At 39.3% G+C, this 141322-nt stretch overlaps 13 protein-coding genes and 3 non-coding genes across 21 annotated transcripts in view; 4 read left to right on the plus strand and 12 right to left on the minus strand.

The window, feature by feature from the left end:
* The first annotated feature begins 288 nt into the window (after positions 1-288).
* Positions 289-10662, plus strand: ddah2 (DDAH family member 2, ADMA-independent). Its single transcript, XM_028597466.1, has 6 exons — positions 289-455; positions 1390-2011; positions 3043-3231; positions 5047-5166; positions 5754-5897; positions 10012-10662. The coding sequence occupies exons 2-6, from the start codon at positions 1712-1714 to the stop codon at positions 10129-10131; spliced, it is 873 nt and encodes a 290-aa protein (XP_028453267.1). The 5' UTR covers positions 289-455; positions 1390-1711; the 3' UTR covers positions 10132-10662.
* rps5 (ribosomal protein S5) lies at positions 10660-14006 on the minus strand. The gene is made up of 6 exons (XM_028597467.1): positions 13882-14006; positions 12875-12978; positions 12296-12505; positions 11428-11556; positions 10924-11022; positions 10660-10770 (listed from the first exon to the last, which is right to left on the minus strand). Coding segments are annotated over exons 1-6 (612 nt in total). The 5' UTR covers positions 13883-14006; the 3' UTR covers positions 10660-10701.
* Positions 11092-11223, minus strand: LOC114568850 (small nucleolar RNA SNORA3/SNORA45 family). The gene has a single exon (XR_003694347.1). It is a non-coding gene; the product is annotated as a small nucleolar RNA SNORA3/SNORA45 family (small nucleolar RNA).
* Positions 12591-12723, minus strand: LOC114568851 (small nucleolar RNA SNORA3/SNORA45 family). Its single transcript, XR_003694348.1, has one exon. It is a non-coding gene; the product is annotated as a small nucleolar RNA SNORA3/SNORA45 family (small nucleolar RNA).
* Positions 14007-14703: 697 nt separating the features above from the next.
* ppt2b (palmitoyl-protein thioesterase 2b) lies at positions 14704-22319 on the minus strand. Its single transcript, XM_028597312.1, has 8 exons — positions 21841-22319; positions 20819-20972; positions 19952-20047; positions 19361-19468; positions 19128-19211; positions 17858-17942; positions 17218-17272; positions 14704-16660 (listed from the first exon to the last, which is right to left on the minus strand). Exons 1-8 carry the CDS (start codon positions 22027-22029, stop codon positions 16517-16519), a joined length of 915 nt encoding a protein of 304 aa, XP_028453113.1. The 5' UTR covers positions 22030-22319; the 3' UTR covers positions 14704-16516.
* Positions 22320-22795: 476 nt separating this feature from the next.
* Positions 22796-38157, minus strand: cratb (carnitine O-acetyltransferase b). Of its 2 annotated transcripts, none has more exons than XM_028597958.1 (15): positions 37760-38157; positions 37158-37382; positions 36063-36181; positions 35575-35628; positions 33699-33864; positions 31939-32113; positions 30032-30122; positions 28428-28515; positions 27908-28008; positions 26796-26915; positions 25703-25825; positions 25116-25251; positions 24925-24987; positions 24705-24842; positions 22796-23609 (listed from the first exon to the last, which is right to left on the minus strand). In XM_028597958.1, exons 1-15 carry the CDS (start codon positions 37808-37810, stop codon positions 23406-23408), a joined length of 1854 nt encoding a protein of 617 aa, XP_028453759.1. In that variant the 5' UTR covers positions 37811-38157; the 3' UTR covers positions 22796-23405. The 2 variants fall into 2 exon arrangements, with proteins under 2 accessions (XP_028453759.1, XP_028453760.1); XM_028597959.1 differs by lacking the exon at positions 22796-23609 and adding an exon at positions 24486-24623.
* A 1247-nt stretch (positions 38158-39404) lies between these two features.
* On the minus strand, positions 39405-47499 carry ppp1r18 (protein phosphatase 1, regulatory subunit 18). Its single transcript, XM_028596852.1, has 3 exons — positions 45163-47499; positions 41223-41445; positions 39405-39790 (listed from the first exon to the last, which is right to left on the minus strand). Exons 1-3 carry the CDS (start codon positions 47497-47499, stop codon positions 39771-39773), a joined length of 2580 nt encoding a protein of 859 aa, XP_028452653.1. The 3' UTR covers positions 39405-39770.
* A 3305-nt stretch (positions 47500-50804) lies between these two features.
* Positions 50805-54937, minus strand: nrm (nurim). Its single transcript, XM_028597867.1, has 4 exons — positions 54698-54937; positions 53247-53440; positions 52895-53071; positions 50805-51901 (listed from the first exon to the last, which is right to left on the minus strand). Exons 1-4 carry the CDS (start codon positions 54846-54848, stop codon positions 51599-51601), a joined length of 825 nt encoding a protein of 274 aa, XP_028453668.1. The 5' UTR covers positions 54849-54937; the 3' UTR covers positions 50805-51598.
* On the minus strand, positions 54353-54425 carry trnak-cuu (transfer RNA lysine (anticodon CUU)). The gene has a single exon. It is a non-coding gene; the product is annotated as a tRNA-Lys (tRNA).
* A 282-nt stretch (positions 54938-55219) lies between the features above and the next one.
* Positions 55220-57750, minus strand: limd1b (LIM domains containing 1b). Its single transcript, XM_028598272.1, has 7 exons — positions 57610-57750; positions 57311-57412; positions 56929-56996; positions 56759-56821; positions 56027-56157; positions 55795-55846; positions 55220-55690 (listed from the first exon to the last, which is right to left on the minus strand). The coding sequence occupies exons 1-7, from the start codon at positions 57641-57643 to the stop codon at positions 55604-55606; spliced, it is 537 nt and encodes a 178-aa protein (XP_028454073.1). The 5' UTR covers positions 57644-57750; the 3' UTR covers positions 55220-55603.
* Positions 57751-60419: 2669 nt separating this feature from the next.
* cdcp1b (CUB domain containing protein 1b) lies at positions 60420-75406 on the plus strand. Of its 3 annotated transcripts, none has more exons than XR_003694247.1 (13): positions 60420-60768; positions 63714-63938; positions 64373-64714; positions 65908-66123; positions 66837-67178; positions 67867-68082; positions 69494-69850; positions 69975-70334; positions 70834-71031; positions 71442-71798; positions 72397-72587; positions 72849-72930; positions 74116-74204. XR_003694247.1 is itself a non-coding variant. In XM_028597404.1 (13 exons), exons 1-13 carry the CDS (start codon positions 60705-60707, stop codon positions 74618-74620), a joined length of 3621 nt encoding a protein of 1206 aa, XP_028453205.1. In that variant the 5' UTR covers positions 60420-60704; the 3' UTR covers positions 74621-75406. The 3 variants fall into 3 exon arrangements, 2 of the variants coding, with proteins under 2 accessions (XP_028453205.1, XP_028453206.1); XM_028597404.1 differs by having other exon boundaries at positions 72397-72753; positions 74116-75406; XM_028597405.1 differs by lacking the exon at positions 74116-74204 and having other exon boundaries at positions 72849-72931.
* A 534-nt stretch (positions 75407-75940) lies between these two features.
* On the minus strand, positions 75941-78677 carry clec3bb (C-type lectin domain family 3, member Bb). The gene is made up of 3 exons (XM_028598205.1): positions 78547-78677; positions 78215-78328; positions 75941-77073 (listed from the first exon to the last, which is right to left on the minus strand). The coding sequence occupies exons 1-3, from the start codon at positions 78644-78646 to the stop codon at positions 76667-76669; spliced, it is 621 nt and encodes a 206-aa protein (XP_028454006.1). The 5' UTR covers positions 78647-78677; the 3' UTR covers positions 75941-76666.
* A 1084-nt stretch (positions 78678-79761) lies between these two features.
* Positions 79762-82821, minus strand: exosc7 (exosome component 7). Its single transcript, XM_028597816.1, has 8 exons — positions 82532-82821; positions 82262-82363; positions 81954-82048; positions 81254-81419; positions 80557-80627; positions 80293-80416; positions 80047-80202; positions 79762-79934 (listed from the first exon to the last, which is right to left on the minus strand). Exons 1-8 carry the CDS (start codon positions 82586-82588, stop codon positions 79830-79832), a joined length of 876 nt encoding a protein of 291 aa, XP_028453617.1. The 5' UTR covers positions 82589-82821; the 3' UTR covers positions 79762-79829.
* A 1558-nt stretch (positions 82822-84379) lies between these two features.
* On the plus strand, positions 84380-97634 carry zdhhc3b (zDHHC palmitoyltransferase 3b). The gene is made up of 7 exons (XM_028597374.1): positions 84380-84746; positions 91551-91891; positions 92198-92322; positions 93298-93394; positions 93908-93989; positions 94337-94467; positions 95265-97634. Exons 2-7 carry the CDS (start codon positions 91589-91591, stop codon positions 95421-95423), a joined length of 897 nt encoding a protein of 298 aa, XP_028453175.1. The 5' UTR covers positions 84380-84746; positions 91551-91588; the 3' UTR covers positions 95424-97634.
* Positions 97635-101156: 3522 nt separating this feature from the next.
* tmem42b (transmembrane protein 42b) lies at positions 101157-104241 on the minus strand. The gene is made up of 3 exons (XM_028597375.1): positions 103916-104241; positions 102707-102853; positions 101157-102357 (listed from the first exon to the last, which is right to left on the minus strand). Exons 1-3 carry the CDS (start codon positions 104090-104092, stop codon positions 102214-102216), a joined length of 468 nt encoding a protein of 155 aa, XP_028453176.1. The 5' UTR covers positions 104093-104241; the 3' UTR covers positions 101157-102213.
* Positions 104242-117438: 13197 nt separating this feature from the next.
* The window catches only part of osbpl10a (oxysterol binding protein-like 10a), an 84762-nt gene continuing 60878 nt past the window's right edge, over positions 117439-141322 (plus strand). For 2 of the 3 annotated variants that reach the window (XM_028596918.1, XM_028596919.1), the window contains exons 1-4: positions 117439-118354; positions 128397-128572; positions 135735-135814; positions 139149-139217. In XM_028596918.1, coding sequence (XP_028452719.1) covers positions 118089-118354; positions 128397-128572; positions 135735-135814; positions 139149-139217 — 591 coding nt within the window. In that variant the 5' untranslated portion in view covers positions 117439-118088. Of the gene's footprint in view, positions 118355-128396; positions 128573-135734; positions 135815-135838; positions 138657-139148; positions 139218-141322 lie in introns of those variants that run through there. The other variant, XM_028596920.1, reaches the window with a different exon arrangement.

The raw sequence follows: 141322 nt of genomic DNA on the forward strand, positions 1-141322 counted from the left end.
AGGGAGAGAGGCCGAGCTGTGTACCATATAAGACTGGAACTAATGCGATTTGGCTTTTACAAAATAAGAGCATAACAGTCCCCACATGTTAACCTTTTAAAGCCTATATATAAGTAAACCTTTTTAGCTTGCCCACCATTGTGTTTGAGTTTTATTACATTACGTATTCAATTTAAGAAAGTGATATGTAGTATAATTTTCTTAACCCTATGTAAGATTAGATGACACAACATGGCTCAAATTACGGGTTCCCGTCGCCGTCTTATTTTTAAATAAGTAACCGGATATGAACATATTCACAGTCGTCATCTTGATTTAAGATGTAGTTGTTCGGCAGAGTAGAGCCAACGGCAAAATAACGGGAACGGGTTCGGTTTGGACATTAAAACAAGCGAGGGCAAACGCACCAAGCGTGGAAGCGGCGACACTTAAAACACGTAACGTTTGGCGATAACGTAAGTCTACATCTGTATTTACTATTTGTGCCACTTCTGGGAGTGTTGGTGATAGTTTCCTTGTTAGAAAGATGTGGAACATCATCAAAAGTATTTGGGAAGAAGAACTGCTGGGCGGTGCACTCTGCAGCCCAACACTGAAGATGTTTGGTTCTGGGCTGTGGTTTATATTTGTTAATGCAGATGAATAACCCAGACTGCGCAGTCAGAAAGATTAGTTTTTATTACTCTTTCCCGTTTCGACAGTGTAAATATTGCAGATTATATCAGGAAAAATACTGTTTTTCCAAAATGTAGCCTATCATTGATCTCTTTAGTAGGTATCACAGACACAAACAATAGTTAATTTAAGCACTGTTAACTGTGAGTTGATAGGGAAGCCTAAACTTGCAAGCTAGTATTATTATTATTTTTTTTACAAGCTTTTATGTGCTGCCTTTATAACTAAATGAAATGAATATCAAAGCCCAGCACTTGTTGCATAAGTTATTTAGGAAACATCCTGTGTGGAAGTCCCTTTCTGCAGCCTCACAGTGGGCGACTGCTGCAAGTTACAGGGTAGATGATGAAAGGGCAATTGTCCCAAATCTAACCCTCTACCCAAACATGGAAAGGCTTTGCACCATATTGCAGAAATAATGAATAATGTTTCCTTGTAATCTAACCTTGGACAATACTCCTTAGTCTATTGTCAGCTGTGTCGGTTATTTCAGCTGTTCTTGAAGGCGTTATGAGTGATAATGTGTCCTCTTACAAACTAGCAATCACCAATTCACACAAGCGCAATTATTTAGCTACACACTTCATTTTAATCTCCAGAATAATGTCTTAGATATTTACCCCTTTCATGGTTTGTATCCCACAGAAGATGGGATACAAACATTTGTCCCATTGTATCTGGCCTTGTTAATGTGTGCATGTCCCTCTGTCTTAGGCCGGCATCCTCTACTTCCATTTCCTGGCATCTGCAGATGCAGGAGGGGCCAGTGGAGAACTGAAATGAAAGAAGCAGCAAAGAGACAGGGATGAAGATGCTCTCCATGTTCCTTCCTGGACTTTCTGATCCATCACATTAGCTCAATTTAGGTGTTTTTTTATTTATTTCTTTTTTTTTGTCAAGACTAGACTGTGGAAAAGTAGCTATCACACATTTTTGTATTACCTCTTGCTTGTTGCCTGTCTTCTGGCTTCTTTGCAGAACACCAATACTTGCTACCACTCTTCTATAGACAGGCAGTTATTAGTTTATTGAAATCATGGCAAACATGTGCCCGTATGGCCGCTTTACCCACGCCGTGGTGCGGGGCATCCCAGAGACCTTTGGGAAAGCAGTGGGAGATGGTGGTAAGAACGGGGAGACCTCTGTGGACCTGGCCAAAGCTCAGCGTCAGTTTGGTTGCCTGACAGGAGCCCTAAGGCAGAAGGTGGGCCTGCAGCTGATCGAGATCCCCCCTGACCCCGAGCTGCCAGAGAGCTGGAGGATAGAGGATGTGGCAGTCATCCAGGGAGACACAGCGCTCATCACCAGGCCCTTCAAACAGCAGAGACGCAGTGAGGTAACACAGTGGAGAAGAAACTGGTCTTAGTTTAGCGATTTCTGCACCCTATCCTCTGATGATGCACTTAATCTTGCTTTGTGTGATAAAGGGCAGCAAGTAGTAGCCATTAGTTTCAGTTCTCATCAGTATGGTTTGAGAATGAACTTGCAGCAGATACTTCACTTGTTTAGATGGAATTTAGTTGCCTTTTGTTTTTTAAGTTTCATCTATGTCTCATGGTCCAAAAGATTTTTGTTGATAGTCGTTTATGCATATGTTTCATTTTGGAAACTCAACATCTGAGAATTGAGAGTAGACTGCTGAAAACAACCTTTTTAATACAAGAGACGACCAAACTCAAATTCCCCTTATCATGCCGTCCATGTTTTCTTTTGTTGTTTGTCCTTTATGTTGGATTTTGCAAAGCAATATGTTTTTTGCCAATCAAGTTGTCTTGGATGTCAGAGGTTCCTTAAAACTTTATTTTTGGGGTCTGCAATTTCATAATCATTACCCTAAAAATTCCTGCAAAGCATGATGAAATTTGTTACTAATTATAGGGGGAAAAGCGGTAGCAAATTAATAATTGGTTATGATTTATTTTACAGGTCTGTAATGAAAGTTCAAGTGGAAAGAACTGTGTAATTGTAGACGAAATAGGAATTTCATTAATAGAACAGCTCAATTACCCCCCACCCATTGTTCATTAGTTACTGGAAAGTTTATTGTTCATATTTTTGTGTACGTACCTACTCATTTTCTCTAAAATTATAACGTACCAAATTGCATAGTTCTTTGGAGGAAATAGAACCATTATTTAAAAAAAAAAAAAGCATTACAGAGGTTCCTTGAGTGCACCAATATCAAAAATCATTGTTTGTGCTTTGGAACTTGTTAGGCAGTAATGTGAAGTTTTGTTTGTGGGAGATAGATAGATAGTACAAACTGTAATGCGTAATGCATACACTGTCAACTTCTCATACTGAATGAAGTTGAGCATGAATGTGTTGCTCATGTTACTTGCTTCTCTTTGCTCCTCATCTTTCCAGGTGGAGGCAGTGAGGAGGGTGGTGTCAGAGCTGAACCTGACTGTGGTGGAGATGGGGGCTGAGGAGGGGGACTCTGGAGGGGCCACGCTGGAGGGCAGTGACATCCTCTTCACAGGGAGGGAGTTCTTTGTCGGCATCTCCTCCCACACCAATCACAGAGGGGCTGAAGTGCTGGCAGACACTTTCAGGGTAAGAGGCATGGAGATAAGATGTAACCGTGATGGAATCTCTACATGAAGCAGACAGATTACTTTTTAATAGTTTTTTGCTTGGGGTCTTTTGTCATGAATGCATGAGTCTGTAAGTAATAAAGGTTGTTAAAATGGGATGATATACCTAAAAAATACTGCCAGTCGTTGTTGCATGTTGCATGTATTGGTTATGGTATGAACTTCTGGCTCTTCTTAGTGCCAAGATGCTTGTCAGAAAATAAACCCAGCTGCCAAAGTGAGCAGGTGGCCATTTGCTGTGTTGCATTTGGGGAATTATTGTCTGTTAACAGTGATGAATGAGGTTGTTCTATTGGCCAAATAATGGAGGCCACACAGTGGGGCCCTCCAGCTCGACACAACCTACCTATAAGTATTGATTCCTCCACTTCTCTTAAGTGCATTTTACACACTTTGCTACTCCATAAAACGCACACACACTTTGCATCTACTTGTGTTAAATGTGCGTGTGTGTGTGTTGCGTGAGTCTGGTATGAATTAGTGTAGGTGGGAGGGCTCATGTGGTCAGAACGAGGGATGAAAGAGGACAACAATTTACATCCACTATATTGTGTTTCAAAATTGGTAACCCTAGCATTTTGCATGCTATACAATTGTCATTCATAAAATTCAATATTTTACATGTGATTTTTACATGTTTATAGCCACATATTTATCATTGTAATAATAACACTAAGTGGCAGTTATAGTGCAGCCTCAGCTTGAATCAAATCTTTGTATTTTTAGCCACGGAAGACAGTGTTGGTTGGTTAGTCCACCACTTTGGTCCAGACTGAAATATCTCAACTATTTGATGGATTGCCATGAGATTTGGTACAGATATTCATGGCGCCCAGAGGATGAATCCTGCTGACTTTGGTGATCCTCTGACTTTTCCTCTAGTGCCAGTATGAGGTTGAAGTTTGTGGTTTTCAGTGAAATGTCTATTGGATGGAATGCTATGATATTTAGTACACATTCATGTCCCCCTTCAAGATGAATTGTAATCACTTTGGTGATTCTCTGAAATTTCATCAGGTGACATTTTTAATTTGTCCAACACTTTGGTTTATGGCTAAATACCTTCCAAAATAACAATACCATCAGCCTCTGCTGTAATTTGTGTTTAGTGCCAGTTAAGCATGCTAAGAAACTAAACTAAGTTGGTGAATGTGAAACATTATATGTGCTAAACCTCCACATGTTAGCATTGTCATTGTCAGCTCGCTGACATTAGCATTTAACTCAAAGCACCACTGTGCCTAGATACAGCTTCACAGAGCTCCTGGCGTGGCTGTAGACTGTCCTGTAATTATAGCTATTTATTTGACAATACTGATGTTGGACACAGACGTATAATTTTCATTGAGGTAATTTATGACACCAAAACATTATTTTAATTAGGATTTCACCTCTGTTTTTTTTTAGGCTGTCTGGTATTATTCTACAGCAGCCACAGTACATTAAAAAAAGACAATTTTCATGTCACAACATCCCTACTATTTAAACGGGTTTTGTTTTTGTTTGTTTCCATCGAATGTTATTCTTGACAAGATGGAAAAGGCTCAGCAACAGTTTTTAGACCATGGGACAAAAAAACTTGAAATTTTAAAATACTTGTCTGTAAAACTGTTTCAGATTGGTCAGGCAGCAGGCTGTTACACTGCATGTTTTACAGACTAGCATCCCAAAGAAATGTTTTCCTTTTTTAATGCAGTTAAAGAAACAAATATTCACCAGCTTTGGTCAGAGATGAGCTAAAATGAGTTAAACCTTTTAACCTCCATCGGTTCAGGACTTTGCTGTTTCCACCGTCCCCGTCTGTGGTGGAGCCCGCTTGAGAAACATCTGTTCCATGGGAGGTCCAGACACAATCATCATCAGCAACAGCGATGGAGCCAAGAAGACACTCCGGGTAAGTGTATGTGTGTGCATGCGGTGTTAATAAATACAAAATAATATGCATTATTTTTAAAGGAATAGTTTGACATTTTTTGGAAGTACACTTACTCGCTTTCTCACTTTCCCAAAATGTGAAACTAGGTGTTCAGCCTTTATGCAAATTCACCAACACTGCAGCTAATATGTTACTTTAAAATGTACAAAAGCCTCATAAGTGATGGAAAAAAATGAAGGACAATCCCAAGCAAAATCCCAGAATGTGTTTTTGAATTCTGGATGAAGATTTGAGGGTGATTTTAATGATAAATATATTTGTATACTTTTTATATTCAAAAATATATGCAGTTAAATTTAAGATATTGTCATGAATATCCAAATCATTTATTAGCCAGGCCCTAGCATCTCTTTCCAGTCAATATCAACATTATTGTCTATCATACGGTTTCCCTTCTCTCTGTCCTAACGTGAACTGCTGAGGTCATATTAATAATAGCACTAATGTTGCCTTTGAGTCTGTGTGTAATGCGTGGTCTGCAATACGTGTATGTGTGGAGCAGTCAGGGTGGTGCACAGTAATATTAAGTGTGTGTTTGTCTCCAGATGATGGAACAGCTGACTGATCACCACTATGAAGTGCTTACTGTTCCAGAGGAATCGGCAGCAAACTGCATCTACATCAAAGGTCCGTCTAAACTGGACTTCCTGCTCCACCGGCCTGCAGAGGAATGTCCTGACAGCGTCTCTGTGAGTACAGCTGAGGATTTAGATTTTTATTTTATTTTTTATTCTCATCTTTGTTCAATTAAAGGATCATGGCAGCAGCATTTTATTTTGTCTTTGGCAATTTAATATTGCACTACCCTAATGCTGGGAGTATCGCAGGATATGTTGACCTTTTGCAGTTTTTTTTTCTTTTTTTTTTTTAAATCGGTTTCCTGACTTTAAGTCCCTAGTTTAGGTTAAGCTCCCAAAAACACTGGATCCTACAGTTCCACAATGCTACTCAACATATTTTTACTGCTGGGTAAACACCCACATCTGTCAACCTCCAAATAGACTTAAAAAGATTTGAAGGCTCAAATCCAATCCAAGATAATACTGAAAACATAATCAGGAACTGTTTTCACAGGTTAAGTAGTGCTAACCACATCAAGTAAACTGATCTTTATATGTAGAATCAGTGGATTACCCCTTTTATTATCCATGGAGAGTCTAAACCTACTAAACTAAACTTGCATTTGCTGTAGTCTCTTATACTTGTGTATATACTTTATGCTTCAGTTCAGTTTTTTTTTTTTTTTTTTTTTTAATAGTTATATAGATATAGCACAATATCCATCCATCCATCTTCGTCCGCTTATCCGGTATCGGGTCGCGGGGGGAGCAGCTCCAGCAGGGGACCCCAAACTTCCCTTTCCCGAGCAATATTAACCAGCTCCGACTGGGGATCCCGCGTTCCCAGGCCAGGTTGGAGATATAATCCCTCCATCTAGTCCTGGGTCTTCCCGAGGCCTCCTCCCAGCTGGACGTGCCTGGAACACCTCCCTAGGGAGGCGCCCAGGGGCATCCTTACCAGATGCCCGAACCACCTCAACTGGCTCCTTTCGACGCAAAGGAGCAGCGGCTCTACTCCGAGCTCCTCACGGATGACTGAGCTTCTCACCCTATCTCTAAGGGAGACGCCAGCCACCCTCCTGAGGAAACCCATTTCAGCCGCTTGTACCCTGGATCTCGTTCTTTCGGTCATGACCCAGCCTTCATGACCATAGGTGAGGGTAGGAACGAAAACTGACCGGTAGATCGAGAGCTTTGCCTTCTGGCTCAGCTCTCTTTTCGTCACAACGGTGCGATAGATTGAATGCAATACCGCACCCGCTACACCGATTCTCCGACCAATCTCCCACTCCATTGTCCCCTCACTCGCGAACAAAACCCCAAGGTACTTGAACTCCTTCACTTGGGGTAAGGACTCATTCCCTACCTGGAGTAGGCACTCCATCGGTTTCCTGCTGAGAACCATGGCCTCAGATTTAGAGGTGCTGATCCTCATCCCAACTGCTTCACTCTCGGCTGCGAACCGATCTAGTGAGTGCTGAAGGTCGCAGGCCGATGATGCCATCAGGACCACATCATCTGCAAAGAGCAGCGATGAGATCCCCAGCCCACCAAACCGCAACCCCTCCCCACCCTGACTACGCCTCGATATCCTGTCCGTAAATGCTACAAACAGGATTGGTGACAAAGCGCAGCCCTGGCGGAGGCCAACCCTCACCTGAAACGAGTCCGACTTACTACCGAGAACCCGGACACAGCTCTCGCTTTGGTTGTACAGAGATTGGATGGCCCTGAGAAGAGACCCCCTCACCCCATACTCCCGCAGCACCTCCCACAATATCTCCCGGGGGACCCGGTCATACGCCTTTTCCAGATCCACAAAACCCATTTAGACCGGTTGGGCATACTCCCAGGCTCCCTCCAGGATCCTTGCGAGAGTGAAGAGCTGGTCCGTTGTTCCACGACCAGGACGGAATCTGCATTGTTCCTCTTCAACCCGAGGTTCGACTATCGGCCGAACCCTCCTTTCCAGCAGCTTGGAGTAGACTTTACCAGGGAGGCTGAGAAGTGTGATACCCCTGTAATTGGCACACACCCTCTGGTCCCCCTTTTTAAAAAGGGGGACCACCACCCCGGTCTGCCACTCCTTTTGGCACCATGCAATGTTGAAGAGGCGTGTCAACCAGGACAGCCCCTCCACACCCAGAGCCTTGAGCATTTCTGGACGGATCTCGTCAATCCCAGGGGCCTTGCCACTGTGGAGTTGTTTAACTACATCAGTGACTTCCACCTGGGAAATTGACAATGATCCCCCATCATCCTCCAGCTCTGCCTCTAACATAGAGGGCGTATTAGTCGGATTCAGGAGTTCCTCAAAGTGCTCCTTCCACCGCCCTATTACCTCCTCAGTTGAGGTCAACGGTGTCCCATCCTTACTGTACACAGTTTGGATGGTTCCCCGCTTCCCCCTCCTGAGGTGGCGAAAAGTTTTCCAGAAGCACCTTGGTGCCGACTGAAAGTGCTTCTCCATGTCTTCTCCAAACTTCTCCCACACCCGCTGCTTTGCCTCTTTCACGGCAGAGGCTGCAGCCCTTTGGTACCCTGCAACCGCCTCCGGAGTCCTATGGGATAACCTATCCCGGAAAGACTCCTTCTTCAGTCGGACGGCTTCCCTGACCACCGGTGTCCACCACGGTGTTCGTGGGTTACCGCCCCTTAAGGCACCTAAGACCACAGCTCCTCGCCGCAGCTTCAGCAAGGGAAACTTTGAACATTGTCCACTCGGGTTCAATGCCCCCAGCCTCCACAGGGATGCACGAAAAGCTCCGCCGGAGGTGTGAGTTGAAAGTCTGTCGGACAGGGGCGTCCTCCAGACGTTCCCAATTTACCCGCACTACCCGAGAGTCTTCCCCCACCCCCTGACCCAACTCACCACCAGATGGTGATCGGTTGACAGCTCCGCCCCTCTCTTCACCCGAGTGTCCAAAACATACGGCCTCAGATCAGATGAAACGATTATAAAATCGATCATTGACCTTTGGCCTAGGGTGCTCTGGTACCACGTACACTTATGAGCATCCCTATGTTCGAACATGGTGTTTGTTATAGACAATCCATGACTAGCACAGAAGTCCAACAACAAACAACCACTCTGGTTTAGATCAGGGAGGCCGTTCCTCCCAATCACACCTCTCCATGTGTCTCCATCATTGCCCACGTGCGCGTTGAAGTCCCCCACTGGAGCCCCATGTAGGACTCCAGTCAAGGTCTCCAAAAATCTATCTATCTATCTATCTAATCACCACTTTAATGGCTTTTTTCGAAATGCTATACTGTGACTTTTTGGGACATACTATGACTTTTTATCACTTTTGACATACCTATACTATGACTGTTCTTAAAAAAAACTTTCCACTTTTGTTTAATACATTATTGGTATTATTCAACATTTCAATGAAATTTGTACTAATTAAAACCATTCCCCCTTTTCCAACTATTCTCACTACTTCACCTTCTTCTTACACAATTATGCCAGCAATCCAGTTTAGCTTTAGCTTTTCAGCATTTTCTAGTTCCGTTCTACAGAGCACTAACAATCAACTAACCCTAACTGACCCTTTTTAAGATATTAATCTTTAATGATTTCTGCTGGGAAAGTTGCATAAAGTTTATATGCCTACACATATCTGTGCATTGCTGTATAGCAAACACACAGTGGTGGACGAAGTAATCAGATCCTTATCTTGGGTAAAAATAATACACTCCCATTACAAGTTAGTCTTGCATTTAAAATGTATAATTAGGAAAAAATGACCTCTGTGACTGTTGTACTATATATTCGAGAAAACTTCAAACTACAAATGTCAAAATGGTCGTTAATTTTCTGTCAATCAATAATTTCAGCTCAACTTGTATATGTTAGTATTTTTTTAGAAGAAAGCATATTTTAAGTTATGTTTTGTATGTAAAACTCTGTAAATTAACTTACGTCAAATAACTATAGTGCAGTAAAAAGTACAGTATTTCCCTCAAATGGAATAGAAATATAAAGTAGCATGAAAAGAAAATAGTAAATAGTCACATTCCATCACTGCAAATGCAGTATTACACAAATTTGTGTAAAGGAAGGCCCAAACCTGGAGGTGAGATGATAAAATTCTCTACATTGAAATTACTTTGACTGATATACATTTTAGATGTCAGAGAAAATGCAGTCCACATTAAGTCACTTAAGTCTTTTTCCATCTTTTATTAACCAGTACTGTCTGAGATTAGTAAATTGTTCCCTTGCTCCCATCTGCAGGCCTTCCAGAAGCTACAAGACTACACCCTCCTGCCTACAGCCTGCAGCGAGGCCTCCAAACTGGGAGCATCCCTGTCTTCGCTTTGCCTCCTCATAAACCAAAAGCACACATATTTCTGAAAACACTAGCTATCAGTACGTACGCAGCATTTACCTGCGCACGTTCATTGTGGGGTGAAGGGGATTAGTCACTTTTTCCACAGATTAAAATTCCTGTCTATTTCGAGGGGGAAACATTGACACAGCACCTGCAAACTGAATTATAAAACCACTAAATGCTAGTGTACTTAACTTGCTAAGACAGAAATGTGAAATCAATGTTGGAAGTTTTTAATGTTAAAATGGCTAAAATAGAAATGTTTAAAATTGACACTTTCTTAACATAACTGCAAGCAACAGAAAATTTAAGACACTAAGACCTGCAGATTTAAACATTGTACCCAAATCCTCTGAAAGTATAATTACTGACACAATTACAGGACGTGTAGCTGCTCAGTATAGAAATGCAGAGTTTTAAAAACTGATTGTTTTAGCCTTCTTATGTGAATTTGTAGTAAGTTTAGTGAAGACAGTAGTTGGCTTGTGTAATCTGTCGGTTCACCGTTGTAACATGTGTAGAAGTGCATTAAAAAGAAATGACTCGCACCATCAGAAGAAATTTTGACATTTATTTGTTAGAAAGTTTGTTGTTTAACGGTTGGACTTTGCAACTCTCTCCAACTCGTCCTTCTTCTTGATGGCGTAAGAGTTAGATGAACCCTGAAATTAGGAGAAATTGGCTATTTAATATAAATCAATATAAACAGGACCAGAATTACTAACTGCATTGTGTTTCTCACCATCAGAAGGATGCAATAATAGGAATTATATTGTAGTGTTTATCAGAATCCTGTTATAAGTGGATACATTTACCTTAGCTGCATTGATCAGCTCATCAGCCAGGCACTCAGCGATGGTCTTGATGTTCCTGAAAGCAGCTTCTCTTGCTCCTGTGCACAGCAGCCAGATGGCCTACAAGACAAGAGAGCAGCAGATTAGGGACTGACAAATTAACTTTGGAATAAACACTGGCTGGTAGTGTAATGTATCTGAGTTGGTGATTGACTGGGCCACAGCAGACTACAGCCAATGAATAAGCAAAGATATTTCCTCTGCGAGCACTCTAGCACACCAGGGCAACGGGAAGTATCCAGGCGTGACTCTAGCCTCGCTTAGTGCACAGCATTTAAACTATTACAGTAATTGCGAATAAAAGCAATATTTGGGCACAATTAACTAATTTACCAGATATGTGAAAGCACAACACCTCATTTTGCCTGGTCTGAGGTACAAGGATTTTGTTGTAATGCCACATTAAATCAAAGATTAGCCCCAACCTTTAAGAAAAACATGTATTTAATGTAAATGAGTGGTGACCTGGTTGACTCTGCGGAGGGGTGACACATCCACAGCCTGCCTCCTGACGGTACCAGCACGGCCGATACGGGTGGAGTCCTCACGGGGTCCACTGTTGATGATTGCGTTCACCAAGACCTGGAGGGGATTCTGGGGACAACATTTAAGAAATTTCAATTAATGAACAACATGTTGCAACATAACAGCAAGGAAGATATCCAGGACACTGGATACCAACAGAAACCTGGCATGAAGTGAAGGTAATCTGCTCAATGTTGTGGTATGCCAACAGTAATCATTTTAAGTTATGCTCTGGTCTCTACTGTATTTCAGGTTTCACTTCATTGACATCTGTTGACAGTAACTTCTGCAATATGCACTACAATTTTTAAGTTTTGTTTAATTTACAAATCTGGGAATTTGACTATTTCAATAATACACAGATTATAAAAAAGGTATCATTAACAGTTTAGCAACTGTAGTCAGTTTTTTAAACTAGACTTAAAACTAGATGAAAATCAATTAATGTAATCTGCTCCAAAAAAATAAAAAGAGTACTGACTCTAGAGTCATAGTGAGAGAAACAAAGTGTCTCCCCTGTGCTTTCTGACCACAGCGAGAAGTCTATAGCAGGAAAAGTTAACCCTCTCCTTGATTTCATGTTTATAGAGAAGGAGAACCAGGTGTAGGGGGAAATTAAACTACCAAGCCAGGGCTGAGCAGCGTTCGTCACCGCAACGTGTAGTTACATTTTTCAAGAGGTGCACGTCAGGCCGTGTCTCCACCGACGTAGCCACGGCGTAAATTTTACGCAGAAGCATAGTTCACGCTTTAATCATGCTACACACACACTAAACAAGTGAGAATTGTAAAAGTTAGTGGCGCATACCTCTCCTGTCAGCAGGTGGATGATCTCGAAGGCGTGCTTGACAATGCGCACGGTCATCAGCTTCTTGCCGTTGTTGCGGCCGTGCATCATCATGGAGTTGGTCAGACGCTCCACGATGGGGCACTGGGCCTTACGGAAACGTTTGGCGGCATAACGTCCTCCAGAGTGTGGCAGGTACTTGGCGTACTTCTCTTTCACAGCAATGTAATCCTGCAGTGTACATAGTGCGTTTTAAACATCATGGTTTATACAGATTTTAACCCAGCATTGTTGAGGTACAGTATGTATGAAGATTAGGTGTGTCTGAGTTGGTGATTGACTGGGCCACAACAGACTACAGCCAATGAATAAGCAAAGACATTTCCTCTACGAGCACTCTAGCACACCAGGACAACAGGGCAGTGTCTAGGCGTGACTCTAGCCTCGATTAACACATCAAATACAAACAATTATTTCAGCAAATAAAGTTAAAGTAAAAAAAAACTGAAGCAATATTTAAAAGGGTGGAAAACAAAAACTTAGAAACTAAGATTTGTTTCAATCAATAGACATAAGCAGCAACTCCCTCTTGCTGGGTACCTGCAGGGAGATGTCATTGATCTGGACATCATCAGTGCTCCACTTCCCGAAGAGTTTGATCTCCGGGGACTCGGCCACAGCTGGGGCAGTCTCCCACTCAGTCACTGAGGATGAAAAAACAAACCGGTGGTCACTTCAAGCCAAGGAGAAAAAAAAAAAAATCGCATTACACTGCATTGTGTGCACCCCATCATTTCTGAAAAGATACATTTATATTTTAACAGATTTATATATATATAAAAAAAAAAAAAAGGGGGCTGGGAAATAACTTTCACGTCACATCAGGTTGTCTTAGGTTAACAAATGAGGCAGACATAGTTAGTGGTCTGGTTGATATTGATCACATTACGAAATACTGGATCCGTCATTGTCACATTTAATCAATTCTGAATATATTTGAACGTAACCTCAATTTAGATAGATATCTTAGCTACATTGCAAAGCTCTACCCGTTTTCATGGTAACTTGCCCGATGTTACGTAGCTACACACTATGATACGGATACCTAAATATATCTCTTTAGCATATAACACTTGAACAGAACATTATAATTCAATGTAAGGTCAGAACATCGGCGAAAACAGGGCCACATTTTCACAGCAGGGCCCGAGTTGAAGCCTGCTCCTCCAAAGTTAACGTAACGTTAGCAAACGGCCAGTAAGCCTGACAAGCTAGCAAACGCTTGAACAAAGGTGGTAATTTCTACTTTAAGAACGTGCCAATACTAAGTATGCTATCGCAACATTTAGTGAAATAAACTACTGAGATGTATTGAGGTAGCTGATTCACATGCCGCATCCACATGTGCTAAAAAGCTAGCCACAAGCTAACACTAAGCGCCGTTGTGCTCGTATGGAAATTCTTAGTACAAATAAAACAACATTACGGAAAACGGAGATGCTTATTTCTTATTTCTCGGACAACGGGAGTCAGTACCGCTACTAATTATCCAATAATAATCTTTTTGAAGACATATGAAGCGGGCAAAAGGTGAATTTTTCACTCACTTGTGTCTGCCGTTCTGTACCACACTTCTCTGAGACGGAAAAGGGCCTTTTCGAGGCGCCGCGTGCAGATATCCGGTGAGCTGGTGGGTTCCTTCCGGTGCGCAAAACTTGAAGGGAATTGTAGTCTTTTCTTTTAGAATGGTCTGACGCTAAAAGTGTGTAGTTTGGATGAATAAATATGCTAAAGAAGATGGAAAATAAGTTCTGTTTTTTTCTGTTGCTTTAGCTTGTTTTGTTTTTTTAATGTTCTTAACATTATTTTGTATCCTTATTCTGTCATAGCACTGTAAAATTATAATAATGTATTGATCGATATATAAGATAGACTATAAGATTTATGTTTCATGTTTTCATTCTCCCAACAATCAAAACAATCATTTTTTCAAGTAGGTATCCGGCTTAAATGTAATAACTATGGCAAAAATGAAAGCCCAATATTGATATTTAAGTTTCCAATATTAAATGAATTTGAATTGAATAACTATAATGATATTGTAAGACAATAATTGTGCATTATAAACATAAAATAATTGACATTTCTGACTTTTGATAAGTATCTCTTAAATGAAGTTAAAGAATTGCAGCAAAGATACAGTATATACCGACCAGTTGGAAAATAAAGTTGTCAAAAACTAACTGTAAATTTTAAATAGTAAAATAGCAAAACCAAATATAAACAATCCAAGTATAGCAGAAACATATACGTTGAAATAAGAAGAATAAAGAGTCAGTTAAGTCCAACTTTATTTTTTAAGATGGCAGGGTGTTTGCTGAATAGACAAAGACTATCTATTATACTATTGTAATAACTTAAGACAAAAAAGGTGTTCAAAACGGTCTTTTATTGAGGAATTAACATTTGAGACATTTTCACTCGCAGACCAAAAACTGTAGAAATTGTAGGATTGTAGTCAAAATAGTTATTTCTGAAAGTTTAAAAAAAATGACCATAACCACATTGACTGTTTTTAAAGCAAGAAAACTGAACAAAAAGAGGACATTCCCTTAAATCCATAGTTTATGTAGTTAAGTTAACTTGTACAACTAGCATACATTAAACAAAAGGATGCAACAATATTAAAATACTGCAAATCTAACAACTTTAAAACAGTTAAAATCATCCCATCTTCACCATTTTCCTTTTCTTTATCTGGTTAAACATTGTGCAAAGCATATGTATTTACCCATTAAAATTCACTTCTTGTTTATCACACAAAAGACATTTCCATTGCTTATCTTCTTTAAAGAAACATCTATAAAGTACATAAACATCCAATAAAATGCAATATAACAGTTAAGAGACAACAATCCCTTTTCCAACAAACAGACAATAATAAAGCTCAAAGGCCTGAGATATCTAAATGCGATGAGAGGTAAAGAGCGCCACGTACAATAGTCAGGTGGACAAGTAAACACTAAAATAGCACTGCCACTCTCCAGCCACTCTACATCCACCCCTCCATATCATTATTTTTAGCACCATCACTACAGAAGAGGCAGTGTGTCGTAGCACTTCGTATGGGACATGAAACACTGAGGCATGAGGGGAAACTTTAAGGCTTAATCTACTAAAGCTCCAAAGCACTGCATGATAATGACAATCATGATATTCACGATCAGATGTAGACACTAAAAAAACAAAGGAAAACATGCCCCCCCCCCCTTCGGGTTAAAAATAAAAGAATAAAAAGATATAAATTACTGGATCATAAGATGAGCACGGCATCGAGTTTCTACATGTAGACAAGATGAGAGAACGTTGCTCAGGCACTGTTGTGTTGTGTGGGGTTTTGAGGTATGTGTGACCAAAAACACACACAGACACACACATGGATATATATACTGTATGTATGCGGGCTCGCTTTCATACAAATAAAAAGGCGCACTCCACCAATTTTCTACGCAAGTTATTTCAGTTGTGAGGGACCAGTCAGGCTGTGAAAACCATAAAATATCTCTTAACCTCTGCTACATTGATTTTTGACCTCTCTTTTTAGTTTCTCTCTTATGGCTCACGTTAGGTCATGGCAGTTTTCTGCGGCGTTGCTATGACGACCAGCCACGCTCGCCTCAGGCTAAATCTGCAATGGAAAATGGAGGACGGGGACCCGCGGCTGTGTCGATTCGAGCCGAGTAGAGTCAAGCAGGTACCATGTAATGGAAAACGCCATTACAAGTCCCTATACTTTACTGAAATGCAATAATAAAGTGCTAGAGTGCTCCTTTAATGTCTGATTTGCTTTACCGTTTTATACTGTAATAACATAATAGCTAGTTAGTTACCTTTAGCAAGTTTATGGGAGCCTTCTCTTTTGTTGCTTCTGACAGTTTGTGCCTTGTGCTAATTTTCTGAGAAAGTACCTTCAGAAGACAAAGATGTGCTGGACTCAACAGCAGCAACACGGTTTAAAACAGATAATTAAAAGGACTAGTTTAACATTCTGGGAAATATGCTTATTCACTTTCTTTTCGAGTTTTAGTTCTCTAGAAGAAGATTGATACCACTCTTATGTCCATACAATAAATATGAGCCTACAGTCAGCAGCTGGTTAGCTTAGCTTAGCATAAAGACTGGAAACAGCATGTGTATCTCTGTGTGTGTGTGCATCTGTGTGTGCTGTAAATGAGTTTTGTTCTACACCAGCCACTTCTCCATGCACGTGTGAAACACTGTCTCATTCGAGTGCCAATACACATGTTGGACGCCGGGAACAGAACAGATGATCAGATCTCCACGAGCCGCCAGCGTCTTCAGACCGAAAACATCTCTTAAATACATCTGAAACAGAAAAAATAAATGATTTAGGCCTTGACCTTCTTTTTATTCTTCTTATCCTTAAAGTTTCACCCTTTTTACATATTTAAACTAGGTATATTATCCCAAGGCAATACACAACTGAAGGATGATTTGCTGCATTGGGATGGGAACCTCCAAACATCAGACATAAATGTGAAATGTTCCTGCTCACTACAAAGATCTTTAACTGGGACATTAGTAAAAGGTGAAATCTTTATTTTGTATGCTTCATTTATCTTGCAAAACAGGCTACAATGATAATCACGGCAAATTATTTCTGATGTAGGAAGGAAAGACTCTGTTGATGTCTGTTGATGTTTGGTACAAGCCTACATTTTGTACATTTGGACAAAAGACAAAGTTCTTTGTTTGCAATGAAACATATGTAAGAAGTTCTGTTCTTTTTTGATAAATCTTTGTTTCACCACTGCACGGTTATTATTGGCGTTTTAGAAGTATTAGCAACAATCACAAAAGGGCATTGAAATATACTATAAACAGTGTTGTATATGTGTGTCTGTTGTGTGATTTTCACTCACATCTTGGTGCTGCATCTCAACGACAGTCTCGTTGTCGTCATAAAATCCGAACTGACTAAATATCATGAGAGAAACAGAAGGAGAATAATGTGTGAGCATCACATGAGAGTCATCTGATAAGCCACAGTTAAATAAAAGCAAATCTAGCAGAGCCTAGTTATGTGTGAACTGAGCATAGAAAGTGTCATATTACATCGGGGGAGGGGGAGACTTTGTAAAAGCCACATTAGGTATGACTGAAAGTGGAAACTGGAAGAAATAATCCCTCAGCTGGAGCAGAGAAAAGAATGTAATGTCAACAAGTTTTTTTCTTAGGGGTTCAGAAGTGCATTAATAATACTCAATTAAATGAATTAACTCCGTTGTTTTAGAGGCATTTTAGCTAGAGGGTCAGTTCCATGGTACTGTGTGCCTCAAGTGTATATGGTAGAAAAATCTAAACATTTCATTGCACCCCAACGTTCACCATCAAACTGCGAAAATGACTCCGAAAAATAATTATAATGTGCTCATTCTTTTCAACAAGATCTCAAATATATCAAGGATTACCGCAAAATTGTTTTGTCTATAAAAAAGATTATTACCAGATCAAAAGACCACAAGTAGAAAAACTTCTTTTTATAGAATGTACAAGACTCACCTTGACTGCCAGGGAGTGATGACTCCATCGTCTGGTCCTCCGACCAACACCAGCTTTTTGATTTTGAGGAAGTTCTTCTTCCACTCTGAGATTGAGACATAAAACAGAGTGAATATATACTCAGGGGCCACTTACAACCTGTTGCTATCGAGTGCAACAGCTCTGCTATAAACTCTAGCTTAACCGGTTAAATCTCTGGACAAGGCACAGGCAAAGTTCTTCCTAATTGATTCACAGTCTCTTTTTAAGATGAAACCTGTATTTCTTTTTTTTTTTTTTATTGATTTTTCAGTGACATGACAAAATCAAGAGGTAACATTTCGGGAGTCAAAAGTGTCAAGTACGAAACCCATATTGAAGTGTTAATCAACTACACAAAGAAAAACTGTATTGTCCAAATATGCATCCTTGATGCAACAAAGTCTGTTATATACAGATAATATGATTTTTTTTCTTATCTACGTACATGCACTACAAGCAACAACGGCTACTATTATCTGCAGGTTTGGTCTGCGCCGCTTGTGTGCAACAGTTGTTTATTCCGGTTATCTTTTGTTATACTGTCATGGATTTGTCTGACATATTCTCATGTTGTGATGAAATCTATTTGTTTGTTTTCACTAAATATGGCCCCTTTGCCCTCTTGTATTTGGAGACAACAACCTTCTTTTACTCACTGATATTTGTTTATAGTCATAAGGTCAAAGTTACTGTTGCATCACAGAGATAAACAAAAACCCACTAATAAATTCACGAAATTTATGGATGAGTTTTAAGTGTGGTTTATACTTCTGCGAAAATCTATGGCGTGGCTACGTACATAGGTACGTGGAGACACGGACCTAGGCTGGACCCTATGCCGTGCACATCTCGAAAAATATAACACGTCACGGCAACGCACATTGTGCCTTGGCAGCATTGAATTTCCCCTACCCATTTCCTGGTTCTCCTTCTCCATAAACAACATAAAATCAAAGAGAGGGTTAACTTTTCCTGCTATAGATTTCCCACCCTGGTCAGAAAACAGGGGAGACACTTTGTTTCTCTCACTATGACTTTAGAGTCGCTATCGCTCCGAAGCTAATCATAGTCACTCTCTCACTTCTCCCTCGCTCTACCATACACTCCCTACACAAACATATGCCGGCTCGACGCACACACCAGTGCACAAGTATAAACTTCAGGCCACTTACGTAGGCTACGGCGAAAGCTCTGCGTGGAGCCTCCGCAGAACCATAAATCATGCTTTACCCTCAAGGAATGTGCTGACCTGTTGAATTTGGATTGGGTCTTTCGCTGTTGAGCAGAGCCAAATAATCACTGCTGTTCACGTACAGGTCTCTGTGGTGGGGGTCTGGAGGAGGAGGACAAACAACCAGTATCTCAAAACATTGGTTTATGAAGCTCTCTTATACTAAATCTCTTGTCTTTGAATCTGATATAATCTACACTGCATATCTAATTTTCAGGTTTGACAAACTATGGAATACAAATGACTCTCACCATTCCAGTAGTTGCAGATGGAGATCCTCTGACCTACTGACGTGTAGCAGAGGTGGAAGAGGTTGGACTTCACAAACTGTGGGAAGAGGTATCTCAAGTAGTCTGTGTCTGAAGAGAAAACCAAAAGTTAAGAGCAGGACAAAGAACAAGTTTGAGAGATGGAGAGAAAAAAAAAAAAAAAAACTTTCTTCCCATGGTAAATCTGCAATAACAGATTTTTTTGACCACTTGACGGCAGCGGAAACAATTTCAGAACACAACACTGACATATCATCTTTTAAGTTAATGTGGTAAACTTGTTATCAGTTTCTTTTTTATACATCCAGCACTTATGGAGCAAAAATAATCATTAATCCGGAGTCGTCCTTCTGTCAATATGATGAATGTAAGTCTAATATTCACTCTCTTTTAGCCCTGTTTTTGATCTCTACCAACTCCTTTCTGGCCGTAGGTAAATCTTCTAAAACAAGCGAACCCTTTTACATTATGATGCTGTTTTTACATTGTCAGTTGATACATTCTTATTTAAAGAATATCGATTATATGTGCTTTAAATATAATCACGTATTCAGCCTTTGAAATTGAACCCACCTCCATATTGCCCAGCCTGAGGTGAGGACAGAGAGATGAAAGATTGGACGTTGTGGTCAGAGAGAGTGGAGAGGATTCCTCTGCAAACCAGCCCACCTGTGATTTAAAAAAAAAAAAAAAAATGTATCAGTTTTTTTACCTGCTTGACCAACAGTCAAAAACCTGAAGATATTCAATCACATAAGAAAAATTAAAGCTTAGTATACTCATAATTTAAAAGCTGGAATGAGGAAATGTTTAGCATTTCTGCCTCAGAAAAGTTTTTAATCTTCGATGAACTAATCAAATAATCGACTAGTTGTTTGTATCATATTAATTGCAACGTACTGTAAAGACTACACACCATTGATTTTTTTTCACATTCATGTTCTTGAAAATATATTTCAGTTTGTTGTTCAGTATAGCATGAGCTACAATCTATAAAAACATGAAAAATGACAACAACAAAACTTTGAAATCTAAAGTTCCTCATATAAATACTAAACATTCGAGGTAGCAGGTTGGCAACAATTGTCCATGAATAATTTAAATGTATGCTGGGCAAAGAAAGAAAAAACTAATTTCTTCCCCTGGTTTTTACAAACTGGAACATTTAGCAGTTTGAATTACAAGCTGCTGGCTGGGAATTTCCATCTCCTGACTGGGGCAGAATTCCAAGAGTCATAAAAAATATATATATCCAGTGAATAAAACTAACAGAAGCCCCATCTTTTAAATACAAGTGTGAAATATTTACAATTTACAGAATACAATGTCACCCTGAGGTCAGTTATTGGAAAAATAACATACATTCCAAGACTGTTTTATAATCTTGAGCAAATACCACATTGATGTCTCTATTTTACTTTCACAAATGCTTTCACAGACCTTGAGAGTAGCAGATAAAGTGCACCCCGTCTTCTGCGTTTTGCATTATTGGGTAAATAGCTGCCTTGAATCCTTCCACCTGCTTCCACATGGGCTGCAGGCTGGCACTTCTGTCAAACAAGTCGATGACTGTCACATTTGTTCCAGGATGAGACTGCAGGAGAGAGAAAAAGATGGTTTCACTTTATAAACAGGGTGTACTGGGCTTGTAGGGAGGGACTGTGTTTAAGTAATTCCTCATATTGTTGCATGAAGCGTCAAAGACAAGAAACAGCACGCTAACCTCAACATTAAAAGCAACAGCAGCAAGGAAAACCAGACCTACTGTTACAAACAAAGGTCTGTGGGTATGTTAGCTACTAATTGATCAGGATGTGCTTTAAATATTGATGATTCATTACAGGCTGTTTGGTAAGAAGGCAGGGGTGCAGACTAACTGAAGCAGACAGAGCCAGATCTGAATTTCCGCTTTTGATTTTTTACTTTTCCTCCAGTAATTTGTTTAGTCTGGTTTCAGTCATTAGCTTCCACTACAGCAGAGGGGAAAAGAGGAACTTACTCTAGGTTTAACCTTGCCGTATTTCCCACAAAAACTTCACCACATCCTCAACTCAATCAGGTTAGAATCTGTGTGTCGGTTTCAAAAGGGTGTGTGAGTGAATAAGATAATTCAAGAAGTAAAGCTGGACAGGGCACATTTCACTGTGCATTACCACAGACAACTTTACTAAATAAAACCTCCTGCACACAGCCATAATTCCCACCGATTTAATGTACCAAAAAGTTGCTGTAGGAATAATGCAGACTAGTTAAATTTAGATAATCTTCTGACTCTACCAAGTTGACTAGTGTGGCAGTATACATGCTACATGGTGCAGGTCAACGCTTTGCTGATAACGTGGTGATGATATAAGCTGTAAGGCCTCTGCAGTGTAAAATGTATGGTCAACCCCTATTATTTGCTCCAAAATATCTACAAAACAACAACATTGAAACGGTCTCTCTTTATTCCGACCCCTTACCTCGTTAATGAACCGCTGTAAATGTATAAACTCCCCTGAGCTGTCGAACAAACCGTGCACTATGATCACCGGCTTGTACCCGACCACCGCAGCCCAGAGACACGCACCGAGCAGCGGATACAGGAGCCCGGCCGTCCCGCTGCTCCTCCTCCTCCGGCTTGACAAAGCAGAATGGGAGTCCTTCATCATGACTCAAAACAATTTAAAAATAAACACTTAAAGGTTTCCTAAATTAAAGAGATTGCTAAATAAAATAAAAACATAAAATCTTGATGTTTGGCTAATGTGCTATCATCTTCATGTCCATTTCTTTTTCCAAGCTGGGGTACAAAAGAGCCAAATGTCAGCTGTTCAGTGTCCCTAAAGTATCCTGTTTTACACCTACACTGTATGTTTTATTTCTTAATAACACTTCGACGAAAACACTACATCAGCTGCTAAACTTTGCTTTGGTTTCTTTTGTTTGTTCCGGTTTTAAATTAAACGTGATGCGGCCGCTGTTGACGTAATTTCCGGTTTCAGCTTGTCCAATCAGCAGCGTGGACACAGACTCTTGGCTCGGCTTCGAGTTGGTTGCGTTAATTTAATCAAAGATCCTAAACCGTTGTTGACCGTCTCTGATATAATACATCCATGTTCAGTCGGGCCGAGCAACGCCCCTTAGCTGTGATATTTCATTTTATCAAGTCACTTATTAGTAATAGCTATTCACAATATTTTTTTTAATTATCTTATTTAATCAGGACAGTTAGTCCAGTGTTTAGAATAAATAAATAAAAATCAAAAATGTACCCTCTTTAAAATATTTTTCAGCCAAGCCCCTGACCAGTGCAAAACATAATGGTGGGTACCATTAGTGTCTGAAAAAAACACTTAAATGCAGATTTAAAATTCATCACCAAATAATAAAACTAAGATTTAGAGAAAGAAATAGTAATAGCACACACACAAGGAGTCATGCAATAGCAGGCTTTATTAACCAATCCTGCAGGTTGAGAGCATAACACTAGCTTCTCAACATTCATTTCAACATACAGTAAATACATCCTGAAGATCAGGTCGCTCAACTCAAACGAGACAAAAGCACCTGTAACTTCATTACACTGTCACCATTAATAACCAGCAACAGACATGTTAACCTACACAATTAATGGTTTCCATAAAGATTTGGCGATTAACTCTGATGGCAGTGCAACATATCAATCATGGTCATGTCTTGACAGGAGTGAAGTTAGTTTAAACACAAATGTTTTGGCTTGTTCTGATTAATAATGGAGTGTCAAGTTGACTTTGTTTTGCTTCACTCAGACATTTTGTAGCATTAGATGCCCTTTAACTTTAACCACTGTAGCAAATATAATGCAGCTTGCTTGCTCAGCTCTTGCTAGAAAAGGAAAGTGTTTTTTTGCTTCATCAAAAGCTTTAAAAAAGCACCAGAAGCAACTCAAAGACACCGTGCTCACTCTTCAAAACTCTCAGATTTAACCGCTCTAGTGAAGCGTTACATGCACAAGAGAACATCCAAAACAAGCCTCAGCAAGACGTTTACAAAATGTTGTGCAGCTCTACACAGTGGGCTGCAGTAGCTCCTGTAGCTGACACAAAGTGTCCTTCAGGGTGAGAGCTAATGTCTCCGCATGTGTCTCCTCGCAGCAGTTGAAGGCGGTGATGGAGAAGTGGACGTGGTCTGCCTGGGGGTTGTAGCAAATTGCATAACCGTCAGGAACGAGGGGCCCGAAACACATCACGCTGTCTGTGTTCGCAGGCACCTGAAGGAGCAAGAGAGAGGATTAATACGAGATAATGTATCAAAAGAGAGAACGTTAGACTTGCACAAATATAACTGAGATATTAAGACTGTGGCTTTAACCGTATCACAACAATGTTGTCCTGATATTGATACACATTATATCAGAATATGGCATATGTATTGCAAAATCACATATAATTATCAATTTTATGTTCAAAGCAATAAAGTGTGTTTCATTGTTGAGCATTACATCGGACATAACATTTAAAATGTGTAAAACAAAACTTTAATAATAGTTTGTTTAACTTGGAATCGTTCACTTATTTTGGAAACCAATATTTTGTAAAAGATAAAATTAGTCTATTTTTAAAATAATATATATATATTTTTTTTTTTTTTTTTTTTTTTTTTTTTTAAAATGACTTCATATCAAAGCAGACCTATTTGTGTGTCCTTGATATCAAAACATCTGAGAACTCCTGTCCTTCATAATCTTTTACTAAGTATTCTAATCTAGTCTAGTGTTGACTTGGGGTGTCATTCATTAAACTGTATGTAAATTATACACCTAGACTGATTAAAGTGTGAAAAGGTGAAGTAAAGGAAAAGTGTTGACTTTAAACAAGCAGAATGAATCCTGAGTGAATCACCAGATTAGGAAAACACACTATACTGTATATAGTAGCTAGCTACATTGTAAAGGGGTAAGAACACAAACTGTGAATTGGGAAATTACAACAGGCCATAAAAACCATGTGAGCTTCTGCTGTCAAGAACATAATTAAAGTCAAATCAACAAAGGAGCCAATAATCTAACCACATCTAAATGTCAACATAAAAAAATAATATAAAAGATAAGCAGCGTGATTGCTGGAAACTCCCAAATTGCATTTTGCCATATTAAGAGGACATCACCCGCTCCAGAGCAATAGGAAAACTGCTGATCACCTGCTGATAATTCCCACCTATATAGTCACAGTCATCATAAAAAAAATTCCCACTTCCTGTTGTGATACAGGAGTGTCAACACCTTCTGTAAAACAACAAAGACACACTTTAAAAAGACAGAAACACACTTAACACACAGAAACACACTTAACACACAGAAACACACCTGCCCCGTTCGGAGTTTCCAGTGTGTTGCAAGGCCGTAAGCTGTATCCATGAAGACTTTGGGGATGCTCAGGCCTTCCTCAATGGCCTGCAGCTTGAGTCCCAGCAGGTGGTGGTCAATGCCATGTCCTTTAAGTACCTAAACAGAGCAGATAACAAGAAGATTTTAGAGTAAAGTGTTTATCAGTTAATAAAAAAAATGACAAATGGAAGTTATTTACCTGAAGAGTCAGAGCTGTATAGGCATCAACAGCTTCTCTGAACAGCTGCAGCTTTGCTTCCCGCTGCAACACAAGAAATAAAACACACAATGATTAAATTTCTGCTCGCTATTCAATCCCCTAAAACCAAACATATTTATAAGATGAATCCTGTGTTAGCCACAGCAGATCAATTCCCTGGCGTTCCTCACCGATACAGACGGATCATTGAAGGCAAGAATGAACTTCAGCGTCTGATTTGTGGGCGAGCGGATATATTCTGTCCTTCCTCCTCGAAACATCCTCTGAGAGGCGATATCACAGGCAGGACAGACCTCATTGTGGACTCTAAAAAAAGAAAGAACAAAATTGGTGTCATTAAAAGTATGATAAATTACTTATTAGCAGTTCCTGTTTGTAACTTACCTATGTCACTGAATTACTTTGATACAGAAGAAAACTTTATTATGATTCTCAGGCAAGTTGTGGACTTACAAAGAACGTCTTCTTTCTATGATGTCTAAGTAGATTTATGGACGTTCATTTTGTGTTTTTAAATGTTCTCTATAAATAACTTGACAGGTTTTTCTACATTATTTCTGTTTATTGTCTCACAAGTGAGACAAATGAACTACTCTGGAGGGACAATAACGTTTGTTATATTCTATTCTGTTAAGTGATGTGAAACTGGGCAGACCGGCAGAGAAAAATAAAAAAGGAGGATTTTTCTTGTGATGCAAACTTTGTGTTCTAAAAGTTTAAAAGTTGTTTTAAAGTTAATGATGTCACAGTGACTGACCTGTAGTAGGCGAGCTGCAGGGCGACCTGGATGAAGGAGTTTGGACTCAGGTTGTGCTGCTTAGGAAGGTCTTTGCCAAACCTCTTGAAGTTGAACACGTTGACGTCGAGGTCATTGATCAGTCTGTTGTAAATTAAAAAAACTTGTATTTGTGACAAAAATATTCCAAACTCAAAAGGTTAATTTACTAGCTTTTTCTAGAGCTTTGGCCCACATCTCACGGCTTCTTCCTCTTTTTCCCCTGAGCAAGTCCATTCACTGAAGAAGGCTGTGAGATCTGGCCAAAATCTCTGAAAAAAAGCTAATAATTGAGCCCTGATTTTAGAATAGTTTAGAAATAAGTTTATAAAGACATTTTTAAGCATATTTCAATATAATAGATTTTTAAATTGAATTTGGAAAATTTACAAGCATAGATAATTAAGTCTTTAGCATTTTTAAGCAGTATAAGAACATTTAATACATGGTTTAGAATACACTATAATGTAGTTGAAAGCAGCACACATTTTTTATGTTATGTAAAGTATGTGTCAACAATTATAACTTCTCATATTAAGATATAATTTATATAGGAGTTTTAGTTGTTGACAAATGCATCAACAAATCCTTAAATATGTGTTATAAACAATTTATTAAGTCTTTATATACTGCTCATGAATGCTAAATTATAGGGGTTAAAGTGTGTAATTTGATCAACTGACCCTCATTCAAGGTGTTCTGAGCATCTGGCCAGCTCACATCCACAGTGCAGATAAGAAAAACCTTTATTCCTCATTTAGATCTTGGCATCTGAGTGACTGGCAGTGTTTAAAGTCTTGTGGTAAAGGGCTGGATCACAATTAAGACTTTAAAAAAGCCAGTCAAGCCAATGACAGCTTTCTGTTTTGTCAAGGTTACATTCACACAGACATGATAAACGTGTTTACCTTTCTGTGGCCAAGTTAATTTCAGCTTTGTTAGATTTTGAGACAAAAGCAAACATCTAGCTTACACTGTGCAGTGAGGCCATTCTTCTCTTATCATGACGAGTATATTGCAGAGACTCTAGATTTAAACTTAAACCCGGTTCACAAGAGGAGGTGGGAAAACTTACATATCAAGGTTCTGCTTGGCGTGCTCTATGTCCCTCTTAATCTCTCGGTCTATGTGAAAGTAAAGCTTCTTGGGCATTGGTAGAGGGACCAGCGGCGCTCTCTTTGGGTCTGGTTTCTCACTGCAGTCAAGCAAACACAAATTATTTTCCACCCTATTATAATAATCCATTTGGACTAAATCTGTGTATGTTTCTTCACTACAGAGGTTATCACATGCATTTTTGCAACTGTAATTGGACATTTAGCTGCAGATGTAGCACCTCCTTGGTAACTCTTTGCCAGCGCCCTGTGGCCTCTTGTTCCAAGTCACTTTGAACAAAAGCATTAAATGAGAGTGGCAATGTGTTAAGACGTGGACAAACTGAGAAGTAAAAATATTGATGTCTCATTGAACACAGAGTGTCAGAATAAATTACTTTTTCTGTGTGTGGATTGTGAGAGTAAAGATTAGTAACAAGATTCTAATAACAATGAAAGTTTAGATTAAAAGTACACAGTTTGGTATACTCTGGTTACAATCCGGGTTAAAAGTAGAACGTTTTAAGAGTTTGGCTTTAGCAGTAAATACGTAAAGCTAATAAACTATTTAACTGTACTTTCATTTATGAAATAAGTGTCCAGATCTGATTTGGAGTGAGGAAAGGTAGAGAGGAAAGAAAAAGAAAAAGAAAATCAAAAGACCATCGGAAAGCTGCACACTGATAACTGATGCAAACAAAAAAAGATTACTTGTCAGGAATAATTTGGATCCTACAAAAATGATCATACAAATTTGTCCCTGCTCAATTTAAATGCTATGGGATGTATAGAACCGAACCAGTAACATGGTTTTCTTTTATATAGATGCTGTTGGGTGTTCTTTTTATCTCAAATAAACAACATTGCTAAATTGGTGTGTTTTGATGTGTCTGAGGCCTTGTTTGATTGGCTCACAGTCAGACTGTACGGCAGTCAGCAAGGACAAACCAAAAACTGTGTATTACAGAGGAACTCAAAACGATATGGCGGACTAATTCCCAGATTTGGTGTTTTCTGGGTTGTAAATTCCGACCCATTGTAGGAAATTATTTCAACAAAAAAAATGGACCTCCTCCTTAACGTCTTATCTCACCAGTACTCAAGGATATGATCCAGCAGTGTTGCTATGGGTGGACCCTCCGCTGTGGCTGGTTCATACAGGAGACCCCATGAGCCGTCCTCGCCCACCACAAACTACACACACACACACACACACACACACACACACACACACACACACACACACACACACACACACACACACACACACACACACACACACACACACACACACACACACACACACACACACACACACACACACACACACACACACACACACACACACACACACACACACACACACACACGTTAGTCTTATGTTCATGTTTTGTGCAATATGTCCATATACCATACTCTATCTTACACTGCTACTGATACTTGCATCTTGTGTTACTGCTCACGGTTTATTTCAACACCGGATAGCACTTTGAGGACTGTTCTTATTTTGACTTTCTTTTATACTGTTTTTGATGTCAGGGAATGCCATCATAATTGTGTTGCAGTATGATAATAAAGTATATTATCTTGTCATGAATATTCTAGCTGCTCACCTGCAGTGTTTTATCAAACCAGCGATTGCCACTGTTGGAGAACGTCCCGCCTCCATGCAGAACCTGCGCTGCTTTGCGGCTGGCATACCTGTCAATCAATGTCGGAACAAAAACTAAAACACTAAAAACTTAATTATTTCCATTTTATCCTACTTTTATAGTTACTAGTTACTTCTTACATAAAATAACATAATATGATGCAATACTATTCTACTAATCTACCCAGTAGGGTACAAAGTATTTAAAATTGGCTCCACATGCACACACTACAACATTAAAAGGATCCTACAAACAATAAAATATCCTATAATAATATAACACTTTGGAAGGAGCTGTTCTGCAAGAGGAGTACTTTAAGTACATCTTGCTAATAATACTTCTGTACTTTATATACATTTTGAATTCAGGACTTTTACTTGTAATGGAGTATTTTTAAATGATGGTTTTCTACTTTTACTTAAAGGAATACGCCACGGTTTGTTGAAATAGGGCTTATCACGGTCTACCCTAGCTGTAGATAGGTGGGCCAACGCATTTTTTGTCTCAGTGCAAGTAATTAGGTTGTTTTTTTGTCTTTTGTTGACACACTTTTACTCACAACATGCTAACCGGCAACATAGGATTCCATTCACTACGCCAAGATAACAAGCGGCGGTGCTGCCGGTGTTGCACCGGACTAAAACAATGCATGCACAAAAAATGCGTTGGCCCACCTATCTACAGCTAGGGGAGACCGTGATAAGCCCTATTTCAACAAACGGTGGCATATTCCTTTAAAGGAACATGCAGACTTATTGGGGACTTTGGCTTATTCACCGTATCCCCCAGAGTTAGATAAGTCCATAAATACCCTTCTCATCTCCGTGCGTGTCATAACTCTGTCTGGCGCACCCACCACTAGCCTAGCTTAGCATAGATCTTGGAGGTAACCGGCTCTATCTAGCCTACTGCTCCTAATAAGTGACAAAATAACGCCTTCTGAGAATATATTTCCCAGTTTGTATAACGGTTAGAAGATGGCTGTGTCCCATGTGACCTTGTTATTTGTACACCCTGTGACTATACAAATCACAACATGTAAATAGGAAAATGTTGGCGTTATTTTGTCACTTATTAAGAGCAGTAGGCTACATGGAGCCGGTTACCTCCAGGATCCAGGAGTGGTGGGTGCATCAGACAGAGTTACAACACGCACGGAGATGAGAAGGGTATGTATGGACTTATCTAACTCTGGGGGATACAGTGAATAAGCTAAAGTCCCAATAAGTCGGCATGTTCCTTTAAGTAAAGGATCTGAATACTTTTTTCGTCACTGCAAAAATATATGCCTAACATTCTGCCAAAAAGAAAAGCAGCAACTGCAACGACATTACAAATGGAGGAAGTGACAAATGCACCTTGTTGCTTAAGAACCAAATGTCAACAGACAGCACAATGATATCTGAACACACACATACACACAAAATTACACAAGGTATTCAGCAAACACAGAAAGAAATTCCTGAGTGTGGATTATGAGACAAAGGATGGAGAGAAAGAGTCAGAGGAGTAGGTAGTTTGTGTGTGTGTGTGTGTGTCATGTCTGCGTGTTCGTGTGTGAATACTTTTCATCTGATATCCTCATGACCGGAGAATCCAGACACAAGGAGAAAAGTCCCGTTTCTATCAGCCGCACTGATTCCTTGTTTAGTTTATCTGAGTCACAAAAAGAAGAAAAAAAAGACACAAATAACATCACATTTAGTGCCATATCTCTTATATAAAATCATCATTGTGCTGGCACACAATAAAGAAAGTTAGACAATTTGATCAAAACATACATGCTTACAGTGGGGCAAAAAGGTATTTAGTCAGCCACCAATAGTGCAAGTTCTCCCACTTAAAAAGATGAGAGAGGCCTGTAATTTTCATCATAGGTACACTTCAGCTATGAGAGACATTTTTACTCAAAAAAAAAAAAAGTTACTTCAAAAAGTTCTATTTTGGTTTCATCTGACCATATGACATTCTCCCAATCCTCTTCTGGATCATCCAAATGCTCTCTAGAAAACTTCAGACGGGCCTGGACATGTACTGGCTTAAGCAGGGGGACACGTCTGGCACTGCAGGATTTGAGTCCCTGGCGGCGTAGTGTGTTACTGATAATAGCCTTTGTTACTTTGGTCCCAGCTCTCTGCAGGTCATTCACTAGGTCCCCCCGTGTGGTTCTGGGATTTTTACTCATCGTTCTTGTGATCATTTTGACCCCACGGGGTGAGATCTTGCGTGGAGCCCCAGATCGAGGGAGATTATCAATGGTCTTGTATGTCTTCCATTTTCTAATAATTGCTCCCACAGTTGATTTCTTTACACCAAGCTGCTTACCTATTGCAGATTCAGTCTTCCCAGCCTAGTGCAGGTCTACAATTTTGTTTCTGGTGTCCTTTGACAGCTCTTTGGTCTTGGCCATATTGGAGTTTGGAGTGTGACTGTTTGAGGTTGTGGACAGGTGTCTTTTATACTGATAACAAGTTCAAACAGGTGCCATTAATACAGGTAACAAGTGGAGGACAGAGGAGCCTAAGAGCTTAAAGAAGAAGTTACAGGTCTGTGAGAGCCAGGAATCTTGCTTGTTTGTAGGTGACCAAATACTTATTTTACTGAGGAATTTACCAATTAATTCATTAAAAATCCTACAATGTGATTTTCTGGATTTAGTTTTTCTCATTTTGCCTCTCATAGTTGAATTGTACCTATGATGAAAATTACAGGCCTCTCTCATCTTTTTAAGTGGGAGAACTTGCACAATTGGTGGCTAACTAAATACTTTTTTGCCCCACTGTAACTACATTTATCATATTTGAAAGTGTTTTGGTTTTATCTTGGTCTAAAACATGTCTTTACATCAAGTTTTGCTTATTTTAGCCAATTAACTACATATTTCATACACTTTGGAACACTGGTCATCAAAGCACCCTACAGGTTTCAGATTGCTTTGCTAAACAGGATTGATATCCAGGTTTCACAGGTTTCAGTTAGTGCCAGTGTGGCGTTAAAACATTTTCAGATGCTTAAAACTTGCTTAGAGATAGGTAATTAATCCATCACAGTGATCAGTAAGTCAGCTTTCTTCATGAATTCTTTGCAGGGGATTTGGTAACGCAGAGAAGAGCAAAACGTGTTTTAAAAACTCTTCCCTGATGGTGCATTTAAGGAAGCTCTGACATCCAAGATCTACACTCACAAGCGGTGTTGTCGTGAATATCAAACTCTAAAGATGTACAGTGAGCCCAACATGTACGTGATCAAAAGAATATGTGAATTTTTTTGTCGTTGCATTAAACATGTTTCTGTTTAGCAAAAATAAAGCACCCGACTTTTTCATGACATCCTTTCTCAAGCACGTTTCTCCGCAATTTGATTATAGAAGTGCAATAAAATTAAATGGAACACTGAAAATTATGATATTTAGGTATACAGTAAATGCCTCAGACACCCATTTGATGGGAGTGTGTGCAGTCCTGGGATGTACCTTTCAGCAGCCGGTTGTAGGCCTCTCCCCAGGTGTGACGGTGCTCGCTGGTCAGGATGCCCATGGGCTCTTTGTCCGTCTTCCAGGACTGAGACCTGATCCTAAGCAGCTGGCTGTGGATCTGACTCTCTGTCATCCGGGAGCCGTCGCTGTTATAAACCTCCAACTGGAAGAACTAGTAGAAAACCAGGAAGCCATCTTTGTTACATCTGTCCTCACTAGATGATTTGATGAGAGACGTTAGACGGGTGAAGCTTTCTCTGCTGGTTTGGTGTCTCTTAATCAGTCCTCTACACCAGTGGTTCCCAACCTTTTTTCCTTGGCGCCCCCCCTACTCATGTCTAAGAAAAGCTGAGCCCCCCACAAAACTGAAGTTGAGGTAACTCTCGAGATAGAGCCTTACTTTCTTTTTTGATACAGAGCAGTTATCAGCACTTTTACATTTCTCCACCATGTTTCATTCATAAAATAGTGATGCCTTGGCGGCAGGAAAAATGAGGAAGATAGCAGCTAGCAGCTGACCTGATGACAGCAAGGGCCACAGGTTAAGAGGTCCCGGAGGTTTGGCCTACTAAGTAGCCTAAAACAAAAATTTTCATACTGACTTTTGTACACATTATATATTCTAGTGTATTATCATAATTTGTTTAACATGTGCAAATATTTTTTTTTTTACCTCAACCTTAAACCAGATAAAGACTTGCACCCCCCCTGTGACCTTTGCCGCCCCCCTAAGGGGTGCCCGGACCCCAGGTTGGGAACCACTGCTCTACACAATGTTGTTATTAGAGCGTATGTGCATTTCGAAGATACAGCCTGTCTCAGGGTGTATGGTGCTCACAGTTAACAATATTTGTAGCGATTCACTTAATCTCTGGGGCTTTTCACTTTCACAATCACCACCCACACCACTGCTTTATGCACTACTGCTGCTGCTAACTCAGACTGCAGTTAGATCTCCAGTCAGTTTTAAAGCAAAAGTGCCAAAAAAAACTGGTTCTGACTTCTCATATGTGAATATTTGCTGGTTTTCTTATTCCACTATAATAGCAAATTTAATAGGTTTGGGTTTTGGACAAAACAAGCTATTTTTATTACATCAATTTGGGCTTTGTGTTTGTGGTGTTTTCCACTATTTTCTGATACTTCATAGAACAAATTATTAATTGATTAATTGGGGAAACAATCTTAAGATAAATTAATTAAATCAATTGTTAGTTGCAGCCCTACTTGGTTTATGGGTTATAAGCTGCAACGATTAGTTGATTCATTGGTTAGTTAATCATCAGAAAATCAATCTGCTACTATTTTGATAATCCGTTAATTTTTGACTGTATATCGACAAAACGATTAAAGACAGATTAATAATTTGTTAAAATATTATTTTTATTATTTGTATCTGATATGAAGACAAGAGAAGATGAAACGAAGGTGAAGAGCACATAGAAGTGTATGACGCTTATCTTAAGTTAAAAGATTTTGATTCTTCTCACTGTCAAAACTCTGTCCAGTAAAAAAAAGCTTATTGTGTGTCATGACTCCTGTTTACATGGCTTGGTGTATTCATAATTGGTTCAGGTCTTAAGAAATCTAATATACAAGCAAGTCAAGTAAAAAAAAAAAAGTAGGTGTGACTACACAAGACTCAACATGCCTGCATATTGATATGACTTGCCATCCCAAATGAGGGATAAATGAGTCAACAATAGGAAAGAGAGAATATAAATCCGACAGTGTCACCTGTTGTCAGCACATCTCACCTGGTAGTTCCTGACAACCGTGATGTGTGTTGGAGAGTGCCGGGAGCGTCCGTGGTGAGCGATGTAGTCGTGTTTGGGACCGGGGATCCTGCAGGAGGAGAAGAGGAGCGGGTAGAGCTCCATACACAGAGGCATGCCTCGCATGTACTCGACCGGCAGCTGGCCGCTGAAAGAAGGAAGCAGACAAATGTGTCCAAATGTTAATATTTAATAATTTATTATTATATAGTTAGAACTATAGCTGTCAAATAAACGTAGTGAAAAGCAAATAGCTTTCCCTCTATACTGGAGTAAAATTATAAAGTAGCAGAGAATGGAAACACTCAAGTAAAATGTACTGAAAAGTTGTACTTAAGTGCAGTACTTGAGTAAAAGAACTTAGTATAGTTGGTAGAGGTGAAGCTGATGTTATCTACTTTGTATACTGTTAACCAGTTTAATTTATAAACTTATGTTTTATTGTTTCTTGTTGTTCCACCATTATAGCTTGAAATAAACATAGTAGAGTAAAAAGCAATACATTTCCCTTTTGAAAAGTAATGGAGAAGAAGTATTTAAGTACTTGAGTAAATGTAATTAGTTAAATTCAGATTTTGTTGTGTGTATTTTGAGAGGGAGAGAGAGAGAGAGAGAGAGAGAGAGAGAGAGAGAGAGAGAGAGAGAGAGAGAGAGAGACACACAAAAAAGCTCAAGGAAAAAGTAGAAGTCAGTCAAAAAAGAAAACCAACCTATCATAAATATCCTGATGTGGTAAACTAAACATACTGAGCCAAATACTTTATAACTTAAATTGCAGCAGGAGCAGAGAGAAGACGTATACACAGCAGAGACGTTTCAGTAATGAGCTGTTGGCTCCGAGTCTGCACAGATACTGCTACAGAAATACAGACCGATGCCAACACCACAGATTCAAAGGATCCTGAAGCATTTGAACAAAGTTGACAACAGTTTATAGTTAATACTGCCTTTAATTATAGTAGCAGATCATTATTAGCAGCTGGTTTAATTTGTTTGTAATGGAATTACTGCATATACACTGAATACTAATACTCTCTTTTTAGGTACTTTACTTACTTTTAATGGCACATTTCAGAGCACTTTTTACTCTATTATTTTTATCGGACGTGTAGTTTCAAGTTTTATTTCCTCCATATTGTGCAGATTATTACATTTAAAACACATAGTGAGCTTCAAAAGCAGGATGCATTTGGAGTCCTTAAAGTTGTATAAAAATAGTAAGGGGTATTAAAAATATTTCCACCTCCGACAATGCTTTCCTAGCTTTCTGCTTCTTTTTTGCCAGTGCCGTGAAGCAATTCGTTACATCGCAAGACCTGATATCACGTGATACTTCCTGAAGCTGAGGCCGGCTTCTTGCTGGCCGAAAGTTGCAAGGGTGGTTTTTCCGCTCACAGGCGCAAAAGGGGGGAGCGAGACGACCACCATTCAACTCGAAAAAAGTCATATAACCATTCCAATGACTCCGAAGCGTTTCAGTTTATGTAAATTAAGCTAAAAAAAAAAAAAAAAAACTGCATAGTTCCCCTTTAAATTAAAAACAAATTGAAATATTTTAACTGCACTGCAAAAAAAATGCTTTTAGAACTCAATTATAGACAGAAATGTCTTTAAAACACACATGTATACAGGGGCCACTCAGCATAACAACACTATCATTCTTCTGCACGTTCACTTGGGCGGAACTGCAGGACTTTTTACTTACTTTTTACTACTTTACTAACAATACTTTTACACTGTCTTACTATTTTTATTGAAGTAAAGGATCTGAATACTTCTTCCACCTCTGTTCTAATAACATTTAACCTTTGTAAACATGAAAAGGACTAACTGCTTTATTAATGTCAGTCAAACTTACGTGTTGATTTTGGCCTTGAAGTCCAGCACTGCTGCTATCAGTTTGGATGCAAACCTAAGTGGAGACAAACATGTTGTTTTATTATGTAACACAGTTGACTATGTTCTCTCTTTTTAACATGCACAGGTGGAAATTCATCACTATACATCACAAACCTAAATCATATTTAGTTAAATCTGCCAAAAGTGTCAGATTACACCTAAAACAATGTATCATAACAATGGAAACTTGCAAAAATCTCCACAAAACCGACCACTTGTATTACAAAATGCTGAACAATTATTATGGAATTTTTGCTCAACAACGCCAAAAACAAATTGCCTTCTACAGCTTAAAGTGTGGTCTTTTTGCAATCTGAAAGTATCACTTCATCCTACGTGTATTTAAAAAGTTTATCCGAGGTGTAAGAGATGGCATTAGAGCAGCTACAAGTGTCCACTCTGCTGCATCAGTGTTGGTGTAGTGAGTATATGTTGTCGTTGACTCACACTAACTGGCTCCTCCAGCCGTTATAATCTCTCCTGGGCAGAGAGATGGCCGGGTTTGAGTGCACAGGCAGCGGCTGTCTGCTCTCCAAGTAAGCCCACTGTACCCACCAGGGTGAGATCTAAACACACACACACACACACACACACACACACACACACAATGTGATACATGGTCTCGGAAAGACTGATATTAAAAGATAGTTAAAATGTGTTTTATGAATGTATGTTGTCTTGTAGGTCCATGCAGGCTGGGCAGAATAATATGAATGACACAATAATGTAATTCCTTGTAAACATTTCTTTTCTATATTAGATACACTGTCGACACAATCGCTATTTTTAAAACCTTTCTTTTTAGTAAACTCTGTGTACACAAACATGTTCTCAATGCTGGAGTTCCTGTGTAGAGCCCCTGGTGATACTTCGAGCAAAGTTTCATGTTGTGTCGAGCCTTCTTAGTGTTGATTCGATCATAGTAGTGCCCCTAGCACTCCCATTCAAAGGCCATTTGACTGAAAACAAGAATACGGTAAATCTTAAAAGTGGCGTTTCTGTCCTAATTATGCTTTTAAACGAAAGTTTGACTCGGATACATTCACAAAAAGACCCTAGGTTGAATTTTGGCGAGAGTTATGCTTTAATAGTTAGCCAAAAAGAATTTTCTTTTACACATTTGTCAAGACTCACTTCCTGTATATTCCCTTACTTTTCTCAAATGATGTTGCTCTTGTATATACATTTTAGCGTTTAAATACTTTTATTTCGCAGCTTTTCTGAAGCGTGCGGTTTTTGTTGAAAGAATTTGACTTTCTTTTGAAGCCTCTTTTTAATTCCAATACAAAAACTAAAAAGATAGAATTATTGATCCTTTGCAGTCATTTGGAGACACAGTTTACCTTTCTACAAGGAGGTGAAGAGCAGGTGGTGTTTGGTTTTTTTGACACCACTTCTTTGCCCTGATACAACAGTGCTGTTATAACCACCCATGAGTGCTTCAAACACACCACAGCTGCTCTATCTGTGCTTTAATAAAACACACCCATATCCACATCTAACATCTGTCACATTTCCCACACTGATACAGCAGACACAGACCCAGTTCTTGGTGTATCTGGCTCTCTTCTCCAGCGCCTCCTGCAGCCGTGCGCCGAGGCCACCCGGTCTGCCGAACTCCTGCACCATCCTGCGGGTGTGGCTGAGCTCCTCAGGGGGCAGCAGGGGCTCCAGGCTCCTCAGGTACGTCTGCAGGGTCTGGACAAGAGGAGGCACCGGCTGGGGGGGCACGGAGGAGGAGAAACACAGCTCCTGCCTCAACGAAACCTGGAATGAGAAAGACACGTTTAGGGATTTCTGCAGAACTGAGTGAAATATATTTATTTATTCATTTATTGCACTGCAAATCCCTAAATTAAACGTTGTAGTATAGTGCCACAGTGCTGGTACAGTAACTCCGCATGTCAGCACAGTGCAATGACTTCCATGAAAGTTTGACCAAATGCCAATAAAAGCAGGGCTCGACTAGGGCGTATCAAAATAGGAAGCGTGGAAGAAATGATTGGGTGGAAACCTGATCAGCTGCCTCGTATTAACAGCCTCGTTTCTATAATAATTATACTATATGAAAGATATAAATCTACGTTAACCTAACATGCCAACAGTATGACTCTAGTTAACGCCAAACAACTCCAACTACTCACCCGAGACAGCCATGCTTTGCAGGATCCTGGTTGAATTTTCCTCAAAATCATGTTTTCTTAAATCAGAAATCCACTCTGTGTTGCATCTGTGTTACAAAAAGCAGCTTGGGCTATATATTCTGATGACTTTTTGCACAACTTTCTCCACAGAGTGAGCGCATCAAAAGGAAGAAGAAGAGATCCCTCCTACTACTTTTTCTTCATGGTGGATGTAGATGAGAGTCGCTCGATGGATTCTAGTTGGACAACATCAGTGCACGTAGGAAAAGTCAAACCCCTCCGTGTATTGTTCCTTCAAACTGCGAGCGTGCAAAGATTCGCGTACCGAGTAAAGTGAGCTACAAGCCTTCGCACGTGCTGACGTAAAATTGTTTCTGTAAACAGCTACGTCAGAGCTGCGAGACTTTACGTGCAGTGCAGTACCGCATCTCACCGCACCGTGCCGCTCTTCAACCTTATACAGTTTAGTTGTTTACAAACTTTTGTTTTCACTTGTTATCTTTATCAAAATAGAAAAAAACAGTATATATACTGATAAAGATATATCTTTTAACATTGTTAACATGTTCAAAGGAACATAATTGCTAAATACTTCTTAAAGTGTTCAGGGTTCTTCAACGTTCATGACAACTGGTTAACTCCATCTGCTGGGGAAAATCAGAACAGCTATACTGAGAACATTGTGGTGAGATTGTTTTTGTTTTTTTAAATGCTATTTCTAAGGTCAAGAATGAACTTACCATTTTACTATATTTCATATATTTATATTATTTTCACTATAATCATTGATTCAAAGGGAGATAAAGATGAGGAACACTTCACTCTGCACATTTAAGGTCCCATATTGTGAAACATGAGATTTCAATGTCTTTTTAAAGCAGTTCGAGGTGCTATATAAATACTGTAAAAGTATGAAAAATGTTCAACCTACAGAAATGCACACAGCCCGTGTTTAAAAACTGTGCCTAGTAGAAACACAAAACACAGCTATGAACCTAAAAATCAGCTTAATATGGGATCTTATAAATAAAAGCGGGGACAAAACTGTTTTCAGAGATATTTATTAGATATACTCTCTTAAAGCCAGCTTCTCCAGCCATCATAGAAAAAAAATAATTTGCATCTTCTTTCACCAATTAAAATATTAATTTACAAACACGAAACACTCTGTATATATGATAGTACAGCCAAAAGTCAGATAACAGCTGTAATATATAGTTAATCTGTTAATAGTTTTTAACTCTGCTTCCTCTCAGGGCCTTTCACTCACACAGCTCTCTCCACTTCCACATGGCAAACACACAACAAAATAAGAACTTTATTTATATCCATACACATTAACTGAACTGTTCCCAGAGTTGTCATTGTGAACATCAAGGCTCAAGTAAACCCCACAAAAGACACAGACCTCTAAAAACCGTCCTGCACACATTGCACCACCCCGGTTCCTGCAACGCTCACCACCCACTGAGAGGAGGTTTTTCCACAAAGGCTTCAGACAAGAAAAATCTTTATAAATGGATCTTCATATCAGCTGGGCAAATCCAGCAGGCACATGAAACCAGATGATATAAACATCACTCTTCTGTGCTGAGGCAGACTTAAATATAGGAAGGAATTATCATAAAAGAAACTATCAAATATATTAACTAAAAAATAAAATGTTGTTTTATTGCATAGACAAGTGATCTTTTACCCAACAGTGCACACCTGAGGGTCTTTTTTATGTTTATGTACTTATACATTCACATTTGTGTCCCAATTTCCCTGAAAATAATAACAGGTGAAATATTTCCCCCAGTCAACACAAGTATGCTCCTTTTTTCAACTGCATGAATCAAACTGTACATTCATTCACACTCATTCATTCTGATACTAGATAAAAACAAAAGACCACGAGGATTACAAACACTCAAATCAACACTCAATTCAAAAAACACAATAAAAATCCCGTAATATCGTTCAACAAAATTTTGGTGATCTCGTCAATTTTGGCGAAGGTGACTGGCTTCTACCAAGGGCAAGACTCATCTGGAAGACAGAGAGATGGAGATGGAAGGTAAATAAGGTGAATCTAGATTTATATTCTACTTTATTTTAGGAGCTGACTTCTTCCCATAATAACATTTATTAATAATAATATTTTTTGTTTTACCAAATCTACATTTTCCAGTGCTGCATTTAAACACAATATTGTTTTGGGATTTTTTTTCTTTATTTCTTCACTTTGCTGAGCTTGCCCACACATTTAACCCACTAACATTTGAAAAAATTCTGAAAATTGGTCAGTTTGTTTATGAAGGCTGGCGTTAATCCAGATTTATCTCATTGTCAACAAGTCCCATGAAAAGACCACCACACCATCAATTAAAATGACATTTCATAGCTAAATCTAATTAGTCCTATGTCACAATCAGTGGATTTGCTTGCCGGGGTGTCTAATTTGCATCTAATTTGGCTTTTATATGTGATATTGTGCGATTCGCCAATAGCAAGCTCTCTTCACTTGAGGGACATCACACTGGCTTTTAAGGGAATGGAGAGCAGAATGGGTGTTTCTGGCACAACTCCACCTAGGCTACTTCCAGGGTGCATGGGGAGAGGGAAATAAGTCTAAAATGGCCAAAACTCTAGCAACACCTGTAGTATATAGAACAACTTTATTGTAAAACCGATGTGTTTCAGCTTGTGGCCTTCATCAGGGTCATGGGAATGGAGAGCCTCAGAGTCTAAAATGGAGAAAGCTATTGTAGCTTATTAGCTGTGTTGCACTCTTATCTTTTATTTACCATCTCTGTCTCTGTCCGAGTATAAACTGCTCCACAAAAGTAGAGTAGTTCGAAGTCAAGAGTCAATGGTACAAACATGTCTATTGAATGAACTGTAAACTTATTGTCATGTTAGTGGCCGAGCTAACAAACTTGCTAAGTGGCATTTAGCTTGCTAACATTTAGCAAGCTCACTAGCTCAGAAAGGTTTACTTAATTCAGTTAAGAGTTATTATAGACAGCACACTGTAGAGAAAATGAGAAATTATGACTGGCGCTTTTAGTCTTTCTAAATTCCCAACCTGTACTGTGGCACTTAGCCCTAAGCCAATTCATTATCTCACCTATGAGATGTGGGATGGGATTGTTCTTTGTAATGAAAGAACATGTCACCCACAACAGTGTAGCTCAATTTACATAGAGCTCTTTAGTGAGGAGAAATAAACAAAATCAAGCGTTGGCTTCACAAGAAATGCAATCACTCAATGTTGATTTTAGTCTTCTCTTAGGATTTGTTGACAACGAGAAAATTATACAGTAGAATATAGCCAGACATATCATTTAAGTAAAGTTCAACACAGTTAAAACAAACCAATGGAGAGTTTCACAGTGAGACATCATGAATGGCAAAACAATCTGAATCCATAATCATACTCATTACACGTTGTGTTTTTTGAGCAGGGGGTGACACTGACCCACTCTTAGACCCCCTCCCGTTGCAATCCCCACGTTCCTTGTACTTTTGGACACGATCGCTCCTTCCTCCACTTCAGCCTCCTCCTCGTCCTGCATCTCCTCTCCCTGCAGTCTCTCGGTCCTCCACAGGTCTGGAGGGAGGGGGGTGCTTGCCAGCAAGGAGGTTTCTGATGGGTACTCACACACCTGCTCCAGCTGGTCCTCGTTGAAACACACCTTTCCCTGTAGACATGAGTAAAGAGAGGATTATTTAACTTTTAAGCGGCTCCAGTCAAACATGTTTTTTGATTAGCTTTTCATTATTGCAGAGCTTTTATTTGTTTTTATTAAGTTTTTAATCAGAAAAAAGTGTTTGGCATGCTTTGTGTTGTAGCTTGGAGTGTCTCTATCATTTTTTTTTAAAATTATTATTCATTTTATTTGTTAGGGACCATGTACAATTTTTAACATAAATGTTGTCATTTGATGCATGTACCAGAGTTAGCCTTAGGCTAATTTAGATCTGCAGTCCCTAGGCAGGGCATGATTTAAATCCAACAGTAAAAACATGACAACATCTAACAAAACAACAAGACAGATCACAAATCCTACATCTATATATATATATATATATATATATATATCAATAATATCATCTATTGATTGAAGGCAAAATGACATAAAGAATTAGACAACTTGAGCTCAAACTAATCTTTGATTTATCAGCAATCCTGGGGCAAAAGAGACAATGTTAGAGGTTTTGAAATTGAAACCACATTAACAAACGTTGACTCATTATCGATCCCACTTACATACAACATTTAATATTTGGTTTAAGTGATATCAGGAATTAAAATAGTTTGTCGGCTAGTGATACAAGTGGAAAACACAATATCTTCAAAATATCTTAAAATACAAGTTTATGAGGAGCATGTCAAATTAACTGTACAGATATCATGGACAATGTGAGTCCTTTGAAAGAGCAAAAAGTAAGTGCAAAGAGGAGTATTCTTGCTATACCAACTGATTTTCCCTCTGATATGTGCGTACATGGTCAAATGTACACACAGCTTTGAGGCGCTGATGAGAGTCTGTCTCTGTGAGATGTTTTTACTCCGTCAGTGTAATGCTAACTGACAGCATGAGGCTTAGCACAGCAGAAATACTCCTTCTGTAGAGTACTTACTGACTGAACACCTACTAGACACTAACTTATTGATTATTCAGACACAGATAAACATCCCATCAGCAGAAGCAGAAACTGAGTTTGGTTTACAAGGGTGGAAAAGGAGAATAAGGCTTTGTAGGGTTTAGCTCATCTTTGCCTGGACTGACATTATGTGATATTTGTGTGGAGTTTGCTTACTCAAAGGTCAGCATGGCGTAAACAGACCCGACAGGAAACAGGCCGATGGGTCAGTGCAAAACATCCTCAGTGTGTCTTATAATAACAGCCTCGATGTGTACAGTAGTAAACACATCCACAGGTGCAGACATGATCTGGACGGAGCTTGAAACGTACAAACTATACGAGTTGCCGCTGCTTCACCCTGACAGTGGCTGTCTGCAGAGGAGTGCAGATAATAGCTCTGCATTAGAGAGGCTGGGCGAATCATGCTAAGGCACTGGAGGCTAATCCTCCCTCCCTGAACCCGATTAGCTGGGCTAACACGGCAGGACAGCAGTCAATGACAGTTTTCATTAGCAGGAAGTTCATATTTAAATTCATATTTGACCACACTTCTTCACAGGTTCCAAATGATTTTTAAATAAGACTGACCCAGAAATTTATGCTTTTATAGTTCAAAAAGACACTATTGCAATCCTCTCAAAATCATGCATTGGATTGCTTAGGATATAGTAAAAAAAAATAATATATATATATATATATATATATATATAAAAACTGCGGAATTTTTATATATATATATATATGTATATATGTATATGTATATATATATATATATATATATATATATATATATATATATAAACTGCAGACTTTTATATACATATATAAATAAATGAATAAGATTGTGACAAAAATGTCAGAAACCCGGCATAAGTTTCAAGAGTCGGACTCAAGCAGGGTGAATTTGATGGAGGCAGTTCAAGATAAAAAAAATACATATAAAGAGGAAAATAAAGGATGAGGAAGACAAGGAGCAGGCAGATCACCCCCCTCTGTGACATGATGGCATGGGTTCAGATGGGGGAGGGAAAGAGGCCTGACGTTAAACCATCTGAAGGGCATCAACGAGAGAGCGACAGGTGGTCAGAGAATCACCGCCGTAAAGTGGTCACTCTAAAAGAGGACCGTGCTTATAGATAAATGATTGTTTTCTTTAATTTGTTTGTTTTATTAGAGGTCACAGTACACACGGGCCAACCGAGAGAAATTCATAAGCAGCATCAAACCCTTGTTTCCTTTTCGCTCTTGTGTCGTTTAGGCGAGTCTTTTGTAACAGATAGTCAAGTGTCTGAGTCGCATTTGGAGATTTAAAAGTGAACACCGCGTCACTTCCTCGTGTCGAGCTGCGTCTCTCGTTTGGAGGAAGTACAGAAGTTTGAAAGAGGAAGTGGGCAAAAACATGCAGTGTGACAGGGAGTTTCTGTTAAACCAAAAAACAAGCCTCTAATCACCTTTAATCCTCTCAGAATGTCTGTCCAAATGTCATGTATTTTCATATCTTTCTGTAACAATTCTTTCTCTTTCCATTTTACCCATGTCAAAGCGTGGGGTCAGCGTGGTCAAAAGCGGTTTGCCAAGACTCCAATCCAACAAACCATACCCCTGCTAGGAAACAGCCAAGAAGATACAAAGAATGATTTGTCTGAGAGTAGGGAGGGCTGACTCATCAAAAACTGCAACACACTCAGTTGCAGACTGTGGACAAATTACCAGCAGTTTAACAACTCTTACATGGAAAAACTCACTAAAAACCAATATGATTCTTCTAAAAGACAGTATCCTAGAACACATAAATACAGTCAGATTCATCACCACAGGGTGGTATAAAAAAGGACAGTTCATTTCTGCTCTGCTCCCTTTATTACATAAGAGCTCCTCTCCCGTTCTTTCTCAACAATGACTGGATTCAGAAAAAAAGCAAACAGAAAGACCTAATATGAACTTTGACTCCTGTGAGATTTGTTTGAGTTGATGCTGCTCAGACTGAATGACTGTAAATACCAGTGTAGTCTTTGCATGCATTCACAGAGACAAGCATGTGATGTTAGGGCAGGCAGACAAAACAGAAAAAAAGAAAGTAGTATGGAGTTGGCTGGTTGTCGTTGTGGTTTCCTCCTCAACTGTCTCCACTGAAACCTGCAACATTTCTGCAGAAGCGTAAACAAACTAAGGGATATAAATTTTTTCTTTTTTGCACTTATAATTAACCTTATTTTAGCGAACAAAGCAAGTTTGCTTTCACTTTCTTTTTGTAGCTTTGTGTGTCAATGATGAATCATATTTGTCCATAAATAGGTCATTTTTACCGCTGCCCACACGTTTGGCTAAAATATGTATGCTGTGATTGTGATCATAGGGCAAAGAATCAGACCGCAGAAGCAAATGGCAACGCAGATCACACCAGGATTTTATGGTTAGGAATCAAGATGTCGTGCTTGATAAGGCTTTAACCAGCTTAGGTCGGTGTCTGTGATCGTACTTCTCAATCAAATAGGATGTTCTCCCAGAGAGAGAAAGGGGATTCTGCTGGGCGAAGAGGTGATGTCCTCTGGACTACCTCTGATGAATTCTAGAAAGCAGGGGAACGACCATCCCTTGGACATCAGAAGTCTTCCAATTTGCCATTTTTGCAACATGACATGCTAAAATTAGTGGAAGATGCAGAAACTTTCTTCTCCGCTTATTGGTGCTATTATTTGTCAGATTAGGGGGAACATACATCTGTTATTTTATCTGAGTGAAAGGCAAACAAAAAAGTTTCCACTCACCCTTTTTGGAGACCTTCTGTTCTTGATCAGACAGGACTTCTCAAGATTCTGATATCCGCCAATCACCTTGATCTCCTCCGCTGTGGGGTACTTCTTCTTCACTGGCTCGGCCACAGCGGAGGTCGTCTGGGCCTGCTGCGATGAGGTTTTTGCTGATTTCGACCCTCCTGCAGTGGACCCCGTTGTAGGCCCCGCCACTCCTCCTCTGGCAGGCTTTTTTGGGGTGATAGTGATGGTGGCACCTCTCTTCACTTGACCTCCAGCGGCACTCTTGATAGAGAAGAGCGTGGGCGATGGGGTCGGAGATGGAGAGACACTAGGAGACTGGGCAGGAGAAAGGGAGCTCGGGGAAGAGGCCGGGGTCGGGGCGTGAGCCGAGGGTTTCAGAGTATTGTCCGGGGATGGGCTCCTGAGAAGTGACGGGGTGACGGTGGTAGTTTGATTAGATTGTTTGAGCTGAGATGTTGGTGAACCAACACTCCAAGGAGACACTTTGGGGCTCAATTCTGACATTTCTTGATCTTTCTCCGGGGTCTTGGCATCATCCTTCACCTGGTGCTTTAACACTCCTCTGGAGCTTTGCTGCCCCTGTGTCTCTCTGTCCTTAAAAGGGGTATTTGGTGACATACAAGACTTCAGAGTTTCCTGCTCTTTCAGCTGAAACTGCTCTATCTGTTGTTGTATTGTCTGAACCCCGCAAATGTCCTCACCCGAGAATGCTTTGCTGTCCCCCTGCTGTGCGCTTGACATAAGGGGCTTCACTTTAACCAGGTGCACTGACTGGATGTCTACAGTCCTCTCCCTCAGACACAAGCCTGACCTCGAGCCAACTGTCTCCAATTTGTAGATCCTACTCATGGTTGCCAGGGAGCTGGGATGAGGCGGCAAAGGGGAGAGTGATTGCACAGGCGATGTATATTCCTCTCCCTCCTCTTCTGAGAGCTCCTTTTCCTTCTTCTCCTCCTCCTCCTCCTCCTCCCCTTCTTCTTCTTCTCTGTTCCCGTATTGACCCCGGTGGTGCCTCAGCTCTTCTTCCACATGTTTCAGGGGGTTGTTTTCATCCTCAGATATCTGGAAGCTGTCAGAGACAACTTCAGAGGCAGCCGTGGTGTACCCGCTCGTTACTTCCTCTGCTCTGACAGCTTGTGAGTGTGGGACAGAAGCAGGAAGTTGAGGGCAGGTTTTCAACATGGTGACTTCCTGTGTGACGTCAAATGCAGTGGTGGATGTCTGTGCTGCTGCATCTTCCTGTCCCCTCTCTGCTTCGACCAGCCTCTTCCGCATATGAGCTGCAGCTTCCCACTCTTTCTCTATTTCAGTTCCTCTCTCGTTCTGCCTGTCCCCAGCTGTCTGAGTGTCGTTTATCTCTGCACCTTCCCTCCCGCCTCCATCTTGTGCCTCTCTTTGTCTCAGCCTCTCCAGCTCTCTTTGCCTGATTTTCTCTCGCAGGGACTCGATGCGGCTCAGGGGTTTTCCGATCCTCCAGCTATCCCTCCTCTCAACCCCTTTACCTCCGTCCCAGTCTTGCCCCTTGTTGCTTTGATCCACGGCCTTTTTTCTCTCCACCATTTCTTCTGCAACGTAAAACACACTTCTGGGGATTTGAATCTCGAGGGGACCTGGAGGGATCACCATGGGTGCAATCCTTTTCGGAGATCTGGGAGTTACATCATGAATAAGGTTCTCCAATCCAAGATCCTGATCTGATCCTTTGGTCATTTCATACGAAGCCTTGTAAGCCCTTTCTCCTTTCTCGTTGCTATAAACAGTTGTGTCTCCTATTTTCTCTATTTTACTTATAAGCTCCTCTGTGTGTTGGGACAAAACAGAGTGTGTTAGGTAAGGTCCTTGTGGCCCTGTACCAATCCACTCTGGCCCTCTGTGTGGGTCCCTAGCCCTATCTGTGACAGCACAGAGTAGACTGGAGCACTCTGTGTAAGCGGATTCAACGTGACTCTTCTGCAAAGTTTCAGGTGGAATTGTTCTTTCGAATCCCTCCTCTTTCCGAAAATCGGACACATTTTTGTCGCAAACTTGCGCCTCAATCTGTCCTCCTGCCTCTGAATCTTTTTCTACACTCATCTCCTTTTCTAAATTTGTATCACCTGTCTGTCGCTTCCCCTCTCTTTGAGCTCTTGCTTTCCCGTCCTGCCTGATCGCAACTCTTCTAGCAAACGAGATTCCCTCTGTGTTTTTGACCGATGCCACCGTGAACCCCTCGTCTCCATCTGCATCACATGCCCTTTCTGCAGCCCTCGTGTCAACAGGCTCCACTTTCTTAACTTCGCTCCTGTGTTGGATGGAGAAACACATTTCTTCTTCATTTCTCCTCTGCATGGGCACCCCCTTTTCATCCTCATGTTTTAAATGTCCATCTCTATGGTTTCCAAACCGGTCTTTATCTAAAAACGGTGTGCACCCCAGTTTGATCTTTGCTGTGGTTTCCTTCCCTAAGCCTGCAACGTCGACCCACAGCGCTGTGGTCTTCTCTGAATGTATCCTCTCACGCGTTTTCCTCTCATAATACCCATTGTTGTCTAAACCATTCTCTTTAGCACAGATGACACGATCAGAGAAGCTCAATGAGCGTTTCGGCACACCTTTCAGCAGCATATTCTTCTCGTCTGCCTCAGATCGCAGATCATCTTCATCTCCTGAATATTTTCTCCTCCCGGGCCGGAGGAAATTATCTGAGCTTTTGGATCGAGATGGAGGCTTGCGGTGCTGTCCGAACTTGCTCACTAGCTGGCTGACCCTCCCTCCTCTATCAACAAACACGTTATCATCCAAGCTGTCCTTTCTGTCGTCTTTAATAACTGTCGCCTGGCCCCATGGTCTCTCTTTCTCTTTTTCTCTCAGCCAGGACATGTCTGTTCTGAGCTCCCTGCCAAAACTTTCCCTCCTTTCATCCATGCTGCACTTTATCTCTCCATCATCTCTACCAGAACCTCTCCTTCCTCCTCCTTCTGGACTCCTTTCTTCAGGGCTTGCCGAGGGCTTTATGATCAGAACCTCAGAGGCTCGGATCTCAGTGATGCTCCCTCCTCCGGCCAGGATCTCCCTCAAGTCCATCTTCATCCCTCTCTTCCCCTGGTCCTCCTCGGGCCTCTCCCTCTCCGTCTCCCTCCATCTACCCCGTCTCTCATCGCTGCCCTTCCTGTCCTGTTCGATGATGATAATATTGTCGGCTCGGATAGTCCGAAGACAAGGGACGTGGGGAGAAAACGAACTAGATGGCGGATCTGTTTCTTTTTCCTCCTCGTCTCTCACTTTAAGGAATTCCCGCTCCCTGACTGCATCTTTAATTGACTCTTTCCATTGGTTGCTATTCTCTCTTTCTCTTCCTTGACTCCTGTCCCTGCTCCTCTCTTTTTCCCGTCCCTCACTTAAATCTCTGAATCTCTCTATTTTCAGCTCTATATCTCTTTCTCTTCCTGACTCCCCATCTTGACCCCTGGGGCTCAATTTCTCTTTCTCCCTCTCCTTAACTTCCGGCTCGTTCCCCCCTTCTGCATCCCTGCCCTTTCTCCATGCACTCTGTGTGCGAATAAATGGGTTTTCATGAACTGGAACTATAGTTTCTATGGACACCTGACTCTCTGGTTTGAGTTCTGCATCCAGCCATTGCCCTGGATCTGGACTAAGTGACGAATCGCTTCCTAAACTGACCGTCACAAAGCTGTCTATGTCACTTAGACTATCAGATCGGACATCAACCTGCAGCAGACACACATCTCTATCCTTCTCTCTGTCACCCAAACTGTCCTGCTTCGCCTTCCTCCGCTGGATGATCCCTCGTTTCCAGGCGGGCATGCTGGCAAACTTCTCCTCCTCCTCTTTCCCTCTCCTCTCTCGCTCCTCCTCCTCTCTCCTCTTTTTCTCCAGCAGGAGTTGCTTCCATTCCGGCAGAGAGGAGACAGACATAGCAAAAAAGGTTTTGAACAAGATGGTTGCCGTTCTTTTTCAGAGCCTCTGGGAATTGTCTGCAAATAAGAAAATGAATAATTAAAATCAGTTCTCTCTCACAACCATGTTAAATAGAGGTGTCCATTCTCTTCTGAACTTTTGGGACATAATGAAGTATACAACTTCAAAATATATGAGTGTGATGTCAAGTTTATAGGTATTTTCGGTGTTTAATGGCATATAGAAAGATGCAAATCACATTGTGGGACATTTGTCAATACAAGCCTGCAGTCCTAGTTGACCTGTTGTCCAACTGAGTCACACTTTCATCTTTTACACAACATATTATCATACTTTTGACATACTTTTACAACTTCATTAAATTAACTTGCAGCACATAATGCACATGTAACAGAAAACCACTCTCTGTCTTTATGTAATATTTATGATGAAAGTGTTTAATCAAACTCACCAAAAACCCAACGACATCATCCGCTTCGGCTTTACAGTTGTCATTTCCACTTGCGCGTTTTGGCTGTGCGTAATGCGCTCCACTCCTCGACGGAAAATCACCTTTGTAAATAACTAACAGATTAATCTATGCTGTCAAAACGGAGGGTTTTAAAAAGACCTCAAATCACCCCAGTACCCGACTGTGCATCAGAGCACGAAAACACCTCCGTTGTCGGTATAGTAGTAAATACGTCCAGCCTCAGAGCTGCAGCACTGTAATCCGATAATTCCATTAAATTCCGTCAGGAGAGTTTAGTGGCCCACACCATATTGTCGGACCAAAAGGCGTTTAAAGAACATACTGTAGCCGTCTGACCGGGCAGCAACCCCCCCACCCCCACCCTCGTCTCATCCCTCTGTCCCGCAGGGCTAATTGGAAAAGAGGTGGAGGTGGAGGGGTGTGTGAAACGGGCTGTGGAGTCACGGAGGAGCTGCAAGAGTTTACCTGACCAGCCATGATCAACCTCCCTCACGTTTTAAAAAATCTTTTACTAACTTTGTATTTGCATTTTTCATGCCAGAACATGTAACTCTCCTTCCTTGAATTTCAAGACAAGTGAATATAAAACATAACCGTATCCACTAATACCTTGTGCAACAGCTAAAAATGGTAAAAAAAGAAAGAATAAGCTAAAATATACATAATGATAACTTTAACATGATAACATTTAAAATAGGCATCTTAGTGAAAACAAAGATATATTTACCTGCAGGTTTCCTGTTATGTTCTTCACAAACAAAAGTACAACTTTAATAATTTATTTCAGCATTTTTAAGTTGTCTGGGTTAATGTTTAAAAAGAAATAGCATGGTGCAGTTTCAGAAGTTCAGTCCATTAATATTATTTCTTTCTTGTACATTTTTCCAATATGTGTCAATTTATTTTTAGAAAGCCAAGCAAACATGTTTGAATATGACTATTCTTTATGTATTTCTCCAAAAAAAAAAAATTCGGTGCAAGCACAGGAGTACTGAAAAATGTCATCTTAATGTTCCAATCCCATTCTTCTCCATGTTGTTTGTTATCTCTACAGTCAGTCTGAGAGGTGTTGATGATTCAGTTGTATGATCATTTTGGAGGGAGCAGTTTGGGGTGCTGTTGAGTTGTATTGTGTTACACTCACAGGTGTTTCTATCATATTGTCCAACCCATTTATGGGTAGGGTAGGTTAAATATCAGTAACACCTCTAATATAAAAGAGTGCAAATAAACCAAAAGCATGTCACACACCTACACTATACAGCGTATCACATTTATTCAAAATGGTCTTGAAAATAGTTATTTTTGTCATTACAGTGAGGACACAATGCAGACAACTAATACTAGCATACAATACATGTTGAATCAAAGATTACAGTACTTACCAACTGTAAGTACAGAAATACCAACTGTATTCACTTTGTTCATGACATTACTGTTGAGGTGTCCGCAATATAATATAAAGCAACTGAGGAAATACATTCATAATCTTAGAAATGCCATTTGTTTTTCACGATAGCTGCAAATTCTGAAAATGAAGGCTGCATTTTTGTGCTTTTTGACAGTGTGAAACCTCAGTGGCACATTCTTTTTCAAGGACAACTGAACTTGAAAATAAGTTTTTAAAATTTATACTGTATGATAAACAAAATAAATTCAGTGTAATAAAAACCAAATTGGGTTTTATTGCAAAATGTTGCAAATAAAATCTATTTGACACAAAAAAAATTGCAATAAAACCCTCCATATTCTGATTACATTTAGGAGTATTTCTTCCTATATTTAATCAGAATATACAAAAATATCCTCAAAATATAAAATAATAATTGTGTTATCAAATGTAGGAATAAAATCTCCTTTATGAAATCCCATACACAGTGAAGAAAACATAAAAAAAAATACCAGTGTCAAGTAGTGTCATTATTAGTCAGCGCAGCAGATAACCCGGCTTATTGAGAACTCAGTTTCAAAACAAACTTTCTAATAATTGTAAAACAGCAGCCATCTTCACATCACAGCAGTAAGAACACCTTCGCTTCACTTGTGCTTGTGGTCGCTGGTGTCAGCGCTGCCACGGTGCGGCTCGGCAAAGAGCTGCAGCTTGCTGTTAAACTGGACGCAGAGGTAGCTTAAATCCTGTTTGTCCAGAGTGTGTGCCAGGGCCAGGTAGGTCGACAGAGTCCCCGCCAGGAGGAACCTGTCCAGGGACAACGCTGGCAGAAGCCACAGCACCACGCCCAGCTCCACACACACCGGGTGGCGGAGGTGAGACAGGAGGCGCTGGGCACCAGGTGACTTATGGGACAGGGGGTCCCCTAAACCGAGACAATCGTAATACACCTGAAAGAGCAGAGGGGAAGAGAGGGTGAGGATGAGAGAGACAAATTAGCTTAAGCAGCAGCACCAATAACAAGTCAAGACAAGTATTTATGTAACAATTTAGAGGTTTTCATAATCACTGTCAAAGCTTATACACTCGCCTGCTTCACTCAGTTTGATCTTTTTTTATACCAAGTTGCTGTTTTAGCATCAAATCAAAATGAGGATATTAATCCTGGATAAAGACATGAAAGAGTTAGCGGTTGAACTAATTAAAATGTTGATCCTTTTGATGTCTTCATCTGAGCCCGATGAGGTTTGTCTGGTATAAAATATTTAGGGGTTAAAAGTTCAATTCTGAAAGTTTGTTCCTGTAAACACAGATGGTAGTAATGGAAGTCTAATCACAATTTAAGATGTTGCCAGAAAATAGGTTGTGATATATTTCACATATCATCATGAACATTACATGAGGATTACATGACAGTACTACTTCCTCAACTTGTGTGTAGTTATGGCTGAGCAATGTGTAAAAAAACTACAGTTAATCATACAGTACTAAATGTAGTAACGCTGACGAAAGCAAAATATACCTGATTTTAAGAAGCATCTCCCAGAAATAATGTCACATCACACCACTGACCAAATGATCTTATATAAATTATAACTATATAATTTTTTCTGAGAGGACAAAAGAGCTGCTGATTATATTGCAGCTCATTCCCTTGAAGTAATTGAGAAAAGAATAAAATGTGGAACTAATGAATGTTTGTTCTGCAAACTTTAATTTCTACCTTTTGTTTAACATTTAAATAACAGGCCATCTTGTGGCCTTGTGGTTAAGGTAACGCTACATATACTGTAATCAAAACATCCAGTGTTGGGGTCCATTTGTGGATCTTTATCAAATATCATTCCACTTCTCTCTTTGTTTGTTTTCACTTCTCAACGGTCATATACAGGCATGATGCCCATTTAATTTTTTCTTTTTTAAATGTAATACTGATAAGTTACCTGCTTGATGCCCAGCAGTTCAGGGGAGTCAAAGATCATGAGGATGCTGCAGATGATTGCCCAGCAGAGGAAGTGCAGACTGAAGCAGAGCAGAGGGAACCAGATACTCCAGGGTGCATGACGCACTGACCACAGACAGGGGGCACTAGTCACAGGCTGCCAGTAACGCATCAAGATCTAACACAGGAGAAATGAGAATGATAGAGATGTAGAGTGGTGTAGAGAAACAACATCCAATATTAAGCCCAAAACGTTCAAAATGTTCAACTGTAACTCCTGTTAGAAGATACACTCTTGCAAAGTGCAGTAAAATGACAATGTAATGTATTAAATTATAATTGTATTGTTGTACCTGCAGTGCCAGCACAGTGGTGAAGCAGTATGCTGTCCTGTTCAGGGTCCCCAGCACTGATTGGAGGGCCTGTTTGACAGGTGACCAGGCCAGCAGACTGTGCTGTGTGATGAAGAGAGCCAGCAGCCCCAAATCCACAACAAGAGACCAGAGGACAGAGCTGTCCTGCAGAGCCGCCGACCACGGTATGGAGTCTTAGGTGTAAGCAAATGAAGAGAAAGTTCATGCCAAAACTTTGTCAAGTTTGAATATTGTCATCAATTGTGTTTATATGAGCATTAAAAAAATTTAACACTCATTAAAAAAAATTGTAATCATGTGTACAAACTCACAAAGCAGCTACCATTGATTAAATTGTGTTTATTTCAGTCTTTAAATTCAAATAAATAAAAAGTAAGATGTGGAGTGAAGCTGTAGCTGTAGCTTATTCAACCTATCAAAAATGAAAAAACTATATGAACAAGCTGCACTGTCCAGACAATAATTAAAAAGTTTGTTATTGCAAATTAAGAATACATAATTAAAGTACAAACAAATATACATACAGGACATACTGATGCCTTGTTATAATACATAAACAATACATTACATCACCAGAATAAACAAACTAAAACTACTGATTTGTTTTTAATCTGCAGTACAATAAAAAGTACACATTAGGAGCAGGCACCAGGGTTTATTGACTGAAGTTTATTTCTACATGCAGTCTTTTTGCACACTGTACCATGAAGGCATTGAGAACGCATTTGAGAACACAAGTAGCCTACTATTTGCAAGCACTCAAGCATTAAACATGCCACAGCAAAACATAACCCAGGCATGGACCTAATACAAGCCTAAATGTAGTCCTCTTTCTTACTTTCATTTCATATTTTTCCTTGTAGTAAATATTTGTGTTTCCAAAGTCTCGAACCTATGCTCAGTTTTGCCCACTAACAAAAAAGCTGCGCGTCAACCGAAATTTGGCAAAATAACCGGAAGCGACGCATTCAGTTTGAATGATTCCTCACACTTTTTCAAAAACACTTTACAACAACATGATCATTTTTTGAGTATACGAGCATTGACACTGACACCCCACGAATAAGGGATGCATAAAAGATATACGCCCAACGTGGGGCTCGAACCCACGACCCTGAGATTAAGAGTCTCATGCTCTACCGACTGAGCTAGCCGGGCACTGACCGCTGCTAACATATATTACTAATTCTGCTAAAAACAGAGACCTGTGCATGTGGTGGAGAATAGGAGCTAACTTTGCTCACTATAAACTATAATTCCAGTCATTATATTAAACACCTCCTCCTATGCAGCAATTGTTACAGTGTAACAATAATAGCACCTACTCAAGCCCTGACAGCCATCTTATGTTAGCTAAGTTTCATTAATAACTCCGCAACTAAAGTTAGCCAACTACGCTTGGCCGCCTGCCAGCAGCAGAAAGCACTTACCCTGACAAAGTGTCGTCTCCCCGGTGATGTTGTGGTAAATGGCTCGAAATGATATAAACCGAATGAAGTCTGCACCGGATATGGAAACAAACGCACAGTTGAGCAGAGACACGGTCCAGAGTGCCCAACCACGTACCGTGACAGACGCCATTTCAATCAGCGTTAATATTCATTTACCAACTTCCACTGTGGTTTCTTCCGGGAGGGTAGTTTGTGGTAATACTGAATATTGACACACGGTGTCGCTGCTGTGTGGTACAACCAGCAGGCGGAAGTGCATATAAGTTCCTGTGCTGTCAAGGTGGGCTTTTTTCAGGGGACATTTGGTTGAATTTCACTTTTACTTTATCCACTTCAAGACAGGGCATCGTAATGATGATATTTGATCACAGTCTGCACGGTTATTTCCAAATTATTGGATGTATAAAACACAGGAAACTATTAGAAATACGTTTTTTTTAATGAAATATTTAAAAACAAAGCATAAAACATTAAGACATGAAAATAAAATGTGGAGCAAGATTTGTGGCTCAGATCTTTTATTTAAAATTATGATTGCACTTTGGATAAAGGCCAAAGGTATCCTACAACACTTTCCAGATTTCAGAGTTTCAAAGTCATCACTTCATCTCTTGTCCTTGAGGTATTCAAGTATTCAAGATTCCTTTGCAGTTTCCTTATTATTTTGCTGGGCATGTAAACTATTCTAGCTTGCTTATTCCATAAAATGAATATGAAACAGAGAGCACAAAACAATACTCAAGACTCTTATTGCAGACAGGATATTGTTTAAAATGCTACAGATTCATCAAATTAACCATGTATCTTATTTTTAATGTTTTATATATACACAAAACAAAACCAGCAGAAGAAGACAGAAAGATATGTGCCAAGCTGCTCCAGTCTTCAAATGAGGTTAACCTCTGTATCACTGTAGCACTCTACATGGTAATTTCTGTCAAACGATACCACTCGAATAGACTCTGTCAACCCCTGAAACAGTCAACAAATGGAGGGAAATTGTAATGATAATTTCTCAGAAACTAAAGTATCAATTACTGCTTTTTTCCATTAATTAAACAATCAGTTCAGCTCACCTCAGTCGGCAGTATTGGCTCCTTGCATGCAGCACACAGAGGAGCTTGGACCCTGGAACATACATAAAGAAGTCTCAGAAAAAGGTCACAGAAACTCAAGTCACTCGATGTGTGACTTATCTCTTGTGTAGCCTGTCTGGCAGGGTTTGGTTTCATCTTTTGTCTGGAGTGTGAAGTAAAGAGCTTGGCTTATTGTTGTTGTACTTGTACAGGTCCTGTATGAGAAACTCACTTGTGGTAGTCGCTGACACAATAAACTCTGGTATCTGCGTCTACAGAGAAGGGCTGACCCTCCAGGCTCTGTCTGCAGACCACACAGCGAAAACACGACGGGTGGTAGGACTTCCCACGAGCCTGCAAAACCTGGCGATACAAAATGTACACAATGTCAGAGCCAGTGGTGAAAAGTAACTAAGTACATTTACTCAAGTACTTAAGTACAAGTTTAAGGTACTTGTTTCCATTTCTACTACACTACAATTCAGAGAGTAATGTTGTACTTTGTTCTCAACATCAATTATCGTATAACTTTAGTTAGGCTACTATACTTTACTTCGTTTTAGATTCATAATACAAAATATTATCAACAAATAAATTATGATTGGATAATGACTTTATTGATTCCTTGGTGACATTCACAAGCTACCCTTGCAGTATTATGCAACCTATGATCAAAAAACAAGCCACCTTTACCAGGTGCAACATAATGCATCAATAATATAATATGCATTAAACTAAAATGAGCAATTCTGCATAATGATAACTTTTACTTTGGGTACTTTTCATATATTGTGATACTAATGTATTTACCTAAATTGTGAATTCAGACTTTTGCTTGTAACAGAGTATTTCTACACATGATATTTATTATACTCAAGTAAAGGATCTGAGTACTTCTTCTACCACTGGTGACAGCATGCACCACAAATGGATGTGCATACACACTAAATTAATATATACTCACCATGTCCATGATTAAATACCCACAGCTGTTACACGCCTCTGAGGATGAGTGAACTCCTGAGTCCTATTTTAAATGATAAAACAATTCCCTCATTAAATGTCTGGTTGATGGCTGTATTTTTTGGCAAACTGGATAATGTATACAGGAATGCTAAAAAGGGATATTCTTACCAAAAAATCATGCTCACAGTAGATTTTTCCTGACACTGAATAAAATGGCTTCCCACTGAGCTTTTCATCTATAAATCATAAAACAAAGGACAAGGAGCTAGCTACATTCCTTACTTAATGTGGCATTTGATGATGGTTAGTTTCATTTTCTAAAAGAATGAAATTCAACTTTAAATTGTCATTTCAGCCGTAAAAGAGTTTTTGAGTGATAAACTCCTAAATAATACCCAAAGATGCATTTCTATTTTGGATTGTTGCTTAATGAGTCCTGAATATTTAATGTTATAAAGAAATACCAAAGATTTTAAGTCAGGTTGTGAGGGTCTTTGAGATATTTTGGACCCAAAACATAAACATTGACCCTCACATCAAGTGAACTCACTGCAAATGCTGCAGGTAAAACAAGCATAATGGAATAAATGTCCCATCGCTCGGCAGGCTCTCTCTTCACCATACACCGCTTTACTGCAGTGTGTACAGCTTCCTGAACACACAACACAAAGAAGAACACAAAAAAACTGGTTACTGTGATTCTCGCTTCATTGACTGAAAGCATACTGTACAGACTGACAGCACACTCACACACATGCTGATGACCTGTCTATGTAACCTACAGAGTGCTGAAATAAATGACCACTAAAACTGTGTTAGAAAGGTATATTCAGTGTATTCCTTTCTTACCGAAGTAAAGACTGGAACTATAACTTGGCTCCATCTCCAACAGGATTTTCCCCAGTTTACTCAGCCTGCTGGAACCTATAGTGTACAACTGTCTGGGGGTCTAATTTTATGTGTGGTGCAGACAGCTGTAAGGGGAGCTGCTTTCTGGGTTCATGGGTGTTGCATTCAGTGCTTTGGGTCTCTTCAGACCCCCTGACTCCTCCAAGGTGGCTCACTGAGTGGGCGGTAACAGATGAGGCAAGCTGGTATATTTAAGCACAAGTTAGAACACCACAAGGGATACTCTTTATGCAGAATGGCCCAATTATAGATTATAATTATTTATGTGTTATGTGTACATCAGTTGCTGGTGAATGTGGAGTCATTTTATTTTACTTGATATTCTGCTGGCTATACCTATCTCCTCAGGGATCAATACAGTTCTATCTTTATCTATTTTACATCATATTCTATTTGTTGATAATATTGTGTATCTGAATCTGCAAAGTAACTTGTAGATAAAGTTATCAAATAAATGTAGTGGAGTAAAAGGTACACTATTTCCCTCTGAAATGTTATGGACTTATAGCAGAAAATAGAAGATTCTTAAGTACAAGTACGTCACAATTGTGCAGTACTTGAGTAAATGTACTTGGTTACTTTCCACCACTGGCAGATGTATCCAGATCCTTTAAGTATAAAATACAACACTGTAAAAGTACTGCATCAGCAAAATGTAGGCCTATAAGCATCTACTCACCATACAATTATTTTTACGTAAACAAGATTACAGACTTTCAGTTTACATAATATGACAAATTCGTACACACGGATATTCTGTTAAAACCAGGAGCTGGATGCTTGACTGTTTTTTTTTTCAAATAGATTTTACTCATTACCAAAAATATATCTTGATTACGTGACACGTGTGCCAATTATTGTGAGTTTTCCAATATCCCAAGCCCCTCAAAAATGTGATTGCGCAGCAGAATACTAATTACATTTTATTCTGAAATGAATTATTAATAAACAGACAAAATATATTAAAAACAAACACACCTTTTAAACCAAGACTGTCCAAATACACGGCCTCAATTAAATAATCCTTACCACCCTGGCTGCAAATGACTGGTGCTGATGCATTAATGCTTTACTGCAATCAACAGTCTGTCTGTGCATGCAGAAAATATTGAACAGGAGCCATGAAACCTCTTTACCCTTTAGTCATACAAATTTACACACATTATAACTTGATTCTGCTCATATACTGTATCTTGTTACTGCCCTCATGTGGGCTATTGAGGCATTTTATAACTCATGACCTAGAATCAGACCTGCCCAAATAACAGTTGAAAACAAATGCTGGTATTTGTGCCAAGGGAACAGAACTGATTGGAACTGAGCAATTTAGTTGTCTGCATTTTGTTTTTATTCTTGTTTTAATGACTTTTACAAATACTTTTTCTTGTTTCATGGTTCCTTCTCGTATTTACATCTCATATTTTGATTTATACCATATATCTGTGCTATAAATAATTGGGAAAAGAGAGAGAGAAAAATACCAGGAAGAAGATGTCAAACACGATAATCAAAACTAAGTAAATAAAATGAATTTACTTTGATACTTTCGAACACTGACTAAGCATTTCACAATCTTGGAACTTATCAGTTGATCATAAACAATGAAAAAGTATTCATAACACCACTTGACATATTACACAATCTAAAATGTCCCCAATTGAGATACAGTGCAACAGTAGCTCAGTGTTACAGTAAAGGTATTAACTATTCTAAAGAAACTTTAGCCATGAATCTCCACAGCAAATGTTTGGCTGTCTTGGCTCTACAGTAACATGGGAGGGGAAGTGTGTGAGCAGCTGTTGATTCTTCACTGAGGTCTCTTGTTAAGACACACTGAAGCTGTTTAAATTCACCACAGTGCCCACCCTGCATGCTGTCAGACTGGTTTAACAAAACAAAACCCAGTTTAACTTGTGTTTGAGTGTAAAAGTGTATGGGTGTGTGTGTGTGTGTGTGTGTGTGTGTGTGTGTGTGTGTGTGTGTGTGTGTGTGTGTGTGTGTTTTGGGGATCAATAGTATCCTCACAAAGGCAGAAAGATAAGGACAATTTCACAATTGTTTAGTCCTGTATCTGTAAGCGTTGAGTGTTGTAATTTGAGTTTAGGGTTTCGCCGAAAAAAACCACAAGGTTGAAAACTGGAGGCTAAGGCTTACTTTTAGACATTTTGCATTCAAATTAGGATAATTATTTCGGCTTTCCAAAATGTATCACAAATGTGTGTCTGCGATCGAGTTGTCTTGCCCTCAGGTATGTTTCTGTGCAGGAATGTCTGTGTCATGAGGCATGTGGAGGCAGGAGGAGAGCATTTGCAACATGGGAGTGTTATCCACAGTATAGACCTACTGTCAGACATCAACCATACACAGGGCATCATATTTTCATCATCATTTCGCTGTGGGGAAAATGCAGCTGACCAGGCAAAACCTGCGTTTTGAAAGTCAACACATACTGCCATCACAAATATTCATTTAGGGACAGAATTTATTCAAAATTCCTGCTGTTAATCTAGCTATTATCTACTTTGCAAGTATATTTATCAGAGTCGGTTGGTGGCATAAAGCCTAATAGCCTAGTATTCATTTAATTTAAACATAACATCTACTTTAAGCTCTGTTTCCACACCCTTCCACTGCCTCATTTTGGGGATACACCGCACGATGCCAACAATCCATGGCATGTTTGGCTGTTTATAAATAGGGCACCCATTGTGCCGCACAGTGAGGGGAGTCACATAAGGACTCGTGTCTTATCAGAAGTCTATACTGTGTGTATCAGCTCTGCAGTGTCTCGGCTCAAGGGTACAACGGCAGGGCCCGATCCTCCTCAACCGTCAAGTTTGGGCAGGTAACCGTAACCTACCTGTGGGCCACGCCCTCCACTGCGCACAGGTAATGCAAAACAGGAAGTGGCTGTCAACGCCGTCGCTGTGAATGAAAATGCGACGGTGCATTTGAGAGAGAAACAGCACATTTTCAATCGTATTTTTAATAAACTCTTTACATTGAAAAGGAGAAATCCTTTCTTTTTGGTGAACATGCGGCTCTGTGCAACCTGCCCGCTCCTGGGACTTTTGTTTTTGACGGTCTTCGACTCATCAGGTGAGATAATAATCGCTCTAGCAAGAAAAACATTGTTTAGTAAAGCTATGTTCACGTGTTTCCATCTATTTTTTTTTTTTTTTAGTAGGCTACATTTAAAAAACAAAATATGCTAGGCCTAAAACAAACATTGTGGCTTTATTTCAAGTGTGTGTCAATTGGATCAAACACACAACTGAGATGAGATCATGCTTGTCTATTGCTCAGGCGAAACCTAACGCAAAGATGCAAAGCACTCTGGATAAAGCGAACTGTGTTTAAACCCTTGTGTTGACTTCGGGTCAAATTGACCCGTTTTCAATTTTTGTTTTTATATCAGAAAATATGGGACGTAGAAATAATCGCTGAAAATGTAAAGAAGAAAAATTTTCAAATTTAAAACGTTGGAAAAAGCAAAAACAAACTGTGAAAAAAAGGCGTCAAAAACGTCGAGGGTTGACGGGAAGACAAGCTCCGTGTCATTTTGTTAAAAGATAATAGAAGTCATTAAGTCAACGTTATGTAGGCCTAGTCTATGATTGATTGACTTGACAGTGGAGATGAGAGGCTGTACATATTCACTCTGTGTGTGACTTCAACACCTCCATTTTCAAACGGTTTATGAGGCTTTTATGGAGCTTCCTGGAGGCATGAATTCATCATGACTTCATTAATGATTGACCTGCAATCTGCTGCTGGGCTATGAATATGGCGGGCGTTTTTTTTGCTAGATTTAAACTGCTTTCCCTGACTTAAGCCTAATTCATATCTGGGGGAAAAGTCATCCGCTGCATAAATGTATTCTCTTTTATAGTGTTTGTGGAAATTATCATACATACTATATTTTGCCACTAAATCGGCTATTGAACCCATTGACATCATCGACACACCCATTGCTTGCTGTCACAAGAAACCGGCCAACATTTTATGTAATTGCTTCAGTATTGCTCTGTGTTTCTTTCAAGTTCTTGCAAGTTAAAGTTGTACATTCCTGGTTTCTTGTGATATTGTGCAGCTTACTGCACACATGCTTTAAAACACATTGTAGCCTAATAAGAGTTTTATGTCAAATCTTTGCATCATTGCAGCGAGAAAACCGCACCCAGAGTTCTTGTAAATTGCAATAATATTATGATTGATGATGAGTATGCTTTGGGAATGCCCTTTAGTCCAGACTCCACAAGCATAATGGCGTTAAGCAGCTAAAAGTCTCCAGGAGAACCATCTCGTTTGAAAAATCTCATTCAGAATGAGAGATAGCTAGTTGATCATTATGTGGTAAAATAGGGTCTTTTGAAGGGCATTAATGCTACGAATTGATGTGTTGCATCGTACAAAATAGAACATAATTGACAAGTACTTATTAAAGTTATGTGAAATGAGAAGAAGTATTTATTATTGGAAGACAGGAAACTGTGGAAAGCAAAGCTGTAAATATGTATGTAGTTGGTGCATGTGTATGTTTGTTTGTATCCGTGTGTCTGTATGTGCATACATGTATTTTCTTTCTTTTTGATAGATAAAGACTATTGGTTTTTTTTCTTCTTCAATGGTTTACTATTTAAGAAGTATTTTTGTTCAACTAGTGATGGAGACCCGTCTTTTAATTACCTGAACTTAGTTTGGCCTTACTGTACTGTAGTTTCTAGTTCTTTATCAGCGGACATACACACAGATACCAACATATCTAGCGTTGTATTGGCCTAGCTGAGCTCTAGTATAAACGTTTTCAGATTGAAGAGGCCTTAAAGCAACTCAAGCTGCTGGTGTGATGAAATTATAGATGAAATAGAAACCTTATCATCTATCATTTATCATCATAAAAGGGAATTTCCCTAAAGGGAGAAGTTTGCATTTGCCCCATGAGATCAAATTATCACACAAACAGCAGTTACTTTTTAAAACTGGTTCACCAGAGTTCTTCTCTTTACTCAGTGCTCAGATGACTCACAATAATGTGAAGTGAATTAATTACACAACTACTACACATGATAGGTGTGCCTGGCTCAAGTGTCAACAGTGAAGTGTGTGTGTGTGTGTGTGTGTGTGTGTGTGTGTGTGTGTGTGTGTGTGTGTGTGTGTGTGTGTGTGTGTGCGTGTGCGTGTGCGTGTGCGTGTGTGTCTGTGTGTGTGTGAATTTACAAAAATGAACCTTTTTAACTTTTTAATTAACCTTTTTGTCCACCAGCCATATGTTAAAAGTTTACCAGCCACACAATATGTAGATTACCATTGTTTATTTTTTGGGGCTGGTGAGTAAAGCAAATCTACTAGCCACTTGCACATTTTACCAGCATTTGGCTGGTGGCTGGAGCTAATTTTATACCCAGTGTGTGTGTGTTTTGTTCCTTTTGTAACCTAAATATTGCTAAGGGGGTTGAATTGATACCTTAAATTGTCCAGGAGAGCTGAATGGTGTTCTGCTCAGTGTAAGCAAACTGATGTCCTCTCATTTGATTTATCCCTCCCCTTTAATGTTTGAATAGGGCTGGAACTACACACTATTTTCAATTAATCTTCCGATAATTTGTTCAATGGTCGTGTTATCTGTAAAATGTCGGAAAAAATGTAAAAAAAAGCACAGTTTTCCAGAGTCCAAGGTGAGTTCTAGTTGTGTCTGAGAGTCCAAAGTCCAAAGTTATCTAATTAACCTTAAACCAAAGAATGTTTGGTATTTTTGCTTTACATGCTCACAAAGACAATGCTATCATGTTGAACCATGAATGTTTGTACTAAAAAAGAGTTGTTAAGATATTTCAGTCTGGATCAAAGTGGTTGACCGATTGACCAACCGCCATTGCCATCCTTAGCCATGCAGCTTTAATGTGTCTCAGCACGCTCTCAATCAGCAGATGTGCAGTTGAAGCAATACAGGACTCAAAAAGCACTCCTTTTAGATTACTGATCACAGTTTACAACATCTTTAGGCTACTTGCAGCTAACTCCCATGTGATCTGTTCCCTCAGAATGTCTACAGACGACGGTCCGACCAGACAAAGGCTCGACAGTGAATGTGTTCACCGAGCTGCCGTTGGATCAATGTGCTCTGTGTAGAGTGAGCGGGGTTAATGACACACCAACATCCTGCCACTCCTCTCTGTCCCTGCCACCTGAGGAGGAGGTCAAACTGCTGTTCAACTGCTCCCAGCCGATTGAACAGGCGTACACTGTGACGATTACGCGTACAATTGGTTAGTTTATTGACCTCATTTGAAGTTTTTCAGGGATTGTTTTGTTTAGGGAACCAATCACAATTCAAAGTATATGGGTTTTATTCTGAAGCCTAAAGCCTTTTAGTCTTCAGCCTGCAAAAAAAAAACGTTTTGAGGTTAAACCCCTTATGAAGAGTTGTTTCTGTTATCAGGTGTGATAATTTCAATTTAAAGGGGTCAACCTTCTCGGTTACTGCCTTGACATAAGAACCCAAAAACCTTCACAGTTCTCGTCCAGCCTCAATCCTGTTGTTGGGGTGCCACAATTCTATTAATTCCTAATAACAATTTAAGTTAAGTTTGCTTAATTTACATAAAAACATAATTAATAAACATACACATGCACTTTGCACTAGAATTGAAATTCTTAATCAATCTGTGCATCTTTGTGTTGCCTTTTATTTTTAATCCAGAGTGCACTAAGGACACCTGCAACCCTGCAACAGAAAAAGGTCAACCTTCCATCCTTAAAGAGTTCAGCAGAACCTTTACCTGGGAGCTGAAGGCACCTGAGAAGACAGTTGTGAGTCTGGACATACTTGGAGAGGGGCTGATAGAGACATCCCAACCATGCCCTAATGGATTTCAGTATTCAGTGACCACATCCAAAACAAACACCAAGGGCCGGACTCAGTATTGTCAAGGTGGTTCTGTCACTCGTTTTGACCTGCCAAATGGAGCTGTTGTGTCTCTGCACGTTAAACCAAAGGCTGAGGTCGATTTAATGTTGTTCCAGGCCTCCGCTGGACCACTAAGTAAGAACAAGTTACTGAATATAAGCTCTTTAAAGAAAGTGTCGATCATAGTTTCATCCTAGCTCAGCACGACTGGAAATTGCTAGCCTGGCTCTGTCCAAAGGTAACAAAACACGTTACAACAAGTTATATCTTGTTTATTTAATCCGCGCAAAAAACAAAGTGTAAAAACTACAAATCACAGTTTTAAGGCAGTATGTCCCGCACCAGGGGCAATTCTAGGATCAGACCTTCAAGGGGGGCTCAGACCCTAATGAGAATGTGACACAGATACAGTACCTTGCAAAAGTGTTAACGGTGACGTGAAAACCTGCAGACTACTGATTGGTCAGAGAGAATCATCACTAATCACTGCGTCATCATTGCTATCGACAGACGGGGGTGTCCTAAACAAACCCGCCATTTTTAAATAGTTTAGCCAGCGGAGTTTTTAGTGAACTTAAAAATAGCGCGTTCCATTTACCTCGGAACTCGGAAGCTGGAGGTGGGAATGACGTCTCACCCGAGTTGAATGCGTTACGTTTACAAGTCGGATTTTTCATTTTGGGGTAACCAGGTTAGCCATTGTTAGAAATACCACTTGATAACGCATTACGCAGTTTTTTTGTGCATACAAACAGCTTAGCAAACAGACAGATATAATTTGGACAGGACTGTATGTACGATTTAGTGAGACACAAAAAAAAGACAGAAGTGCCACTAACTGTATGATACTACAGCTTTCACTACTGTTGATGCACGGGGCAGCCATGTTGGATTTTGAGCTTGGGGTACTGCGAGTTCCAAGCTCGGAAATCCGAGGTCAGGGGGCGTGTTTCCCGACTTTTTCCTTGGAAAATCCGACTTCCGAGTACAAAGGAACGCATTAGTGAGCTTCCAGTTTCCAGTCTTTGTGCTAAGCTAATTTAGCCACCTGTTGGCTGTAACTTCATATTTACCATATAGACATTAAAGTGATATTGATTTTCTCATCTTACTCTTGGCAAGAGAGCGAATAAGCTTATTTCTCTAATTGTTGAAAGTTTTTTCCATTACGTTTTAATGGCGCAACATGATTTCACTAGTTTGAAATTAGCTAGTAGCTACTACGTTTTTAGGAAGGACTACACACAAACTTAGAGACAGATTTACGAATAGCTGGTGTAACACAATTCTTCAAAACTGTCTCTCTCTCTCCTTTTTGCCCCCTTAAGAGGGCCGAACAATGCTTCTAAGTGTTGATTCAGGCACGACTGTGGTCGTCAGCCGAGACCCTGATGAACCAGAATGTGAAGTGTGCTGGGTTGATGGCTCCACTCCCAACTGTAGCCCCACAGGAAAGACACTGACGAATGTTGAAAAACTCTCGCTGGGGTTCAGCTGCCTGAAACCTCAGGATGTGTACAGCGTGAAGATAAGGAAGAAAATAGGTGAGAACTGTGGAGGCCATGCCAGCGTTTACTTCATTTACCAGCAAAATTTGACATTGCCCATTTTAAACTATACATTAAAGTCTTGTGTATGGAAAACAAAACAATAGATAAATAAAAAACTTAAATGTTAAGTAAATGCTGAAATAAAACAGAAATAAATAGATAAATATCTTTTATAAAGATAAATATTAAATACATATATTGAAGCTGTAATGAACACAATCATGAATCAATAGTTAATGCAAAATTAAATGAAAACAAACAAATGCAACTATTTTCAAAAAGGGGTAAATGTCTAATTTCTACAATCTAATTCTGCATCTCTATTTATTATTGTATTTCAAATTATCTACTTTTATTTATTTGTTTTTTAGAAATAAATAAACTTAGAAATACAGAAAAAAATAAAGATTTGTAGAATTGTAAATTAAGTACATTTATTTATGTCCCAATCAATGGCCATTTATTTATTTAATCATTTATTATATATATATATATATATATATATATATATATATATATATATATATATATATATATATATATATATATATATATATAATATAATATATATATAATATATATATATATAATATATGGACGTCATCTTCTCCAAGTCAAAGCTCTTTCTCTCTCTGTGGTACTCAAAAAAAGACAAAATGCTCATTTAACTGCATAAAATTCAAACATTTATAATTTTTGTTACTCAGAATGCACCCAGAAAACCTGCACTCCCCCTGCAGGAGAAGTTGATCCCGACCTCTTTCAGGACTTTAAAAGATCCCTAACATGGGACATTAGTGTTCCAGAGAGAACTGTATTAAACTTGGACTTCCCTGGTGGATTAAAAGAGATGTCTGAAGCAGAAAATTGCCAAAATGGCCACCAGTACTCAATGAGTACAACTAAAAGTGATGGAAAGATCAGAACTAACAGCTACTGTAAAGGTGGGACAGTGTTTCATCTGGATCTGCTCGGAGCCACAACTGTGACTGTAGAAGTGCCCAAAGGAGGTGAACTGGAATCATTCACTGTCAAAGCAGCACCAAGAGGCAAGTGTCTGTTTTTCCATTTTGTTCACACGAGAAAGAAACCCACGTAGGCTATTTACAGAACAACACATACAGTATATCAGACATATTCCTAAAAACTAATGCTATGTCCTTTTTTAAAATGACACAAATATGTTTCATAATAGCGTTAACCCTTTTCTCTTCGGGCACAGTTGGCTTTTGTTTTTAAGTTTTATTTAGCAGGGACAATGTTCATTGATCAACAGGAAAAAAAAGGACTGTAAATGAGCTAGAGTTGGCAAAGAAAACTAGCTTTCATCTGTTATCATAAAGGCACCCTCTAAACTGAATGAAATGACATATCTTGTGAAAATCATGTGCAAAGCATAATTAATATATAGATAACAGTGAGGATGGTATTTTATGGAGTAAAATTACATCCGTTTCCAAAAGAAGACTCTGAGGCTGTAGTTAGTATTGAGCTAAATGCTAACATGCACACAATGACAATGCTAGCACGCTAATGTTTACTAGGCATCTGAGTTTAGAATGTTTTTTGCAAGTATTATAAACAACAAATAAAAATGTTGATCTGATGATGATCTAGATGAAAAGTTACGAGACCACCAAAGTAATTACTATTCATCCTGAGGTGGGCATGAATTTGTGAACCACACTTTGATCTTTGGTCTGATCAATATCTTGTTATACCACTTTCTTTCTTTAGGTGGCAGAATGACGCCTGTTATGCCCGATCCTAACACCGTCATTACCATCAGCAGGGTACCCAGTGACCTAGACTGCAGTGTGTGTGAGAAGAAGGAGCCCACACCGATATGCAAACCAACACAACTCATCCTGAGAGATCCTCGCAACACCACAGTAGAGTTTACCTGTCCTCAACCTCAGGATGTTTTCACTGTGGAGATCAACAGAAAAATAGGTATGAATAGAGCTGTAACAATTCCAAATGTTGCTGTACAATTAATTGTCTCATAAATAATTGCGATTAACAATGTAATTGTCTCTTTCAGCCAAATATAAAAACATAAAAAAAAAAAATAATAATTAAAAGTTTTGAATGAATTCCAGGGTAAATTTTTTGGTTATATCATGGTTATGTGAGCCAGATAATGTAATAACACAGGTACACACCCTATGAAGTATACAACAACCGCCTTTAATATCATAAAACATTTTTTCTAACTATATCTCCCCCCCATTTTTGTTGTTATGAACGTGTATAGGGTCAAGTGCCAAACATTAATTATTGAAATAATAATACAAATATTTAGTCCGACCAATAATCACTTGTATAATTACAATTTGGCATCTAAACAAAATCAACAATTACCAGTCATACTAGGGATCGACCGATAGCGATTTCTTTTTTTTTAAGCCGATGACAGATACGGGCTGCCGATTTTCTTGAGCCGATATTTGGAGCCGATACTGCTTTTCTCCCTCAATTCACATCATAAAAATGTAAAACCTACCACACTGGATTTGTTTTTGGAATCTGCTTTGCCATTTCTTTAAAAATAATAAACAAAAACACAGATCAGTGTCACTTCTGCAATCATCTTACATTCATATCCCGCAAATTCTGTGTGCAATGTGCATCATACAGATGGGTGCCCTGCATATGGTTAACTGTGCAATGTGCATCATATGGATGGGTGCACTGCATATGGTTAACTGTGCAAGGGTAAAAGGCTTTCATCACCAGCTACAACACAGCCTTGATGATGCATTGCTTGCTGACCTATTATAAGACAGATATAATCAGGTCATCACAAAATTTCCTTTGTCAACACATTTAAATAATTTAAAAAAACAATAAACCTGAAAAGTAGCCATTGAAATAAAGTTCTTAATTTGTAATTTAAGACTGCCATGGTGCTAGTGGGGGTGGAGGGGAAGTGCATGGCCTGCACGTGAACTGCAGCGTCTCCAGCAACACAGAGCTGCCTGTGGACGCCTGCCTGTAAATAATGCCGGGAAAAATCTATCGGTGAACGCAGCAGCCGCGTATCGGCCGATACACGTAAAAACGCAAATATTGGCCCGATGTATCAGCCGGCCGATAAAATCGGTCTATCACTAAGTCATACACCTTGAGACCTCAGCTACGGTTAGCAATTAATTGCAGTTAAAGTGCATAGTTTCTGTCGCCAAGTAATGACAAAAAAACTGTCGGTGCGTCCGTAATAATCTCTTTCACTAAATTATTTACTGAAAGCGGCCTACAGATGAATTCATCCTAATTCTTTAGACATGTTTTTTTGCTTTGAGTCTTTGTCGAGACAAAACTAAATTACCATTGCTTACATGCTCTTCTCTACAAATCTCAGACTGCACAGAGGCCTCCTGTTCTGGAGACATTGTTCAGGCCGAGTCCTCACTGTTCCCAGACTTCAACCGGACCTTCACCTGGGATCTGAAAGTTGTCTCCACTCGGACCTTTCAACTGGACTTCCCAGAAACAGGAATGCGACAGATTCCGAATGAGGAGACTTGTCCAGATGAGCACACATACTCTGTTGTTCTCTATCTGCGCACGGGGCCGGCAACCATTGGTACCTTTTGCAAAGGAGGAACTGTGACCACCATCCTGGCTCGCTACAAGGGCCGTGTGTCTCTACAGGTGCCTGGCGACAGGAAGCTGGAACCCTTTGACTTCAAACTCAATGTTGGACCTGAGACCAGCAGTAAGTTAGTACAATGTTTGCGTTATGCCAAACATTTGGTCTATCCCACATGGGATTAGACACCACTACATATGAAACATCATACAAGATGTCTTCTGCTGATTCTCTCCTTGTTTCTCTCTAGTGGCTGCCATAGTGAATGTCAACCTACCACGAGGTGTGTCAGACACAGACTTTATCACAGCCAACTACCCCAGGGATTTCCCTGATAGCCAGCAGATGCAGTGGGATTTCATTGTGCCCGGCATGCACAACTACACAATCCATTTTCATGATTACACGGCTCCAGAGTGCCTCAACAATGAAGTGGAGGTGGAGTACCAGAAAGAGGACAAGAAGATGACTAAGCTGACTCTGACGGATTCTCAGCCGCAGCATCAGCAGGGCAACTTCAACATGGTGCTGAAGAATTGTGAAACCAACAGGACACTACAGGGACTCACCTTGAACTTCAGAGTCTCTGTAATGAGGAGTGGGCATCCAGGTACAGTGGTAAAGTTTGACATCGGGGAGTCTGAAGCTCTGGAACTTATGCAGTACATGCACTCAAGTAACCAGGTTACTTCGTGAAAGCGGTTTGTTGTGTTTTACAAAAAGAATAGACAAATGTCATTTTTGGGCAACTTTGATTAGGAAATACAGTTGCCGTTTGAGAAACAGGTTAAAAGTAATTTTTTTCATGCAGATGGGTCAAAAAAAGTCTTTGATTTATGTTTAACAACTTTCTGGGTTTTTCAAAGCGTAGTATTGGCATATACATTTTTGGAAAAAGCTTAGCTCTGCGACTTGAATACAATGTAAAACATGAGAGGCACAACCTGGGGCTATGTTAGTCCAAATGCATAGAACCAAACGCTTGTTATAATGGCATAATACTGCATGTATTATATGCAGATAAAATGTTTGCCACAATATATAAACTGATATGAAGACTTTTTTTGATCACTAAAATATTGTCTCTCTATGTTGTATTTCTGTCTTAGTTCTGTCTGCGGTGGATCTAACCAAACACCAGGGAGTGTCCCTGCAGGTAGAGAAAGTGGGTTCTGATCCCTACTGTGAGATGAGAATTAACTCGACGATTGAAGAGAAGATCAACGTGGCTGCAGGCACTAAGGCCGACCTTTCCTTTCTCGACTGTCCAAATGAAGATATGCGCCTGACTGCTAGTAAAGTTATTGGTAAGATGATTTTACTTTGCATGTTCATGAAGTGATTGTAGCTTTTTAGTTTTCTTGTTAAAGAAAAGGTTGGTTTTTTTTACGTTAATGTCTATCAAAGTTCCCTGGTTAAAGAAGTATTAAAGTTAAAGTATGGAGTAGTAGTTTAATAATTGGTACGCTAATAGCTATATGCTATTAGCTTTGTTGGCGAGAGTTAGATGCAAAGATTAATATCACCCTCAAGTCTGTAACGTAAGTATGAGATCTAGATCTAGTAGACAGCTAGCTTAGCTTAGCATGAAAACTGGAAACAGGGAGACAGCTAGCCTGGCTCTGTCCAAAGGTAATACGATATCTTTTTATTTGTTGCTGGCTGTTCCTTTAGTTGGAAACTTAATATTCTCATTTTGTGTCTTTTTGAATAACAGACTGCCAAAACGGGATGTCCTGCTCTGCGACTGTCCTTATTGTGCCCCAACTGGACTCATCTCTCCCGATGCCCCTCCACAGCTTCACCTGGCACCTCGCCGTCCCTCAGGATGGCACCGTGGATCTGGTGTCACCCACAGGGAGTCTCCGACAGTCCCTGCCCGGCCAGGAGTGTAATCAGTCTGTCTCCCTGCATGTGGCAGAGAGCGATGGGTTTTCTGTTGGAGATTTCTGCTTTGAAGGAATCATCCAGAAAATTCAGGTGCATGGCAACGTCTCAGTCACAGCCACAGGCGAGGACTTTAGCAAGACCAGGGGTCCTTTTCTCAATGCCAGCTTCAGTGAGGAGATCCCAGGTAAACGTGGATCTACTTGGGGGCCACACCTGATGATTATTTAAATATTTGATTAATCTGCAGATTATTTTCTCGACTAATCGATTTAATCATTTATATATACTGTAACTAAAGTTTTACCAACTAACAATTAAAAACCCAATATTATCTTTACTGATATTCAGTTTAATGTCATATGTCAAAGAAAAGCTGCAAATTGTCCTTTTGAAAAGCTGAAATCAGAAAATTTGCTTGAAAAATGGTGACGTGTTTAATTTTCTGACTAATCATTTAATCAACTAATCGTTTCAGCTTTAACATATTGTTCTTTCCTTATGTTTTTAATCAACATTCTGACAGGTTTTAATAGATTTTAATCAATTTGATTGAATTTTTATATAATCAAATTAAATTAAATTCATAGATAATGAAAATAATCGTTAGTTGCAGCCTTCGTTAGAGGATCTTTATCTGCATTCTCCTGAGAATTTGTAATGCTGCTATGTGCTGTGATTCTCTGTAATTAGGGTCAAAAATGTTTAATTCCCCACAGGGGCACTGTTGCACCACGAATGCTGGAGAATACAGGACTGACACATTGTTTCCATCCCGTTTTTAGAGAGCATTATTTACAGAGTCAGTCCACAGATGTCGTCTCCGACCCTGCTGGCCACCCCCAACTGGCCTCAGGGTATGAAGCCTTTTTCCACCGTATCCTGGATCGTCACTCTACCGAGCCAGTATCAGGCGCACATGCAGTTTGTCAACGTCAGCCAGCCGAAATGCAGCAACGGGCACACTGGCATCAAGGTGAAGATGCTGGGGGACGATGAAGAGATAATGACCCGCAGGGAGGACAAGTTGTCTCAGGATATGCTGACAGTGACACGTAGTTTCTATCTCACCATGTCTAACTGTATGCCAGAGAAGGGGCACTTTGGTGCATTGACCAAAATCGATCTGCAGAAGAAGAACCGTAAGCAAACAAGACTAATTTAGGCCTTGTACACAAACAAAATACCCTTATAACTAAAGTAAACATTCTACCATGTCTTCTGTTTGCCTCTACAGATCTCTTGGCCATCCTTCTCGGGGTAGTGGGAGTTATTTTGCTGTTGCTCATAGTGCTGGCTGGTGTATGCCTCGTCGCAAAGTGAGTACACCTGCAGCAGAACTTTGCCAACATATGGGCCAGTATTTATCAGACTGTTAAATGAGATTTTGATCTTAGGTGAAATATAAAAGTAACAATCCTACACTTTTACACCTACTTATTTGCAGCTGCTTTTTTTGATCAGATGTTAACGTTTACATCACGAACAGCAAGAATAAAGCTAGCACTGATTTAGTTTGCAATCACTTTCTATGCATCTTGTCTGCACGTGTCGTGGTACTAAATTACCCTTATATTGTCCTTGTTTTCTCTGACTTACCTCGTCTATCAGCAGCATCATTTTCCTCGCACCTCCATGTTTGGTTTTCTTTTGTTTCCAATTCAGCCAGTTCCCTCTAATTCCATCCCTATTTATTTATACATTCTTATACTACAAAATGTATATTAAATTGGTAATTTTGCATTGGAGATATTAAAAGTTTTCCGCAAAAAAATTAAAATTGCTTGTTTTTGCAGAAAAACAAAGTACTGTCAATATGTTAGGGTTTATTTTGTTGTTAATATGGAAGATGTTGACTAAATCCTTGTTTCTGATTATATATTTCTGTAAGTAAAATACTTGATAAATGTGTTTTTCTTTTTTACTTCTAAGTTGGCTCTTTGGTATTTGAGCCCTGAAAATGAAAAGAATGTTCAGACCAGTCAAAAATAAAAACATATGATATTGTTAGTTATGTAATAGATAAATTATACAATGTTTGTCAAGACCAAAAATAGATAAATAGGAAAACAAAACAAAAAAAGACATAGTGTAATATTAAAAGTTTTAATTTATTCTTTAAAATGATTAAATTAAATAAAAAGTGTTTTGCTTTTTTGACTAACTGATTAGAGGTTATAGGGAAAGTATAAAGCTTCATATTTCTTTTTACACTCATTACAATTTGTTTACTAACAATATTATGTATTTCGTTATATTTTTTGACAAATGCTAATATTTGACTATGTTTTTGTCAGTTTTGAGACTTCATACTAAAGTGCATTCTTAAGTGTAAAGTTTGATGAATATGGGCCTTGGTTTCTATGCGATTGGATAAAGTATCTTTTTTTTATTTTATTTTTTTTACATGAACTGGTTTAGTGATATTTATTTGTCTATATTCTGTACATACGGCTTGTAACTGACAACTCTTGTTGATGATTTGCCTTCATCTTTTCAAACAGGAAAAAGAAAAAAGACAAAATGAACAAGGCGTCCATCTTCATCAGCAAAGGCAATATCTTTCGCCCAAGTGACAGGCACTTCACCAAAACTCGGTCTGATAACGAATCCCACGTTTACGCCTCCATAGATGAGACGATGGTGTACGGCCACCTGCTGGGTGACTCCAGCTACGCCGACAGCATGCAGGACCACTTCAACGGGATGCAGGTAGACTCTTATAAGACATTTACAGGCCCCACTGATGCAAATCTGCCTGTAATCAAAGAACCGGACCATGAGCCTGAGATGGACCAGTTCAAGACATTCCTGAACCCGTCTGAGTCTTTCATCCCGTCCCGTCCACGCACTCCTATCGACCGGCAGGACAGCTTCGGCTTCCAGGACCGCAGGATGGTGGACAATGAACTGTACACGTTCAAGAGCACAGGGGATATAAACACGATCCGGCTCTCTGGTGTCAACATGGAACCACAGCCACCTATTATAACAGAGGACTCCTTGTAGTGTGTCGGGACTGTAACTACATGATGGATCGCTGTTGCTCTCGTTCAGTACGGAGTATCTCTAGAATGTACTGATGTGAACTTCTGTGCCTCGATCACACTCAGGGAATCTGAGATCGATGAGCCTCTAAATGCAATGTGAATGTTGTCTTTGTCAGAAAAAGTCAGAAATTTCTAAAGCTTCAAGAGTCAAAGCTGCGAGCCTCTTTAAAAGGAAGTTTAGCATTTTGGTAAATACTTTTTTCTGCTTTCTTGCAGAGAGTTAGATGAGAAGATTGATTCCATTCTCATGTCTGTCCAGTATATAAAAAGCTACAGCCAGTAGCTGGTTACCTTAGCAGAAATACTGGAAACCGGAAGAGAGCTAGACTAGCTCTGTCCAAAGGGAACAAAATCCACCTACCAGCACCTCTAAAGCTCAAACGGATTAAAGAAATAAGATCTAATGTATTAATCAGTGAGCTTTAGCGGTGCTGGATTTTATTATCTTTAGACAGAGCCAGGCTAGCGGTTTCTCCCTGTTTCCAGTCTTTATGCTAAGCTAAGGTAACCAGCTGCTGGCTGTAGCTTACATGAGTGATATCAATCCACTCATCTAACTCACAACAGAACATGTTGAACTATTCTTTTAATGTTTGATTTGTTTAGTTTTATTAAATCTCTGCCCATGTGTCATGGATTCAGGAGAAGGGACTAAGAAAAAATGTGCAAGTACCTCTGGTCCTTGTTTTAAAAGTGTTTTATATTGTTTACTTGTCTTGTTTTTAACAGTAGTTTTCTTTCTTCTTTTTTTTTTTTACCTATAAATACAATGTAGTTTTTTTTGCAATAAATTCTAGGAAAATGGTCTGGTGGGGAAACTGTTTACTTCTTGAGTTAATGACTGCCATCACACTTCTTATGCTGTGACTGTCACCTTTTGCATTCTGAATGGTGAAAACTATTTCAACCACAGGAACTCTGGCCATGAAAAACAGTGAAGGAAGGAGTGGTCTTCAGACTGCAGAGCAGCAGCCAATGTGTTCCACGGAGAAGGGTTTTTACTGAAAACAACAAATGGGGAAGCCAAGATTACATAGTTGCACCACATTTCTTGTAGCTGCAGATTTTAAATTTAAAACAAAGTCTGCATTTCTGTTATCATTCCGTTTGGAGCTTTTTAACTTTCGGGAACAGTGTTTGACATTTTGGGAAACACACATTGTTGCTGAGAGTTAGATGAGAAGATTGTGTGGTATCTATCTACTGATCTAATGCTTGGCAGGAAAGCTAATAAGCACATTCCCCAAACTTTTCCTTAAAAAAAATGACAATAGAGGAATTGGTTTTCATAGTTTATTGATGGCAATTTTTCAGGTTATATTAGGCTAGACATTATAGGAAACTACAAGGCCAGCAAACTGAAATAATCTCTTAAAAGAATGTGGCTGAAAATGTAGTCATTGTTTTATGTTAATGAAATATCACTTATAATTCTGGCTACAAAAGGCAGTAATGATGAAGGGATGTCTGGGTTTAAACCAGTGGTTCTCAACCAGTGAGTCATAATGAGATGTGTGGAAATAATAGAAAGTTACACCCAGTTTTTACATGTGTGCAAGGTCCCAGCACCTACATACCTTTTATGGCAGGAGTACTGATATTTTAAATTATGAATATATGTGTTTTGAAATGATTGGAAAAACAATAATCCTGTATTTTTTAGGAGAAGATCTATAAAATGAAGGCAAAAATGAATGAGTCCTTTGGAGAAGATAATGTCCAAAACATTTCTGGCTTATTCTATTCTTCCTGGTTTCATTGTGACCACAAGGAATGCTGCAAATGACACATCACGAGATCACTTAAGTCAGAAATAACAACATCATATGTCTCATGCAACTGAACTGACTGTGACTTCTAAACCAGAATTTAGTCCTGATGCAAAACCAGCTAAGAACCACTGGTTTAAATTTACTTTTAAAATAGCAGGCAGTGGCATTGCAGCAGGATTACATACACTGAAAGCAGCTATAACCATGCACAGTCTATGATGAGATACATGGGATCAAACAATGTTGAACTGGCAGACAGAGGGCTTCTCCTCACGACAGTTCTCGTCAAACCACTTCCCATTGGAGGCCCCGGACAGGACGGCACAGTTGTGGGACTTGCCACCGTCTGGCTGAGGGGACCGGTAGTTGGATGTGTCCCAGTTTTTGAATGTAATGCTGACACCGGTCTGGTCCATCCAGCTGCCCTCAGTCACCATGTCATTGACGCCCAGCCAGATTTGCTCATCTGGGCCGATCCTCTGGCGGATGTAGTCTCTGAGCTGGTCGTTCTCATAGCTGGATGTGGGTGTACCGAGGACACCGCCCATGGCGTTGCAGTCCTCACTGGCAGTGTGATAGCGTTTTCTCACAGTGTCAGCCAAGAAACACTTGTCATGGATCTTCATACCTTTCAAACAGACTGAAGAGAAAGTAAAAGGGAGCAGATGGTTAGATAGACCCAAACTGTATCTCCAGCAGTGTCATTTTTTTGAGGGGGGGAGGGGCATTTCAGCCTTTAATGGAAATAACAGATAGATACGAAATGGGAGATGACATGCAGGAAATCGTCTCAGGTCGGACTCAAACCCTGGACCTTCTGCGTCGAGGTATACACCTCCACATACCGTATGTGTGCCCTACCAACTTTGCTAACCCGGCTACATCTTAAAGTTTTTTCACTTTGAGATTATACATGTGACCTTTAGTAATATGAATAATAGTCATGTGGTATTTTGAAGACAGGTTATGACCACAATATCCTCAAAAGAAATCCTGCAACATGATGAAAATAGGGCTTTTTTCTGTACTTAAGATTTTTGGATTTGCAGAAACAACTGGATATCATTTTGTGACCTGAACAAGAGGTCAGACGGGTCTGCCATGTGGTCTCCAGATTCAAACTTGTAGTTCCAAAGGCTACACACACATTTATTTTTAGGAGAAGCATACCTCACTCAAACGGAAGGAACACATTTAGTGCGCAGAACAATGTAGCTCATGTCATGCTATCAATAAATCCAAACAGCAACCCCTTAAAATGCTCTCATTGTAATCCAATGTGAAACTAATGGCTGCTTGCCCGACTTCACAGGTCATAAAAGTAGTTTCAGCCACAGAATTACATGTCTGGAAGGAGTTCATCTTGCTCAAGGACACTTCAGTAGGTAGAGGTTTCTTGCATGGACGTAAACCTGGCTAATCTGAAAGTCTAACTTTGATTTTATCTGAACCATGATGTTGGGGCCCTTGCTGACCGTCCATCTAGCGCCTGGGCCCAGGCTTTCTGTGTGTCATTGACCGTATCATAATTTGATTCAAACAACTAATAACATCATGCCTTGTCTCCGTGTGACGGGGCCATTACTGTCTTGGCAACTCATGTTTTTTTTTTATTTCTTCTTAATACAAATTTTTATTCTTATGGCTTTCTCCTAACTGAAATGCCTCTCTATCAAGTCCTAGTGTTAGGGGACTTTTGGGTACAAAAAAACCTTCTTAGAAGAATTATTTGCATTCCTTTATTAATGCAAACAAGATCATACTTGTGATCCAGCTGTTACCTGTCTGCAGAGCTTGTTGTTCCTTCAGTAGGTTGAGCTCCTGGACAATGTCGTTGATCTGTTTCTGTAGCTCCTCGATGGCAGCATCCTTTGCTGTGTCAGATTCCGACAACACTAAAGACACGAGGAAATTTAAAACAGGTGATTGTATTTAACTAATTTATTGTTTTAAGGAGATTTGGGCACATAATTATAAAGAAAACCTACTGTTTAAAGAAAAATGAGAACAATCTATTTGATAGAGGTATATCAAACATATCATAACACAAACATATTCAAATACTTTGTAATTCTTCGTGCAGATTGTGATGTACCAGATGTTTTTCATCTACCTTTTTTCACAGTCTTCTTCTTCGATGGACTCTGCTGCTGAAATGAGCAGTTCACCAGTAGTAGTACCCCCAGCAGTATACAAACTCCTTTGAACTCCATGCTGAGACCTGTTGAATGAGGGTGCTCTAATGTGGATGCTTGCGATTTATATGCCTCTCTCTCTTTCTCACACCCTCCCTCTCATCTCTCCAAACCAAAGTCCAAAACTGCCATTTGCAGGAATAACAATCTGACCTCAGGAGTGTGTGTGTGTGTGTCAGTCATCTGGCTTCAGACGCTTGGAGGGCCAGTACTAACCAGAACCAGGCCTGGAAAGCAGGTGGAGACTGGCAGACGATGTGAAGCAGTTATGACGCATAACCCTGTGCAGCTTTCATCATAGTATATGAAAAAGAAATAAACAAACCCTAACTTAAATAACTTGTTTACAGATCATTTCTTGGCTCAGAAGACTAGTTTAAACCTGAAAAAAGAGATGGAATAAGACTGTCTTGGCCAAAAGGTGTGTTTGAAGTCTGTAGGTACAGCCTCATTTTGAAAAATCTTAAAATTTCCAGGTTTTTGGCAACAGAGAGGAGGCACTGAAATGAAAAACTCAATCATAACTTGTGAAGTCTTTTGTGCAGCTTTAAATTACCTGTTTGTGTATCTGCAATGTTATGCCTTTATTTGTATCATTTAATAATGATACAAATAAATATTATCTGCATATTTGTGTGTGCTCCAAACTCTGCAGTGAGTGCTCTATCCATAAATAGGAGTTTGTTTTGGACCCGTCTGCTTTCAGCCAGCGTACACACCCTACAACAGTCTCAGGGAAGAGTGGAAGGGATCCAGAGTCACATCTGGTCTTTCTGTAAGACTAACACGTGGCACAAACAAAAGGACGCACAGACTGGACTTTTCCTGTGCACTTCTTTCCTGACAGTACAGCACATATTTAGTGCATCATCATTAGTATCATCTTTGTAAAAAAATAATGACCTCAAGTTTGGCGAGTGTGGAACTAAAGCACCAGGATATATTTGTGTAAAATATACAGTTTACAGCAACATTATTTGATGGACCTACTGTAAGTCCCTCTGTAATATCCGTTGCAAACTTTTTTATTGTAATCAAAATCTTTATTCCAGATCTTTTTTTTTGGTATTTGGTAAACACCAAAAATCATATAACAGTAATCTAAATGTAAGTACAAAGACCAGAAGGCTGTAGAAATTTAAGGTTTTATTAGAAAATTCTGTATACATGTACACACATACTGTAGATACAGTAGTTGATGTTAACCAAGGAAGCCAACTTTCTGTCGCGTCTTTCCCAAACTCTCCTCCTGCTGCAGCAGCTTCATGAGCGGAGCGTGAAGGTTCTTCCCGACCCGTTTACCTGCCTGGAGACAACAAAATACTTGGGTACCTTTCTATCGTTAACAGCCTTATTTATACATAATCATATTCAAAACCTGGAATAGGCCAGATGGCCAAGTGAAGGCCTGAACTCACCTCTGTCATTTCAAAGATACTCTCTGGATCCAAGCTGCCTCCGCCCACCTTCCTTGTGCAGGTGACCGTGCCCTTGTGTGTGACAGAGATGATCAGACTCGCCACGGAGCAGGCCTTCTCCTGCAGAGTCGCGTCCACTACGTGCCTGTGGCCCACCTGCAGAAAAACAGCCAGCAATGTCAAGTTCACAGTTTGTGTGATAATGGACATTAGAAATTGCTTCTGAGTATCAGCAGGTGAGCTTACCTTGCACAATGTCACAATGCAAGGAACGTTTTCTACATTGAGTCTCATGCAATCATACGGGTCATCTGACAGCTCAATTTCCTTCCCTCCTTCTTCATCAGCTGATATGTGCACTCTGGGAATTCTGTCAGTTAAGGTAATCAGAAGGTAAGCTTTCATTTTACTGAACAAGATTTAGAGATATGACAGCTATGAGAGATCATAGGATTTACTAATCCAATCATAAAGATCAAAACAAACACCGGTATGTAATACTTTACTTACTTTGTGTTGAAGAGAGCTGCCTTGATAGCGACTGAGATGGCATCGTACAGGTTTCCATCACACTGCAGGAGCTGTGGAAAAATGTCAGTAAGATATTTTACATTTCGTTAAGACCAAGGAACTAAATATACACAGACCAAATAAGAAGTTTGGATGTAAAATGTGCCGCTTTGATTTATTCCTCCACTGGAAGGAACGCTTGTCCCCTGTTTAGCATGGTTCATCAAAAAGTATTTTACTTGCAAAGATCAGTTATCATATCTTACCATACAAAAAAAGAATAGAAAGAACAGCAGCAAAATATTTAGATTTTTTTCAATTTTGAGGAACTTTTTTTTTTCTACATATGAATGTCTTTGAGTAAAAATATGCTTGAAACAAACTAGTCTGTATGACACGTATAGATGATTACATCCACATATTACACATTTACAGCAAATGGCCATATTCAAAGGTGGGGTGAAGAACCTGCCGTTAGAGATTAATCATTGAAATGGGGATAACAGTGCACACTTTTAGACAATCTTTTCACAAGGCATTTATGGTGCACTCGTTTGTACAGAAGAATTAGTTATGTGAAGAATCAAAAAAATTGAGCTAGAGAAAGGCACACCTGGCTAATCGCTGCATGAAGTGGGCTTGAATGTTGGATTGCCATTTCGGAAAGTAAAAGACATTATTGGACGCTACCACTTACCAGTACATCCACATAGAGGACCCAGCAATGTTCTCCTGCGCTGATGCAAAGGCTCTTCAGGTCCACACTGTGTTTATTGTTGAAGACTTTGTAGAGAGTGTTACTCAGCTCCGTCCCCAGCTCCTCGCCTCCTCTGCCCTCAAACTCAGGGGTTGCATTGGCCGAACTAATGATTAGGAGGAGAACCAATACAATATACATGTAAGGAGACAGAATATTTATCAGTCTGAGATGTTTTATTCTTACTTGAGTCAGTGGGAACTGGCTGACCCTTTTACATTTCTCCACACACATTACTGCACATTCATGGTAATGTGATAATGTTTTCTTTGGTAAGTCCATAACACTGGAATGTGTTGGAGATCCATCTCACAGGGAACAGATCATACAACACTACCTCCTAGTGGAACGGTATCCATCCAAACACTTCCCAAAAACTATTACTAAGAAAAAATGTAAATAGGAGTGATTTGAGACACAGCCCATGTATGGTTATTTTATTTATAAACATATTTTCAATTGATTTTACAAACAAAATTTCATTATAAGTAGTGATACTGATAGTTTTCCCCCCAATTTGCCTCCTACAAATTGACAAGTAGAAGGTCTTCATCACTGATTAGTTTGGTGGCCAAATCTATAAAACATAAGCCTTAGTTTATAACAAGCATGCATATATGACAGCATGCACGATACCTACCAGTCAACAAAGAACTCAAAGTAGCCTTCATTGGGCACCATGGGCCTTGGTTTTCCAATGTCAGCCTTAACCCCAACTAGAACCGCTGTGTGCCCCTGAAGGTAAGAGAACAGAACAGGAAATAGTAAGTAATCAATAAGTCAACCTTCCTGTGAAATGCAGTGAAGAAGATAGTAGATATTAGATAGATATAACTAATAAGTAGGAACAATTGAAAGCTTTAAAGAGTGACTGAGGGTACACATGAAGTTTTAGAGCATAAAAAGAAAAGGAGGTAACATGAAGGACTTCAGCTATTATAACATTACCAGTGTGACTTTGGCAGATCCGTCTGTGTTGGACACCACATCAGTCTCTATTTCCATGTGTCTGTAGTCCTCACAACCTCTCCCGTCCACTCGTAAATCATCCTGATTTAAAGAATCAACATGTCAACAACACTAGTCTCAGAGATAGCGAAATGCTAATGCTAGCTAGCTTTCTGCCGTTATAAAGCACAAATCACCGTCGTGGCATTTATCGAAATATATTTTAACTATCAGAGGTGGAAGGCCGAAGTACAGTTGTTAAAGACTTACCCGTATACCGTGTAAGATGTAAACTTTTTCAGCCTCGCTAACTTGTACTGTTGCCATAATGTATTAGCGTGTGTGTCGCTCTCCTTTTACGTCATCACAAGACGACGAGTAAAAAAAAAAAGAGAAGTTGGGTAGATGCTAGATTGGATCCGCTAGACGTATCGACTTCACAGGATCCCTTGAAAGAGCTCTGCACAGGACCAGAGCATAGACAGTAAAAGAGCCGCCTTTGAAGAGAAGGGCTCTGCACAGGACCTGCCTCGTGGCCCGCGTTATTCTGCCCTCTGATTGGCTTACCCTGGTATTCCCTAACCCTAACCATGTAACCAATCCCCACTCGGCCACTCCCCAATGCCTAAACCCAGAGCCATATTTCTCTATTACTCTGCCTAAACCCAACCAGAGTGATAGCCTACTTAAACCATTCTAGCAGATCCGATTTAAACTCTTCCGATAAAGTTGAAGTTGGCCGTCAGGACTTTCTAGCCTTTCTGGCAGAAAAGGGCTTTCTTGCATACATCTCTTCTTAGGTTAAGGCAACAAAGGAAACGTTTAGGAAAAGATAGTGGTTTCTGTAAGCACCCAGGAGAAATAAGCATTAGGGTTTTCTGCCAGAAAGGGTTTATTTTAACCCAACTACTATCTTTTCCTATCTTAACAAAGTAGCTGTGTGTTGCCTAAACCTAAGAAGATTTCTGGCAGACAAGACTTTATGGTAGAAAGTGAAGGCCAACAATTCACCTATGTATGAGGGAAAAAAAACACTTTTGAGACTACTTTAACATAAATTGTTGCTTAATTTAGTAAAAACAACTCATTCTGGTGTTGTATAGGCCTACCTCAATCTGAGGTTCTGTCGTTTTTATTGTTTTTATCTGCAGTAGCCTTTTCTTAAGTGAAAAAGGTTAGGGCAGTTCGCTCTGTTTGATATTTACAATGCACTAGGATTTCCATCTCTATCACAGACCCTGGGTCAGATTTAAAGGTTGTCATATTTGAACTGCAGCCAAAACATATAATCTGTAACTGATTCTAGAGATCTGTATAAAATGTTTTTATTAGCCCTGAGTCAGGACTTTTAGGCTGCATACTGGGCCCTTTGAATCCAAATCATAATAATAATAATTTAATAATTTGTAATTTGTAAGGCTGGGTTACTAAAGCAAAGCAGGCAACTGTCCTGAACACTAAGGTTGCATTCACACCAAATCAGGCGTTGTGGCGATTAGCGTATGATTGTGCGGGGCTATGGGATAGTCACTGGCACATTTGTGTCTGCATGGTGCCATCCATGTTTATCTACTTGCTAGTTACGTGAATGGCCACCGCATTGTGACATCAGGTTGCATGCCTACAAATTTGATAGCCTACTGATACATCTTTTTGCCGCAGTCCGGTGCATTTTTATTCTGCATCATCTGCGGTGCCCACCACTGCAGCCTAAATGCATTACTCAATTCAAAATAATGGGGGAAATGGTGGTTTTGCAGCAATGCCTGCTTTGGTGTGAATGCAGCCTAAAGCACAATGTCAGACAACATGATAAGGGCCTTGGGAACTTGGCTCCTGCTTCATTGCCCTGTCTAGAAGAAAGGCCTTTGGGCAATATACAGTAGCGGTGTCAAAATTGGTATTAACATACTGTTAATTGTTTGATGAATGCCCAATCTTAGATTAACTTGATGCAATGCAATAAAACATGAAATACACTGGGGCTGAGATAGTAACACAGAACACCAGTTTGGATAGGATATGAACAGATTCCCTAGCATTATGTTCCTGCATTTCAGAAAGACAAAGAAACTGCTGCCTGATAGACTCGGCTCAGGGCACGAATCCCCATGTAGCCTGTAGGGAGGGGAAGAGTGTCGGACTTCCTGTTTGGCTCTGCGTTATGTTTCCCTGCTTTCCGCAAAGCTTTCTGGATAAGCAGTAACGTTAGTTAGGTAACGGCCTGTTTTAAGGCTTGCCCCCCCGCTGTAATTAGCATATAAACAAGGTGAATTAACTCCTCGTCGAAGTCGAGGCGGCAGTGAAAACGGAAGCCGATCCGCGGAGCTGCTGAGAGCATCTGTCCGCAGATCAGTGAGGTTAGCTGGGGCTGCGCTAAGAGACGGAGCGGCGGAGGAGACACTCGTGTGTTTTTAACTTCCCGAGGCTCGAAACTACGCGAGGACTTCAAGAAACTTTTGTCGTCAAACCTGGAGAGGGCGAGGTATGTTTTTTTTTTTTAAACCAGTGAACGTGTTATCTTAAAATAAAGGCGGGTTCAGCTACCAAGTAATGGAAGTCCTGGAATGCTGCTCCAGCTGCAAGTTACTTCCTGGTCGGGTTAATTGCATGATCACTTTCTGGAAGGCAATTAATTATAGCCCTATGATGCAATAATAACTGTAAAAGCCCACTGATCATGACAAGATAATTCCCCCTTTTGCTCACCCATCTTCAGGGAGGTTAGATGTCAATTTAGCTACAATCTCCTGAAGGGCACTTAAGAGATTTTAATTCCCTATATTTGATATAATTTGAGTTAGAAGTTAATTAATTTTGGACTTGAAATTTGTCAAATGGCCAAAAACACATCTCCACTGACTGAGAGTTAGCATCTGTGCTAAAACATCAGTTAGTCGACTGATAGAAAATTAATGGACAAGTATAACTAATCTATTAATCATTTCAAGTCATTTTTCAGCTTCTCAAATGTGAGTATTTGCTGCTTTCTTTGTCATATATGATAGTCTAACCCTTTGTGTGCTGAACACAAAAGCAATTTGAGTCACCTTGGATACATTGATAAAGGAAATAATCATTAGTTGCAAGTACACCTACACTTCAAACAAAAGATAATTGACTGTCAGCTGAGGTGAAACAGGTTTTGCTACGTTCTTGTTATTTTAGAATCGGAAAAAGGATTTATTGCCAGGTAAGTAGCACTTACTAAGTGCTGCAATTTAAGATTATATTGTTTCATGTTTGGATTTTTTGTTTGAAAAAAAATGACATATCTGATTATTGAAATAGTTGCAGAAACATTTTCTGATTGACTAATTGTTTCAGCTCTATTAAGTTGTCCCAATATATTTTGGTATGGCTTTTATTCCCAATGAAATCAAATCATCTATACTCAAAAAAAGAGTTCATGCCAAGTTGAAGGTTCACACACAGGTTGCTAGTTTTACCTTCTAGTGCAAACATTGGTATCTTATCATATATTATAACATTTTAATTTGAAAGCAGCTGCAAAAAATGTTGCCTCCATAGTTTTTAGACACAGTCACAAATTCTGATAGTTATGATAGGACAAACTATTGTGATCTCTTTGTGGAGTATTAACACCTCACCTGTCAATATCTGGTTGACACTCTGGTCTTTAGTTTCACAGAATCTGGTAGGACTAAAATCAAGCTCCCAAAATGTGTTGCTTAAACAAATCTAAATTAAATTAGAAGTATTTATTCCTCAAACCTTTTTGTTTTGTAAGTTGCCAGAGGAGGTTATCAGTAAAGTGAAATCACATTAGAGCTTTAATTAACTCAACACGGGGTTACATCTTGCTTTCCTCTCATCTCTACATCACATGCTTCTCAACCTGCCTGTCCACATTAGTTGCCACCATCAGTCAGTGCTGTGAGTTACTTTGAAATGCATTCCAGCAGCAGTATCGAACATAAATCATTAATTGAATATCTGACTGTGCCGCGAATACGTTTTGAGTAGGGACTGACCGATACTGTTTTTTCAAGGCATATATTGATACTGATTATAAGTAGTTAACGAAACCGATAACTGATATTTGGAACCGATATGCATTTACAGTGAAAATGAAACTCTTTAAGTCAAAATTAAGATTTTGGAATGTTACATACTCCAATACAACACTTTGTTTAAATGCTTTAAGCAATTATTAAATAAATTAGAAACTTATTTCAACATAATATACAGTACGTGATAGTGTTGTGGGCGGGACATAAAGTCAGACTCGGTGGTGAGTGAAACCGAAGCAGAGGGTAGCATAGCCAAAGTAGCGCACTTTTTAATTAACTTTATCGGTTATCAGGCAAATAAAACGCTGATAAAGAGTCTGCAAACTGCCAAAAACTGCCCGATAAATGGCCAGGGCCAATAATCGGTCTATCCTTAATTTTGAGTTGGTGAGTCACTACTACAGTATAAATCTGGCCTTTTTAACCTACTGTATCTGATGTTACAGTACAGCAAATACATCATGGTGGTGGCATTTCAACACAGAAACTATTAACTGTTGTTTCTTTGGGTTGTTTCTGTTCTAATCAAGTCATTCACTTGTGTTCATTGTAAAAAGCAGCTATTCACTGAGAGAAATCTATAGACTCATTCTCCATTCTACAAAAAAAAAAAACATTGATTAGTTGGTGTTAATGAACTCTGGTTTTGCAGTTAGTTTCACTTCAGGTCTTTCATTACTTTGTTGTAGGAAGTCCTATCTTGTCCCATCATCTGCATTTTTAGTAAACACAGGTTTGTAGGGCCATCTAAGCATTTTTGTTTCTAATGTATTGAAAAGTTAAAGAAGTTCACATAACAATTACATTACAAGCCGTTATCCAGCGTCCTGTTTCCCCCTCACTGGAACAAGTTCTTCTTGAAATGGGCTGTTCCCGCTGAATCAGATATAGCTATACTGGTAAATGGGCACATGAATCACTAACTGTTAGAACAGTTAAGAGTTTAAAAAGTCTTCTTCCAAGATCTTGAAATGAAATGATTTAATCTTACATTGATTTCTAGACAAGTAAAAAGGCAATTAATCAATTCATTCATTATTCCCCCCTTTTAAGATGGTGTATTATCTGATTATTATAACTGACGCATTAGCATGTAAGCAACATGTAATTGTTGTAGCTTGTCAAGATGGAGCAATACACAGTTAGTTTTAAACTTTGCATCATATTTTGAAGTCTGCACCCTACAAAATCATCTTTATGTAATGTAATATCTTAATCTGCATAATGTCTACAAACTATACTGTTACCGTCATAAATGTAAGCCAAGGTAAGTTTTTATACACAAAGGGAATTTAAAGTTCTTTAGATTAAAACATTGAAAAGGAAATGCAGCCTAAGACATTGAAATGTATATGAAAACATTAAAAAGCATAAGAAACTACAAAGGATGCATACATATTAGATAAGGATAGATGTTCAGTTTAAGTTCAGTTAAATGCAGTGAAAAAAGCATAAACCTGGATTAAAATGTGGTCAAAGTCAGGGCATGGTAACTAAATCCTGCTTCTCCTGGATTAGTTTGGAGCAGTTAGCACAATGCTAGTAGATAGCCTGAGAGGGCTGATGCTGTGTGTGTCAGTAAGTGCCAGTAATTTAAAATATTTTCAATGACCCACCTGAAGCCAGCAGAGATCTGAGAACTGATGTGCTGTGTTCAGTTCTTTGTCTTTGCCTAAAGTTGCCTAAATTCTTTTTTGTTTCTAGTGAAGTAAAAAGAAGTATAACATGGAAATACTAAAGAACAAGCACTTCTAAATTGTAGCTAATAAAGTACAGTTTGTTTGCATACCTGTGTGTCTGCCTCTCACAGGTACACACCTGACCTGACTCCTGCTGTGTGGTTAAAAGGGTCAAGAGGTTACGTACCAGGGTTTGGGTTGGTCATACTGTATTTTAGAATAGTCATTCCAACCAGGAAGTACACTTTTTGTCAAGATAATGCCCCCGTCTCCCAGTTGTTTTGTTTTCGTCAGATAAATTCAGGTTGTCAAGAACTAAACGGTAGAAATTTACAACTATCATAAATCAGCTATTTGCCTGTAGGCTAGGCCATCTGAACTTGGCAAATTCAATTTACCATCTTTTATTCATTTTAAGACCTGTTGGGCTAACGTTGTGTAACTCTTGAGTTTAATCATCTTTGTTATCTTCATGTTTGTTTTTTTCCTATTGTAAAACAAAAAGGGTTATGTTTCAAGACATTGCTACGTTGTCTTTAGAAGGAAGTCCTGTTCAAATATACTGTATATTGTATTGTGTTTTTTTGCTACAAAGTCCCTGCAGGTCACACATTACTGAAACACGCCTGAAACAAAGACCACCTCCACTAACATCACTAACAGAACTCTGCACGCTAGTGCTTTAATCTAAATGCTAACATCAGCATGCTAACATGCTCACAATGACAATGCTATTGTTGGAGACTTTCAAATGCCGAGGATGAATCAAAGAATTAAGAGGCTAAGATGGTGCAAAATAACACCAGCCTGGTCACACACTGCTGTGGGATGGCATCCCATTCTTCAACCAGCATTTGTCGCAAGTCAGCCAACGTGGTTGAGTTGGTCGCTCCGGCACGAACAGCACACCCAAGCTGATCCCACAAGTGTTCCATGGGGTTGAGGTCAGGACTGTTGGCAGGCCATTCATCCTCTCCACTCCCACATTCTGGAGGTAGTCTCTGATAAACCCCGCCCTGTGGGGGCGAGCGTTGTCATCTTGGAGGATAGAGTTTGGTCCCAGACTGTGGAGATATGGGATGGCCACTGGTTGCAAAATCAGGCACCTGATTGTCAGCACCTGGGGGTACCAGAAGCTCAAAACAAGAGTCAATAGCAGCAGCAGCAAAGAAAAGCTGTTTGGCAAATTTTTCATGGGCGCAACCCACATACTCAGTGTTGCTGCTCATCTCACAAATGCATGTTCCTTACAAATTGGGCACCATTTGAAAGGGAACTAAACAGGCTTTCCAACGGTATAAGATTTATTGCCAAAAGGCATTGTGCTAAGTTTATATATTTTTTTCATTTGTTACAATATTTCTTTTGTTTTGAATCCAGTTGTCTCTTATTCTCCAGTCTATGTTACCCACAACGTTACTCATACAAACACTTCTTACCTGTACCCTTGTGGAACATATTTTCCGACAACTGCATCAGTTTTTCCAACAAGGAAACGTGCCAAAAGTACCAATTTAAATACCATGTCGTTGACATTAAAGGTCCCATGGCATGAAAATTTCACTTTATGAGGTTTTTTAACATTAATATGCATTCCCCCAGCCTGCCTATGGTCCCCAATTGGCTTGAAATGGTTAAAGGTGTAAACCGAGCCCTGGGTATCCTGCTCTGCCTTTGAGAAAATGAAAGCTCAGATGGGCCGATCTGGAATCTTGCTGTAGGATAGCCATATCATTTTATTGAGAGTGATTAAAATCCTGTCCTCGAGTGAAGCATTCTTCACTGCCAGGATCTTGGATGACCAATTTGATTGCGCTCACTATAAGATCAGGTTTTAGTGAGAAGATAGGAGCCGAGGTCCAGCCATCCTCTGGGAATTAGCTGTTTTATTCCAGTCTGTGTTATGTGCATATAATAGTGAGGCCTATCATCTTTGTCTACACACAATCAGACCTGCTCAATTGTTTATTCATAAACCTCGCTGCAAGAGAAATCTTGGTGGATTGTTTGGCCTGTTGGGATTAGACCAGTTTAAGTTTGTTCCTCCTTCAGTTAATGCTTCCTGCTTTGTATTGTCCTCAACATAATTTGCTGATTCACTCTGTGGACTTATTAGCCCCCGTCTTTTATTTATAGTCCTCAAGGATGGTGAGCATTTATTAGATGGTTTACACAGACTCTTAAAAATGCAGTAGGTAAGGCTTAAAAATTTAAATTGACCCTATGTTCCAGTAGAACTATATGAAATAGAAAAAATAATAGAAAAAAAAAAAAAAAAAAAAAAAAAAGAATCTGGAACCACCTACAGCCTGTAGTGCGATTTGCAAAAATCCACAGCTCCCAGTTCAGATGCTCCAATCATGGCCAGGGGGTGTCTAACTGCATGTCAATAACTGCTCATGCACACACATTCATTCTCCCTTGTGGGGGGAGGGGGTTAGGAGAACGTTTGGGCTTTAGCAGAAAGGGGCGGGAGACAGCCACTGGTACACTGTGATATTGCTGTAATGCAGACAGGAAACCTATATAGAGCTGAAAGATTAGTCAATACCAAGGGGCTAAGCTTCGCTTCAAAACTTGAACCTCCGATGGCGCCATTTTGTTGCTACAAAGCGATCACCTCCTGTTAGCATTCCACTGACCGCCATTTTTTTTTTACGTCACTTGACAGCGAATAACTTTACATCTAAAGCGTTTAAAGACTATATATGTCCGTTGTTTATTTCTAAAGAAACACAACAATGTATAAAAGGCTCCATTACCTTGTAGCTCACGTTATGGCTCCGTAGCAGACGCTTTTATAAAAATAGGCTAACGATTGTGTCATAACCAAGTGCCTTACTGTCGCACAGTAGAGGAATTACAGTATAGTACAGGAGAAGCTCGCAGGCAGTTTCGACTTACATTAGCTGTTTAGTTTTAATTACTAATGTTAACTAGCATATTAGTTAGCAATAATTAGCCTGTGCTTAAGTTATCTCCTTACATATACCTACACTCTCCGTCTCTGTAAGATTGGGAATGATTGAGATTTCTCTTGTCACAGCTACCAGGAGACTTACAACTTTCAGACACGTTGCTCACGTCACATTTACGTTGTCTCTGTCAGTCGGAGGCTGCGCAGTAAAGCAAGAGATCACCGGAAAAGTGCTTCTAATAGCCTTCACTGGTCTCCGTCCAGAGCAACGGGGTCTATTGGTCCATTGTATATATGTCAATGGTCGATACCAACCATTCTCTTGTTCCATCTTCTTCAGGATTAGCAGTTTTTCGTTGTCTTACATGGCAGAAAATCTATAATTTTGAGGTTTTGATTGGATTGTTGGTTGGAAAAAACAGACATTTTAAAAGTGTCACATTGGACTGTGGAAAACTGTAGAGAATATTGTTCATTATTTTCTGACATTTTATAGACCAATCAATAAATCAACCTAATAAGCAGATTATGTGATAGTGAAAATAATTGTTAGTAGCAGCCCTACACTGATACCTTCCCTCATCCAAATCCCTCACCTAATTCATTCTTTCATTTTCTTCTTTTGCTCCCCCTCTTGCTCTCCATCTGTCTCTCATCAGTCCTCGCAGCATGTGGTTGGAGCCACGGGCGTTGTAGGATGAAGAGCCCGGCGCACCGCACCAGGGACATTGAGAGGCAAGCTGGCTACCTGAGGCCTGAGCACTGCGCCCCTCCCCCGCTCCGCACCGGCTCTGACACCATGTGGTTCATCCGTGATGGCTGCGGCATTGTGTGCGGCGTCATCACCTGGTTCCTGGTCTTCTATGCCGAGTTTGTGGTGGTGTTCGTCATGCTGCTGCCTGCCAAGAACGTGATCTACAGCCTCTTCAATGGGGTGATCTTCAACGGCCTCGCCTTCCTCGCCCTCGCTTCTCATGCCAAGGCGATGTGTACAGACCCGGTCAGTCAGATTAGGTTACTTTTATAAAAACTGAATCATGGACAGTTTGTTGAATCCTTACATTCCATGTACACATGTATTCCAGTATCTATTGGAACCCACTGCTATTTATTACCCGGGGCCCCCTACTGGCTTAATCCTGCCCTAATTGTAATTGTTTTATTGTTATGTTTTATTCTAGTTTCAACTTTTGGTCGAGTGATGAAGCCAAACCACACTTTTTTCACACAAGTAAATTGTTTTTGCTGACAAATTTCCGTCCTTCCATCCAGGAAACACTTTTTATTCATTTTTTTCCTCTCTCAGGGAGCCGTGCCTAAAGGGAACGCTACCAAAGAATTCATCGAAAGCCTGCAGCTCAAACCAGGACAGGTTGTGTACAAGTGTCCCAAGTGCTGCAGCATAAAGCCTGACAGAGCTCACCACTGCAGGTACAGCACTCTGTGTGAATGTGTAGATTGTAGGGAAGATTACAAACTCTGCAACTTTTTAAGATGTGGGTCTGGGCAATGAGAGTGTTTTGCTGAAGTCTGCACCCTGGAGAAAGTCCTGAGGACTCCTCTTCTCGTCTGTGTTTGTTTCTGCACCGGTGGTTCTCCTGCCTCCCCTGTGTGTTTTTATGTAGCATTTCCCTGCAGACTTTGCAGGTGGATGATGAGGAGTTCCTTGTTCTGTGGCAGCTCAATGGTTTTCCTGGGATCTTGAGGGATGAAAAGCACAATAACACTGTAGTAAACTAGTGAGTCATACTGTCTCAGGGGGAAAAAATGGGTGTCAGTTTGAATGAAATTATTTTTATGAGTCATTCTTGTGGGTGGTTCAGATGATACACTGCAATGATACTCTTGTCCTTAATGACCAATCACAATAACATATTACACACAAGACGGCAGTTTTTTTTTTAAATGTAGATTTGCTCAGAAAGCGTGTTAACAAAGCACACTGTTAGATCATAGATGACTTTCTGCTTTGTCAGATGATAGATTGTGAGTTGTCAGACATTACTTGAGTTGTCAACCAGATGCAATTCTGCGAGATGAATAACGCCACTCACTCACTCACTCACTCACTCAGTCAGTCAGTGCACTCACTCACTCAGTCAGTGCACTCACTCAGTCAGTGCACTCACTCACTCACTCACTCACTCACTCACTCACTCACTCACTCACTCACACTAACAGACACAGTCCACCATGACTGAGAGCAGTCGGTGTCAACACACTGCTAAAGGTGGACTGACAGACTGTGTGTATGTTGTTTTCAGGTTGTTGTTTTTTTTACTCCGTTAATTGATAAATATACTCAATATCCAGATTGTTTTTGGCCCAAAATGGCATAGTTTGCCTGCATTATTTTTATTCCATTTCAACATCTTTCTCTTAACCTTTATGCATCTGTGTCCACAGTGTGTGTAAACGCTGCATCAAAAAGATGGACCACCACTGTCCCTGGGTGAACAACTGTGTCGGAGAGAACAACCAGAAATACTTTGTGCTCTTCACAGTGAGTCTTTGAACACCGGAGCCCAGATGTTACTACGCAAAAATAATCATCATACTGTATATGTTTGAAGCTCTCTTATTGTTCACACCACTTTTAAAATAAGCCGGTACAAGAGAACACAGAACATGATGGACATGAAGGACACAAAACAAACAAAAGAAAGCAAAATAACAAAAGAAAACAAAATAAATGAGTAGTTTATGTAGTATAGCCTATATAAATAACTTTTAAAATGGGTTAAACATAACTGACAAAATAACAGGGTCATTCTCACATTAACTATAATGCTGTCCCCATACCTCACATCTGTACCTGCCTCTTACACTGTATACATTATATTTATTACTGTATGTATCTTAATAATTATACAACCCTAATTTGAATCTTATAAGTATAAAATATAGTTTAACAGAGATAAAAACATTTTTTTTTTAAATGAAACATTTGAGGTAATTTTTGTTGTGATTATGATTATTTTAACACTAAATCTATGCTCTCCCCCCCCCCATCTAGATGTATATTGCACTAATATCCTTCCATGCGCTAATGTTGGTGGCCTTCCATTTTGTTTTCTGCTTTGAAGAAGACTGGACAAGTAAGTGATATACTGATGTAGTGGCTGCTAAATTTCCAAATTCACTTAGGGACTGTACTGTTTTACCACCATCCAACTTCATGTGCAAATATAGATGATTATACCCCAAAGAGAATCATTGGGATAGAAAATGGAAAGCTGCACACGTACACTGATTTATTAACGTTGTAGTGCCAGAATTTACCATAATTATTTATTTGTTTATCTTCTGGTATAGCTGACTGTATCATTAAATAACCTGGGCCATTTTAGCAAGACGCTTAACTCCCATTTTGTAGCTGTACGGTTTCCCACAGGTAACAAAGTCTTCTTTTTAACATGCCATATCTTTGGCTCTCCCTCTCCAGAGTGCAGTAACTTCTCTCCCCCAGCAACTGTCGTCCTCCTCATCCTCCTCTGCTTTGAGGGTCTCCTCTTTCTGATCTTCACTGCAGTCATGTTTGGGACCCAGGTCCACTCCATCTGCAGCGACGAGACGGTGAGTGAAAACAGCAGTCATTTTACAACCGTATCACTCATCTTTGACATGAATTATTGGTAGGTCCTTCTGTCGTTTTATATAGCAGTTCTGACTTCTTTTACATTACATGTCATTTAGCTGATGCTTTTATCCAAAGCGACTTACAATTGCTATATATCAGAGGTTGCACACCTCTGGAGCAACTAGGGGTTAAATGTCTTGCTCAGGGACACATTGGTTGATGTATTGCAGTGGGAATCGAATCTGTTAACTAAATCAGAGCACAGATGTAAGCAGGAGCAGGTAATTCTCTCACTGTATAGCTTACAGGTAGGTTGAGATTAGTGCATTTCCTCATAACTTATCCGCTCAAACCACCCACGACAATGACTCGGTGTTATAATATTCACTACAAAGAGTGTGTGTGTGTGTGTGTGTGTGTGTGTGTGTGTGTGTGTGTGTGTGTGTGTGTGTGTGTGTGTGTGTGTGTGTGTGTGTGTGTGTGTGTGTGTGTGTGTGTGTGTGTGTGTGTGTGTGTGTGTGTGTGTGTGTGTGTGTGTGTGTGTGTGTGTGTGTGTGTGTGTGTGTGTGTGTGTGTGTGTGTGTGTGTGTGTGTGTGTGTGTGTGTGTGAGATCAGAAAATGCTTGGAGTGAGTCACCCTAACCTCGATTTAAGACCTTTGAGAGAATATTGAAAGATTACAAAACATGCGTCATTTTTAATCCTCTTACACAGCTATATGTTCAGCTTTGAGCATGAATCAGGGCTGGAGACTCGCATCTTCTCATGTTTCTTAAATCTTATATATCTGCAGGGTATCGAACAGCTTAAGAAGGAGGAGAGACGATGGGCCAAAAGGTCAAAATGGATGAATATGAAGGTGGTGTTTGGTCATCCGTTCTCTATAGCCTGGCTGAACCCCTTTGCAACACCCGACCACGGCAAGGCAGACTTGTACCAGTACATTGTGTGAAAGCTGGAAGCCTAGCTGAGCTCTGCTGCTGAGGACTTCCTGGTCTGCCCTCCTATTGGCTGGACCTAAATGAGCATGAACTCCTCTTTACCACTTCTACATTTTCTTTCGTGCACGGATATTACGTTTATTGATATTTGAGGGTATCCTGTTGTAAGCTACGTTGTCAAAATGTTTCTTTTTTAAAAACCTTTTTATTTTTTTGTTTCCCTCATGGTGTCAACTGAGAATAATGAGCTGTTGCTGTACAAAAAAAACAAGAAAGAAAACCTATCAAACTAAGCAGCGACAACTCAATACAAAGCACTTAAGAGTTGGCGAGACGACACCAACAGACTGAGTTCTTCATGCAGTATGTCTGATCATTTCCTGCTTCAAAGACTAAATAATGTGAAGTCAAAACTGAAGTGCAGAACGTTTTTGCAGTCCGGGTGCCAAGATGAACTCCTGGTTTTGTCTTCCTGTAAACATGGTTGTGATTATGTCACTTCTTCATTTGCTGTATTCTTGTCGTTGCAATAGGCTTTTGCCGAGTGCTTCAGATGATTTGCCTTACAACAGTGCATTAGTGAACGGTGGCATCTGCTGCTTTTAAAAAACATTACTATTATTTTGCCTTAATGTGACAGTCAGTTAGACACATTCACATTGGGTAAATACTATTTTTAAATGAGTGTGTTTTGCCGTTCTTTGATGCCAGATAGGTGAATTAGTTTGTTTAGGTATGTTTTGTCTTTTGGTCGTTTAGACTGGCTATTTGCCAAGTTCCTGCTCAGACTGGAACTGTGAAGGACATTCAAAGGCTGTAGGACCATGAGCAGCCTCAGTTAAAGTTACAATCCTTAAGATTTCATTCCTGGTCGATTTGTCAACACAAGTCATTAGTGGTGTAACCGCAAATGCAATTTTAAAATTATGATAATGGAAATATGGCATTTATGTTAGTTTGATGTCATGAAATTTAAAGAACGTCGGTCTCCTCATCCCTCCACACAGATCTGATGTTTTCATCTGCTGCAATTTTTCATCTCCTCAGTGGACATTCAAGTCCTGTGCTTAATGTACGTTGTGATTAATTTGCTAAGTCTGTTTCCATTGCACTTTGTTGAATTTATCGATGCATCATCTTTTCCACCTCCAGCAAATGTGCAAACTGTGTTTTTTAACCGCCAATTTTTTGGATGTGGATGGAAATACACTTAGTGACGCTGAGATAAAATTGAATGCTGTGAGTCCAGAAAAAACACTGTATTGAGAGGTAATAATTGACTTTATTTACATAGAACGGCTAATGTTGAAAATGGGAAGACCAAAAATTGGGTTTTAATTCATGGAAATCATAAGGATTATAATTTAAAAATCACCACTTGTTTTCTAGTCCAAGAGGTGGCATGGCTTGAGCAATATCAATCGGTTTTAGAATCTAGCAAGTAGTTTGACCAGTGTCCTAAGTGTCACCAGCTCAGATCGAAAGTCAGGGAATAAGAGCAATACATATTGCTCTTTGAATGCACTGACTCTAATTGTAATTCCATCGCTCTCAATTTATGGAATTTGCTTGTGGATAGATTGCAAGTGTGAGCCCGACTAGAGAGTAAAAAAGCCTTAAAGGATCAAATGTGGATTCAAATTTAGGCCAGTGGAAAATGTTCACCGAAGCCTGAAAGACCATGATAGAAATGGACATTTTAATTGTTGCAGCTTTGGAACGTACTGGACTACGTGGTGATGGGGAACATTTTACCTGTGGTGATGGGACTTTGGTGCAGATGGTAATAGGCCTCTTCAAAGCATTTAACACTAAAAATGCCTTTGCTCAAATGTGTTCGAAAGCCCTACTCTATTTATAAAACGTGCTTTTGAGGGTGATGAAAGGACATATTTAAACATGCATAAGTTGCCAAATTGAATGCTCAATGAAGAGAGGCAAGTAACCATTTTAAGAGTAGACCATAGTCAGGAGTTACATTTTCTTAGGCTTCTAAAAGGTTTTTAAAAATGTAAAAAGGTTATTAAATGGAGGTGCAACAGATACTTCAGTTTACACATACAGTACACCAGCTTTCTTTTTTCTTGAATTGTTCAATAATGTTCTTTGTGGTCAGGTATGAATACCATTTAGTACTTACTGTGGACCGCTTTAAATTTTTTTCTTTTTGATTGGTATTTGTTTAAATCAGAATATAATAAAACTTAATGTATGTGACACAACTTTCTTTAAGTTTTATGGATATTTTATTGACTCAGTTTATCACTTGTATTTTTTTACATTTTGACAGATAAGGTTTTACTTTGTGAGACATTTGGACCCTCCATTTTTAATTCAGGGACATATATGATGATAGTGTTTTAAAAAAAAAAAAAATTATAAAATATTCAAACATTCAGACAAACATTTCTGAACAGTTACCATTAAATTACAGGAATAAAAACTATTTTACAGCAGATTTCAGATTTTTTTTCTATATATACCCTTTTGTAATTTTGCAACCCTTTTCATTAGAAAAATCTAACTTTTACATCTTGAGAAACAAATCAACCAACAAACTAAAACAAAATCCATAAATGATACACCTTTTGAATTTCTTCATTTGAATAGTTGCTGTCTTTTGAATTACAAGTACAGATTAATTGAGATTAAACACGTCATTACAGAAGCATGCTCTTAACTGCTGTGTAACTGGAGTGCAAGGCATCTAAAGTGATTTATGTTTTGTCTTCCATTTTTACAAGAAGTATTTTAAAAGGAAGGGAGCTGGTCTAATGGAGCGTTACTGTGTAAGTAAATGTAGGCTATAAATGTAGATTACATCCGGCCCCATTCGCTACAGTGAGAACGCTTTTCATTTCATGTGTTTCAATGCAAAGAGAGGACACCAATCCCTCGGTTTGCTGCAGAAAAACACATCTTTGAATACAGGTGCTTTATAATTCAATTCAACTTATCGGGAAGTAGAATAGCTCTAAGAAGCTCCTCTGTTTAGAGATAAAGCTGTCATTAACAATATCTAAATAATGAAGACAAGAATCTTGTTTGTCAGATGAAATGTTTATTCAATAATTCAACAGTGTTTCTTCTCTGAGGATGGCAATTTACACATCCTTTTAAGTGTTAACAGAATATATACACTCATAAATGTTTGTTTTTTTTCACATAATTTGTAAGACACATTATGAACGGTTGATATCAGAGCAAACAGTTGCTCCCTCTAACCAAACTGTCTTGATTTGTGATAAAAAGTTGAACATAATGTTAAATGTATCTGTGCAGCAGCCTTCAGATTAAAGAGATGATGTATCTGCACACACTTTAGATTAAAGATTATCAACAAACTAATGCAAAATCAGTCTCTTTTCCATTCTTCTACCAAGAGATGGGTCAAAACTTTACGGATTCAAAAGAAGTGCTGATAAATTTACTGTTTTCTTGCAGTGCAGCACGTTAACTCGTGACATATCTTGTCAGGTCGACATCATATTTGAGTTGTCTTTTTTTAATTTCTTGTACAACCACATCTACAGTTTATGTGCACACAGATATAAACACATCACACTCAGGGCCATGCGTCTGTCACAGAGCTGTAAATGTGCCTACTGCAAAGCTCCGACTCATTATATTACAGTGAGAGTGGATTCACAGGTAGATGGCTTGCCCTCATATCATGCCGTTAACTGGAGGAAAGCCAGGCACCAAAAACCTTCAGAATCAAAAGCAAACATTACAGATATGAAAGATACGTTAAAGGAATAGTTTGATATTTTGGGAAATACACATATTAACTTTCTTGCTGAAAGTTAGATAAGAAAATCAATACCACTCTCCTATATGTGAATATGAAGCTACAACAGCAGCCAGTAGCTTAGCTTAGCATAAAGCCTGGAAACGGGGAAACAGCTAGCCTGGCTCTATCTAAAGTTCACAAAATCTATATAGCAACACCTCGAAAGATCATTAACTAACATGGTTTATGTAATCATCACATTACAAGTATAAACATGTGAAATTGTGGTTTATATGCCAGACAATTTTTGTTGGCCAGTCTCTGCTGGTTGCTTGGCAACTGCTCCCAGCTAAGAAATAGTCTCTGGCACATAACCTCCTATAAAACCACAACTTGATGCTTCTCTCATTACTGTCCAGTAAATATGAAGGTAGACTGGTAAGATTAGCTTTGCATAAAGACTGTAAACAGTGGGAAATGGCTACCAGCACCTTTAAACTCACTAATGAACAGGTTTGCTAATCCTAAAGCTCACAGTGAGGACAAGACTCCACGAAGACATAGTCCAACACATGACCCCTGTACCACAAATTGTTGTTTTTACATTGCAGATTTCTGTACAGATTAAACAAAATATATATAAAGTGTTCATTTGTGAGTTTTAGAGCCAGGCAAGCTATTAGTAGTCTTTATGCTAAGCAAAGCGGCTACTAGCTGCAGCTACATATTTACCACACAGACATAAGTGTTATCAATCTTCTGATCTAACTTTCCCAAAATGTTTGACTATTCTTTTAAGTAATGCAACACACCCAGGATCCAAAACGTAGAGGCACAAATAGCTGAATTGACTTCTGCGTGGCTGTGTGTGATCTCCACTGCTGAAGAATCCTGCGTGGTGAGTACAGCCCTGCTACGAAACATCACTTAGCCGGCCTTTAACATGACAGTTGTATAATCACATTGTCACTGCAGTCACATTAATAGGGATGCATGTAAGATACAAAACCTGCACAGCAGCGGCTGGAAGGACATCTCATATATTTGTGCATTGCTGCTGTGGAATATTACAGACAGGTATTATAGCTACCGTTATGCATTTATATTATGATATGTATCCAAACAACAGCAAAATGTGATCTTAAAATACAGTTTTAAAGCAACCTTTCATGCCATGTTCATACAATCCCCTGTATACTACAGTATCTGATTTATGCTAACAGAAACGTCCCTCTAGCAGCATGTATTGCCATTTTCTATGCTCAAAGCTCCTTTGCTGTTAAACACATCACAGTGTTATGAGATTTAAAGGAAGTTAAATGTTATTGCACTCTCACTGACAACAAAGGCAAGTGTCTACCCAGAGAGATGATGGGCGATGGACAGGCTAATGTGAGATTGCAAATGCAGGGCGCATAATGCTCAACAGGCAATCAAGAGGCCATGTGATGTCTCTTACGCTGGAGAGACAGTTTAGACACTTAAGTCACAAGATTGTGAGTTTAATAACATGAAGCAGCTCACAGGGACGACACTCTGATGTGTAGACTGATGTTCCAGGATGCTTTGGTGTGAGATATTTGAGTTCAAGCCTCATTAAGAACATGCACACATCTATCATGAAGTGAAAAAGCAGCTGCCTCTGAATCAAAACGTGTCGTGCTCATATCTTGAGGTTGAAGCTGTCAAGAAAGGCAAATAAAAAGTAGAAGAAGGACCCTGGGGCGAGCTTTTCTGCGCTACATCAGTATTATTACTTGTTAAAATACAAGTTCACCTCAACAGCTAAGTGCTTCTTTTATAACTTTGCCTTGAGCATGCATGAAATGCAACTTCAGTTTACAGTGAGTGTCAGAGTAACTTAAGGAAATATGAGAATTAAGAAAGCTTTGGTGATCTGACGACTGCAAAACATAATGCACACGCTGATTAATGGTGACATCAGGCACATAGCCAATGATGCTATTTGTCCATTGCTCGTGAACAAAACCCAAAAGTCTTCAGATCAGTCAGTCTGTCTGTATATATATATATATATATATATATATATATATATATATATATATATATATATATATTATATAGATATTGTATTATCTGTATCTTCCTTTAAAGGAATAGTTTTTGAGAAACGCACTTATTTCCTTTCTTGCAGAGTTAGAAGAGAAGATTGATAACACTCATATTTGTCCGTTAAATATGAAGCTAAAGCCATGAGATGGTTTTGGTTAGCTTAGCATAAAGACTGGAAATGGGGGGAACAGCCAGCCCGGCTCTGTCCAAAAAAACACTGTGGTTTTACTGGGTGTTAGAATTAAACAAACAAGATAAAACATGTTAATGAATGCGCTTTAAAAGTGCTGGTAGGCGATTTTGTTAGCTTCCAACAGAGCCAGGCTAGCTGTTTCCCTATTCTACTGGTTTTGCTATGCTAAGCTAACCAGACGATGGCATCAGCCTCATACTATACAGACATGAGAGTGGTGTCAATTTTTGTCAGAAAACAAATAAGTGTATTTCCCAAAATGTCAAATAACTACCTTTCCCTTTAGTCTCTTCCCTTCTTTCACACCTGTTCTGTTAACTTATGAGTTATTGTGCTGTTGTTGACTGAAAGATTCCCCAAAAGTAAAGTAAAGCTAGTATGCTTTTTGCTTCATTGTAAGCCTGTGTACAAAGATGATGTTAGAGCATCTGGGAAGCTGGGCGCAGGCGTCCATTAGCTTGTCTCCACTGGCCAGACTGTTGCTGTGCCATGGCCAGACTGGCTGAAGACCAACACCTCCTCTGATTTTTAGAACAGGTCCAAAAAAAATGCTGCACCACAGCTGAGCATGCAGTGTTTCTCAGCCTACATGGCCACAAAACGCAATCTGAAGGATAACTAGGAACATTATAAATAAAGAATCTCCTTTTTTTTGAGGAAGGATGCATTTTGAGTTCATTAAGAAACAATTTGTTTGATAAAACTAGTTATTGAGGGAGGACTAACAAAACATTTTTCACTATTCTGTTTTAATCTGAGGAGATGCTGAAGCCAGGCTGAACTCTAGTGGAGACAAGACATATTATTCGTCCTTGTCGCCTGGGTCATGTTGTCTATCCTGCGGTGAAACCCTCTGCAGCAACAACAGACCAGAGAAGGTCAGGGAGATCCCAACCCACCACAACGTTATCTGGGCTTCACCAAAGATCAGCTGACCCAGAAAAGCCTGCAAGGGAGAAAAAGTCAGGGTTTCTTCTGAGCCAGAGTAAATCCGTCTCTGTAATTTCAATTAAATAATGGCCAATAAAGATGCCTTGAGGGGATATGTCAAACAAGGAGTTGAACTTTGACAAGAACTTTCTGTAAGAAGCCTAAATCACTGCGACAAGTTATTTCTTAATATAGTCCAGCCTATTTCCAAAATAAAGCAGCTTATATAAGAATGAAAGGTCATTGGGAAATTAACTTACACTCCACTAAAGTCTGATGTGAAGTATTATGCTTAGAGGACAAGCAGAACAAAGAAAAGACGAGAAGGGTGTGTAGGAGGTGCTTTAAGGGAGACTGTTACTTACGGAAGATATGAAGTTGGAGGCGGTGGTGGTCACAGTGGTTTGGGTGGAGGAAGAGGAGTACCTGAGTGCTTTGGCAAGGAAGGTCCACATCACAGCATTGCAGGTGAAAAGCAGACCGCCACACAGCAGCCTCAGTGGGATGTGGAGCTGAAGAGCAAAAACAGAAACTTATAAATGAATAACGACTGATTATTGTTGTTTCGTGTCCGCTTGAAAAAAAGCTGTAGACTTTATACTATAAAAAAAGTACTCATTACGCAGCAGAATGCAGCAGTTTACATTATTATATATTATTATATTATAGGATTTATATAATAGATATTATAGATTAATGTTTATGCAGCATTTTCTGGTAGCCAGCATTGTAGTTTAATATGTAACAATGCAACTAATCACGTTTTGTGCACAAAATCTAAATTTACTAAGTACCATAGTAGAAAAAAGAACAATACTTCCCACTGAGTAGAACTCTAAAGTAACATAAATTGGAACTGGAAGTACTGTGCAAGTAGCCTACTTCAAAACTGTACAGTAGCCTACTTGAGTTACATTCCACCACTGCAAATATCACATCTAACACAGTGTAAAGAATAATATTATTATTAGCCTAATTATTGTAATACCATTATTAACAGGAGCATTGTGAATTATCTATTATGTTTGAAATCTAAGTCTTTAGACGCATTCAAACCTGGTGGTGCATTTCAAGAGCATTTGTTTTGCACCTTATTTGCTATTTTAATTATCCTCCAGATTAAAGGTCACTGTTTCCACCGTGTAATAAATAAGCTTTGCTCCAGACAGCTGGATGCACATGTTTCTGACATCACTGTGTGACGTATGCGGAGAGCGTGAAGGTCACACAAGAAACCTGAACCCCTTTTCAGAAACCAGCCTCTTCTACGCGCCATCAACACAACCACGCTGAGACACGTTGCTTACAAAATAACGCGATAAAACACACTCTACGAGCCGCAATGTCATTCAGCACGCGGACACGGCACGAGAGCGCAGCTGCTGCATGGGCTCCAGTGTGTGATGCTGCTGATGGTGCTGATGCTGAGGGAGTCAGGGAGGAGAGTCGAGCGGGGATAACCCCCAACTTCCTCCGTGAGAAATCACCCCGCTTGCAGTTATGCACGCTGCATTATTCAGAGCAATCCCCACTGTGTTAATATTTAACTTTAGCTGCGGCGATGCCTCACTCACCCGGTCGCAGGCGGTAGTTTCGTCCGCTTGTCTGAATTTCCGCTGCTCTCCCCACGTCCTGAGTCCGGTTTCACAGACTCCCTTCAGGTAGTCGGCTCCGAGGGACAGTTTGGCCGACGATGACGCCACGGCCCCGAGGAAACCCGCCAGTAATGCATAGAAAACTCCCGGGAACATGTTGATGAAGAGCCGAGGCACATACTTTTCTAATCCATCTGTTACATTTCTGTTTCTGCTGCTGGTCCGGGTTGAGCTGCCTGCATGGTTTGTGTGTCACTGTGTGTGCCACGTTTCCCTGCACTGTCTACACATAACCGTCCGGTGGCAGTCACACAACACATGGTCTACCCGGAGCAGTGCTGTGGTTGGACTAGAAAGCTCCTATTGCATTCTGGGAATTGTAGTTCCATCATTCCATAACCGATGATGACTTTGAAGCAGCAGTAAGGTGACTCCAAACATGCTGGAATCATAATAAGATATCATCAATATAAGAGATTGAGCAGATTATTAATAGACAGTTGAATTGAATTCCCCTATATTCTTCTGTGCTATTATTACTGGGTGGAATAGAGGACAATTAGTGCTAATGTAATGTCCTTGTGTGTGGGCATAAAGCAAAGTATGACTTCAGTTGATCCAGACCTCAGTTCCCTTTAGCATTCTGATGAGCTGCATTATAAAGGCTCATTACATTAAAACACACTGCTATAAGTGGGATGGATGGGTGAGAGAGAGAGAGAGAGAAAGAAAGAGACAGACAGACAGAGTGTGTGTGTGTGTGTGTGTGTGTGTGTGTGTGTGTGTGTGTGTGTGTGTGTGTGTGTGTGTGTGTGTGTGTGTGTGTGTGTGTGTGTGTGTGTGTGTGTGTGTTTGTGTGTGTGTGTGTGTGTGTGTGGTAGCCTAGATGCTCACACATGATCTTCATTTCTTCTCTTGGTGCCCTTTGCAGAGACATGAGCCTGTCAGAGAGCTGGAACTAGAACAAGACTAAATTATTCCCCTAATTAGGAATAAAAAGTAGAGTCATCATCTTGAATGTATAGGCCTGTAATGACTGTATTAAATTCATATTCAAAAAGCTTTATTGGCATGAATGTCAGAAAAACAATATTGCCAAAGCATCAAGGATATTAATCTGAGTGTTGTAATAAAGACAATTGGAGACAGACATCCATTTCCTCTTCAGAGATGGCGGGGAAGTGTGATGTATGCTCTTACAAACTGATTGATTGCCCAAACTTAAAACAAAATATTATTTTACAGACAGGAGGTAAGGTCTATGTTGAAAAAAAAATGCTTACAAAATAGTCTATATTAAGCTGAATAATGAATATATATACTGCTTAACAGATACAGAGAATTAGAAAATAAGGGTTAAAAGAAGCAGAAGCTACAGTTAGACTTGTCTGGATCAACAGAAGTACATTTCCAGGATAGTTGACTGACATCGTGCCAGATGGCCCTCGCCCTTCTCTGTGTGTTGCTGGGAAACAACAACAAACTTTGAGCTAGCAAGCTACACGCTAAAATCCTATCCTAGAATGTATCTGGGGTGTAGCCAGGCCTTACTCCACAGTGCTGTGGAGATAAGTCTGGCAATGCGAGACTACACTATTTTTAACACAACTACTGCCACAGTTATATGGGATAACAAAATAAGTAACCAAGATGTCAGTTTATTAAAATCAATATGTCTAATTAATAATAAGAAATGAATGTTCCACTCAACTACGGGAAGGAACAATGAAAAAAAGTAATCCAATGTAGCTTAAAAGGTGCCATGACATGGTGCTCTTTGGATGTTTTTATATAGGCCTTAGTGGTCCCCTAATACTGTATCTGAAGTCTCTTTTATATAGGCCTTAGTGGTCCCCTAATACTGTATCTGAAGTCTCTTTTATATAGGCCTTAGTGGTCCCCTAATACTGTATCTGAAGTCTCTTTATATAGGCCTTAGTGGTCCAATTCTGAAGCCTTGCCTTGGTGCAGAATTACAGCCACTAGAGCCAGTCCCACAATGAGCTATCCTTAGTATGTGCCATTTCTGTGTCTGCAGCTATCGAGGTGGAGGGTGGGGGTGTGGCCTTGACCAACTGCCACTTTGCTCGTTTGAAAGCCATAATGTCTCTCTCTCATGGGCGGGCCAAATTCTCTGGGCGGGCAAAGCAGAGAAAGGGGAGGTAACCTTGCTCCTTATGACCTCATAAGGAGCCTTTTGACCTCATAAGGAGCAAGATTCCAGATCGGGCCATCTGACCTTTCATTTTCTCAAAGGCAGAGCAGGATATGTAGGGCTCGGTTTACAACTATCGCCATTTCTAGCCACTGGGGGACCATAGGCAGGCTGGGGGAACTCACAAAAACCTCATAAAGTGCCATGGGACCTTTAACTAAGGCTAGTCAGAGCCAGACCAACCAGACCCGTTAGCTAACTTGCCTTTCACTTTTAATAACTAATATTTGCGGCCACTTGGGGGCAGAGGAAACAAGTTGTTAACACAGTACCCACATATCATCACCTTTAAGTTGTCATTGTTACTTGTTAGCATACAGCTGCTGATTTACACATTATTATTATACATCCATGATTTACACATCCAACAGTCACAGAGCTACAATAGCATTACTTTGGAGTTGTGTTTCCGGCCACCTGACATATGTAAGTTCCATATAAACTCTCTTTAAACTTAGCTTAGCTCTGTTCTTCGTCTACCAGCTCTATGTTCAGTCGCTAACTGTGTCTCTGTCTGTCATGTCTGTGTCGTTTGGTGCTGGTGAGGTAGTGTACAGTGGCTTTTAAAGGGCTTTTTGTATAAAAAACTGCGGCCGAAAACGACATTATTAGAGTGGTGAGAGTGAACCAAAACAGTAGAATGGACAGTTAAGCAAGGAGCTGAAGCTCAGGGGATAGTGCGCTGTAGGCTCACTACGAGTGACCCATTTTACATTATTATAAAAAATATTAATTGTAGCCAAGTTAACTTTCCATAGGTATTTTTTTCACAGCAGACATTTAGACTCGTCATAGTAGAAAAAGCACAAGTGTTACTAAACCAGATGGTTCCGCTATGCTTTTAATACTGTCAGAATGTCTTCTCTGAAAAAAGCTTTAGCTGTCTCTTTAAAAGTGCAGTGATAAAGGTGGTTATTAAGCGACAAGCCATGATGAGTAAAGCATCACATTTTCCACAGAAAGAATACAATGTACATTGAAATAATCAATTGATCAAATACTGTATTTTGACTTTTTAGGGCAGAAAACCTAAATCTTCCATAGAAAATTACATCGCATCATGAAGGTGATCTCATCATTTTCTCAACCAGGCCAAGTGTAAACACAAATTATCATTCTGGCCAGTAGATGTCTCTAATGTGCTTCAGAGAAATATAGCCACATCCACCACAACCTGCTGTGGATGTAATTGAATGACTTGTACACATTTATTTTTGCTGCTATGTAGTCGTTTGAGGCAACAATTAGTTTGAAATACAACCTGTTTTGCCTGTTGATGCTTTGACGACTTGTTACCACAACTCCATATTATCTTTTCGTCTAGACATTTGTGAGCAAAAAAATCCTATTTAGCCTGTAAAGAAGCCATTATTGCTGCTTTGAATACATCTGCATCAAGTTAAGTTATAGAGTGATTTTAACTATAGGGTGATCACAGTCATTAAGGGAAATTAGAGGCACAGAAACAAGGAAGGTAATAAAACTTGGGAATAAAACAAGCACATTATGCAGGGCCAGCTTGTGTGGGTGTGTTGTCTGTGAAAAAGGATATTAGAGTGGCAAGCAATGACAGTGCAGAAGAAAAGGAGAAAGGTATATCTGTCACAGTGTCCTCTGCTCTCATCCCCCTGAAACAAGCTTCAGGGAAATGACCGTCCTCGGTCTGTTACATTTTGACACTGTCATCCTTCTGGAGTTTCTGCTCAGCAGGAAAAGTCTGAAATCAAGAAGGGCCATTAGGCTAGCTGTTATATCTTCACTTGTAGTTTCCAGCCTGAAGCTTCTCTGACAAACACAAGTGTCAAGTTAGAGTGCAAATTGGTGGTCCCTTTGCTGAGCAATAATTGAGCCCACAGAGAGCTTTAGTGACATTTTTACTGGTCTGTCACTGCCTTTTCTTTATCCACCCTTGTACTTTTGGTCCAGTAAGGTGATTTAATAAGGATGAAAATACCATCCTCAAAGTGTAGGGTTCATTAGCGTAACAACTTTAACTATGACCTTTGACTCAGCTGCCAATTGCTTGCAGACAAAAACAGATTTTGATTAATGAAAAGGAAAATACAACCATACATTTTTTTTAAATCTTTTTCTTATATTGTTGCAAATGTCCCTTTCTATTTTGCCTTTGTATGCATTTCCATAATCACACCTAAATGTTAGACTTCTTCATTTCATCTCGAGATGCAGTAAAACACAGTAACATCCCTTTTGTTAACACATTATTTTGCTAATTTAACTTTTCTTGGCATGAAGCTGTTCAGGTTTTGAGTTTCATACGTTGACAGTTACTGGCTGCTTTTGACCATTTTGGTTATGGGATTACTTTGTTTTTAGGACACACACCCAGCAACTACACAAAGGAAACACTACAGTATATAGAGATATAAAAACTAAATAAAAATACAAGCACACTGCTATCCAATTATTGTTCTTTCAATCCTTATTCTACAAGGACTTAAACAATAAAATAATACTTCTGGAAGGTAACTGTTTTTGTTAGGGGATTTTTTGTCAATTCACTTGTTTACAAGTACCTCTAAACAATTTATATGTAGCTGCACACAGATGGAATCAAATTTAAACTCTATTTACATAATAAATATAAATATTATTTTGTACCACTTTTTGTTTTTTTGTTGATTTAGTTACTATTCACCCCTCCTGTTTTTGTTCTGGAAAATGGGTGAAATGTATCCTTACTGATTGAAAATGTATTGTGTCTTGATAACCCAATAAAGATATGTATGAAAAAAAGATATATATATTATTTTGTGCCTTTGATTGATACATTTTTCTGCTACACTTTTTAATTCATATATTGAATTTAGGGCAACTTTTAGCTGAACTTTTTGAATTTTATTTTGTCTCGGGTTGTTCAGTACATATTCGAATGGATCTTCAAACTGAATTGACAATACTTAATCACCATTGTCACTACCGAATCCACAGCTTTTAGCAGTGCTCCAGGCTCAGTTACAGTGCGCTGTATGTTATTTCAGATCAGCTTTATTTGCCAGGTATGAGGACACATACGAGGAATTTTGCTTTGGATTATACAATGCTCACAATGTGCTTACTCATACAAAACAAACAACAAAAACAAACAATATATACACACTATAAACAGCAACAATATAGACAGGTTGAGGCAGTAGTGCAATGAAGAGTGCAAAGTGTGAAGGAGTAAATTATTTTTATGCTCAATTATTATTATTTTAATTATGGAGCATAGTGCAAAGGATGCTGGAATAAATAAGTATCATGTTACAATATGAACAGTATGAACAGCTCTGAAATAGAGAACGATGAATAAATAATAGGTGGAACCAGTAAACAGGTGCTGATTAGAGACAGTGTTGCTGGGTTATTGCACAGGAATTGAACCTGACACTGTGAGTCAGAAGTCAGCTGTTCATCAGAGTAATGGCTTGTGGAAAGTAAAAAGCATATTTAAAGACCTTGAAAGCCACAGAAACAATCAATATCTGATTATCTGAACTCTTTCATGAATAACAGGCTGCTGAGCTTTAAACCTTGGGTACAGAGCTTGTATAAGATAGTTTTGTACAGACCTGAATGTAAGAGTTTGAACTAGCAACAGACTGAATACTGAACTGACAATAATGCATTCACTTACTCTTGTACATACTAAAGTGATGTGTTCATTTATCTTAGGGAAAAAGTAAACAAACTACATAGTTAGTGACTATGAATCTTTGATCTGAACTCTACAAAGTGATACTAATATGCAGAGTGATTTGTGGTTTCCACCTGTATACTATATAAATGAACGTGCCTTGGCTTTCTTTTAACCTAAAGCCACCTACACAAAACTGCTCTGTGCTGCACGGACGGGGCTAGAAAGGGCGCACGGGGTGGCACCAGCCCCCTCTAGAGTGCTGTCAATCTGACAGTTGTGATTTCCATTGAATCAAAGTACTTGGCTGCCTGTTCTGCCAATTTTCCCAGCCCTTGTCACATGACCAATTCTTGTTTCCATGATGACTATCCAAAATTTTGATACCCTGGAACCAGCACTGGAATTGTTTTTTTGTTTTTTAAAGTGGCAGAATGAGCCTATAGAAAATGTGTATTATATTTGCATACAATTTGTTTCAAATGAAAACAAGTGCAATTATTAATGAATGTGATTTTTTTATGTGATGTGATATTTTATGAGATGTTTTATTTAGCAGAATTACATTGTGTTCTATCCCATCCAATATTTCCTATTTTTCTAAGCAGAATTTCTATGCTGTATTCTGACAAAATGTCCTGGGCCCCTCCTTTCTGATTATTGGTCCCCCTCCATGTTTCACTATGGGGAGAGCCGTGGAGACAACTCAGACGAAGCGCTACCCTTGGCATGGCGCACCGCACGAAACTGCTGCTGATGCGCTCAAAGTTTGAATTATTTCAATTTTGACCTTGTTGCCGCTGACCTTTCAAGGTGGCCCAAAGCCAAAAGCAATGATGAAATATACCTGCGCTGCGCTTTGCCTCTCTGCCTGCAATACGCTCTGCGCCCTACCTCACGGTTTTACAAATGATCATATGAAGGCGGCTTTAACTGTTTGCTATGAGAAGATTTGGACATACCGTTGGGTTGATGTTGCTGTTGATGCTCAGATGCACTTTTGTGTTGATATAGGCTACTGGTCTTAATTACCCATCCTCTTTCCTGTAAAGGTGTTGAGGTGTTCTGACCTTCAGAGTAGTGGCTTATTGAAGATTCCTGAAGTATGAACATTACAGCCTACATATTCATCTCTAGATATAATAGAGCCCTGTACTTTAGCTACCTTGATAAATATGCATGACTTCATTTTTGTAAAGAGGGATCAAGCAGAGAAGTCAAATATTCACTCACAGGCACACACACATCATTAAACTATAAAATCTGGCCTGCTCTCAGTTTACAGTCACACACACACACACACACACACACACACACACACACACACACACACACACACACACACACACACACACACACACACACACACACACACACACACACACACACACACACACACACACACACACACACAGTCTGCTGACCTTGCAGCGTTCAGGGTCAGTGGCTCCCTTTTAGTCCATTAAGTAGTTATTGGTGAGATTGCTGGTCTTTGTGAATAATGCAGGCTGTTGTGCAAACATATGCAAGCTTTTGCATGTAATTTATAATTTGACAGAATGAACTCCCTTTAGAAATAAAATAAACTGAACAATTGTAAGATAACATTACAGTAAAACCAAAGTAAGAGCTGAAAGGGAAGTTATTTCACTCATCAAATAAGCTTCTTTACAGAGGGCAAAGGTGAAAAGATATTTTATGGCAACATGTTGGCTGGCAGCAGAGTTTACAAGGAGCAGATAAAATGTTCCCAAAACTAACAGACTTGAGATAATCTCTTTTCCCGCTCCCCATTCCCAGGAACAATTAGAAGAGGTGAAATGCTAATCAGATCCTGCTGTTCCTTGTGAAATGCAGCGTGAGCGGAAACAAAGAAACAAATCAAGATCGGTGGTGTATCTGTCTCTGTACATTATTGTTGGGTTTTGGTTTGGACTCTCAGTCAGAGATAAGTGTGTGTGTGTGTGTGTGTGTGTGTGTGTGTGTGTGTTTGTGTGTGTGTGTGTGTGTGTGTGTGTGTGTGATGGGCAGTGTGCAGATATCGGTCAGGGTCAAGGACAGACAAGCTCACACTGATAAGATTGCTGATGAAATACACGCACGCTTATTCAAAATGAACCATGCTACCCAGCAGCAGCATTTCCAATAACTTTTCAAAATGTGAGCTGACTAAGAAATTATAGTTTTTTTCTAATGTACTGTATCAAAGAGAAAAACTCCCTGTCCTTCTTACTACTGTCGTCTTTGAGATGCCAGGATCCATTAAAAGCTATAAAATATATTGTAGAAATCGAGGCATTAAGATTCAATACATTATTGCCATACATCTCGGTGCAAGAACTAAGAGATGAGAATGTGTGCTGATGGAGGATTTATTCACACTACATCATCTTTAAAGCTGAGTCCTGGGCTTTTTCTTTGCAGAGCCTTTGCGATCAATCAATCAATTATTTTCTGAAAGTCTGTCAAACATCTAACTGTGCTGGGCAGCAGCACAATTTGATCAATTTTTTCGCTTGCACAAAGTTTGCTGCTGCAACATTCTGCAATATTCAAAATGAAACTACAAAAGTATGTGGACACTTGCACATTACACTCATATGTGTGTGTTGAACATCTCAGTCCAAAACCGACACTCTTTAAACACATTTCCTGCCATTCAGACACAATAGCACCAGTAACAGTGCCACTGATGTTGGGCCAGTCAAGTTCTTCCAAACTAAACAACCATTTCTTTAAGGACCTTGCTATGTGCACGGGGGCATTATCATGTTGAAACAGGAAAGGGCCCAAATTGTTGCAACAAAGTTGAAATTGCAATGTTGTGTAAAATATAGTTCTACATCTTGGACAGCCAGCAGCCGACTAGCTTAGCTAAAGACTAGAAACAGAGTAGAAACAGGTGGAAACAGCTGGCTCTATCAGCACCTCCATAGCTCCCTAATTAACTTGCTATATTTTGTTATGTTTGTTAATAAAGCTAAGCTAACCTACTGATTGTAGCTTCATATTTACAGTACAGACATGAGAGGGGTCTTCTTATCTAACTCTCAGCAAGAAAGCTAATAAGCTTTAAGAAACCAAAGGGCCTAACCCAAACTATGAAAAACAGCCACAGACAGGAATATTTCACCCAGTATAAACATAATATCACTTCAATGAAAAGTTGGAAAAAGCTGAAACATGACATACTGTAGTTCATGTGATACTTTCAGTATCAGTGTGGGGGATGTTAAGGGTATAATGTAAAAAAAAAAAAAAAACTGAAATAGCTACTCCATGAACTGACATTTGTCTTTATAACTTTATATTTATAGCTCAAAATAGTCTTAAGTCACTACATAAACAAAGACATGTGTTGCTATCATGCTACAAGCAAGGCTGCTGTTCTTCGTTTCTAAATGGCAGGCATTTTGGAGCTATTAGGTTTTAAAGTATCTCCTTCTAGGCTGTAATGGCTTTGGTGCCGGGAGCAGACTGGTAGTGGAAGATGATGAGGGCCTGCCTCGGCCAGTCACAGCTGCCATAAATCTGACTGGACTGACGCAGGGCTGTAATGAAGAAGATTGGTGCGATGTCAGTGTATAGCCGGGGAAAAGAAACACATCAAATCTCAAAGCTCTGGGGAATGGGTTCGTTCATGTTTTACAGTGCTGCGGTGCTTTGTCAGCGGCCGGTTCTGCAGCTTGTTCTGTTTCAGCAGAGTGATGGTGACTGAGGCAGTGATGATGCAAGTTGTTTCAAAGTGCTTATAACATGGATGATGGTGATGAAGATGATTAGGTGGAGCAGAGTGTGGAAGACGATTAAAAGGAAGAAATAATGATGATGAAGATGATGTTAAATGTGATGATACTGCAGAGTTTGCAGAAAAAATATATAGGGGCGAAGTCCTCACATCAGTCTTATGCAGTCTCTCATTAGGCATAGCTTTTATCTGTCTTTTTGAAAAAAATGAATGTGTTGCTGAGCTTTATTCTAAGACACATTGGCATACTACAGCATTTGCTATTAAAAATTGAACCCATTGTGATTTTAACAGTGTTTAATGATTACTTTGTGAGCACAGAAAAAACGACAGCTTCGATTAAAAAAATGACAAGCACAGCGTGGATACTCACATGATTGTAACTTGGTTTTGTCCATATCCAAAGGTGTGATTGGACAATCGCTGTTCAGGGGCGGGGTTTAGCGAAAAGCCAATGCCTTTTAATATTGAGAAATGTACAGTCTTGTATAAAGTACTTGAAAGCTATACTTGAGTAAAAGTACAAATATCTTACCAGAAAATGATTTTGGTAGAAGTTAAAGTGACCTTTTAGAATATTACTTGAGTAAAAGTCTTAAAGTATCTGATATTTACTGTACTTAAGTATCAAAAGTAATTTTATGATATTAAATGTATTTAACTATTAGAAGTAAAAGTAGAAGTAAAAAAAAAACTTTGATTATGAACTTTATTGTGGCTTCCTTTATAGTGAAGCATAATACTTTCCACACCTTCTTAAACATCAAGTCTGACATCAACAAAGAAGAATTTTATTTTTTTGTGAGAAAGAATCTTTCACTCCAAAGTATGAAAACATTTCTTGCAAGTAACGAGTAAGTAAGATGCTTAGGGGAAATGTAGTGGAGTAAAAGTAAACATTTTATTTAGGATATGTAATGGAGTAAAAGTAAACGTTTCCAGAAATATAAATAACAAAGTAAAGTACACATATGTGAAAATTCTACTTAAGTACAGTAACAAAGTATTTGTACTTTGTTACATTACAACACTGGACATGTACATGATAAAAACTTTCTTCTATAATTTATATATACTCTAAATTGAAAGTTAATAAGAAAGGCCTCAGAGTCAAACTGGCATGACCTCACATAATGAAATGCATTTGACCCGAGGTTGACTGTCAGCACAAGCTTTTAACAACCCTCTCTGACTCTCTGTTGCCCAGGGAATTTTTTTTTTTTTTAAACTCTTGTATTGATCTTTGCTTTGTGGCTGCCTCAGTTGACAAGCAGCGGGAATCTATCTGTGCTCTGTTAAGTATCCTGTGGAGATTCATTGAGGCATGCCTTCAATTGCTCAGTGAAATCTCTGCCTTTTCTTAATAGCCTGCAGTGCTTCTCAGTCAGGTCTTCATTAACGTGTCCTTTTTTATTCTGGTTGTCACGGTTGTGTGTGTGTGTGTGTGTGTGTGTGTGTGTGAAGGGTTATATAATACTTTGATGAAACACAATACAACTGTCATATGACTTATAAACTGATAAAATTTCACAAACAAATTACAAAAAAATATAAAAATGACATCCAGTTTTGATATAAATTCAAGAATTTATCAAACAATTATCTGACCTTGATCTCCGTAGTTGGTTGAATTATTATTATTATATAAATATACTGTAAACATTCACTTTTGTCGCATGATTTTTTTGGGGTGTCTAGTATACTGTCCTTGTGTGCTTTTTGAAAAAAACGTGTGGATTTTAGGTTTACATGGTTTAATTTTCTAGTTTTTTGGTCAGTATTTTCTAATATTTCCTATTCATTTTAAGAAATGCTGATGGACCTTAAAAACCTGATGGGAATAATTCCAGGATTGATCCCTGACAAAGACTAATATGTTTTATTTTATGAATACATTCGAGTGTCTTCAATAAATCAGACCAAACAAAAAGCTAAATTCTTCAGCAAACACACACACACACACACACACACACACACACACACATATAAACACAATTGCCCCCAAATTGAGAGAAATAAAGTCATTCAAAACAGGAACAAGCTGAACCAAACTGAGGAAACGTCAAACGCATTAGAATGCTAACATTTGTTAAAACAAAGTACAGCTTAGACTGATGGGAATTGTGCCAATTTTGCAGGTATTTTGTTAGAAAACAAAGTATTGGACAAATTAAAAGTTTGACCTGACAACAATGTTAGATGAAAAGTTAAAGGCGCTGACACACTAACCTGATAAGCGGCCGTTGGACAGTCTGGCGAGGTCGGTGACTCGAGTCTGTTCAGTGTGTTCCGTGCCGTCGTCCGTTGGAGGAGCTGTCTACCTTCATTTTGGTCAACCTCTCAAAATCTGACGAAAATCTTTGGAACTGACCTTTGTTTAGCTGAAATGAAGACAGATTCAGCAACTGCGTGGCCTATTTCTCGCTTCAAATATTTTCAGAAACATGTTTCAGTGAACTATTTTAGTACAATATGAAATCGTATTCTGAACAAGCCGCCATGACAGTCTGGCTTTGAATTTCTGGAAAAAACAAACCGACATGACGCGTTCGTCCAATCAGCTGCGATCCATCCAATAGTTGATAGTCTTTCAGTTTGGACCAAACTGGTGGACTGACTGAAAAAATATTACAATGTTACAATGTCAATACACAAACCAATATACGTATTGCTATTGCACATTGTCACTGGTTCTTTTTTGTAAATATACAATACTTCTCCTATAGTGTACCATAGGATAATTGTACTAGTAGTGTGTTTCCAGCCACTGTTATCAAATATAAAAGCCTTTACAGCTTAATCAGTTTAATGTCTAAAGCCCGAGACACACCAAGCCGATAATCGGCCGTTGGACAGTCTGGCGAGGTCAGTGACTTGAGTCTGGTGTGTTCCATGCCGTCGTCCGTCTGAGGAGCTGTTGGCCTTCATTTTGGCCAATTTGACATGTATAATCGGCGGGCACTGCCAGCAGTCGATGGTTTTATCACTTTTTCCGACGTTTTTGACACTTTTTCCAACATATTTGACGTTTTTTTCAACATATTTGATGCTTTTCCCAACGTTTTGTCACTTTTTCCAAAGTTTTGGCGCTTTATCCTACATTTTTGGCGCTTTATCCGACATTGTTGCCGCTTTTTCCAACATTTTTGAAGCTTTCTTCCGGTGTTTTGGCACTTATTTGAACCAAGGACAACATGAGGGTTGAATGTACCCTGAAACCCATTTGGGTTTGCTGAGCTGTCTAACTTGACACAGCAAAACATAAGGTGCTATTTGTCTGTTTCTCTGAGGGACTTTCTAAAGATAAAATGAGGACAAAATTAAACTTTAATGTGCATCCACAGTGGAGGAGTTAATCCAATTGGCACAGTGCTAATACTTTCAACTGGTAATTGGGACAGAGTGGAAGACATTTCAAAAATATACTGTATATCCCTGTAATATTGCTTTAATGTTACTTTTAGTATCTATGCTACTTGCTAGTGGGCTTGGGGTGATTTGATGCAGCCTACTTGATCTGCTGCATTATATTATTAATATTATTATTATATAATACATTGTGCTACTATACTACATATTGTAGTATTGTCTTAATGTTTCCATAGTGTTCCTGTGGGTATTTGCAGTGAACTGCGTAGGGTCACATGATAAATCTATGGGGTCACGAGTACCCGTTTCTTAATTCAGTTATGGACTAATACTGCCCTGTGTGTCGCCTCTCAGGTTTTAAAGAGGCTACTGCCCTTTCCTCTGATTGGTGGATGTCTGTGCCTGCGGCCTGAGAGAAAGACTGCAGGCGAGACTCAGGGTTTGGGAAAAATCTTAAAACTTCTCTGTACATTTTTTTCAGTCAAAGAAAAAAAAATGTAATCTATATTTTTGTTTAGGCTTTGTAACATTCGCTGACAAAGATATAGAATTGAACATCATTCAAAGATAATGTTAACGACTCTTTGTAGTGAAGTTGTTAATATCTATCATCAAGTGTGAGGTATCTTATCATAAGGTGATTATAATTGGCATTAATGTAGGTTAATGGCAATTTATATATGCAGGAAACAGAATTCAGATATATTCAGCTTTTTGGGGAGCCTCATACGTGACTAAGGCTTTTCCTGCTTTCATTTGCAGTATTTTGTGGGGGAGTTACTTTTTTTGTGTTATGATGATGTGTATTTAACACGATTGCATTGTAATATCCGGGGGCCGGTCCAGAGACGAGTGGGAGTGTCTGCGCCCTGTTCTCCTTCCTACCAGGAAAACAGACCAACAGTGGTACACACATCCGCGCACTGCAGGAGAGAGAGAGCTGGACGCAAATACCACCGGGGAATATGTCAGCTTTGTCACGCACCGAGGGACGCTTACACCGCCGGCGCAGCGCAGTCGATTCATATCCACTGCCTTTGCTTTAGCTCAGCAGACACACATCGCCCCGTTTTCCACTTATGCTCTGCTGAAATCTTCCCTGCTGCTGCTGCTGGTCCATCCCCGTCCCCTCCTCCCCTCTCCTCCTCCTCCTCCTGCTCTTTGCCGTCCCGTCGCCAGGATGGACAAGACGCTCTGCAGTCCGCATCCCGTGACCAACAAAACCAACTCTTCCTCGTCGGACCGCGGGAACTCATCATCGACGAGGAAGCCCGGGAGGAGCGGGTCGCACAGCCCCGGCTCCGGCTCCTTGGGCAACCCGGCTGGAGCAGGGGGCAGCCTGGGAGCTGTGCTGGGGAACAGCATGAATCTGCAGCAGCCGCGCAGGAGGCAGCTGGAAGGAGTGCTGAGCAAATACACCAATATGATCCAAGGCTGGCAGAACAGGTAAGGACATGGATGGAGTTAGGTGGAAAGAGGAGAAGGCGGCATTGGACACGATTCACTTTCAGTTCAGGTGTCAGATGGCTTCTGTTGTTATTTGCCCCGTCCACGTTGCACTTCTACCACCACGTCACTGTTAAGAGGGAGGAGGAGGGATGAGGGGGGTTTAATCCAAACCATGCATGCACACATGCCTTGTAGGCCTGCTAATAAACTGCTTTACTGACTAATATAAGGTTAACAAACACGAGTAACTTACAAATTATCTAAGACAACAGTGGTGGTGGTGTTTAGAGCTGAAATGGCAAATATTTTGGTTAATGGTTTCGTTAACTTCAGCAAAGGTGCCAAAATGAACTGTTTTTGACTTTTTGAAAACTGTTGGTCAGACAAAACAAGCAATCTAGAGACGTCCAATTTAGGCTGTGGGAACTGTTGAAGCAATAAATCTTGAAAATAATTAACAGATTACTCGATAATGTAATAAATGTTATGTTGCATTGTCTTTCTAATACTACTATTGCTACCACATTACATACAAGTCTCAGTATTATGCACCCCAGTATTTTCATTATAGATTAATCTGTTGATTATTGTCTTGATTAATTGTTTGGTCTATAAAACGTCAGCAAACAGCAAGAAATTCCCATCACAAGACACACATGGCATCTTATAATTAAATAGCCCAAATATATGTAATTGACCTTAATGTAAGACTAGTAAATGCAGAGAATGTTCACATTGATTATTTGACTAGAGCTAGACCAGTACATCTTCTGGGTTGATATATTGGCGGATATTTGGTTTTATAAGTAGCTTATTGCAGACATGTTGGTATTAGCATATGCATCAGCAGTCTACATACAGTAATATATTGAGTTAGCTGTTTATTTTTTTTTCAAATGTATAATGTACAAATATTATGATTATTTTCATTGTCGATTTAATATGCCAATTTTCTTAATGAACCTTTGTCTTATATTGTGAACAAAGCCGCTCAAGGTGATGTATTCAAATTGCTTGTGTTATTCTACATCTATTCTATGCAAAGTCCAACACCCAAAGATGTTCAGCTTACTAGCACATATGACACAGAAAAGCATCAAATCTTCTGTTTAGAGAAGCTGGAAACATCAAATGTTTGGAGTTTTTGCTATACAAATGACTAAAATGATTGTCAAAATTGTTTTTTTTTTTTACATTTTTTAATCGACTAATCATTGCAGCTCACAATTTAAAAAAAAAAAAAAAAAAAAAAAAACCACAGAGGTGAATCAACAGTTGTCTGACACCGTGTCAACAAAAAGTAATTGGTGTAAGTAGAGTTGCTATTTCATCAGTTGATCTGCAGAATATCTTTTCGATTAACTGATTAATCGTTTGACCTATAAAATGTCAGAAAATATAAACAAAGCAAATCCTCACAAATGAGAAGCTGGAAGTAGAGTGTTTAGCATTTTTGCACAAAAACCTTTTTGTTATTCCACTTATTGTTGTAGCTCTAGATTTAAGGTTCCTAAAGAGTGGTTGGATTGTATAAGCGGACATTTAGCCTGAAATGTCTACAAATGCATTCCTGTGTTTTCTATAGGTGTACTCTTTCCTGATACATGGTGTTACATGGTGATATTGCCTTATTGCTTAATTTTATTGCTTTGAGCTGCTCCTGAAACACTGCAGCCACTCCCATAATGAAGTGCAGAATATCTCAGCAACAACTGTGGAGATCACAGCGGTGCATTATTGTGCGACTGTACTTCATGCAGCATTTAGATTCACTCCCTGCCCTGTCCAATTCACTCAACTTAGACACTGAGAGAGTTTTTTTATGAGAAGCTATAAGTGAGTTTATAATTTGAAAATATTACCAAAGCCTACGCTTCTTGTTGTTGTTGTTGTGAGCCACATATGAAACATCTGATTCTGGTTTTTAGTTTGGTTTATTTTCCCATAAGCTGCTCAACTTCTGCACAGTTAACATTAATTATGCAGGATTTTTGTTCTGCAGCTGTAGAGTGATGAAATTCTTTTTCGCCACTGTGCACACGAAAATGGTGTGTCCCATTGTCGCTGTAGTGGTGCTGCAGAGAAGAAGCTGAGACTGTAGTGTGTATGATCTGGGCTGAAAGCCAGTGTATATGTTAGAGAGGATTGAGGTAGGGAGGCCCATGTGGAGAGAAAGAATAGCTGCTCCCTGCTCTCCCATTAAACCGATGATTCACGGAACTGCATCTTGATATACACCCCCAGGAATACTACCTGGGTGCAAGATTCATCACACACATGTTCATTTCAAAGAGGTAATATTGATAAAAAGAAATCTAAATTGTGTTTGATGTTCAGGTGGGATTTGTTCTCTGTCACCTCTGCTCACACGAACACTTGAACACACACACACACACACACACACACACACACACACACACACACACACATACACACATACATACATACATACACATTTATGCAAACAGATACCACAGTATATAATGTGCAGGGTGTTATGAGCAGGATGTAAGCTGAGTTGTTATCAGGAAGGATGTTGGTAAAGAATTGGTTTGTTCTTTGGGGTGATGGCACCTGTCCTGTTTAAATTTCAAAATGCCTGAAGGTTAAGGTCTAGCTTTCAAGGAGAGATTCAAGGAAAGACGCAGAGAGTGAGCACTGATTAATACACCCTTAAAAATGTAGCCCTTTTGAAGAAAGCCAAAGAGTTTATGAATCATATTTTTCATCATGCTGGTTGTTCCAAACACACTACGTACTGTAAGTAGGATGTGACCAAAGCATGGTGTTTATTCTGTACCTGGGAAAAAAAATTAGTTAACCCTTTTATATATGGATTAAGATAATTCCTGGAGTTGTGTTATATTTATGTTGTACGTGTTATGTTGAATGAGGCCATAATATCACTTACATGTCCAGAAAAGCTATTTTCTTTTATTAAATTATGTTCAGGAGGGAAATGTTGCATGACAGTCATGAGTACATATTAACTGGGTCTTGTCAGTAATGTTGTCTCTAAAACTATATTTTAACAGCTAGTAATAAACTGTAAATTGGAACTGCATTTTAGATAAGCACTCATTTTTCTGAAACACAATTTTGACTTTAAATGGCCTTTTGAGTAGGGTTGGGCATCGTTTGGATTTTAACGATTCTGATTCCAATTCTGATTCTTCCTTTCGATTCCGGTTCTTATCAATTCTCGATTCCGATTCTTTGAGGGGTGGAGTTGAAATGGGTCACATGTTTATTTCACAAATAAGAGGAAAGTTTTATTTTGATTCAGTGGTGGTTTGCAGTTTTACAGGACTTTTTCAATGTAAAATAAAGCTACACTAGAGCACGACTTACTGTGCTCCATGGCTGCAACACAAGTGCCTGGTCGCTACAGAAACCAAAACTTGCGCATGTTAGATTTGGAACCCATGATCAGATTCGAAACCAAATCCTCCAAACGAAAGAAACTATTCTGAAAGAATCGTAATTTTTGAAACGATTCCAAGTAGGAATTGGTTCTTGATGCCCAACCCTATTTTTGAGACTATTAAACATATTCTAATTTGCAAAGTAAAGCGCCGTTTTACTCCACATCTTTACAGTAACTTAAAGTATTGCTGGTTCCTTTTGTGTTACAATATTCTGCGTGAAAATTTAAAGGCCAAATCAAAAATTTTTACCTGTATAAATACTTATACTATACTAAAATAAATACTATAAATACTACAAAAAATATGTTACAAAATTAAGTTTCACATAAAAAATAAGCATTTTTAGGGTTTTTCAGCTGAACAAAATGAAAGTTAAGGCTTGTGTTTACAAATGAAATTGATGTAAACAAACCAGAAAACATTAATAATCCTAATTATAAATCATCTTAAACGACCTATTACTCAGTTTAGTGGTGAAAGCAGGTTTTAATCTCCCTTCAATAAAATTTTTAGAACTTTTGTTTACATTTGTTCATAGATTGTGAGAAAGCATAAACTACAATTCAGTTTTCCATTTGTCCCTGAACTCATGAGTGCCATATTGGATACCTTAATGAATATATAATAGGTTTATTACTAGAAGTAGACACATCAATGTAAAAAAAAAATAACTTGAACTGGAATTTAGAATTCTGTTGCAGCTAGTTCTGATTTAAAAAAAAACAACTTGTAATATCAGGCTTTTTAAAAAAAAACATATTACAGTAAGTTAACTCAGGTTGTGTTTAGTTAATATCTTTAAGTGCCTACAGCATTTCTATATAGAAACAGTTGTAGGATGAGAGGCGGTGCACTGTTGAGGACTGGTGGTGTTGGAGTAATTACAGCCATCAGTCACCTTTCAATATTCATCAGGCGGAGGAACAGTGTGTGTGTGTGTGTGTGTGTGTGTGTGTGGCAGGTGGTGTCGTGGTGGGCAGCAGACCTGAGTGGAGCTAATTCTGCAACTGTGGGTGGCCATGTGTCAGTGTGAAGTGCTGTTATGTTGTGTAGGAGCTGTGTGTTTGTGTCGTAGAAAATGTGCTAGGTAGATATGTTTTTCATTTCTTAACCCCTAGACCTGACCGGATGATCTCGGCTAATTTCATTTGGGTCCTATTTTGTTTTTATCAGTAATAATAACATTATACTCACCGAGTTATTTGTGACTTGAAGTTTAGTTCTGTGCAACATGAGTAAATCGTCTTTCAAAGCCTAGGACCAGTGAAAGTTTAAAGTAATTTGACTATATGCAAAACTGACAAAAACAGTGGGCAGTGGTGGATCAGGAAGTTTTTAACAACTTATTTCACAGTTTCGATGAAGACAAGACAGTGATTTGACAATAACTCTTCCGAGCCTTGGCTTTTTTTTTATTAAAGATACAAAGATGGTCATGTGTCAGCATGTGTGTGTTTGATGCAATCGGGAAGTATTGCTCTGTTGTTATAATTTGGTTTTCACCTGCTTTGTCTGATAAGTGTTTGTGCATCATACAGTATGTAGGTATTCCAACATTTGCATGCAGATCACACAAAGCATTCAGAGCTCTCTCAGTCTCCTTTTCAGATATATTTTTGTATGATACAAGGCTGGATCTGAGAGGATTGCTACACGTGTAGATTCTAAATTTATGTCTTCCTAAGCGGTTGGTAGGGTGGGGAGTACATTGTGAGGGATGAATCATTTCTTTGCAGATGTGCTCACTGGAAAAAAGAACCCTGCTATGCTGCTTTGATCAAAGCTGTGAGTCAGGGTAATGCGGCTCTGGTGTGTGTTCTGTGGAAGAAAAACTAAGCCTGGTTTTCTTTTGCTACCCTTATTTACATTTCTTTTTACCTGGCTTGAATTTGTCTTGACGGTAGTTGGCTGGTTCAAACTTTCAATTTTTAAATCAATCATTGACGGGTCCTCTGCGCCAGCTCAATCTGTTGATGAAGACCATGTATTGTATGTGATATGGTTGAGAGCTCCAGAGTAAGAGAGTAATTGGGCCTCAAGTTAAAATTGATTGGTCAACCGTTGTTTCCAAAGGTAAGGTTCAAAGTGAGATTCCGACAAGCGTACGTTTTTGCAATATTTTAATCAAAGCTCAGACTTGAACCTGCATCAGTGATATTTTTGTGGTTAACGTTGAATAACATCTTTGCAAGGTCACTGAGAAATGCCACTGAAGGGTCAGCAAAAACAAAATTTTCAAGGGGGTGTTAAGTTACTCTTTAATGGCTGTTGTGAGACATGGGATCACCCTGTTTTTTTTTTTATTTCATACATTATCGCATCAATTTCATCATTAAGTTAGTTATTAGATTGTGAATTCTGCTACCTGTTTTTATATTGTTTTATATTATGTTCATTCATGCAGTTGGCATAAATAAACATCGAAAATATAGGGAGAGACAGATTATTACCATTTTGTACCATTGGTTGTTGTTTTTTTTACTTCTTTTAGAGGGAAAATAGGTTTTGTAGACTGATCTCATCTGACAAAAATCTTACCAACAACCTCAAATTGGCTCTTTCACAGTTTATTCAACTGATTACATTTTCTTTGTGCATAAGTGATGAAGATTGATATATAGCATTAATTACAGTGATCTTAAAAGGTGGTAATATGTGCATCTGGTCTTTCTCTGCACATTTTTCACCTTTTGCTGCTGCAGCTTTTAGGTTAATCAGACGGCATTCAATCAGACAGACTCATATTGAAAGTGATACAGAAATGTTACTAGATACTATATAATCCTTGTACGATTGTCATTATGGCTAAACGTGACCAGGGTGCTTATTCAGACATGATACCAACATGTTAAATTGCCATTAGATTAATTCAAAGCTGTGGTAGGCATTATATTTTGGAGTCATTGGGCAAAAATTCCATAATAACCTTTCAGCATATTGTAATTCAAATGGTCTGAAAGTCAACTTGACTTCTGCACCTGCTCTTGCATCTGTTTTCAGACTTTAGAAAATCTAGCCTGTGATCGTAGACTTTGGCCAATCACAGGTCATTTGAGAGAGAGAGAGAGAGAGAGAGAGAGAGCGTTTCGCACTGTTAGAGAGGGGAAAGCTGCAGAAACAGGTCTTATGCTACTTGATATTCCGGTGTTTTTTTGCTTTCTTCCTACCAAATGCCAAGTGTACACTGCACGTCCAGTCCGAAAAGGAAGACAGCCAAAGTGAAGGAGTGACTGGTAAAAGAGTTTTTCTGCCTCTTAGGGGTTAAAAATCATTTATACAGCTTAAAGACTCTCCCTTGATAGTATGTGATAATAAAATATTGGCTTTAGATAACCCCTTTGACACTACAACCCTACACTTCTTATAACAAGTATAACTCACATTTTTTGCCAATAACCAGGATGATTTACTGCCTTCTCCCGGCCTGATGTTCCTCTGAGCATTTTTAAGAATTAACTGCCAAAAGAGCAGAGAGGAAACGCAAATTCTGCTGATAAGCCATTTCCGGCATTCGGAAATGGCAGGGTTTCTGATGATGTTGATATATGTGCGGGACTAAGCTCTTTTAACAGTGTTGTTATGGTTACGTTGGCGAGGTATTTGAAAGATATCAGCAAGAAAATGGATTAGTATCAGAAAGCTCTTCGTTTTTACAGATGTTGATTCTTAAATGGGTAAGTGATTACTTTTCAGAACTAAAGGGATAGTTTTTGATGAAAGATCAGAAAATCAACTGCAGTTAAATTTGAAAAAGTTCAAGCATACAGATTGGCCTGAAAATGCATCTAAAGCCATTTTAATCCTGATTAAACCCCTTAAGAGGCTAAAATCATTATGTGGTGCTGCTAAACTTCTTCCATTACTGTTATAATGTCTTATTTTAATTTTGGGGGGCATTTTTAGGCCTTTATTTTCACAGGACAGCTGAAGACATGAAAGGAGAGAGAGAGAGAGAGGGGGAATGACATGCAGCAAAGGGCCGCAGGTCGGAGTCGAACCTGTGGCCACTGCGTCGAGGAGCAAACCTCTATACATGTGCGCCTGCTCTACCAGCTGAGGCAACCCGGCCACCCATTACTGTTGTCTTAACATTATCTTTCATTTGGTCCAGTTTGCTAGTCATGCTCACTGCAAGTCGGACGTTATCAGCACTGCTATGACACGAGAGGCTGAGTGCAAAGCCCAGGGTTTGTTGTCCAGCACCATCCATCATGTTAAAGGTCTGCATTGTGGTTTAGCTGCAAAGGAAGGACTGCCTGGAGGGGTCAACGGTAAAAGCCTCCGCTCTGCTGACTGAACAGGGGATAAGACTTTAGTGTGTGTGTGTGTGTGTGTGTGTGTGTGTGTGTGTGTGTGTGTGTGTGTGTGTGTGTGTGTGTGTGTGTGTGTGTGTGTGTGTGTGTGTGTGTGTGTGTGTGTGTGTGTGTGTGTGTGTGTGTGTGTGTGTGTGTGTGTGTGTGTGTGTGTGTGTGTGTGTGTGTGTGTGTGTGTGTGTGTGAAAAAAGAGACTACTGGATAAAAACTGACGCATGCAGATTGTTCCCTGGTTGGCTGGGGTCGACATAAATCACCAGCTCTTCTGATGGAAGGGGGCAAGACTGTGAGTGGGGATCAATTTTCAGAGAACAGTATTCACTGCATCCTCTCTGGGGAACTCTAGAGGGTTCATGGGAAAAATGCCTAATGTGAAGGATGCAGTAACAGAGTTTTTTTGTCCTTTTATTGTTTGCATATTTGAAGACTGAGCCCATTCATGATGTAATTTTCAACCATAAATAACAACTGTTCAATATTACTAGTGCTGAAACAATTAAATAATAAATAATCTGGTCTTTTATCAGGCAAAAATGCTAATGCTGGTTCCAGCCAGTTTTGCTAATATAATTGAAAACGTAATATATTTTTGTTTTGCTATGTTGGTTGGACAAAACGATGAATTTCAAAATGTCACCATGGGCTCTGGTAACTTGGGAATTGCACTTTTCAGTTCCCTGACATTTTATGGACTAAAAATCTAAAACAAGAATAACGTTCTACAGTGATGCTGGTGGCTCTATTTTATCAGATTACAGCATTGAAAATCTGCTTAGAAATATAGGAAATATTGGATTGGATAGAACATAATGTAATTCTGCACAATCACATTCATTATTAGTTTCACTTGTTTTAATTTTAAACAAATTGAATATCCAAATTCAATACCCATTTTGTATAGGCTCAGTTTGCCACTTTTTGAAAAACAATTCCAGTGCTAGTTCCATAGTATTTAAGAATTTTGGATAGTCACCATGGAAACATTATTTGGTCACGTGACAAGGGCTGGGAAAATTGGCAGAACAGGCAGCCAAGTGACAGTACTTTGATACAATGGGAGTCACAATTGTCAGAATGACAGCACTCTAGCCCAATGGATTGGGGTGGGGGGAGGGGAGAAATCAAATTTCAGGCAGGGCCGGTGCCACCCCGTGCCCCCCTTCTAGCTCTGCCCCTGATTTGATAATGAAAATATCAAAATATAAATTAAAAACAAGTCTGTTGATATGTTATTACAGTACAGATGAAAATAAGCGGTAGTGTGTGAAACTAGCTATTCTTTAAAATCTGTGAAACGCATATTAAAAAGCAACACGTGGGATACTGGAGTTGACAGGTGATATCTTAAGTCATCACATACAACCCTGATTTGGCAATAGAAAGGAACTGTGTCCATGCTGAGAGTGATGCTTCTTGGTAACGGCCAGATCAATACTGCAGCTTCTGTAAACACGGATGGAAAGAGAACATTGATTGTGAACATGGGGAATCTCAGGGAAAAGAGGACGATATATGGAGCAGAAGATGGGACAAAAGATAGCAAAGTAAAGACAACTGCTGTTACCTCAGGCCACTGCACACAGACACGGAAAGGTCAGCCAAAGCCACCCAGTGCCACTCTGGCCCGTGTTGAACTGCAGAAAAAGAAATGCAGCATTAAGCGGAGTAGACGGGTCAGTTTCTTGAATGTCATACACAATCCTTTCTGGCTACAGGAAATGAAATGCATCTGCTTCTCTTATTGTGTCTGTCTGGTTTTGGAGCGAGTCAAAGATTCAATTACGCACTAATTGAATGTGATTCATTAATCACAAAGGGGGAAATGGGGGGGTTTAATTTCCCCGCCTCGAGCTGTGACTTCTGCTCAAGATGACCGCACTAATTGTTACCTTGAGTAATTTGGAATTGAGCCGGCGGCTTAATGTTGGTAAAAAAACAGGCTTTAATGTGCAAGGAGGGCTATTTTAACAAATCTTGCGTGAACATAGCTGTGGTAAATAATATTCTGCAGGCGTTGTTGCATGTGAGGTGAGATATTTGGGTGTTGTGTGTTTTTACAGCAGCTCTCTTTTGCCTCATCTCATCCTCATTCCATCATTGCCCTCCTCCTTCTCACACATCCTGAAAAGTTTGCGCAACACGGATATAAAACAAGTTTTATCAGTAAACAAGCTGCGATAATGAAAGCATAAAACAAAATCATGATAATGTTAACGGTGCTTCCTCTATTTCCCTCTCCCCCTTCTTTCTCTCTGGCCCATTACTTTATTAACTCTCTGTCTTTGTTTTCCATGCAGGTACTTTGTGTTGGATCCAGAGTTGGGACAGCTGCAGTACTTTGTCAACGAGCAGGGGAAGAGCCAGAAGCCCCGTGGGTCCCTGCCTTTGATTGGTGCCTCAGTAACCCCAAGTGACGAGGCTCCGCACATGTTTATTGTAAACTCTGTCAATGGAGAGCTGTACAAACTCAAAGGTATGACCTCATGCCGGCCTCAGGTTGCCCATATATGGCAAAGTACAAACACTGAGTGGAGTGTGTTTTATGTTGGAGTCACTTGGAGTGCAGTGTGTACACACTGGGGTGTTATGAATGATTTTTTTCCAACCAGTATTTGTGAATGCACTGGACAGCTTGTTATGGAAAGCACAGCGTTTTTTTTCAAACTTACTGTTTTTATTCACTCTCACCACTCTAATAGCCTTGTTTCCAGTCGCAGCAGGCAGCTGTTTCACGTGAAAAAGCTCTGATAAATCCACTGCACACTACCTGCCCAGCACCAAACAGCTTACAGAAAAAGATAGCGACTAGTTCGGTGAACATAGTGGCTCATTTAGCAGCTAAATAGACATATATTTCCCCTCAGGAGTTAATAGAGACCAAAATCGGAGTAAAAGTGAATATTGGACTTAGATTCATCAGGTGGACAGAAACGTGACTCCAAATAAATGATTATGTCGCTCCGTGACTGCTGGATGTAGAAAAATGCAACAAAAAGTTTGCTGTATCAACTTTATAAGGTGATAATATGTCAATGTTGTGTTCACAGCTTGTTTCGCTGCCATTAAGTGGCCAAAAAAATCAATGAATCCAGGTTTAAAGCTGTAGGGATGTTTTATATGATGAATTGGGGTTTACATTTAACTGCACTAGATACAATCTACTATGTTCTGATATGGCCTTCAAAATCAAACTCTTCCTTTTTTTCTGCATTGAGTAATTTGACTTCAATTTGTGCCAAAACAACCTCCCACATCCAAGTACAGTTTTGTGATAAACATTGTATATTGAGTAAAAAGGAGACATGTTTAGCCAAGGCATTAAATCTACACCAAAGTGAAATATCGCTTTAAGACCCAGTGCCAGACAAAGAGCCTTTAGCTGGTCGCTGTGTTGAAGGCCTTTGCTTTCAGTGACCTGTATTCACTGAAGCGAGAGAAACTCCTTTTTACTGTTGCCCCACTTGAGCTGGTGGAATGTCCCCTTACGCTCTCAATGGGAAGGATATCAGAATAACTTGCCCTATATTCCCTGAATAACTCAGTAATCCATGTGTATTGAACTATGAGGAAACAATGATCCAACACAGAAGAATTAGTTGAGCTGGGTAGCTCAGAGGCAGAGGTATTTCCATTCCCAACGCCTCAGTGAGGTTCAAGAATCATCAAAAAAAGTAATTGAGCGAGAAAAGCGATCTTTTGACACAGTTTAGCTAAACAAACACAAGCCAGTTTAGAGGTTTGATGGGTGCCAAGACCCCCAACAACAAAAAACAACTTTTAAAATATTCTTTCTCTGAAAATAATTACAGTTTAATACCAGTACTTGTACTCAAAGACCTCACATTGTTCAAACAGCGGGGTACAAATATGCTCACATGTACGTCCTCAACAGTTGGAGATTAAGATTAGCCGGTATGCTTCAGATCTGGTATTGGTTACCATGGGAATACCTGAAAGACCACCTTGGGCTTTGAGTAACTTGGCTTGTAAACTGCGTATCATCTCACTAATGGTCTGTATCTAAAGCTTCAAATCCCACCTTTATTCTCATGTTGATACCTTTTTTCTCTAGAGGGTTTTAAAAAAATGTCCTTGTCGCTAACTGGCGTAAGAAGATACTGGATACACAGAACCTGCAGCTACCTTGAGGCGAGAGCGTTTCAGTGATTCATTAACTCAAAAGTAGTAAAGATCGAAATAAAACATTATTTATTGAGTTTAAAGGTTCATCATTGATGTTGTAAGTGGAAGTTTGGATTTTTTGTCAAGCATTTTTACATAACAATCACAATATTAATCAAAAAGTATCTGGTCTCTCAATGCATTTATAGGTAATTATTGTGTTAGAGCATTACAATGTAGCTTATGTGGCTTTTTTATACCAACATTATTAGGGAAAGCATGATAACCAATTTAATTATGATTATTTGCTAGATGATATAAATGTATATAAATGAAGGAAATAATATAATATGATATATTACTTGTATATACTTGTTTTTTGTTGTTGTTGAAGGACTTCTCTTTGATTGATCCCAACATAATTTTTTTTTTTTATGAATGCAAGAATGTCTATTTTGATCCATGCATCATGTGATATCTAACTCAGCTGGAAAGTAGCCTGAGAGGTTTTCTGGCTCCATACCAAAGTGTAATTAGTTAAAGCAGAGTAATATAAAAGGAGTATTTCATTATTGGATGTAGGGAGACTGTGCCTTGTGTTTTGCTGCTGAGCAAAGGTGAAGAGCAGTGGGAATTTAATCATGTCTGAATGCACAGATGGCAAATTAAACTATTTATCACACATGTCTCAATGAAACCGTGGGCCGATGAGAGGGTCAAGTTGTGTTCAGTTTTCAAACTGGCTGATTAGATGCCTGACACAGTCTTCATTGTGCATCTTCATAATTAAAACATTGGCGTATTTTGATGCAGAAACCCATTGTTATGCTTGAATATTATACACCAGCTAAGAGCATTCCTCACTATAAATCTGCCAAAATATGTATAATATTTGCATCTGTTGGGTTTTATGTGGTTTTACTTTGTGGCTTTTTTTTTTCTTTAGACGGCATTATCAACATAGAACAAATTGTCTCTCCTCTCCAGACATCAGAAACTGTTTAAAACGTTAAATAAATGTTTTTCAGATAAAACAATCCCAATACAACAGTGTTCCCCAAAAAGTGATTCTTTCTCTGATGATCTACTTAATACTTTTACCTGAGTTGATTTTTAAGGCAAAATAACGGCCGAAACGGACTCTACCCATTGCTTTTACATTACATTTACTGTAGTATGTTAGGGTGAAGGGAACAAAAATCCAACAAATTCACAAATCATTCTTATATTTTTATCGTCCGTAGCAGCAATTCACTTATACACATGGATGTTTCAGGCTCCGCTCTTCTCCATAGTGTTTGTGTACTTTTTACTCACTAATGGGGTCAAATATCAAAATACAGTATAAGTACACTTATTCTGCTTAAATATGATAATCAAGTACACTAATAATTGTGAGGGGCAGCAGTCTGAATCACAAGTGAATAAAAGCTATTAAAAGCCAATTAAACCTGAAGTTACAACTGAAATTACAACAAATTTTCTCTTAGCATATAATATAGTGATACTGATTTAACCGGGATGCCATTTTGATGAGGAAAGGCTGGTTGCTGTAATTGCTGGGCCACTCTACTTATCTCTCTAGTCCTTGTCAGCCTGTCCATTTTCTTGAAATGTACTTTTAAAGTTCCCCACTTATATAATCTCCCAGCACTTTCATCAGATCTAACTGCTGTTCCGAGCATTAATCCTCAGACTTACCATTATCATAACCAATAACATCTTTCGCAATGCTGTAATTAAAATGGGTGTAATTAGACGATGATGCTAATGCTAATGGATATTGACGGCAGACGGACCAGCTTCTCATTTCGTTGTTAGTCCCCTCGGTTTTCAGCTCAAACCTCATGCTTTGATTTATCACATGAATAGAGCTGTCAGCATGTCTCCTTTAAGTCTGCACCTCTTGTGACACAAAACCAGCTTTGAAATTTTCATCTATCATAGTTTTCTCCCTGAATGAGAACAGCAGGTCCTGCTCTCAGCTAAGCAGTGTGCATATCTATTGCGTCACCATGCGGACAGGTGCATATTAGCATATGCCACACTGCTCAATACAGACAACTAATTATCTTTAATCACAGCTAGGCTTGTGCACATCACAGAGGAAAATATCTGATTTAGACGCTTGCTCACTCTCTGGGTAAGTGGCCTCTTTAGAGTGAGTGATTTCTGTGGATGATGATGACAACAAGGAATAAGTGGGGAAAGGTTGTTACATGGTATTTTTGCAGAAAGAGATCTTGGCACAGGTGGTTCTGTGTGAATACTCTGGAGAGGCGAGCAGCTACTAACCAGTGGGAGAGAATGGCGTGAACGCTGTCTCTTCACTTAAAGAAGCCTTTCATAGGTTTTCTCATGACTGCGGCAGATGTCTGAAGTGCGAGTGATTGACAAGTGCAAATTGAATTGTCCATGCATTGAAATACTTTCCATCAGCAAGTCAAAAAAACACTTCACACCGAACAGAAGAGTTTAAAGTTTCATATCGGTGGTACGATAAATCTAATGAAGCTATCCATCCTCGTTATCCAGTCACTAAAAGAGCGAGAGCTGCATTCATTTCCACGTTTAAAGCTTTTATTTGGATGAAAATCAAGAGAAAAATACAAAAAAATACTTCAATAAATCTTGGACAGCCAGAGTTTAAATAAGAGTGGATTAAAGAATTCAGTATGCTACAAATGAACCATGTCGTACGACACATGATACAAAATTCTACCCAAAATGTCAAACACATTCTCTTCTCAAAAGCATTAATGGTGTTGCACTCAGTTGTACGTGTAACAAGTGACCAGCAATTTTGGTAAATGTTGAATTTCCTGCATTTATGTACATTTATATCATCTCACAAATAACAAATAATGAGAAATTGGTTATCATGCTTTTTATAATAATGGTTGTATACAGGAAAAAAGGCAACACAAATTGCTGTGTTAATGCTTTAACCCTATAATCACCTACAGTATAGTTTCACGTGATAAATAATGTTGTTTAAATTGTTAGTTAGATAAATGTTTGACAAAAAAATTTAAACTATGTCAACAAAGAACCTTTAAACTTAAAACGCAATGCATATACATTTCCCTTCTTAGTTTGAAGAGCTTTGCCCTTTACTACGTTAGTTTTGATTGCTTGTTGAAGCTTGTTTTTAGGGGGAATTATCTGTGACTAAAAACACCCCAAAATGCGGAGTTGTCGTGGCCTCTATCTGAAATGGCCTGTGATTGGCCAAAGTCCCCCGTCATGGCTGGATTTTCTAAAGCCTGAAAACAGCGCCAAGAGGAGGTGCGGAAGTCTAGTTTTCTCTCAGACTTGAATTGCAATATGCTGAAAGGTTATTATATAATGTTTGCCCAATGATGCCAACAAAAGAAAACTGCCTAGCTGCCCCAGCTTTTCTTCTGTTGGTTCTCCAGCTGGGATTGACCTACAGTCTGAACTCAATATTATCAGACTCATCTAAGACCTTGTTCTCTTATAATTAGTCAGTGAAATGGGATCAGAAGGATATTATTTTCCAGTCTGACCTGAAGCGGGTCAAGACAAGTAGACAGTCAGCGTCTCCTTCAACTGGAAGGGCTGCAGCTCGCTGTGTTAGTCAGCAAATCTGGGCTTCAATTGGCTATTTGTGTTTAGATTACAGGGTGTATTGTCTCTATGCCAAGGGGAAAAATCCACAAGCATGCATAGAGTATCAAGCTGCTTCCTGTGAGGCTCGCATTTCGGCCAAATGAGTCGCTGCTGTCTCTTGAATACCGAATGTTCAATTTAGCATAGATGAGAAAATGAAAAGGTTCAGATGTGATACACAGCCCTTAGGACATCATTCAGGAGTTAACAGGGTCATATCGCCCGGTAGACAGTCGGCAAGTTATATAATCATTTGGCTATAAATGAGATCACTGACTACCAGCAGGTCGTCCTCACTGATTTCTTCAAAGATGTAGCTTAAGGCAGTCACTACATAAAACCTTAAAACCTGTTCTGTAATGATTATGCATGTTCCCTGATAATTTTATGCAATTTAAATGCATTTAAAGGAGTGGTTCAACATTTTGGGAATTTTCCTTATCGGAAGTTAGATGAGAAGATTGATACCAGTCTCAGTCTGTATAGCGAACATAGCTACACAGCTGCTGCTACTATTACCACTACTGTATACCTAGTATATCTAGCGGCCGGTTAGCTTAGCTTAGCACAAAGACTGGAGGCAAGAGGAAAGCTTATGCTAAAATGCTGGCTGTAGCTCATACTGAACCGACATGAGAGTGGTGTCAATCCAAACCAAATAAGCGTGTTTTCCAAAAGGTCAATCTATTCCTTTTAATGTGCATCGATCTGTTGTTTTCAGTTTGTTTTTGTGCCCTATAGACCCATGTCAACTTTTGGGACAAATGATGCCTTGAGCTTGGGTTAAGCTTGCACGAAAACAACTTTAGTGCCTGCAAGTGCTGTTGGCTAGAGATGCTGCTGCCCCATTGAAAAAAAGAAATGAAACCTCATACACCCACCACCTGCCCTATGTACGTGTGGGTTTGTTTCTCCGCCTCCTATCATGCCACGTTTCCTCTCAGTAAACCACGTCTGGGGTCCAAACACTTTTCGATGTATCGGTTCAGGTTTTGTGAACCTCATCTGGACTTGATCTAATGATGTTGGAGCTAAAAAGATTTACAGGAGGCTGCAACTTATATGAAGTTTGTATCGCCAGTACTTGATCATTTGTCCAGATCCTTAACCAGGAGTTAAAAATCAGTCAATCAACAAGCTTGTTAAATTTGAGGATACTGAATATCTTTTGGTTTTGGACTGTTGATAAGTAAAAAACTCTTAATTTGAAGACATTACCTTGAGCTCTGGGAAATTAAAAACAGCATTTTTCCTATCATTTTTCTTTTTAACCAAGTTTCTGACATTTTATTATTTATAGCCTTAAAAATGAATTGATGATTCAAAAATAAAATGACCCACTGTTTATTAATTACCTGTATAACTCCTCCCAGGTTCCTAAAACTCCCAAAATCGTGTAAATCATATGCATCCATCCTCAGATATTACAGTAATTCAGCATTTTGCTCTTTTAACTTTATTCCTTGTATTGTGGGGGCAGCCCTGAAAAGGTATTTAGAGAGTAATTTGAAACTAAAATAGCGACCTTTTATTAAATAATCTTCTTACAAAGAGACTCAATTTATTTTTTTTTATTTATTTTATTTTATTTTTTAATTATCTTGTGATTACTGGCATCTTCTTTCAGCTGATGTTAAGAGCTTTGCATGAACCTAGGGCAATACTTTAAAGTTCATCTGTGGAAATGGAAGTCATGGTACAATAATAAAAATTGAATGGATGTGGCGACACTTTAAAGCAGATGGCTTTCTTATAACTGCACGTTAATCGGAAAGTGAACTCATGTAAGGGTTTATTGCTGATTCTCAATGTCTTGTGTGTATAAAGGATGTTTAGACATGTAATTTTATTAATGTATTTTTTTCTCTGTGTGTCTTTAGCCTCTGATGCCAAGATGCAGCAGTTTTGGATCAATCAGCTCCAAGCGTGTGCCAGACGTCACTCTGACAGCAGTGCCAAGGTAAAACACACACACACACACACACACACACACACACACACACACACTCTTTATTCAAGCAGAAAGTAAACCACATTATCTAACATAACTCTGGTCCAAGCTTTTGCTCTATGTTGCGGAAAGCCTCCACATTTTCCTTGAGATTACTCTGTTGTTGTGTGTCTGTTTTACAAACGTGACAAGATTCCAATTTCAGTAAACTCAGGTCAGTTTCATGAGTTCAACAATTTGTCAGTCTGTGTGCAGATGCAGGTCCTCCACCAGCTGAAAACCCTCTATACAGTCCCAAAAAGTCCGGGCCCTCTCTTTCTTTCTGTTCTGCTTTTAGTCAATTGGCTTTTTTTTAGTGAGTCTAAAAGTGACAGATATTATTTTCCCATGCCATTTTTCAATTGAAATGGCATCATCTCCCATGACACTCATTCAACATTCCCTGTAGAGTTTTAACATTCTTTCCCTGCTTTCTTTCTCCTCCTGTCATTATCATCATCTTGGCCTCCTAAAATTACTTGTTTTCTCTATAAAGTCTTGCAGCAGCCTCTTGCTGATGCAACCTGCCCCCTGCACCTGCATCTCCGTAAGTTCAAACTTAGCCAAGTTCCAACACACATGTTTACAAACTGGACATTTACACTCCACACAAACTAGTTGTTTCTTCATATTTACACCCAGTAAAGATGTAACTATTGCTAGCTAACTGGTCAAATCAATCGATCTAACCAATCTTTAACAAACAGCAGCGACATAACTTAATAAAAGCTGATGCTGAATAGTGAAGTATTTAACATCTCAGAAAGCTAATAGGCTGTGGATTCACGTCTAGGTATTTTTGATGAATTAACTTGTATTAAGATGAAAACAAGTTGAAACAGATGTTAAAAGTTTTCAAATATCTTTTTTTACATGAAAGTAACCATACTGAGTCAACTCAATTGGGGGATTTTGGTCTCAATACAATTTATATAACCTCATTTTCTTTCATGTGTTATTGAGAGATGTCCTTCATTTTCTGACTCCCTCTTCAATCTCTCCCTATGAACACAAACACATGGTACATCCACAGTTGCAGACCTTAATAAATGTCAGCCAAATAAATGCCATGTCTCTGCAGACAACAAGTAATGCTTCCTAATTAATGAAATCAGTCTGTGTGTTTTATTTCTTTCTTACTGAGCACCCCACTTAAAAAAACAAAAATTAAAAAAATAAGCTAAATCATGCTTAATTTTGTGAAAATAGACAACAGGATGGATGCACTTAAAATAAATAAATAATAAAGTATTTTTGAGATGAAAAACCCCAAGACGGACACTCCTTGCAGAGCTGAGCTTCCAAGTGTCATGTGTAACTTCTCCTGCTTGTCTAAATTGAGAATATTTTTAGTACTTCCATTGACAGAAGACTTAGCGATTTAGGAAAAAATGGCAGCACACTCATGCTGCTTTATTTGAGGATGAGAGTGTCACAAAATACCCCTGCTTTCACTTTATCTTCATGTCTCTGTGGGCTCATTTCTAAAAGATTACTGTGATGGGTGTAGTAGAACTACCTTTTATCCACAACCACACTTTTTTAATATCATGGATTCATATTTGGGCATTTTTGCAGGGTTTTAGTGTAGACTTCCAGGGATTAGTCGTTGTATGTGTGGGTGATGTCTGTATTTATTGTGGGGTGTATCCCCATTTGCCTGATCTAGCGGAGAATGAGGCAAGAAGTAATCCAAACTTTATTATTTCTTTGGCAAACTTTTGGTATTAAAGTTGATTTTGTACATGGAAGCTCTGAAGGTGTTTTTGCTCTTGCTCTTTGCTGCAGCTGTGAATGAACAAGCTGATGTTGGGATGCTTGAAATATGTTTTGAGCCAAGTTCTGAAGTGACTGATTTTATAACATGGATGTTTACTAGTCAACGGCTTTTGCAAAAATGTAAGGGACATTTCCAGTGTTTTGAAATGTTGCATTTGTGTATTTGTTCATCATTGTGAAAACTTGAATCGAATGCAATTCAAAACTGACCTGCCATAAATCCTGGCTTTGAAGTTTATAAAGTTTAGTTTTTATTGACAGTGTTAGAGAGGTGTTGAGTCAACTCTATGGTAATGTTAAGGGTGTACTTAAGAGGTTTTGTTGTATTAGATTGCATTAAATTGAAAGGTGTGCAGGAGAAAAGTATAAATGTTCAAAAAGTATAAAAGCCAAGATGTTTTACAAATTAGCTTCTTTAAAGCTGGTGATTCTAGCTTAAAGCATAATGTCCATGACTGCCAACTGTGCCAAACAGTAATTATATTTGTTGACTTGGTGGATGAAACTCTCATCGTACAGTAAAGCTGTCCAGGACTGAAGGAATTTCATGGTGAATTTTAGGCATGGGATTGTTTATAGTGTTGCGATCAGTCTAGTGTCTAGTTGCTGTGGTTAGCTGATGGAAAGGGTCAGACTGACATGTAAACATGAGGGGGTGGGGGGGGTGTTTGTGGATGCCGATTTAACACAGTACTGCAGGGACTGGTGGGAGAGATTAGGATTTTAAAATGATTACGGAAGGAGTAAGACGGAAGCGAGCACACTGCAGGCTGACACTGGAAAGCCACGCTTCCACACGGAAAACGCTATTGGAGAGAAAGACGGTTTATGATTGAGGAGACGTTTTCTTGTTTTTCAAGAACACATTTGTAAATACACCTTTTTAAAACCTGAACTACACACCAAAGAGCGGGCTGGCGGAAAAGTCAACGAGAGATGTTGGAGCTTTTCCTAGCACACGAGCAGGCTGTCGCTCCCGATGACCGATGCTAGCTGGCCCGGCTCCAAGAACGCGAAACCACGCAGTGGCTGGGTGAGTCAGTTTAACACAGCACAACCCCTCTTAGGTAGGAAATATATACACTCATCCAGGCCATCTTAGGTCTCATTCTCACGTTAAACGCAACACGCAGGGAGAGGAGACCAATACCATTAATATTACGTGCTATAGACTAGCCTTTTGTAGCTGTGTGTTCTTTGTGGTATAATCCCAGGTTTGCTTTGGCTTTGCAACAACCGGTTGTATGATATAAACTTTTGCTACATTGCTACATTTTGCAGACAAACGTCACTGTCAAAAGAAAACCAAAAAGTGTGAATGTTGTGGTTATCTTACCTAAATCTGTGATAAATATTTTTTTAAAACTACAAAAACTAACAAACTGTTGAACAGTATATAGGAGGAATGCTTCTTTTGTACTTATCAAACCATTCAGCACCTTCCCTGGTGCCTTGCATTGGAGCATAATCTTTCGTCATGTTTCTTTTTCCATTAATTTGTTTGTATGTGTGAATTTGGTTTCAGGTGAGGAAGCTGAAGGGCTCCGATGAACACTTGAGTGTGGAAAGAGCAGGAGGAGGCCAGGAGGTGCTGGTGAGTCAAACACACACATCACTTAAGATGCACTATACTTCCTGTTTGACAAAGATATAGTTTCACCTTCAAACAGTAGAAAAGACAGAAAACTGCAACATCTGTCCTGCAGTGTACATTTTCTTTCCCATGCTTTTCCCCACAGACATTTGTCTTTTTTTAAAACAATTAAATACTACAGCCTCAATATGCTGCCTCATAACCGGCTCGCTTATTCAACATGTAGCTCTTCACCACTTCAAACTGCTGCACAGATGGAGCAAGGGGAAAGTCCAATTACTCTGCTCAGCCGTGATGAGAAAAGCAGTCAAAACACGAGAGAAAATTGGATAAGCATGGAAAGGTGGAAGGAGGAAGACAGTCTATCTCTCTTTTTCCTTCTGCCCTGTGGATCTGAACAGGCGTTTTGTTCCCGTTCGTTGACTTTGGGGCATTGCCACTGCAGCAGCTGTTATTACTGTACCCACTGTTGTGGTCTAATCCTTCCCTGAGCTACACTGTCTGCCTCTCAGATTGTTATCGCAGCTACTTCAGCAATGCGACAGCCAGCAGTGGAGGCTCTGCGACATCTCTGATAACAGAAAAAGTTTTGCAGATTTATTACCCAAAAAGGACCAGGACAGGGTTCATTGTCCTGATCTTTATAGAAACGACTAAAAAAAGACCTCACCCATTTTATACTGTTGATCGATACAGATTTAGTAAATATTTGTTTAACTTGCTTTATGGAGGCTTTTATTTTGAAGTTGATGAGGTAGAAGAACAAATACAGTATGAGGTTGAGTATTTTGGTATTTTAGTTTTTCCTCAGCATAGATAGTACATTACTTGTTTTTAATAGACATAGGCGGTGGACAAAATAGCAGGAACACCTAAAGATATTGTTAAATTGTAAAATTGTATCACAAATTGTAACCTCATAAATTGCCATTGGGCTAAAGCAAAACTTCTCTGATCTCTCTCTATAATCCCAACACACAAATAAGCCTTGATATGAGTAAGAAAATTGCCACTTTTCCACACAAAAGAAAATGCAAATGAATGCGTGTTTCCATTATCAACTACTGTTGTGCGACTATTAGGAGTTGGTTCATTGAGATAAACAGCTGGTGGTGCTCATTCTTCAGCTGGTGCCATCAATTATTTCAGAAGGAGAGGCAACAAGATGATGTGATTAAAAGAGCTCCAATCAAACCTGAAACAATGGAAAACAATGAAGAATATGTGATTTGTTTTAATGTATTAATTTGAGGAAGGTTATTTTCTCCTCATCGCTCCACACAGATTGGATGTTCTTGTCTCTTCAGTGGATACATAAGACACATGCTTCATGTACGATATGATTAATTCACAGAATCTGTTTTCGTTGCATTTTGCTTTTGTCGATACGCCAACGTTTTTACCTCAGCGCCTAGCATGACAACTTTTTTGCGCTTTTTAAAAAGGTTCAATTTCCACTCAGATTTTTTTATGCACAAATTGTGGATGTGGATGGAATAGCACCTAATGAAAGAGAGACAAAGAAAAGTTAGACTGCCACTTTATGCAGTTAGCCATAATCGCTGACTTCTTGTTTTATAATTTAGTTGTTAATCATTCTTGCTGGTCGGAGGCTTGCGCAGGTTGTTTCTGATACACCTTGTTTTGCACTGGTACTCGTTTTCCTGAATCTCTACAACGCAGGTATCCAGTGTAACGTTAGCATGACCCATAGAGCCACAATGGCCACATTTATACGCCAGGTTGAAATAAACTGGAATTATCCTTTTTAAAGCATGATAAGATCCGATTGTGTATGATGCACCTGTTGAGTGATATCAGCGAGTGAAATCTGAAACTGAACTCTAAATCCAAACCTAAACTGTTGGTATCTATGTCAGAACTCCCGGTAAATACAAATCTAGCTTCAGTTGGTTTCACACAGATTTCATGATAGTGAACATCTACATTTCCATGACAACTTGGCCAACTCCATCAGCTGATATGATAAAAAACGGTCCATTATGTAGCTATTCATGATGATGACATTTTGTCAACTGCTGTCTTTAAAGTCAAGAATGAACTTTGAAACTCAGCCAAATAATCTAGTGCTACTGTATTTTATC

This window comes from Perca flavescens, chromosome 14, assembly GCF_004354835.1.
Source record: "Perca flavescens isolate YP-PL-M2 chromosome 14, PFLA_1.0, whole genome shotgun sequence".
NCBI classification, from domain to species: Eukaryota; Metazoa; Chordata; class Actinopteri; order Perciformes; family Percidae; genus Perca; species Perca flavescens.

Coding starts and splice junctions, on each gene's coding strand:
- ppt2b (XM_028597312.1), bottom strand. CDS start 22,029: ATGATGAAGGACTCCCATTCTGCTTTGTCAAGCCGGAGGAGGAGGAGC. Junction 19,469..19,951: donor TCAGGCTGGGCAATATGGAG/GTGGGTTCAATT, acceptor TTTTCTCTTCAG/ACACAGACTACTTGAGATAC. Junction 16,661..17,217: donor TTGAGATGCAGCACCAAGAT/GTGAGTGAAAAT, acceptor TTTCTGTTTCAG/ATGTATTTAAGAGATGTTTT.
- ppp1r18 (XM_028596852.1), bottom strand. CDS start 47,499: ATGCAGAGGAGAAATGAAGAAGAAATGTGTTTCTCCATCCAACACAGG. Junction 41,446..45,162: donor ACAGAAGGTCTCCAAAAAGG/GTGAGTGGAAAC, acceptor TCATGTCTACAG/GGAAAGGTGTGTTTCAACGA. Junction 39,791..41,222: donor GGGAGGGGGTCTAAGAGTGG/GTCAGTGTCACC, acceptor TCTGTCTTCCAG/ATGAGTCTTGCCCTTGGTAG.
- cdcp1b (XM_028597404.1), top strand. CDS start 60,705: ATGCGGCTCTGTGCAACCTGCCCGCTCCTGGGACTTTTGTTTTTGACG. Junction 60,769..63,713: donor GACGGTCTTCGACTCATCAG/GTGAGATAATAA, acceptor CTGTTCCCTCAG/AATGTCTACAGACGACGGTC. Junction 71,032..71,441: donor GACTGCTAGTAAAGTTATTG/GTAAGATGATTT, acceptor TTTGAATAACAG/ACTGCCAAAACGGGATGTCC.
- zdhhc3b (XM_028597374.1), top strand. CDS start 91,589: ATGAAGAGCCCGGCGCACCGCACCAGGGACATTGAGAGGCAAGCTGGC. Junction 93,395..93,907: donor AATACTTTGTGCTCTTCACA/GTGAGTCTTTGA, acceptor CCCCCCATCTAG/ATGTATATTGCACTAATATC. Junction 94,468..95,264: donor CCATCTGCAGCGACGAGACG/GTGAGTGAAAAC, acceptor ATATATCTGCAG/GGTATCGAACAGCTTAAGAA.
- clec3bb (XM_028598205.1), bottom strand. CDS start 78,646: ATGGAGTTCAAAGGAGTTTGTATACTGCTGGGGGTACTACTACTGGTG. Junction 78,329..78,546: donor GAAGAAGACTGTGAAAAAAG/GTAGATGAAAAA, acceptor TCGTGTCTTTAG/TGTTGTCGGAATCTGACACA. Junction 77,074..78,214: donor ACAACAAGCTCTGCAGACAG/GTAACAGCTGGA, acceptor CTTTCTCTTCAG/TCTGTTTGAAAGGTATGAAG.
- limd1b (XM_028598272.1), bottom strand. CDS start 57,643: ATGGAGCCAAGTTATAGTTCCAGTCTTTACTTCG. Junction 56,822..56,928: donor ACTGTGAGCATGATTTTTTG/GTAAGAATATCC, acceptor CATTTAAAATAG/GACTCAGGAGTTCACTCATC. Junction 55,691..55,794: donor AGCCAATACTGCCGACTGAG/GTGAGCTGAACT, acceptor TGACTGTTTCAG/GGGTTGACAGAGTCTATTCG.
- nrm (XM_028597867.1), bottom strand. CDS start 54,848: ATGGCGTCTGTCACGGTACGTGGTTGGGCACTCTGGACCGTGTCTCTG. Junction 53,072..53,246: donor CCACTGTGCTGGCACTGCAG/GTACAACAATAC, acceptor CTCCTGTGTTAG/ATCTTGATGCGTTACTGGCA. Junction 51,902..52,894: donor AACTGCTGGGCATCAAGCAG/GTAACTTATCAG, acceptor CTGCTCTTTCAG/GTGTATTACGATTGTCTCGG.
- ddah2 (XM_028597466.1), top strand. CDS start 1,712: ATGGCAAACATGTGCCCGTATGGCCGCTTTACCCACGCCGTGGTGCGG. Junction 2,012..3,042: donor AACAGCAGAGACGCAGTGAG/GTAACACAGTGG, acceptor TCATCTTTCCAG/GTGGAGGCAGTGAGGAGGGT. Junction 5,898..10,011: donor AATGTCCTGACAGCGTCTCT/GTGAGTACAGCT, acceptor TCCCATCTGCAG/GCCTTCCAGAAGCTACAAGA.
- cratb (XM_028597958.1), bottom strand. CDS start 37,810: ATGATTTTGAGGAAAATTCAACCAGGATCCTGCAAAGCATGGCTGTCT. Junction 36,182..37,157: donor CCAGATACACCAAGAACTGG/GTCTGTGTCTGC, acceptor GTGTGTGTTTAG/ATCTCACCCTGGTGGGTACA. Junction 25,826..26,795: donor GCCAAGCAGAACCTTGATAT/GTAAGTTTTCCC, acceptor AATTTACAACAG/ACTGATCAATGACCTCGACG.
- rps5 (XM_028597467.1), bottom strand. Junction 12,506..12,874: donor TCAATGACATCTCCCTGCAG/GTACCCAGCAAG, acceptor TGTACACTGCAG/GATTACATTGCTGTGAAAGA. Junction 10,771..10,923: donor AGCTGATCAATGCAGCTAAG/GTAAATGTATCC, acceptor TCCTAATTTCAG/GGTTCATCTAACTCTTACGC.
- exosc7 (XM_028597816.1), bottom strand. CDS start 82,588: ATGGCAACAGTACAAGTTAGCGAGGCTGAAAAAGTTTACATCTTACAC. Junction 81,420..81,953: donor TTTGAGTTCTTTGTTGACTG/GTAGGTATCGTG, acceptor CCTAATCATTAG/TTCGGCCAATGCAACCCCTG. Junction 80,628..81,253: donor TCCTCTATGTGGATGTACTG/GTAAGTGGTAGC, acceptor ATTTTTCCACAG/CTCCTGCAGTGTGATGGAAA.
- tmem42b (XM_028597375.1), bottom strand. CDS start 104,092: ATGTTCCCGGGAGTTTTCTATGCATTACTGGCGGGTTTCCTCGGGGCC. Junction 102,854..103,915: donor AAACTACCGCCTGCGACCGG/GTGAGTGAGGCA, acceptor TTTGCTCTTCAG/CTCCACATCCCACTGAGGCT. Junction 102,358..102,706: donor CCTCCAACTTCATATCTTCC/GTAAGTAACAGT, acceptor TCTCCCTTGCAG/GCTTTTCTGGGTCAGCTGAT.